The sequence below is a fragment of the Gymnoscopelus microlampas genome (assembly GCF_963454915.1).
Source record: "Gymnoscopelus microlampas genome assembly, chromosome: 21".
NCBI lineage: Eukaryota > Metazoa > Chordata > Actinopteri > Myctophiformes > Myctophidae > Gymnoscopelus > Gymnoscopelus microlampas.
The window spans coordinates 23,073,420-23,195,315 of record NC_139958.1 but is presented as its reverse complement, the minus strand read 5'-3'; the positions used below and the strand labels follow the sequence as shown (position 1 = coordinate 23,195,315).

At 39.6% G+C, this 121,896-nt stretch overlaps 9 protein-coding genes across 14 annotated transcripts; 3 read left to right on the top strand and 6 right to left on the bottom strand.

Annotated features, from left to right (window-relative positions):
- Positions 1–305: 305 nt before the first annotated feature.
- Positions 306–2,411, bottom strand: morn3 (MORN repeat containing 3; the record flags this gene model as incomplete). Its single annotated transcript, XM_084046963.1, has 5 exons — positions 306–552; positions 672–856; positions 1,399–1,558; positions 1,647–1,804; positions 2,267–2,411. 5 exons carry the CDS (start codon positions 2,409–2,411, stop codon positions 487–489), a joined length of 714 nt encoding a protein of 237 aa, XP_083903089.1. The 3' UTR covers positions 306–486.
- Positions 2,412–5,150: 2,739 nt separating this feature from the next.
- Positions 5,151–20,050, top strand: tmem120b (transmembrane protein 120B). The gene is made up of 12 exons (XM_084046881.1): positions 5,151–5,332; positions 6,761–6,879; positions 7,281–7,397; positions 7,957–8,016; positions 8,109–8,204; positions 8,307–8,396; positions 8,515–8,580; positions 9,313–9,374; positions 10,221–10,313; positions 11,775–11,839; positions 13,175–13,243; positions 16,421–20,050. The coding sequence occupies exons 1-12, from the start codon at positions 5,267–5,269 to the stop codon at positions 16,535–16,537; spliced, it is 1,020 nt and encodes a 339-aa protein (XP_083903007.1). The 5' UTR covers positions 5,151–5,266; the 3' UTR covers positions 16,538–20,050.
- rhof (ras homolog family member F) lies at positions 18,875–24,113 on the bottom strand. Its single transcript, XM_084046883.1, has 5 exons — positions 23,650–24,113; positions 23,207–23,294; positions 21,511–21,620; positions 20,573–20,707; positions 18,875–20,339 (listed from the first exon to the last, which is right to left on the bottom strand). Exons 1-5 carry the CDS (start codon positions 23,782–23,784, stop codon positions 20,175–20,177), a joined length of 633 nt encoding a protein of 210 aa, XP_083903009.1. The 5' UTR covers positions 23,785–24,113; the 3' UTR covers positions 18,875–20,174.
- Positions 24,114–27,342: 3,229 nt separating this feature from the next.
- Positions 27,343–52,057, top strand: setd1ba (SET domain containing 1B, histone lysine methyltransferase a). 5 transcript variants are annotated; one of them, XM_084046878.1, is made up of 19 exons: positions 27,343–28,899; positions 29,108–31,547; positions 31,755–31,906; positions 32,191–32,286; positions 32,667–32,937; positions 34,093–34,214; positions 35,234–36,340; positions 39,588–40,316; positions 41,391–41,564; positions 41,686–41,773; positions 42,033–42,232; positions 44,701–44,785; positions 44,878–45,273; positions 45,393–46,670; positions 46,941–47,110; positions 47,757–47,882; positions 47,990–48,109; positions 48,386–48,523; positions 48,766–52,057. In XM_084046878.1, the coding sequence occupies exons 2-19, from the start codon at positions 31,484–31,486 to the stop codon at positions 48,937–48,939; spliced, it is 5,490 nt and encodes a 1,829-aa protein (XP_083903004.1). In that variant the 5' UTR covers positions 27,343–28,899; positions 29,108–31,483; the 3' UTR covers positions 48,940–52,057. The 5 variants fall into 5 exon arrangements, with proteins under 5 accessions (XP_083903004.1, XP_083903003.1, XP_083903006.1 ...); XM_084046877.1 differs by having other exon boundaries at positions 27,343–29,220; positions 29,323–31,547; XM_084046880.1 differs by having other exon boundaries at positions 27,343–29,438.
- A 3,622-nt stretch (positions 52,058–55,679) lies between these two features.
- LOC311037870 (E3 SUMO-protein ligase ZBED1-like) lies at positions 55,680–57,905 on the top strand (the record flags this gene model as incomplete). The annotated part of the gene is made up of 2 exons (XM_084047164.1): positions 55,680–57,150; positions 57,451–57,905. The coding sequence occupies 2 exons, from the start codon at positions 55,680–55,682 to the stop codon at positions 57,903–57,905; spliced, it is 1,926 nt and encodes a 641-aa protein (XP_083903290.1).
- A 14,554-nt stretch (positions 57,906–72,459) lies between these two features.
- Positions 72,460–86,654, bottom strand: car15 (carbonic anhydrase 15; the record flags this gene model as incomplete). Its single annotated transcript, XM_084047163.1, has 10 exons — positions 72,460–72,467; positions 72,606–72,621; positions 73,713–73,856; positions 82,753–82,926; positions 83,409–83,569; positions 83,661–83,727; positions 84,348–84,440; positions 85,067–85,212; positions 85,963–86,139; positions 86,603–86,654. The coding sequence occupies 10 exons, from the start codon at positions 86,652–86,654 to the stop codon at positions 72,460–72,462; spliced, it is 1,038 nt and encodes a 345-aa protein (XP_083903289.1).
- A 1,162-nt stretch (positions 86,655–87,816) lies between these two features.
- Positions 87,817–107,785, bottom strand: dgcr2 (DiGeorge syndrome critical region gene 2). 2 transcript variants are annotated; one of them, XM_084047919.1, is made up of 11 exons: positions 107,398–107,785; positions 102,744–102,776; positions 101,011–101,133; positions 98,206–98,292; positions 97,480–97,690; positions 96,868–96,944; positions 95,860–96,042; positions 95,358–95,561; positions 94,290–94,442; positions 91,842–92,078; positions 87,817–91,199 (listed from the first exon to the last, which is right to left on the bottom strand). In XM_084047919.1, the coding sequence occupies exons 1-11, from the start codon at positions 107,477–107,479 to the stop codon at positions 90,955–90,957; spliced, it is 1,635 nt and encodes a 544-aa protein (XP_083904045.1). In that variant the 5' UTR covers positions 107,480–107,785; the 3' UTR covers positions 87,817–90,954. The 2 variants fall into 2 exon arrangements, with proteins under 2 accessions (XP_083904045.1, XP_083904046.1); XM_084047920.1 differs by lacking the exon at positions 102,744–102,776.
- A 2,677-nt stretch (positions 107,786–110,462) lies between these two features.
- ess2 (ess-2 splicing factor homolog) lies at positions 110,463–117,571 on the bottom strand. The gene is made up of 10 exons (XM_084046673.1): positions 117,154–117,571; positions 115,884–116,052; positions 115,343–115,429; positions 113,756–113,922; positions 113,513–113,630; positions 113,265–113,398; positions 112,872–112,974; positions 112,640–112,752; positions 112,428–112,543; positions 110,463–111,072 (listed from the first exon to the last, which is right to left on the bottom strand). Exons 1-10 carry the CDS (start codon positions 117,298–117,300, stop codon positions 110,802–110,804), a joined length of 1,425 nt encoding a protein of 474 aa, XP_083902799.1. The 5' UTR covers positions 117,301–117,571; the 3' UTR covers positions 110,463–110,801.
- A 1,311-nt stretch (positions 117,572–118,882) lies between these two features.
- On the bottom strand, positions 118,883–119,926 carry LOC311037498 (visual system homeobox 1; the record flags this gene model as incomplete). The annotated part of the gene is made up of 3 exons (XM_084046674.1): positions 118,883–118,994; positions 119,302–119,537; positions 119,689–119,926. The coding sequence occupies 3 exons, from the start codon at positions 119,924–119,926 to the stop codon at positions 118,920–118,922; spliced, it is 549 nt and encodes a 182-aa protein (XP_083902800.1). The 3' UTR covers positions 118,883–118,919.
- Between the last annotated feature and the right edge of the window lie 1,970 nt (positions 119,927–121,896).

Here is a 121,896-nt window from a genome sequence, read left to right as displayed (position 1 = left end):
AGTGCAGTAGTGCACCAAGGAATAGTACAGGAGGTTGTTTATATAGGCCTACCAGCAGAAGACTTTATAACTCCTCCTCCAGGCCTCTGAAGGGACAGACAGTATTGTGAGCCAATGAGATTGGCTGCTGCATTCCTGTAGCTACGTTTATAGTTCTTAGTATTTATTTATTTTTTACGCTGTTAGGGCTATTACAGGCCAATAAAGCTTTATATGACCATTGACAGTAGATTGTCAAAGGCAAATCTAGCAGAACTAGTAAATTCCAGTAACAGTAGCCAGAGGTGACTATCTATGTTGGTCAATGGCCTATATATTCCATTTTAAGTCACTATGTGTTTTAATCACATAGCTCTATCATTTCTAAGACATCATGATACTGAGGAGTGAGACCGCCTTGAATTCATGATGGCATACAGGTTACTACAAGTGAGATCTGCAGATTGTATTGTAGAAGTCCTAGGTTTTGGTATGCTGGTGATCTTATCAGCACTGATTGTGGTAGACGGCTTGGGCTTCCATCAAAACCAATGCTGTATCCAGCAGGTATACCTTGAAAAACACAATGTATTCACACTTTGAGTGTGAGAAAACACATCGCAGGATAGTCAGAAGAAAACAAATTATGATTATAAAGGGAGGAAATAGATGTCAACAGATTCAAAATATACCTTTGGAATTGGATACGTTGTTGGCATTGGTGCTTCATCTCTTCCAAAATCTGACAGAGTTCCAGTTTTAGCAACTCCATCCACCCAAAACCCCTCGAAAAGCTGACCTTTGTTCAGATAGTGGAACTTTCCGCAACCATTCTTCTTCCCATCTTTCCAGGTTCCTTCGTAACTGTTTTCATTTGCTTTAATACAAGAAAGTTAAACTTTAGCATTCACTAGACTGCCTCGCTGAATTCTAAATCTAAATATGAAGAATAATGCAACATGCAGATTTACTGGGAAGGATGGAGGATCCATGCCTATGCTGTTGATATCCCTGCCTGTTTTATCCCTGCTTCTGGTCAGACTGAATTAAATACATGCATATTGTTTTGGGAAATGGATACCACCTATGTTTGATATTTATGTTTGATAATATTACCACATACTTAGGTTACCATAGTCCCCCAGAGCCCTATACTAGGCCCTCTAGTATATAGAGCAGGTCTACAAGCTCACAACACATTGCAATGTTCGCCCCAGAATAGGGACTAGTGTGCAGGCAAATTTGTCTTCTTTTCTTTTATAATTCAACATTTTTGAAAATAGCAGATCTATAAGCTTATAAATCGTCTATTTTCGCAATTTGTCCTACAACAAAGTATAAGAGCATAAGTGGGTAAGGAAATTAACCCCCTCTGTTTTTGTTTTCTTTTGCAAATCGAAGCCTGGTCATCGTTCTCACCAAATCGAAACGTCCCCTGTCCGTGGTGTTTGTCCTCCATCCACTCTCCCTCATATATGTCTCCATTGTCATAGTACATTCGTCCCCATCCACTCCTTTTATCTTCAGACCAATGTCCCTCATAGACAGCCGAGTTACTGTAGAAGAATGTCCCGTACCCCTGTGGAGGATGAGAGAAAAAGAAATCTCAAGGAGTGTTAAATAGGTGTTGAACAGTGTGTATGGGAATCTGTGTTTCAAATACATACATGTTTCTTGCCATTTTTCCAGCAACCTGAGTATTTTCTTGCATACTCATTGGATCCTGGTAGTAGTTTGCTGTAAGCACCATATCCATCACGTTTTCCATTTGTCCAGTCGCCCTCATAGATGGCCCCATCCTTCTTATAAATGTGAGTACCCTTTCCTAGACAAAATCAACGGTCAAATATATTAGCTGTTGTGTACCCAGAAGCAATTGGACAATCACAAATCTCTCATTAGTTAAACCTTTATCCAACTTTGTATGCATTTGATGTTATCATAGTCTATATAGAATCCATATTGTCAGAGGAAATTCCCCTTTCATTCTCAGTGTTCCTATAACAGTCTAATGGACATCAACCCATATTTTTAAGTCAAGATTGCTATTTTGCCTGAACAAGGTCAATCATGCCACGGCCACTGAGGATAGTGGTTAAAATCCAGGAAGTGGAGTTGTAGTTTTCACATTCACACTCACTGGAGTAAACTTTTCATCTCAACTTTGGTGGCATTTCAGAGATTCACAGAATATTGCTCGGTTTTATGGCAGGTTAATAGAATATGAACTACAACAGATAAAAGGAGATAATGTTGAAAATTGTGATAATGTCAGACTGCCATTTACCATGCTTCTTGTTATCCATCCATTCTCCTTTGTATTCATCTCCATTGACAGAGTACACAGAGTGTCGCAGTCCACATTTCTGTGCCTTTGTGTCCCATCGTTTGGCCAGTGGTGGGTCTTTTTGAGCTTTTTTCAAATATGGCATGGCTTGAGCTACTGTAAAGGTAAAAGTCACCTGGAACAGAAATAGCATATGCTACAACCATGATCTAGACAGTTTATAAACAGTTGCTTGCAATGCTGGAAAAACTCAGGGACCACACTGTCATCTGTGGTTACAATGACAAAACCTGGAACCTCTGAGAAGATTTTCAATGGGCATTTGCAATTGGCATGAATAATAAATAGCTTACTATGAAATATGACAAACTATATTCTAGCATAGACTATACGTTCAAACAAGGTAGGCCTACCAGTTTTTCAGAGGCAGGGTTATTGCCACCATCTAAAAAAAATAGGTTTCTTTTGTATCTTGGGAGTCACATACTGTATGTGTTCTTCAGTTCTTGTCAGTTAATTTACTTGGTCATTTCGCCAAATTTAAGATAAATGAACTAGGGTATGCACAGGGTTGGATAGTAGCTGACTATGTGATGTGGATTAATCAAATTATGAAATAAAGTAACAATAATACACCCAGACTACATTCATAATGTGTAATTAGATAGTTACATTGTCAAGGAATCTTGATTAGAATTTTGTCCATCCTCCAAAGCTACTCCCCCCCCCCCGAACCCCACTCTGTGAAGCCTGTACACCTGAGCTGAGGTGAAAAGTGTGGTGGTATGGGATGGGGGTTGGGTCCACTGGGGGAGGCTTTGATGTGTTAATGAATGAGATAAAGGGATAAGGCCCACATCAGTTGCAAAATAGACCACACCATAATGTTTATCGTCACAATGACATTTTTAAAGAGAAAAGTGAATGTTTGTGGAACCCGTTTTTGTGACTGCATCCATGTTTTGTATAAGGTGCAATATTTTCAATGCTTGATTTCGCAGTATAATCGAAATTATTCAGATTTTGTATTTCAAGGGATTACGTTAATCACTATGTAATTACTATGTAAATTGCCAATGTAATTTGTTTTCAGTATCTGACTATATTTAATTCGTCAAGTAATTTGACCCAACCCTGCAGTAGCCTACAACTACTTGAACAATCTATTACAACAAGCAAGTAGAAGCTAGTTGGATACAGTAGCCTACCTCAGCAATGTGTCCAAGTGAATAACTCCTTCTAAACGTAATCCGCCAGTTTCACAGCATAAAACAAAAAACATTGACTTATTTAATCTGACTATATCCAATAGTCTGCTCTGCTCGCTGCAGCCAAGCCAGCAAACGCAGAAGACTGGCAAGCACAGCATGCCTGGTAACCATAGCAACTCAAGCATGATACAATTACAACATACACGTACAAATATTGGCTAAAAGAAAACTGCACATAGTATAGCAGTTTATTTATAGTGGTTAAACACCAATACACGTACTTTTACTTCTACCCTTACATCTCGGAGGCATTTGAACATTTTAGTTATTTTTAAAATTATTATTATTATCATTATTATTATTAAAATAATTATCTACATTATACATTTCGGCCATTTCCGGACTTTTACTTGTAACAGAGTAATTCTACATTGCCGCATTGATACTTTTACTTAAGTAAAAGATGTTAGTACTTTTTCCACCACTGCCAATACATAATAGAATAGACGCACGAGTGTAGGTTGCAATTGTATATTCCACCACGAGAGGGCGTCACTTCTTGCCAAAAAAATAAAATAAAGGGAAAAAACAGATCTACAAACTGGATTATTATGATACAAGGCGCTGTTAGCTTGTAGATCTGTTAAGTATATTACGTAGTGCGCATGCTCAGTGTAGATCGGCAGCAGAAAGGCGTTTGCGCGTTCAAAGTGTGGCGAGGCTGAAAATGTCAGATCTACAAGCTCACAGTGCGTCACTCCTCCACTGTGCAACGCGCTGTGAGCTTGTAGATCTGATATTTTCAGCCTCGCGACACTGGCGCGCAACTATTATGTCTGAAGAAACGGCTCACCGTCATTGTCAGCGTTGCCATGTCCGCTTATTATAAGCTGCTTTGGGCTTCTTTTTCTGTAAAGTTGCTTGTAAATATTGGTAGTTGCGGCTTGCGGTTTATTGGGCTTCTTTCTAAACTGTAGTTGCTTATTTAGGCATGCTTCCAAACGTTTTAATTATTATTTAAACCAGTGGTTCTCAAATATTTTCATGGAAATGTTTTGTGCCCAGCATACGAGAGCATTTGTGTTGTTAGAATGTTTCGAAAAATATTCCAAATATTCCACATTTTACCGAGAGAGGAGTTTTTGAAAATAGTAGATCTACAACAAGCTCACAACGCGTCGCAGCGTGACTCCATAGTCTAAACCAGTTGTGCATGATTGGCCAATACGCTTGTGCAAGGACGCGCTGTGATTGGCCAGTAGCCACTTTGAGTGACAGTTGGGGCAAACGCTCTCACCAAAACATTATTTACTATTCTGTCCCTATCGGTACATAACTCGAACGGCGCTGAGTCGACTAGCAGACCATTGGCCGGTCGACGCGGGCACTCGCGCCTGGAGGCGCTCGGGCGCGTCTCCTCGGCCTCAAGGTCTGCTGAGTCGGCGCGCCTCCGTCATGGTCCAAAACTATACTTTATCGGCGAAAAGAAATAGTCCGCGGTTGTTTGAAAAAGGCACTTCCGCGTTGGCCACAGAAGGGGGCGTGTTTATAGCACAACTGGTTTAGACTTTGTAATGTCGCCGCGTCGCATCTCAAGTTGCTTCTTTTGGACTTGTTTTCCTAGACCTGGTTGCTTATTTGTCTCTCTAAACCTGGCAACACTGGTCATTGTCTGTCTGAGTGACCATGAGCAGCCACTCTCTCCCTCTGACTGATACAGTAGAAACTAGGAGAGGGAACTATAGCAGATAACCTGCTTCTTCTGGAGCCCAACATCAAAAACATCACCATGTCGTTGTTGCCGAGGTTACAAACGGAGTGGGAAGAAATCGACAACGAACATCAACAACTGCAGGTGATCGATCTGTAATCACAATGAATATTAATAACCATCAGCTAGTCAAGTTAGCAAAGCCGCGCAACAGCAAGCCTTGACTAAGTTCCTGTGATTTCTACATACATTGGGTCATGTTGCAACACGACGTGGATGACATACGTGTTGCTCTCATGGGTTCTTTGGTGTTCCTGTCCTATATGTAACATATAAACATAATAATAACAATATACCTACCAACAGCATTTTGATCAGTAATCAGCTAATGCATGTTAGCCTACATTACCTTGCTAACTTTAGCTCGATTCGTGAATGGAGGGGTTTTGTTTTAAATGGGAACACGACCAGTGTTGCCAGATTCTGTGAGAGAAACAAGCAACCAGGTCTAGGAAAACCAGCCCAAAAGAAGCGACTATGGGCCACAAGAGCACTTTAACATGTACATCAGCTATTTGAAAATAGCCGATCTACAAGCTCACAACGCGTCGCGATATGACGCGTTGTGAGCTTGTAGATCGGCTATTTTCAAATAAAATCTTGCGGGGAAATTATAATAAGCAGATCTGGCAACCCTGAACACGACTTTGGTATACAATCTAACGATGACTTATGTTTACTTGTGGGGATTGACTGGTGAATAGTAATACATCTAAAGCAGTGAGTAATCCAGACAGCGGTGTCCCAGAAGCCACAGGAGACAGAGAGCAGTGAATCTGTGATGTCATTAAAGGTGTCAAAAGGTGGTTTTCTGTGACAGGCTGTTGGACAGGCCAACCTGAAGTATTTAAATTCCTTCCTGACAAACATTATTCAGTCTCGCAGAATTACTTTTCATTATTATCCATAGAGCAGGTCCACATTTGAGAACATTTCTTTTTTGACTTGTACTTTCTGGAGTTTGTGTTGACTTGGCTCTAGTCTAGCCTTGGATCAAGACAATCATAGATGTATTTTATCGCTTTTGATATTTTTGTATCTTATTATCTGATCTTATCTGATACAAACATATCAAAATTGATAAAAATACATCTATTATTGTCTTGATCCAAGGCTAGCTCTAGTCTAGCATACATATTCACCGCTACTCGCCTAACTGTCCAGTACCATTAAAACATACTTAAAATGGTTACACTTTTGAAATACTGCTGGAATAACCTGCTTAAAAATGTTATGTTTTAATACATGGCTTAAAACCTGGGTGGTTTCAGAGGATACAGGAAGAGTGGGCACCTCAATGTGAAATTGACCATTTCACATGGACCAAAGCATACCAAAAGCATACTTTACTTTTTCACATTTTGGAAAGAAATTGTCAAAATATGCTGTGGAAAATGGTCTGAAATAATGTAAAATATAAATGAGTTTCAGATGAAGGCAACGAAGGATGATATTGTATTGTACTGTTTGGCTTTTCAGTGTACAGTTAACCATATGACATTTGACCCCCAGGAAAGTCACAAAATCTACAGGCAGAAACTTGAGGAGCTCACAAATCTTCAAGCAACATGCAGTAGTGCCATCGGTAAACAGAGGAAATCTCTCAAAGACCTCCGATACAGCCTAAAAAAGTACGTTTTTGGTAGTCAAAATGAGTTCCACTGAATTAGCCCATGGTAAACTTTATTTGCATGGCATATTTTACACAAGGTATCTCATTGTGTTTCAAACAAACTGTTTCAAAAGCTGTTTATATGATATGATGTGCAATATCTCTGATATGATAATCAATATCTTGATTATGGAAAGAAACTGAAAATCATTAACATTTACTGTGAAACCCAGCACATTTGAATGTGTAAATAACTCCTGTCATTTCGGGTCTCCGATCTTGGGTAGGAGTAACCAGTACAACCTAATGTGTAAAATTAAACTGATATGCCTGTCTAATACTTTTTTTCTCCACAGGTCTGTATAAACATGTGATGAGAAAGAATTGACACTATAACAAGATACTTTTTTTGCTTCACAGGTGTGTACAAACATGTGATGAGAAAGAATTGACACTAATACAGGATATCCAAACACAAATCAAAGATAAGGAAAATGTGTTCTTTGATATGGAAGCATATTTACCAAAGAAGAATGGGTCAGTACTTTTCTTGTGTGTTGCATGTAATGTTAAGTGGATTACTTATTACAGGCATACAAACTTGCCACCTTTTGGCAAAATTCTCTATTTTGAATCAGAAATGGATCATCTACATGATTTGTGCAGATCCAGCTCATTTATTTTGTGGGGGGTTATTCAAAGGGAAAGACTGATGCAAGCCTACTCAAAGTGAAAAAAATTATGCATGCTTAGAAGGGTCTGGGGTTGTGGCCTCTCTGGGACACAACCCCAGAGAGGGGCGTTGTGTCCCAGAAGTCTGCTACATTTTCATTAAGCGAAAGATGATACGTGTGTTTGGATGTGTGCAACAAATAAGAAATAAACCAGGGCAGCTTACTTTGCTGACACAAAACCGACATGCACAGGAAAAAAAAGTCTTATGTCATAATGAGACGGCCAACAGCCTTCTACAGAGAGAGGACATATCCCTAGTGGGTCTTTCTTCCCCTTGCTCACACACCTTTTTCACCCCTAGCCAGTTAGCATGCCTGTTATTAAATATTGTGAGTATTTATTGTTTGTCATTCTATTTCAGATTATACCTAAATTTGGTCCTGGGCAATGTAAATGTAACTCTTCTCACCAACCAGGCAAAGTATGTTGTGTTTTTAAACGCCTTTAAATAATCTTGTTGTGTTTAAATGTTCTCAGTTTCTCTAATTCGCTTTGTCTTCCGTTCATGTATAGATTTGCCTACAAAGATGAGTATGAGAAATTCAAGCTTGTTATGACAATAATTCTGCTGTTTGGGGCCATAACCTGTCTCTTCTTCCTCAATTATCGGTGAGTTAAATTAATTTGGAGATTGATCATCTCCAAGACTAACTTTTTAAATTGGAATATCAAAAAAGGCTGCAGTTTTGAAGTTTTTGTTGTTTTTCTCAGTGTCACAGATGAAATCTTCAACTTTTTGCTTGTTTGGTATTACTGCACCTTGACTATAAGGGAAAGCATTCTCATGAGCAATGGTTCCAGGTGTGTAATAATAATTTTATGCTTAGAAGATACAGACACACTTTAAAGTTCAAATTGTTCCCAACCTCGCTAAAGATACAATTTTAACATGGTTTCTGTTCTTCCTTTTTTTTCTTAGGATTAAAGGGTGGTGGGTGTCACATCATTATGTATCCACCTTTCTGTCAGGTGTCATGCTTACCTGGTAGGTTTTTTTCTTTGTCATTGATTTCATCATGTAAAAAGAAATGGCATTTTATCTTTTAGACAAACGGTCAGTAACCTACTGGAGTGCTTAATGTACTGATGTGTCTCATCTGTATCATTTTAAAATGATGCAATCCTAAAGCAGACAGGCCTCCAGTATAGTTAAAATAAGAGTCATATGTTCTCCTGGTTTAGTTAAAAGCCTAGCAGCAGCACTCTGTACAATGTGCAGCCTATTCTGATAGTAATAATTGCTATATAGCATTTTTCAGTAACAGTGGTCTCCCAGTCTCTCCGGCTCACAAAATGCATTTTCTGGTGAGAATACCAAATGTATCCAATCAGGAGAGAAATGTTATACAGGATGTAAAAGTAACAAGTGAAAGTGGGAGAAATTAAACAGAAAAATGTGCAGAAAAAACACGAACATTGAAGCTGATAAATGATCGTTGTGTGCTTCTCTCACCTGATTGGATCAAATTGGTATCCGATATGAACATGTACTGTATGTTCTGTTTACTAAAAAGCTGGAGAGATGGCGATACCCCTGTTACTGAATAAATACTCAATAGTAGTGATTGCTATCGGAATACTGAGCTTTAAGTTTTAGCAACATCACTTACACTCATTTAACATTTTTTGTTAATGAACTAATTGATGAGTGAATTTGATAATACACATTATCTGAGCCTGGTCTGTATTGATGTGTCTCCTCTGTTTCATTTCATAGGCCTGAGGGGCCCATGTATCAAAGGTTCAGAAGCCAATTCCTTGCTTTCTCCATCTATCAGAGTAAGTATTTACTAACCCTGCACAGTAAAATCCTTTGTGTTCATTTAACTGGCATAGTGACACATGGGTCAGAGGGGCGGCATGGTCTCCGCCACCGGTGTATGAATGTGTGTGTGAATGGGTGAAGGTAATGCACAATCTATGTCAAGAGCTTTGGATAAAAGCGCTATTTAAATGCACCATTTATTTTATTTACCACACAGACCTTTGTTGTAGGTCATCCTCATGTTATATGCAAAGGGGGACCAATAACATTTGGTTTAATTATATCTTGCTATTAAAAGCAAATGCAGGCTAATAAAACCGCAGTAAAACCCAGCTGTGTTGCTAATTCACAAATACTATCTTAAGTTCCAGAGCCTTGTTAAAAGATCTAAAATAATTATCTTTGGTATTATGAATTATATACAGTATATAATATATTGTCAAATGTGGTGTTCCAACTTCCAAAACTTGTAGCCTATCTAATTTGTTATGTGGAAATGGCATTTGACACTGGCGATACTGAGAGATGTGTCCAATTGTGTAATGGTGATTTTCTTTCCTGGCGGTACGATACGTTTTTTCCTGGCATTCTAGCATGCACGCGCCGTACCGTGCCGTACCTGCACATGCGCGTGACAAATAACTGGTCTGATACCATGGTGTCCCGTACAGCAACCAAAACACCACTGCACATGTCAAAACATATGATTTATGAAGCATACAACCTTGACATTTGTTTTCTTCTCTTTGTCTGATTGAAAAGAGTCATGAATGTGTCTTTTTAAGATACCTGCAATATCCTGACTTATAAGACTGAATGTTAGACTGTGCATACTGAAAACCATTTCTTTGTCTTTTCAGGCATGGTTCAGTTTCTGCAATATTATTACCAGAGTGGTTGCTTATACAGGTTGCGAGCCTTGGGAGAGAGAAGTCAGCTGGATCTCACAGTGGGTATGTTTTATGCTATTTTGGGTCATCATGATTGCAATGCTTTGACGTCCTCAGCCATCAGCAGCTCCATGTCTGGGGGAAAATAGGGTAAAGGTGAGGTACTGGCTGAGTGTTGCTACACATGGGTATTCTGAGTTACACATGCCAGAATTGCTTGAGCAAGTTGGTGGGAGGGCGTGTGAGTTATTGTAAACCAGGGGTGGGCAACCTTTTCAGGCACATGATCACTTAAGCTATGGTCAGAAAACTGCGTCGGATGCGTCATAGTGACAAGCCGATGTGTGACGTCCATTTCCCATCATGATCTTGCATGGCTGTGGGTAGTGCAGACAAAGTGCCAGTGTTCCAGTGTCATTGTTTTCAAATGCGAAACCATTGCATTATGTCATTATGAATAGCATTATGTTAATTACATGAATAATTATGAATAGCAATTCATATTTGTAAGGGTTTATAAGGGTTTAATTTGTGAAAAAGCACATATGATTTTTTTTGTAGCTTATGTCTGTGTTGGATGTGAAACTGTGCTTCTCATTTATTTGGGATACTTTATTTATTAGAATGCTATACTGCTCATCAGATGGGGGGGTATTCCTATCGGTAAACTGTGTAAAGCATTCAGGCCATAAATCAATCGACTTTTAAAATATGTTTACATTCATTGAAATACGAGAGTGTACATGAAAGAAAACAGTAAGCAAAATGGCTGCCAAGAGGAGTCAACGCATAGCGTTAGCGTGTCTGTCCCATTGGGTGGTGCCTGGTCATGGTTCATCAATGGTTGAACCTGGCGCTTCACATGCAACTTCACGCACTCCAGTGCGTGAAGTCAACAATGTGACGCAACGGGACGCTCCTCCCCGTTTTTCCCATAGAATGTAAGTAAACAGGGAAGCTGACGCTTCTGGCGAGTCCGCCGATGTTGTCTGACCAGGGCCTTAGCCGTTTTCCAAGGCTGATGTGAGCACCCTTTGCCAGACTGAAAACCACCATTGATTTTCTGCCTTAGTATAGGCTGCTTATTAGAATAATACAAGCATCAAAAAATCAATAATTGAGTAAAAGCTAACAAAGAATGATTCAATTTAATTATGAATTAAATTCTGACTATCTGGGGACAAAGGTTTAGTATGCACATCAAACAATATTGGATGATAAAGCTTGTTTTTGAATTATAACTTCTCATGGTGCATATTTTATATATCCTGGATTAAATGACAAATGATACTACAACAATAACAAAAGAATAGCTTGATCCTCATTACTGTGCATGTGGTCAGTCACACAAGCTCTTGTCTCTGTATTTTATTGTAAAGATTACAAACTTGACTAGTTGGTACTCTAATCTCCTCATCATCTCTGCAATCATTTTAACATCCTGGCAAGCTTTTCATGTTGAAATTTGATCATACTTAATTTGTTTCATAACAAAGTTGCTGATTCATTTTTCTATGTCTGCAGAGGGATTTCAATCCTGGATGTGGAGAGGCCTCACTTTTCTCTTGCCTTTCCTATTCTTTGGCCATGTAAGTTAAAACTAATACTTCAGTCTCTATAGCCTGGTTCCAGACGAATGTGAAGTTGATTGGAGATTCTTTTTAACAACAGCAAGACATGTGTAACAAATTCTCTAACTACCCCCGTATAATCTGAGTCACAGCTATCTAGTCATGTGCTCATTATGTCCCATACACATTTCTTCTAAAATATTACTAAATAAAAAATGTCCTGGTTATCTCAGGCTCTATCATTTCACTCTGTGACCATTATTCGAAAACAAACAAGAAAATACAGTATGGGCTCTTATTTTCGTTCGAAGATTCTATACCCACTATTTGGGGATTTAGCGTTGCGCAGGGGGGCGCTCCCGTGCAAAAGTTGCTGTCTTCGGACACCAGCCATATCCCTAAAACACCTGCGCTATCTGTTACATTATGCATACTGTAGGTGTGGCTTGGGCGTTAACAATAATAAAACCAATCACGTGCCAGATGCCATTGCCTTTTAAGAGAAGACTGCGCAAGCTGTTATCTCAATGCAATCTTACCCTCTCTCCCTCTCTGCCCATGGAAGAGAGATGTTGCCTAGGAAAAAATATATATTTGATACACAGAAATATCACTCACACATTGCTGGTTATAGGGTTAAATTACAGCAATCTGCTTGTGTTCTGGATTAATTAAACAAAATGGTCTGATGTGGCTATAGCAAATGCAGAACAAACGACAGATTATAGAGAATGTTATATTATTGTAATCCATTCAGTATTTCCTGCGCAATGGATGAATAAAACTGAGGTGTGTAATTTGGAGAGCTATCGTCTTATATAAACACAATTGACACAAGGAATTGACACTCACATCTGCTGATTATAGGAAAATTGGAATCACAGAGATTCGTTGAGAATTAGGAGAGAGGGAGCCTCTGAATGTTGTGCAGTTGTGCGCCGGGCCAAATCCCGACATGTCCATTGCAGGCGCGCTCTACCAAACAAATTTGGCATAGCGGGTGGTTTTAGAATCTGCTATGCGCTTCCCCAAACGTGTGTGGGCAAGATAGCAATTTTAGGGAAAGCGCAACAACACGCCCACGGGCACACAAGGTGCAAATAATGGAGTCGGCATAATGAATAGCGGGTATATCGGCCGTAAGATACCGTTTAGGGACAGTGCCAGCTCCCTTGTGCGTAATTCACGGGTAGCAGGTAAGGCACCGGTGAAAATAGGGCCCTATGTGTGTATCTCTGTGTTTGAGAGAATGTACTTGAGAGAGCAAGATGACACCAGAACCAATGTATGGGCAAGAAGATGTCATCCTGTAATTCCATTTGCAAAGATACTAGGTTTTTTCCTCCTTTGCAGTTTTGGCAGCTCTACAACTCTGTGACATTATTTCGGTTGGCAGGCCGTGAGGACTGTAAGGAATGGCAGGTAAGCCTTTGTTGCATTTGAACAGCAGTTGATATTACGAACGTAGTGTCAAAATACTGTATAATATCTAAAAATATATGTATCTTGCATTTCAGTCAAAGACAATTTTAAGGAAAAGCTTGGTGAATGTTATTTGAAACAATGTTCTGGAAAAACAATAAACGGTTCTTTTAGTTGAGCAAAGAGGCAGTTGCAAAACGATTGTAATGATGCAGCCTGTGTATTTCAACATAATAATGTCACTGTATGCAATTACTCAATACATTGTTGCATCACAACACATGGCCACGGAATCTTCATGTTTGATCTGTAATGTAATATGTAATTTAACATAATGCAGTTTGGTAGTCAAAAGTCTAGGTCGGTGATGCAGCTAATCTATGCACACCTATTGGTTGCCCCTGTTATTATCTCTACCATACCGGAACGGCCAGGGTCGGTGAGTCAGTCTGCCTGTGAGCAGCTAATCTCAGACACCGCTGGACAGATCGGTGTGAAACTTTGCATGCACACTCCCAGTAGGCCTCACTCAAATCGGCCTCATGGTGGTGCTATAACAGACGCTTAATTTGTTTTTGCCTGTAACTCTTGAACTTTTGGTCGTTCCCTGGATTCCTTGGTTCATGTTGCAAATCCCAATACAGGCCACACCCATTTCCGCCTGACTAGATTTTCTGTCATTTTAAGAAAGTTTGCAGCAGTCTGAATTACCCTGTGGCAGGTCGGTGCATGCCAGCCCATTGCGTCACGAGTGATACAACTTGCCCAATTATAAACAACAAGTTGTAAACCATTTCTGATCACAAACACATTGCTCCCACCAATATGTAATGTTACAACATGTTATCCCTCTCTCTCACTCATTCACACTCATTCACACACAAATGCATACACAATGCGATTCTGAGGCGAGGGAGAGCGAAAAATAGAGTGAGTGAATGGGAGAAAGGAAAGAGATCATATAGCTATTTAATATTGTATACAATATATACTGTAATAGGTTGATGTGCTATGATTACGGTAAAACTATCTCTGGTCCTCGCCTTGATGTGTCTGTCACTGTCCATTTCTAGAGCTTTGTTCACACCGCAGCTAATCATGGGTTCAACTTCAGCGTCTCATCTCAAGTTTAGTTTTGCAGTTTTAAATGCTGGCTATGTGCTAAAACCTGTTTGGTTATGAAGGAGAGTAACAGCTGCTTTCTACCACCAAAGTGACAACCGTAAAGGTTCACTGTCATTGATTGCTGATTCAGTTGATTTCTGCAGTGTGTACCAGAACTGCACTGGACAACTACTGTAGAAGTTGTAAATGTAATGGTATGACATAAGTAATTTTCTGAATGTTTTTTCAGGAAGTTACCCAAAAGTTTCACTTAACAAATAAAATTCCGTTACAGAAGGAAAAACATATCTTGGTAGGGTTGTTACAACCTGACGGATAATCTCATGCCTTCGGTTGTTATAGCGGTCAATGAGCTAAAACCACTCTAAAGCTGCTACATATTTGGTCTGTTTTAAAGCACAGTTAAACTTTGATAGAGTATGCTCTTCTCGTGGAGAAGGTGCGCGTCATAAGACTTGACTTGAGCGTTCAAATATTTTCTCTGAACTGCATAAGAACCTGAAACCAAAACCTTTCAATATGTGGACAGTCCCACAGACAACGAATGAAGGAGTCTTCTGCTCTCTGACACTTGTTGCAAAAGATTTGACAAATCTGGGTTCATTCTATGTCTAGCGACTGGAATTATATTGTCGATGCAAGATTTTAAACTGCTTTTCCATGCTGAGTTACACGCTAGGACATGGACAGGATGTTAACATGTTATCTCCTTCCAGTCTGCTAAATCGATTGTGGTGCCCTGATCATCTTCCCATAGGTCCTTAGTTTCAAATCTAGAGTAACACAAAACATTATATTGAATATTTTCATAATTAACCTTTGTATCCTTCAAGAGAGAGAGGTTCTCAACAGGTCTTGTAGTAACAGATGGGTATAAGGTTTGATATTCTGAAGAAATTGTTTTCGCTATATCAAACTTGCTCATAATCTGCTGCATCGAGAGAATGTTATCTAGCCGTTCTATATCTCCAACCACATTTAAAGCCCTTCTCTTAAAATCAGCAAGACCAGATTTGAGACAGGGAGGGGAGTCACGATTCTTATGCAAGGCAGTGAGCAGCATTACTATGACCTTCTTGCGCAGTTCTTAAAACCTCAAAAGAATCATGTGAATATGTAAACGATACAACCATAAACAAAGGTAACCCAGAGTATATGAAGTTTAATTCAGGGCTGCCGTGGAATAATGGTGTTTTAACCAATATAACTTCTAAGAGTATTTTTAATAATTTCTGAAGAAACTGATTTTTTTATGTACCCCCTGAACGTATACTTTCAATTGAGCGTGTTCATTTGAATGTTGTGGTCATCGTCATGTCAAAGTAGTAAAAGATTCTATAAATATAAGGTGATAGAGTAAAATATAACTATAATTTAGGGCTGCCGTGCATGAAAAAAGGTGTATGGGTTTGTGAACCACTGTCAGTGTTGTAGTGCTGATTTCATAGCTGGTCATATGCACAATCACAAATGCGTACGACCACGAAAGGTGCGCACACAATCACGAAAGAGCACAGAGACGCTCTGACCAGGCCATTTTTAGTTTGATGTTAGATTAGAAATAGACTATTGAGACATTTTTATAGACGTTTTTCAAATGTGCCTTTATAGAACTATACCTGTCCATGTTCAGTTGTTGTAATTATTCCATGAAGACACGCACAGACAGACTCCCATTGCTCTGGCGGGCACGTAGTTTCGTGGGCACGTGCGTTAACGTCAGTGCATCTGCGGACACGTGCGAGTTGGTCAAACAATGCGCTTATACGCCGTAGCAAGTGTTGTAGACAACTGTGTATGTGTGTGTCACCCTGATCACTGGGATATTGTATTTAGTCATTGCAGACAGATTGACATACAGTACATATACTTTCTATTCACAGAGATTATTTTTTACTTGGTTAAATAACAAAGAGTCGGGGATAGGTTTATCACAAAGCTGACTCCTAACCCTACCACATTTCACAACATGGAAATATCTGTACAAATGCATAGCTCCTGATGTCAATGACTTTAAATGAGACGGTGATGCCTCTTTTTATTTTCTTCTAGGTATATATGCTGGCCTTGACCTTTCTCATCCTGTTCCTGGGGAATTTTCTCACCACAGTAAAAGTTGTTCACCAAAAATTTCAGAATAACCAAGAGAAGGTGCAAAAACAGGACTGACAAAACAACTGAGACTCTCCAATTGGCCATTAATTTGAAGCAAAACTACGACACGCACAATTGCTCCATAGACTATACACTTACAGTAAGTATAGTAGTTTGGTGCTGTGAGAGGACTGAAGCGATGGTTTCTCTCAGGCTTTGATGACAGCAGAAACATCTAGCCAAAGTGTTTGGTATATTGGCTTTTCTTTCTGAAGCCTGATTTATACTTGGTTGCCCGCCAGTGTCGTGCACAGAAAATAGGCAGTCTACGTCACAGTGCGACACGTTGTGAGATTGTAGATGGGCTATTTTTGGCACGGAGCACTGGCACACAACAAAGTATTACGGGGCTTTGATGACGCATTGTTGTCCTTGCTGCACATTCAATCACAACACAGTCATGTTCAACTGTCAGATGAGTCACTGAAATCCTTTACAACAGCGGTTCTCAAAGTGGGGTCCGGGGGGTCCCCAGCTAAATTATTGAAAGTTAGGAACCAAATTGGACACTTACGGGTTTGTAAGTCCTTGAAATTAAAAGGTTTGATAACCACTGCTTTACACAGTAGTTCACCTGCCAGATGGACCACTGAAGTCTGGTTTGTTGCTTGAACCTGTAGTTAAAAAGTGATTGGACAGAAAGTGTTTTCTTTGGATGTTTATTGTATGTGTCAGTGCATGAACGTGTTAAGAGAGCCTTCTCTTCACATGCATCATATGCAAGTCAAAGATGGTACAGTAGGTAGCATTGATTAATCACAGCCAGTGTAGTTTGCCTTTGAAGACCCAAGTCTGTCATGTAGATACTTCATACTTCTGTGAAGTAGTAGTGGTCCAACTTTATCTCTGGGTATAATGCATTTGAATACATACAGTAACGTTATGGCACAAAGTTCTGTTGTTTGTTATTTTTATCATAAATTTGTATGTGTAATTCTTGACTCCCCATTGCTTTTAATTTTTTAATTTTTAATCCGTTGGGGGGAGTGGCTGGTTAGTATATATAGACTAATTCAACAGGTAGATACCCAGTGCACAGCACTGTTTGTCTTGTTGCAGGAAATATCAAATGACCAAAAACAAAAGCTCATCACACACAGGGCCCCGAAATGCTTCCTGTTTTTATATTTATTACAAATGCAAGATCTTGACCTTGTCATAAATATAAAATAAAAAGAGGAAGCATTTCAGCCATATGTGCGTTTTTTTTTTGTTGGTCACGTGCATATATAAATTATATATACATACTTTTTATTTATTTTGTATTCCTTGAAAGAGTGAGCCAGTGAACATCTGTAATATTGCAGGTTTTTTACCACATGAATTTATGATTTTAATGTATCTAAAGACTTAATCTGGTTGTCTGAGTAAGCACCAGGGAGAGGATGAAATTATTACTATGGCTATGACTATCTCTAGACACCCAGAGCCTAGAAAATAAGACCAAATTAGATCTTGATTTTAAATTAAATTAAAATTAACGTAGCTGGTATTATTATTCATGACCATAGCTTTCTGGATTTGGACACTCTGGTGATGCTTGTTCATGCTGGTAACACAAAATATAAGACATGAGGTTAGATTAAAGAAGTTTGTTGAATTCCTGTTAGAATTATGATTTTGTTGTGCTGAAAGGTGAGAACAATACATTTCTGTTCCAATCCTATGTTGTGTTTTCTTGCAGAATTCTATTATGAATAAAATGCTGCTATTGGAACTGGTACTGTAATACTACTATTATTACTACTATTCAAAATGATGACAAACATGCTGGATTATTGTTTAATACTTCTGACTGACCAACACACTAAATGTATATCTACTAATTAACTATGGCCAGATCATGAGCCTTTGATTTGTTTGTGTAATTTTGTCTGGTTTGTGCTTCATAAATGTTCTGTAGTAATGTGGATTTTCTTTTTTTATATACAGTAATTCAGACGCATTCAATTGAGTTGATCTGAATAATTGTAGTGGCATGGCTCAAATTGCCTTATTCTCCCTGTAGCCTGTCACATTAGATACAGTATCTGTAGTTTTTGTTTAGAAAATCCAAAGACGTTAGTGTTTGTTACATTTTTGCTCTTTAAGACAACCACTATTTATATATAACTTTTGAGAAAAGTTGAAGCATGTTGAGTTGCAGACCAAAATGTTACGATGCATTAGAGCTGCCACAATGCACAAAAATATCCAGATTTCCTCATTTATACAGTGTAGCTGATGTGCTAACCATGTTCATCCATCTGAAGACGGTATCGTGTGCCTGAACATGAATGACTGAACATTACTTGTCTAATCTTTCGCATTCTCTGTACATTGCTGTAAAGTAATAAAACACTTGATCAAATATTGTGGACATTTCTCTGCTTGCTTTAATTGGCAAAAGAAATACAACTTGTTTTTATAACAAACCTTAAAACTTGTATTAGCCCTATAGGTATCTTGTAGCTGTTTATAAAATACATGAAGGAATGTTAACACTAGTGGGCACTGTTACTACGACTAGAGGCATACTGCCATGTATACAGAGCTACTAGATGTAGTAGACTTACCATGTGGAATTTTTGTAAATTGAAATGCATTTGTGTTTTTTAACAGGTGCTTTACCTACACTGGCAATTGTTGCAGTTGGTCCTACTGATTGTCCATGTCAATTTTCAATGGAGAATTTATTAAGTATATTCATGAAATACTGTATCAATTGTGCAGTTGAAAAAAATGAAGTAACCTGAAAATATATTTCATTTGAAGAAAAAAAAAGTATATAAAAATATAAATAAAACATAGGACTCCTTCACTATAAAATATATTTCATATAAAAGTAAATCTCACTGACAATAAGTGATTCATATTACACATATTACAAGACTTAATGTGTTTGACAGAAATATTCCATGTTGTGGTAAAGAGATGACGGCATGTTTTTGATGCATTGCTACATTCTCTTAAACTCTTTCATCAAGGCGGAACTTGAAAGGTTCAAAACCTGCATATCATAGAACCTGATATTCATTGCACTTTGATAATTGTCCGCTTTTTGTGCCAGGTCATCAGAGGCATCATGTATGACTGAGGAGAGATGTGATGATTGAGGGAGACTAAATATTATATAGTCGGACATCTGACATCTTCTGAGCCTGATGTCAGATGGTCATTGTCACATCCTGCAGAACAGGGTTACCACATTTCTCAGCTGTAGACCCAAAAGAAAATGTGGCCTACAAACTCAAAATGTGCCACATTGAGAGCTTGTAGATCAAAATGTCTGTCATATTTTTTGAATTTCCTTTTTTCTTTATTTTTTTGTCTAAAAAGCGTTTGAAACGTTTTGGATTTTTGGGGGAGAAACTGTAGAAATGAGTAGGTATGGTTATGAAAATGGGATATTTACCTGCAACCCATAATAACAGGTCCCTATGTTTTGAAAACACTGCTGCCAAAGAGCCTTGTATTACACAACCCCCTGTGGTTACTGAATTTCCATCCATGCAAACTGTAAGCATGCATTTGACTTAAAAAAATATATTTTTTAAAGAACAAGAAAAGACAATGTCCATCATTATTCCCCAGTTACTCCCATTGAGGTATATTAACAAGGGTTACTGTAGGTCCTGTGAGCTGGTGCACCACTGACTCATGTACAACATCATCACAAGATGATACAGTGCCTCTTCCTCTTAGATCTTCTTGCCTTACGGAGAGCTGCCAAAGCTTTTTTGGTGGCCTCTCTGAAAATGTCCTCTACATTTTCCCGATGCTTTGCCGAACACTCCAGATATAGTTCAGCATTCATCAGCTGTCGGGTCTCTTCACCCTATACTCCCAAGCACATATACATATTAAGGTGTTGTTAAAGGAGGAAAAAATAGTTAAATAAAACACTTAATGTTATATCGTAATCACAATTAAACCTGTATATACAATTACTCATTTGAGTGTTTCCTGTTGCATGATGCACTGGATAACCAGTCAAACTGAACAAAATATCTCAAGATCTCTTTTGTATATAAATGAAGTTAAGTATATCCACACTTTGTATTCCATTACCTGTGTGTAAGTGATGGGAGCCTGGTCCAAGGCTTTAAGTCTCCTAATACGCTCTTTATCCTTCCTAAGGTCAGTCTTGCAGCCAATCAGGATGATTGGAATGTCCTTACAGAAGTGACTCACCTCTGGGTACCACTAGATGGAAAGAGTAAAGCTTAGTTCATGCTTTGTCATATAGTTTTGAATTATTTAAGTATAAATTAGATTTAAGCATTATTTTTTCATATTAAGCTGGAGGGTTTTGTGCACATTTAATTTGTTCTGGTCCTTCCATTAGCATTTCTTACAAATGTTCCATATTGATACTGTTATTTCCAAATAGGAAAAGAAAAACAATCAAGATACTTGAATGTTGTACTGGACGTTGTGTAGGCCCTATTGTGTAGTATTATTTCTAGAAATATGCTGTAATGTGCAGTAATTAAATGTCTATTAGTATTATTTCACAATCAATCACTATCCAAAATCTACACACAACCTTAAAGCTTGAAAAGATTAAAAAATATATACTTTCACAGATATCATTTGGCTGCACACAGGCATATGTCTCATGTTTACCATGCACTCCTGCTGACAACATTCTGACAACATTCCTCAATTATTTTCCCTAGTCTGTATTCAGCCCCCTGTGTTGACATTTCTCTTTTCAATAAGGGAGTGTTCCAGTATGCACTCCTAGTTAGCTTTTGAGGCATACCTGCATACCTGCATGGGGTCAATGTCCACATGCAAACAGAGTCATTATGTGCTTAACATCAGAGGCATTCTTTAACAATCAATCAAACTTTTATTTATTTTTTAACCACTGAATTAGAAACTCCTGATAACATTTATGTCAGTTGGGTACTTTCTTGATCCTCTGTCACTGTTTTAGTAGCACAACAGATAATAAATACAAAGTTGCAATGAATGTAGTAATGCTGTATAGCTGTGATTACCTTGATCGTGACATTGTCAAAACTTGTGGGGTTGGTCACATCATAACAGACTAAAACCATATTGGCTTCTTGGTAAGAGAGTGGTCTTAACCGATCATAATCATCCTGCCCTAAAAAATGAAGAAAAAAAACAAAACATTAAACACACATTACTGATTTAATATAAAAGTAAACAAACATCTATAATTTAGATGGTTAAACAATGGAGTTTATGTTCTGGTTTGATGTGACAGGCTGAATCTATAGCAATACCATACTGTAGATTCATGTTGTAGGGCAAGTATAGGCTACAGTCACTAGATGTATAAAACCACATCCTGGCCTCAACTTCCTTTTCCGCTCAAGTAAGGGGTGCTTGCTGCAACTATGCAACGATAAGCTTCTCACTCATAGTGGCGACACTGCAAAGATGTCATGGGTTTTCCAGGACATGAGCTATAGTTATTATAAATAGGATGAAGGTGGTTCATCTGAACCAGTGCCTCCAAAGCATCTTATTCCCAAACAGTGGTGGAATAAGTGCTCAGATGTTTTACTACCACAAGTAAAAGCACTTATTACACAGAATGTCCCATTTCACAAATTAATTAAAAGGTTTTCAACATTTGTCAAACTCTTTCAAAATAGCAGATGTACAAGCTCACAATGTGTTGCATAGCAATGCATTATGAGCTTGTAGATTGGCTATTTTTGATTGTATAAGATAGGGCTCAATTGGTTAATGTATGTTTTGTAATAAAGAGTAACTAGTAACTACAAATTTCAAATAAATGTGTTTTCTAGTTGTTTTTCTTTCTGTATGTATTGTTAAGCTTATGGGTCTGTCATTTGGTGTCTTGCATTGTTGTGTCCTATTTGACAAAAAATCTAAATAAAGTATAAAAGAAAAAAAACATATTTGCCTCTGAGATGTATGGAGTAGAAGAATCTCAAATTTGAACTTAGGTAACTGTATTTGAGTAAATGTAGGCCTACTTAATTACTTTCCAATACTGCTTCCCCCAACAAATCTTGTTGCATTATAATCAAATGGGTGGATCTAATCAGGACACTCAATGTTGAAGTACAGAACAAACTAACCAATCAACAGTAATCAACTAATTCACCTGAGTGAATCACAGGGACATGCAGTAAAAAGGAAATTCCAATACAATGTACTAGTCACAACCTAATCATATATGTTTTTTGCTTGAGCCATCTGACCATATCCTATATGGGTGTTTAAAAATCTTGCTTTTTATTCAAATTATCTTTAAGTCATTTCAGAGAGGGTGTGTTATCACTGTTAGGAATGTAGAAACGGGGTGGATGAACGGGTCACTTCCTCTTTAGGAGCTGTTAGTCACTACAGTATATCAAAGTTAAAATATAATGATGAAGGATGATAAGGAAGAACACATTAAATATATCTTCTAAATGCCTTTATTGATTTAAAACATTTTTTAATTTGCCCCCAATTCTTTGACTTTGTATTCATTTCATTATCTCTGAATGTATACGCATTACTGATAAAGGTCAAGGATGCTATCAAGCTGCATCTCTCCAGGCATTGGCAGCTTAACACACCCATAGAACATGCTTCACAGTAATGTTGTTCCTCATATCTGCACATTGTGAAAGAACTGAGAAGTAATTGAATTGTTGATGTTCATCATGCATAATATTATTTTACATTGTATAAAGGCACCGATCTTACCAGCTGTGTCGTACAGGTTGAGTGTAATGTCTTTCCCTCCATGAGAGATAGTGGTGACATATTTTTCGAACACAGATGGAGCATACTTCTGTTTTTGACAAACAAAAGGCAGAAATGCTACCTGTCAGTACTGTCAAACTATCAACAGGAAACAGATTACTTTGGCTGAATATGCAGTCATCTGAAGGCAAAGAAAACTTTAAGTTTCAGTTTACTAAATGTGAATCCTGCTATTTTGTTTTTATATAAAATTATTTTGTTGTTCCACTTATGTTTATGGTTAATTGTCACATTGTTTAGAATAGATATTGGCTGTGTGTTATATAATAAATTGGTATTATGTTCAAATGTACAGTATGTTCAGAATTAGTTTTCAAAATGGGGAAAGTGCAAAGTGTTTTGCACTTATCAAAAGATGACAGATGAAATGTTTGTTAACTTACCTCTGGGAAATCTCCTTTGGCATAAACCATCAGAAGAGAGGTCTTTCCACAACCACCATCTCCCACAATTACAATTTTCAGTTCTTCGCCCTTTCTTGTGGTACCATTACCAGTTACAGGACCGTTTTGTGTCATGCCTCCTCAAAATAACCCAACAAGTGCCAGATAGAACAGGCCTAAATGTACTCCCTCCAGAATTAGAATGAATACATGGTATAGTCAACTGGTACGGCTATCAAGAGAGACAGACAAGGCAAGACAATTATTACCAGGTATCTCATTCTGTTCACAACTTCCTGTTCCTGGCTGTCACACTTGAACCGTAACCAGTTGACCCCTAACACTCCTCTCTTGTGCTCTCATCAATGTATTCACTATAGACATTTCTGTTTTAATAGCTAAGTTCCACGTGAAGAGCCAGTGACAGTGCTCTTATTCGTCCTCTTGCATGCTTCCCCGTTCTGTTACTGGGCGGGCGTTCAGCCTAAAGTGCTGCCTCTATTTAAAGGTGTGTGTGTGTGTGTGTGTGTGTGTGTGTGTGTGTGTGTGTGTGTGTGTGTGTGTGTGTGTGTGTGTGTGTGTGTGTGTGTGTGTGTGTGTGTGTGTGTGTGTGTGTGTGTGTGTGTGTGTGTGTGTGTGTGTGTGTGTGTGTGAGAGAGTGAGTGAGTAATACAATCCTGATTTGCTCCACTTACAATGAATAGGAGAATAACTTTTTATATTTATATAGTCTAACTTTTATCAGAACTTTTGCACAACTTAGCTTTCACCATATTATTGTAGGTCTATCAGTTCAGAGACACAATGAAATTGGCATGGGTCTTGTTGGTGCACACACAATTAGTGACAGTTGGTTTTAATTGTGTTTTATTTAGTCATACGAAGATTTCACTACTCTCTCTTTTCTGTTAAATTGCACTTGCATTTTGTTAGATGTGCACAATGGATTTTTTTGAATAATAGCGGCCTATTAGTAAATAGGCATGCAAATGCATTCAATGCTTTAATTTCATCTACCATGTTCCCAGGCACTGTATAGCTAATCAGATCAGAGACAGTGTCAGCATCTATGTGAAGAACAGAACAATTTGTTATGAAGCATAGTGATAAGATATCATGCACCCCGTAGCACTCCCCATTCCTTGTATACCTTCAAGTTCTTATCGCCTATTTTTTATGCAGTTGCATAGCTGCTTGGTTTGAGGTTTACCTGGTGTCCTAGTTAGTTTCTAGCACGTAATTTTTTTTTTGCACTCTATTTACCTGACCATGTACCCTGCCATTTGTTGACTATAGTGTTCATGTAATTTACTCTAATCTTGCACCGAGCCACTCTTTATGAGAGTGTCTGCAAAATGCCTCGGTTGTTATATAAAAAGCTGAATATTTACATATCTTCTTTCTTTAAAGAGATTTTCTTGGCAGGCCTAGGGTGAAACAATTAACCAAACAATTGATTAATCAATCAACGAAACAGGTATTGAATTAAATGTTAGTAATCAAATGATCATCTTTATTATATGTGCCATTTCCAACAACCAAAATGTGAAGGCATGTCTTAACAGACTTGAGATGAAATTTGAGATGAAATTTACCATTTCTACTACCTTATTTAAACTTCATCGGTCTAAAGTAATCACATACAGTACATATTGCTATAATGGTTAACTATTAGAAACACTGGCATCCCTATTCTTGGCATGTCAATATAGGTGAATACATTTAATACATTTCAAAGTTCAAAAATAGCAAAGAAATAGTACAACTACAAGCTCACAACCCTTCTCTTGTGCTATTCATAGTACATGACAAAGTAGGCCTATCATTCATGATCATTGTGACACGCCGTAGGAATATAGGCAGAGGATAATGCTGGTGGGATTGCGTGAGGGGGCAGAAGAGAGCATACAGTATAATATATCAGGGAAGGATGATGTTATGCAGGGACATGATCCGGATATATACACAAATGTATTGTTCTGAAATAACATGGCTTGCGTGGAAGCAGGTACTTTTAGTTTAATCCATCAAACTGGCCACCTAAATGTAATGAATGTAATCAAACCCAGAAAAAAATGAACATGCTACACATCTATATCACACCATAAAATCTCCAGTGTTCATTTTATTCTGGGTGCCAAAATTGGCCCAAATGGAAGGGTCCACTTTCATACTCCCAGAGTTCCTTTATCACTGACGATTTTTAAGTGACAATTTTAAACAAATGTCTGTAGTTTCCAATTGCAAAAACCTCTTAATCATACAAAAAAAATACTGATGACATTAAACTATGCATTTAATATGCTAACACACACACACACACACACACACACACACACACACACACACACACACACACACACACACACATCTTTAATACCCCAAATAATTAACTTGTAATATAATAGAATACATGCATATTTCTTGCTTCACATGCACTGGACATTTAGACTGCAATTTTTGATAACGTCATTGTGGAATATATATATTTCAAATATATCATTTGCTACACACAATAACTTTGAGTTATGGCTTATAAGCTGCCATTTTTATTTATCTAATTTGTTACAGTAGGCAATTTCATTTTCAAATGGCGCTTTGCTAATACCCATCAGAAAAAGTCAGGCTAATGAAGTAGTCGGCTTAAGGTTAAAAACAAATCAAAAACAACGTTGTATATTATCTCTGTTTTATTCAAAACATATTTCAGAGGCATTTACAAGGGTTAGAGGACAAGTAAAATGCATTAATGAGCAGCATCAATAATTTAAAGTTAAGTTTTAAACACAAAGGAAAACGAAAAAGGTATATATTTACTGATTTTATTCCAATTTCCATATTCCCAGTCGTTCCACAGATGATCAAAAAAAACAAGTCTATTTGTAAATGTGATCCTATTTACTTTATATCTTGGAAGATTCCTTTAAGTTTGAATGATTAATGACAAATTATGGCCTAATGAATGAGCATGTTGCTCAATCAGAATTGTATGCCTCGATGGAAATTACCATTAGCCTATGTTTTTTATTGTAGCCTATATCCTACCATGTAGCCAATCCTATCCAAATGATATCCGTGTAGATCCTTTTGAAGAATGATTTCAATGTTTCATCGCCTCGCCCGCATGCAGGGAAGCACCCGAGTCCAGCAATCAAGTCTCCGTATGTGGAGAGAGATCCGTCTGTGCCAGCACCAATACACAAAAGGACAGCTATATAAAATGTAAAAGAATACCTTTGGCATCGGCTTTAAAGACAGAAATGCAAGGGATACAGGATGGGCACCTCGATGTAAAATGTACTATTTTGTCGAAAATATAAATTAAATATTTGAAAAATGGTCTTAAGTAATGTGAAGTATACATGATGTGAACATGCACGGTACATCATTATCAGACTTAATTTTACTTATATTTTACTTATGGTGTATGCCCCAAAATGACTGGATATACAGGTTTTGTCGTTTTAGACCTTAATTGTCGAATGTTCTAATCATGCATATGCTTACTTTAAAACATTTTACAATTTTTCTTTCTTTTTTTTTTACATTTTGGACAAAATAGACCATTTTACATCGAGGTGCCCAGATGTCCCACCTATCCTGTTACCAATACAAGTAATATAGACAATGTACATGTATTTTATTTATAGCTTATCATATATATATATATATATATATATATATATATATATATATATATATATATATATATATATATATATATATATATGCACTGTTTAAGGTTTCCTGATTTCCACAGTGCCCATGGCCCTTTGCTAGAGAAGAGAATGTCCTCTAGGCTCGTGACCTAACAGGGTGGAAAGGAATGTGAATGTGTGCTGCTGTGCACTGCAGTGCACGGGACGCCTAACCGGGGAACAAGACAAACAGGCCTCTGGCGCTCTGCTCTGCTCTCAACAACCAGTTTGCTCTGTAAACGCAGCTCTTCTTGGCCACATGATTCGGTTCTCGAACTTTGCCAATTGTGTTATTTTAGCGTTTTAAACTGAACACAAAGAACCTTTACTCTAAAGAACATTTACTCTATTTAGAAATGTCAAACAAACAAAGCACAATAATAGGATTCTATGGCACGGTGGTTATGTAACATGATCCTAGAACAAGACAAACAAAATGGAATACCTGATCATGAATAGTGCCCTACTAGGGGGGGGCAGCCACAGACCCATGTATACGTGCGTCAATAATCACAACTCTCTCTCACCCCTGCTTCATTTCCCCTGTCTTCTGCTTTGCCCTTTTTACCCACTGACTGGATTACATCTTGTATTGTAGCCTATTTGGTGCGTCCTCTGAGATAAGCTGGTTTGAAAGCGCGAACCACGAGCCATTCTCTTCTTTTTTTGCAGGGAAGGGAAACTCTTAAAGAGACTTCTCGGAAGCACCACACGGATCCCCCTCCAGAATCTTGAGAGAAATAAACGGCATCGCCTCTCTATTGCAAAACGTTCTCTGTTGACCTTATATGGCTGTGAGTGTGTGTGTGCGTGTGTGTGTGGGGGAGGTGCGGGCTCGTTCATGTTCACTCTGGTCTGATTTCATGGGGCTATCTCCCTCGCCGAAAATAGCCGATCTGCAAGCTCACAAGGCGTCAAGACAGCGACGCGTTGTGAACGTGTAGATCGGCTATTTTCGGCGCTCGGCACCGTTGCACGACGGAAAATAATACTGAGCACCCATGGCAACCGTCCAGTATTATCAGGTTACTGTTGCTGCCACAGACCAGTCTGGACTGGATGTGAGAGGTCTGAGCTGCCGTTTTGTAACCAGGCGACGGGACTTTGAATGGCCGCTTGTGCAATGCTGCGTTTTCTGCACACACATTGTGGATTGTAATTATATTAGGCTTTAAAAATCCTACCTACACTCATTAATGTTTAAAAACAAATGATGGTCTTCGTTGTTGGTGCTTTTATAGTGTAGCTATACTGATACATTTTGGTCAAACTGAGAAGTACTGACTGAGAACGACCTCCCCTTCGAATGATCGAGCCTCACCCAGTTATGGCGCAGCAACATTTACAGCACACAGTTCTCTCTCCTTTGTCTGTGAAGAAGCCATTTTGAATCAGAGAACAGCAGAGAAGTCTTTAAAACAAATGCAGGCTAGCAGACATCTAAAGGTCTTTTTTGGACAAAGGAAGGCAGTGAATTACACAAGATATTTCTGCCCATAAGATTTTAGAGCTCTTTTTAGATTCTTTGTGGGACTGCATGTTTTGAATAACTGTAAGTCTCTTATTACAATATACACATGAATAAAATATATGTTTGTACTCATAGACTATAGTTTACAACAGTCATTGTTGGCTGTGTTTGTAACACTTAAGAAATGACATGACCACAATTACCTTCTCTGAGAACATACTTACATAATACTTACACTGGAGAAACACTCAAGAATGAATTACCTTTCCAAACAACCCTTCCAATGTAGTGTTGTGTAGACTCACATTCTTGAAATGGACGAGGAAAACTGGACTGCTGCAATCCTGTCTCCAAGAAAAGAGATTGTGTGCAGCATATTGCCCACACAGATGATGCTTGAAGGTGTGCTGCAATTTCGTTGGTTAAGAGGCAATGCCTACCATTGATTAAAAAAAAAACTTCCAAAGAACTAGCTGTCAAGCTAATGGATTTCCTTCTTTTCAGGAGATGTATCCCATCCTTTCTTAATGCCATTAATAGAAGATCCGAAGATGGAACTGAAAACATTCCTTCTGCCCCTGCATTTAGGCCTGTTAAATACTGTTCAACAAAATGCTAAGGTAAATATTTTCATCAATTTTGGCTCCATCTGTTTCCTCTAAGAATTACTAGATCAGTTTTAAGCAGCTGAAGACACTCTGAAAAGACTGCCTGTCTGCCTAGAATTCTCAAGAAAGTGAAATGTACCCTTGAAGGAAGGTCAGGCAACATTACTCAAATGTTAGGTTCTTTACTGCCAAATAGAGCCAATACCTGAGAATGATTTAAGCAGTCTCAACACTCAAATGTACAACTTGAGAGAGTAGCCTAATATTTAACTGTCTTCAGGGTGTTAAACATGAGAGAAAATAAGATCAGTTTAAGTTATAATTCAATTCAAAGGAGTTATGATGAATCTACAGCCAATTTTCAGACAACACCATGAAACTATTTAGAAAAAGGCCATATTTGTCCTGGCCTGCAGTCTGTCATTTGAGGAGCAATGGTAGCTACACAATGTGGAATGGATAATCTTATACCAGCATGCCAGTGAACATTTTGAAGAGCTGGTTGATACCATTGTTCCATATGATCAATTTGATTAAACACTTTTAATAACAGTTACTGCATGCCCCATATATACACAACTCAAGTAACTCAAAATTGTTAAATTATAAAAGAATTGAACTTACTCATTGCTAATCATATCCTATAAGGCCATACAGTGCAATGCCAACAATATGCCATTACACATTGAGTTACACTGTGTTTTTTCTCTAAATTCACCTCCAAATCTATAAGCTGGTTTATTCACAACATTTGGTATTTTTTTCTTTTTTACTTTAGAAACATAAATACTATATGGGTGTGCCATGACCCAGTTAAGACAAAGATGGATTCCAGGCAGAGGAAAAAAGGTTCAAAATGTCAAAGGGATTACATCCAGTATTTTATCTTCCTTCTTCTCAATCCTTTAAAGGAGGAATCATAGTTTTATCATAGTCCATGAGAGGTGAGGAAAGCAAGTATAAGATCCCTTTTGGAACAAAGGAAACCCATATAGGCCATTGAGTCCTGTTTTAGGAAAATGGCTGCCGAGAGCGCTCAGCCCCCTCTCTCTGCTCTCTGTTGAAGGATTCCTGAGCCGTGCCTCTAATAGCAGAATGCTGAAATGGTGCCTCGTTCTGATTGGCCGCCGTAGCTGCTACTGTTAACCAGCCAATTGCCCGAGCACTGCAAAATATCAAGCAGTGTTGTTTGCAAAACCACAGTTTTGTTGGCCATACTGTCCACAAAGGCCTATTGACTTAAACTCCCCATACACGAGAATATACAGTAAAGGTAAAACAATAAATTAAATGAAAAATAAAGCTTCGAATAAGGTAATAAACAATAGGCATGCCGGATTAGTTTGTATGGAGCAATAGTGGCTTGCCGAAAAATAACAGGCTTAAACGTAACGAGGTGTTCGATAGCCTAGGGATATATTTTTTATGGAAATCAACTGATGTTTCAAATGATAATTGTATTCCTGTGTTAGCTTCTCCAGACCTTTCACATCAACAGTCCATATCACCATCTCGCAGCCTATTCCTATACTAAGACAGAAACGAGCATAGTCTTATGTTTTCGGATCCCCCAAAACACACAGGCCTAAATGCACATATCGTTTTATTAGCGTTAGAACCGGTTTAAAAATTATTGCCCCTTCTGTCCGTCTTGTTTGCCATTTAGGTAAATGCAATCAGCAGATTCAACACAAAAATCTATTTCATGTCCAGGCCACACAACAATTTATTATTATACATTAACATCATGTGATTGCGTGAATATAACTAATACAATCATTTAACAACGTTGTCATTTTATTCATCCCGGTATCAATTTTAAATAACATGGAGTCACGGAAAGAACTTTGTAACGAAAGTGCGAATATCACAGGAGGAGGGCAAGCTCAGCGGTGTATTGTGGGAGAGACAGAAGCTCCAGACTAGAGGCACACAATATGTGTTGGCTCTCGCTAAAAGGAGGCAGTATTCTTTAAGCTAAATCATGTAATGTAACGAGCGAAAGGAAAACGATTTTGTTTTTTCAAAAATAAATAACGCATTCGATCGGACAAATCATGTCCAAGCCAGCAGGGGAAAGAAATAGACTGAACGAGGACCATGGCAGAAAGCAGACTTCAAGTAAGCTTGTTCTTTTTTCTTTCTGTAGCCTAATGTCTGTTTCGGTAACTGGGATACGCTAGCCCCCATTTCACTGTTAGTATGCCAGCCTATGGGACCCTGTAAGCAAACTAGGATCAGCTGTATATGTTTGCTACCTTATTATTGGGTAATTAGTGGCTCTGTGTTCCCCTCATGGTCGCTTTCTAACGCTGGCTCTCGTTCCAGGTTTGTCGAACGGCATGGACAGCCATCATCCCGTTGGCACTTCGGGGGAGAAGCGAAATCACTGGAGAAGTTACAAGTTGATTATTGACCCGGCGTTGAAGAAGGGGTCGCACAAACTGTATCGCTACGATGGACAGACTTTCAGCATGCCCGTGAGTGGATCGTTTACATCCGCCTTTGATGCGGTGAACGCTACAATCGTAACGGAGTAACCGACCTCCATGATGGGTTAATGTTGCCCAGATTGTTATTGCTTTGGGCTTGACGCGACACAGTGCATCTGCATCTTGCACACATCGTGACAAAAATATCAGTTACTGGGGGACACAGCTCTAGTTGATATTCTGTCAGTAGCGCCCTTCAACTTTGCAACAAGTTATTGTCGCCTCCTGCTTCCCAAGTTTTTGCATGGAACTAAACATTGTTTCCCCTACAGAATCCTGGGATCCCACCCGTGGATGTCCGAGACCCGAGAATCGGTCGTCTCTGGACGAAATACAAGGAGACGGATCTGCCTGTTCCGAAGTTTAAGGTAGAAAATCTGGGCAAAGCACTTTGGACTTAAAGAAACTTACCATGTTTTTTTCTGAAGTTTTGGTTCGCGGGGGGCTGTCAAATGCGAGGCAGTCAGACACACCCCCCTCCGATGTTCAACATTTAGTTTGATTGTTTTAAGGCTTATGCATAAAATTGTAACGTAGATTATAGGCTACTCATCCAGTGCATAACCTAATTTGACTTAGAACGTGTTTATTTGGAATAAACGGCGCCCTAAGGTTGGAACTTTATAACTGTACAGGCTTACATCCGAGGACAACGTTGCACAGTGATGCATCGTTACGATTCGTTAAAAGTTGACCCGAACCATCGATACTTCTAACTAGATTCCCTTTCTTTTCTTTTCTTTTTTAGATCGATGAATGCTACATCGGCCCCGTGCCTCCAAAGGAGGTGACATTTGCAAGGCTGAACGATAACATCAGAGAAGGGTTTTTGAACGACATGTGCAAGAAATTCGGAGACATAGAAGAAGTGGAAATCTTGTACAACCCGAAGAACAAAAAGCACCTGGGAATAGCCAAAGTTGTATTTGAGAACGTAAAAGCCGCCAAGGATGCTGTCCGGACGCTTCATAACACGTCTGTCATGGGGAACATTATCCACGTGGAGCTTGACCCTAAAGGTAAACAACATTTCAGCTGCGTAAAATGATGACTTGTTAGTTTTGCACAATTATTATTAGTATTTTGGGGCTGGTGTAAAATATTCGGAGTAATATTTTATGTTATTGAAATTATTAGGAGTGCTGTGGTCACGTGTAGGCTACACATTTACGTCCGTTGCTTGGTAACGTTGGATAATTGAATTTCATTGAGTGCTGCTAGACTGCTCCCACGAGCCTGGAGCCGAAGTAAAGGTGCTGTGTAATGAGTTCCATTGTGAAATTTCAGATCTACATAGAAATACAACTTAACTTGATGTTGTTGGGCTATTTATTTTTTGTTTTTTGTAAGGATGGCAGTATTTAATGTAGTGCTGGCAATCAATCAATTTAGTGAGAACTGAGAATATAGACAAACACCTGGCCTGCATGGTCAGGTGTGTGTGTGTGTATATTATATAATTGCATTTATTAGTTTTACTTCAAAGGTAAAACAATGGTTCTGATCTTATTGATACTGTCTCAGTCTTATGGCTTGGTTTTAATTTAAATAAGCACAAAAGCAACGTGAATTATTAATATAATTCCTAATTCTACTTAGAAATAGCATTACATTAAATGCACTGAGGTTTGCACTGGTCCTTTTAGCCTGTCCTCTAACAAATCTACTCTTTTCTGTGACACTATGATTGTTTCTTTATATTCTCTTAAAGAGACAGTCTCACTTTTTGTCAATTCTAGTGCAGTTCATAAACGATAACGGCACATTTGATGAATTTATTCATAAGAATAAATGCAGTATATGAAATAAGCAGCATTTATCATTATATTCTATGAGATAAATGCTATGCACAAACTGCTTTAGTTTGGTTAAACTATATTGTTAATATTGAATGTGTAATATAGCATTTATATATCGGTCACAATTTGTAGTTGAAATTGCCCAATTATTTAATTTTCCATATTAGCAGTTGATACATTTGCTATTTTTTAATTGGGCAAATGTTTTAACATTATATGAGGAAACTGACCAAGAAAAGTGTCTTATGTTGTTTACTTTCAGGCTTTTGATAAAATAATATTTAATACTTACTCTTGAATTTGTCTTGCTGTGGAAAAGATTCTATTTGGTCATTTTGTCCCTAAACCCAACCTGACCTTATGTTTCCCATTCAGGTGAGAAGCGCCTAAGGTACTTCCAGCGCCTTATGAATGGCAGTTACACTCCTTGGACACTTCCTCTTGGTGGGGAGGAGTCTAGAGAGGTTTCCCCTCGTAGCCTAGCAGAAGCCCTACTGGTAAGAGGTTCACTTTACAGAGAAAAAAAAAAAGACGAAACATGAAGGAACTTACAAAGAGTATTAAAGGCATAGTTTCCTATCGATTGGTCACCACATGGAGACTTGAATTCATGGATATGTTTTTGTGACTCAAAGAGTCTCCTTCGTGTCTCCTACCGGATACATTAGCATCTTTCCACCGGTAATCAAATTATTGGTTTAGGAATGCGACAAAAAATTCTCCATGAATCCAATGCTTCATGGGGTGTGTAATTGATAGAAAATAAGTATTTTTTTGGGTGAACTACTCCTTTTTAAGTGTATTAACCCTATACTGTATTCTTTGTTAACTGGGTCCCCCAGGGGTCTGTATTACTGTATTCCCCAACGTTTTCCCTCTACACTAAATCTTTTTGCCAAAAATAGCCCATCTACACACTCACAATGAGTTGTGAGCTTGTAGATCTGCTATTTTCGCAGAATGTTTGCTTATTTTCACAGAATATCAGGCTATTATGAATTTAGAGATGTTAGGGTTAATGTGGTGAAAACTCACACTTTCTGCTTGTCTGAATGATCTGTTGAATTGGTTCAGACGATGCTGTAGTTATTGTTATTGAATGATATTCTTCTTGGAATCAATGAATGGAGAAATTGCCAATTTAAACTGACAATGTCATCTCTAATCCACTTAATCAGTACAGCAGGTGGTAAAAGAGACTGATGATGCAATGTAGTCAGCCCCTTGACTGGGAAGGGGAGCAGCACAATTATTGGAACATGTACTGCAGGCTGGAGCAATGTGGCATGTAGTCCAATCAGCTCAGAATTACAAGGATACTTCTCCCCTACTAATTTGCTGTTTTATTTTTTTGCCAGTTGCATTATTTATTTTGTATGTATTCTAAGAAAGGGGTTAAAACGAGGGGAATATTTAATTGCTGTGCTGGCATTGCTAGATGCTTTCTTGTGTGTTTAAATATGTGTTTCCTTCAATGCAGCTCCTCCTTTAACGTTGTTATTTCATATCCACTTAGGCCTGTGAGCCTAGTATCCGCAGGCTGTCTGAGAGCAGTGTGTCAGCTGTGGGAGGAACAGTGACCCCCAACAGCGCCAGCACCCCTCTGTCCTTGGACACAGCTTACTCCAGCCTAAGGCAGGATACGCCTCAGTCCCAAGGAACACCGCTTACCCCACGCCAGACAGGTACACCCTTCTCTCAAGATTCCAATTATTCCAGCCGGCAGACCACTCCTGCATACCAGGCCAGCCGAGCCGAAGGTTCGGCGGCCTACAAGTCCCGCAGACACGAGAGCAAGTTCCAGGATGCTTATAACCGCAGACCGGAGAGGCAACAGTACCGGAATACAAACTATCGAAGTACCGCCGCTGAGCAAGTTGGCTTCAAGCAGCAACTTGCTCCACCTGAACCACCACCATCCACCTCTTCATTTGCTTACACACCACCTCCCCCTGCTGCTGCAGCCAACTTTAAGTCATCCTTCTCTCCCTTTCCGTCTCCCATGCCACCTGCATTCCCTCCTTCAGAGCCCCCCTTCCCTCATCCCGTCCAGCGGGAGGCAGGAGGCAGACCCCCCCAACCACCCCTGGCAGCTGCCACTGACTTTATGTCAGGCAAGGAGAGGCCAGAAACCCCACCAATCCCTGAACCACCTCCAGAGCCTGTCCACCAGCCAACCACACCCCCTCCTCCTCAAACGCCGGAGCACTGTCCTTCGCCTGGCACCCCCACGATGGATTCAGAGCGAAATAGCCTGGACTCCCGCATTGAGATGCTCCTCAAAGAAAAAAGGACAAAGCTGCTGCCCTTCCTGGCTGAGCGTGACTCAGACACTGAAGTGCGAATGGAGGGAAGTCCCATATCCTCCTCATCCTCTCAGCTGTCCCCAATCCCACCTTACACAGGGGGTTCTCATGGTGGTCAGCATAACTCTCGTCCCTCTAGTACAGGCCTGGAAGATATTAGTCCAACCCCACTGCCAGACTCGGATGATGATGAGCCAATCCCTGGAACAGCCTCCTTGCTCAAGAGGATCAGCTCTCCTGTCCATGAGAAGATGAACACCAATGACCTCAAAGATGGCTGTTTTGGAAACCATACGCCACCTGAAATAATGGACACGGTAAGACATAACGATAATAATAATATATACATTTTATATAGCGCTTTTCTTTATACTCAAAGTCGCTTTACAAAACTGCCGCAAAATGAAAACAACTTTATTAGGAAAAACTAGTTAAAAGGTTAAAAGTGATAGAAGTAAAGGTAAAAAGGGGGGATTAGGATTGGGTAGGGAATTCAAGTCTGAAAAGGTGGGTTTTGAGTGTGGTTTTAAACGTGGCGAGGGTGGGGGCATCTTTGATGTGACCCGGGAGTGAGTTCCGGAGGGAGGGGGCTGCCACCGAGAAGGCCCTGTCACCCCAGGTTCGTTTCTTTGTCCTGGGGATGTCCAGCAAGTTGGCATCACCAGACCTGAGAGAGCGGGAGGGGGCGTGGCGTTGGAGGAGTTCAGAGAGGTAGTGGGGAGCCTGGTTGTTGAGGGCCTCGTTGGAGGTTTTTACTAACACAATAAAAAAAATTGTCCCCAGTTTGTAGTTTACCTAAAACCTGAAATAGTTCTGTCCATTATGAATAGGGTCATTGCACACAAGTGATATGTGACATTTGTAATGAGCAGATTGCAATGTTGTTCTTACAGCTAGTGTCCCATAACAGAGTTACCCACTACCCAGAGGGTGCAGGAAGTGTGATTTGGCTTCATTGGGAGATGGTAGTAGTAAGCTTTCTCATTTCTTTAAGCCTTGTACAGAACTTTTTCAAGGACCTCCAAATTGATATGTATTTGCCCGCGGACCCCGTCTGAAAATGTTTTGTGCCAGGGACCCCCAGAAGAGAAGATTTATGTAAGAACAAAAAGCTAAAATGTTCCAAACATTTAAAAAAATAGCAGATATAGCAGCTCGCCATGCAGCACAAAGTATCTGCTATTTTATGGATAACATATGGATAAAGTGGTTAGAATGATTGTGGCGCTATATTAACTACTTTTGCTGGGGACCCCCTGGATCCCCCCCAAGGACCCCTGGGGGTTGCCAGACCTCACTTTGAGAACCAACGTTGTAGAGCATTGGTTCTCAAAGTGGGCACTGTTAGAGGACATTTTGGTCCAAAGCATGTCAAACAATTGCTGAACTGAGAGCAAAGGATTATTGGGAGTTAAAAACATGTTTTCTTTCTAACTTAACGGAGAGAGAGTTGTTTTGTTTACTTGGGGGACCAAACTGAAATGCGAAGAAAAAAGTTATCTTGAAATTGTGTCGCAACATTCCCCTTAGTTGGTTTTATCAATCCTCTTTTACGCTTTGCTCTTGAGTCTTGGCTGAGAAAATTTGCTGAAGAAGTAGTCAGAAATATCATATTATCCATAGGGAAACAGGCTGTGGCTCGTGTATAAAATAGGATAAGGTCTTGTTAGTTTTTGTAAAACAATATACCCGATTTATTTATTTAATGAATGCTGAGTCTTAGATTACATTATTGTCCATAGCCATGGTCTTAATAAATGCATGAACCTTCATTACAAGAAAATAGGTTTGCATGTTTATTTTTAGTCCAGTTGTAACTGGCCTATAACCTCATTGTATTTCTACACCTTGTGCTGTCCTCCAAAAGGAGTAATAAGAGCCGTTCTGCTGTTGGGGAATAGAACACTTTCATTTCCTCTTTCTAACACTCACGAGACACGCAACTGGGAGGGAAACGGTGGCTGGCTGTGGGCCCCATTCAGCAATACACTTCCTGGTTTTGCTGAGCCTGACAGTCAGGATTGGCCACAGTGTCTCATGTCTCACATTTCATTTTATCACAAAGCAAACATTGCAAACTGGTCATTTGGGTAAAGATGCCACTCCCAATGCTTAGTTGACTGTGTGTGGTTTCGTTTCATTTCCAGTTGTTTCAAATGTTATTCTATAATCAATACAAGTGAAGATAATTAACCACTTTCATCCTGGTGTCCCTATTTTGAGCATGTTTTAAAAATATTTATTTTGTTTGTGTTTCTAGATCGGCTATATCTGCTATTTATGAAAAGCGCTATATAAATGCCATGTATTATTGTTGTTATTATTAATGAAATGGGGCATGAGTGGTTAAATGCTAAGTGATATTTTCAGTTTTTTGTTAAAAGGTTAAAGCTCGGGGTGCTCAGGTGGCGCAGTGGTAAAGTCCCTGCCCACCACCATGGGGTTGTGGGTTCAAACCCACCGTGGTGCATCTGGCTTTGTCGCGCGTCTATGCAAACACAATTGGGCCGTGTTCGGGGGATGGAAGCCGGCCGGGGAGGGTGATAGCGGTCATTGCACATACTCCTACGGGCTGGGGTGGCACCTGTCAGCCGGTAGTTTTGGGCGGGAAGAGTGGGTTTGATTGTAATCATTGCTATAAAGTGTTCTGTAACGGGGGTCTCCCCATCTCTCCAACCTTTTAATAACAAAATATATTTTCTGGTGGGTTAGCAATTTCATCCAATCAGGAGTGAGAACCCCCGATTTATAATGTTCCAATTCCAATTTTGTCTGCTCATCCTTTTGTTTCTTCACTTCCAATTTCACTTGTTTATCCTGTATGAGTTCTCTCTCCTGATTGGATGAAATTGTATCCTGACCTGAAAATGTATTTTCTGTTTACTAAAAGAGCTGGAGAGATGGGAAGACACCTGTTACTGAACAAAGACTATATTGCAATGATTACTATGGGAATATAGAGCTATTTAATGCTTATTTTTAACCAAAATCACTTACACCCCCTTTAATATCTCTATTTTTTTTACATTCATATAATACATTTCGTGATTAAATGATGATGTCAAAAACATGGGCATTTGTTATTGAATATACTTACGGTAACTTTGAACTTGAGCCATGTCATTGGCTGCTCTTGTTTTAACTTAAACAGCAATTTAATCCACTTACACCTGATATACTTTGTTGACCGGGGTGCCTCAGGGTTCTATACTTGGTCGGTCCCCTGAAAATAGAAAATCTACAAGCTCATAATGCGTTGTGTTTCAAGCTGCATTCACCATTTGTTTTGCCAAATGTTCGTCTATTATGACATGTCCAGAATAGAAACGATAGGATTCATGTGGTTAAATTCTGTAAAATGTTAATTGAGCAGGCTGTAATGTGTAGCTTAGAATTGAAAGCAATTTGTGGGTTTGTGTGGTTTATAATGATGGGGTGGATGTATTTTTTATATTGTTGGAATGAAGTAAAAGGGAAAAGCCTTACACTAGATTAGAAAGATGTTGTAGCACATAATACCATACAAAATCAAGCTAAATTCAGATTGTGTCACCTCCTGCATAGGGCCATCAATCATCCGGGGAAGACATGGAAATCTCTGATGATGAGATGCCTGGAACACCAATCACCGGTGAAGACTGTGCCAAGAGCATTGTGATGAACTCTGCAGTGTCCCCCCATCAGACCATTCCTATGCTTCCTCCAGGATTCCCCCCTCTCCCCCATCAGACTGGGTATGCTATTCCACACCCTCACATGCCCTCACACCACCTGGCTGGTCCACCTGGGGTTCCCCACCATATGCTGCCTCACATGGGCCCCTATGCTTCCAGCATGATGCCCACCATGGTGCAGATGGAACTGATGAACTATCTTCCACAGTGGGGCAGCGTTCACATGTCCTTCCAGATGCAGACCCAGATGCTGAGTCGCATCGCTCAGACCAGGGGGCCCTACCCGTACCCTCACTTCATGGGTGCTGCAGGTGCGGCGGGCGCATTCGGGGGACCCTTCCAACCCCTTTCCATGGGTGATATACAATCCAATACTGCAGGGGACCCCGGACAACTTTGGCCACATCCCAGCATGCCAAAATTCAACCCTGCTGTTCCTCCCCCTGGATATGAGGATAAAAAGGAAGACCCCCACAAGGCCACAGTAGATGGAGTACTGATGGTCATTGTCAAAGAGCTGAAGGCCATCATGAAGAGGGACCTCAACCGCAAAATGGTGGAGGTGGTGGCGTTTAGGGCTTTTGATGACTGGTGGGACAAGAAGGAACGCTCAGCCAAGGTGAGTTATACATTTTATTAACTTATCAGTGCAGTTTCATCACAGAGTTGATGATTGTTCCTTGTTACACACATACTTTGGGGATTATGGGTTACTATAACTTGTGAGTTTTAAAAAAACAGAAAAATAATCTAAATAATTCAATGTTGTACACAGTATAATCATTACTGTAAGAATGCCCTGTGGAATGTCGACCTCTACCCAGGCCTGAAAATCTCGCCTTTGAAAGTTTGGCCTGATGGTGTCGCTAGAGGAAAGGTCATGGGGTCACTGCAAAGCAAATTCCATGGTAATCTGGCTATTAATATTTTGAGATATGCTGGTCACAGACAGACACACAAACAGATGGGGGTGGAAACAACCTCCTTGGCACTTGGCAGAGGTAACAATGACATGACTAAAGACTTGACAAATCAGTTTTTGATTTTGATTTTTTTTATCAAGGTAACAATCTTGCCTTTATGTGACATGATATTGAGTTAGTAAGTTGGTTTGATGATTACAGGAATTATCACAACAACAGCACAGTAGACACAGTAGTTTCAACCTGACAGTAACAATAGTGAACACTCTAACCCAGGGGTAGATGTTGGCACGGGTGCCAACATTGGCACACTAGCATAAGGGTGAGAGAGAGTTTTTTTTCTTAAATTAAATATTCAAAAAAGGTTAGTCTCTATATACAATTACATCCTGCACATAATTCTACATTAATTTAAACTCCTATCTCTGACTGGGGAGGGAGTCTGAGAGATAGTCGAGTTATTGCTCTGAGGCTAATGATCATTACATCCTGATGTGACAGAAAATATTACATAAGAAGAAAAATACATAAGTTATGTATAGCCTATGGACAACCAAAATCAGTTGGAAATATTACATTTTGATGTGCTGTCATAATTAAACTTAATGTTGATATGGCGGGCACACTGACTATCAAGTCAATGAAAACATGGCGCTTCATGTCAAAAAGGTTGCGGACCCCTGCTCTAACCCATATGAACTTTCATCCTGTTTCAATTTGCTTTCGTGTCAAGATGATAGACATACATTAAGTATTTGTTGTTCACCCAGGCATCCCTTACTCCAGTGAAAGCTGGAGAGGGAAAGGAAGAGGAGAGACCTAAACCGAAAGAGACCATAGCTTCCAGTCTGCTGGAAAACTGGAACAAGGGAGAGGGACTGGGATATGAGGGGATGGGCCTGGGCATTTCCCTGCGAGGAGCCATCCGCTTACCCTCCTTTAAGGTAATCCCTGAGATTAATTTATACTTCAGCAAACATACTGTATGATGAGGAATACAATTGTCGCACCTTGGTTACCTTGATTTGGTGAAGTTGGTGTAACTGAGTCACATGTTATCTTTAGGTGAAAAGGAAGCCTGAGGCTATAGCTGCCGGTGACAACAAGCGAGCCCGGCCTTCAACTCCTGTGGATGACGAGTTGGAGGATGAAGGTAACCCTCTACAACTAAAACTCAACAGAGCGAAAACCTTTTTCATAGTGTTAGGCCTATTCAACCTCATTTTTTTTAAGGCTGGGTGATGAGTGGGATGTGGCTCTGCTAAGGGGGTCAACTCATGGGGGTTGTAATAAAGAGCAAAAGGCTGAATGTGCCACGTGCGCAAGTCAATAATATTGGCTGCTCCTGAAGGTACTAGGTACATAACAACATTTCTAATGGCTATATAATTCTCACGATTAATTTAATTTAGAACGGGATCGAGACCAAGCTGAGCTCCCATCAGATTCCAAAACGGATGGCGAGGGCCTGTCTGCAAAACGACGACAATCGCGACCTCTGGACAGCGAGGGGGAGGAAGAAGTAGAAACTTCTGGGAAGGAAGAGTCGTTGTCTGATAGGGAGGAGGAACCAGATGAAACCGCGGCCTCCGAGAGGGTGTTGTTAGAAAAGGTGAGCTATCCGTCATTACTTGCTGGCTTGTTTATTTGTGTATTTAACCCATTAAGACCTGGAACTGTGTCATTTTTAGATTTGAGCTAAAAAGCATTATTTTACACTTTGGGCTATTCAAAAATAGCAGATATACAAGCTCATAGCGCGGCACTCGGTGCCGTGCTACGAGCTTGTAGATCTGCTATTTCTGAAAAATCGTGAAAATGTGTGCAAATCTTTGAATATATATATTTTTAAAGCGAACATTTTTAACTCAAATCTTTGCTTCTGGGGGTCCCTGGAACAACATATTCTGATGGGGGTCCGCGGCCAAATACATATCATTTTGGGGGTCCTTGACATGAAAAAGATTGAGCACCACTGATATAGAAACAAACGTTTTTCAGAATACTGTTGAGATTTAGGAGCCATGTGGAATCGGCTTCAGGTCTCAATGGGTTAAAAGATGTGTGTGTGCGCTTGTCTGTGTGTGATGGTCCATCAGCCTCATTTATCAATGATTTGGTTAATATGCTTGTAGATTTTCCTCATGAAGTTATAACTGTTGCTGCCTTTATCAAACCACATCGCATCCATGTAGTACTGGTCATATGCTGATGTGGACAGAGATTATCTCATGCAGGGGCATCATTTGGGGTCCCAGGGGATGGCAGTTACCACCTTCGAGCATTCACATTATAACCTCAAATTTGATTCTTTTATGCATATTTTTTCATATATTTCTCTTTTTTTGCAGATTAATCTGATTTTATATTGGCACTGAGTGCATCTCAAACCATCCGGTGTGTGTCTGCAACCATACATTTATTAACCACTTTCAACCTGGCATCCCTTTTTTCAGCATGTCATTATAGGCATTTTTTCTCAAATGACACCTCTGATCTCATGTACTGGTCCAAATGTGCCCTTCTACAAAAGTTCTCACAAACAATTTTAAAAAGAAGGAAGTCAACTAAAATGTTGAGAAATAAATGGCCAGCACTCTTAAAGGAATACTTCACCTCGAATCAATTATTATTCACCCCATGAAGCCTTGGATTTATGGACAATTTTTGTTTGTGTTGCATTCCTTCATGGTGAATGAAGAATACAAAAACGAAGAAAATACTTGAAAATATGGGGTCCAGGATTAACAACAACAGAAACTATATTAAGAAATTGCTTATAAACTCCAACACAGCTCTCAGATTATAATCCAAGTAACCAGTCCCATGTTCCTCATAAAATATTCTCTCAAACTTTTAAAAACACTTCACGGACGAGTGAGGAGCACACCGGGGCGAGCGTGTGATTGTGAACTAAAATCACCCCACGACAGTTGGATAATACTCGGAGCGTTATGACTCCGATTTCTTTTTCAATTCATCAAGTGTTTTTGGATTCTTCATTCACCATGAAGGAATGTAACACAAACTAAAATTCTCTATACATGCAAAGGCTTCACACTCACAGGTGAGTAATTGATAGGAAAACTAAAAGACATGGGGGTGACGTATTCCTCTAAACAACATAACAATAATTTGACTTAGATCATCCCATTGTGAGTAACTTGTGATATACACATCACTAATGCAACATCGCCTATTAATAAAATAAATGATGCGTCCCTCCACTGATAAATAATATACAATAATATAATACTCAGTGTATTTGGTATTATCTTTACACACACATTATAAATAGGCCTATTCATATTATTGATGGTTTTCCCTGAATATAGCCAGCCAGATTACATTTTTTTTCTTTCAAATCCCCCCTCTGTCTTTCTCTGGACATACCCTGCCTTGACACTTATTTGTCTGGCTGAACAGTTAAACAATGACTATTGGCCCTATGTTGCCATTTGCAACATGCCATTATGATTTTGCAGTCTTTCTGGGATTTTAAGAGAAGGGGGGACACCTGCTGTCACCAATTTCATGAACCCTGTCTTAATCTATGACAGACTCTGTCCCTGCATATACCTCATTGTAGCACACCCTGCAAGCTGACTGACTGGGTGTCAGCCTGGATGTAGTCAGATACACTAATAATAATAGGTTTTAGACCACTAATGTGTCTTGCCTTTTTTTTGCACAAACAAGACTTTCTGGATCTAACTCCATTTCCAGCAAATGTAAAAATGAATAAATGTGTGAAAAGACTTCCTGTAACTATGTCCAACCTTAACCACTTGAACCCGAGCGACCCTATTCTGGGCTGTCATAATAGGCGAACATTTGGCTGAACTCACAACTTGGAGATCGGCTATTCTCCCGCGAAGAGATTTGCTGTAGAGGGAAATAGAAGGGGACCAAACACCAAATACAGTATGTAGATCCCCTGGGGGACCCCGGTTAACGAGGTATAGGGTTCAAGTGGTTAATATTGACTATGTTTCTTTGTCGTTATCTTGTATGGATTGTATCCTATTTGGACAGTGTACTCTATTATATTTAGAATTAATGGTTTGCTTGTCTCTTTAGCAGAGTGGGGAAGAAGAAGATGATGAAGATGAACGAGAGAGGGAGTCATCCAGCGAAAGTGAATCGTCTGATTCATCTGATGAGGGTACAAAACTGCCTCTCATAATAAGTGGTAATTTGTTGTGTATATAATGCCTCTCCTCTGTAACTTAGCATTTTGTTTCTAAATTCCGACAGAAGTTGAGAGTTCATCTTACAAAGCCTCCTCGGACTCATCAGCAGAGAGTAGTGGCGACTCTTCTGAGTACGAGTCAAGCTCAGAGGAAGAGGTTGAGGAAGAGGAGGAGGAGGAGAGGGAGGAGATGGCAGTAGATGTGGAGGACGAGGGTAAAGAGGATCGTGTTCGAACATCTTCATCATCTTCATCATCTTCGTCTTCATCTTCTGATGAGGAGGTGGAGACGGAGGCAGAGGCCAAGCCACCCAGCACACCTCCAGGACCTGCCCCAGAGGATGAGGAACCCAAGGAGGAACTTGGCAGTAAGCCCAAAAGCAGAGCTCATAGCCCCAGTGAAGAAGCAGTGGATCATGGGCATAGTAGTGTGGATGACGTGCGACCTCCATCTCCTAAAGGTTTGAGCCCCCTCCTAATGATTTATTCTGTGTTGTTCAGGTGAAATGTAAGATATGTACAAGCAGCCTTTCTTTATTTAAGTACTGATGTTATCGATCGTATTTTGGTTGTCTTTCAGTTGAAGGGCCAGACAGTGGTGTTTCTGTAATGAAGACAGAGACTCAGTGTGTTGTTAAAAGCCTCCAACAACCCACTCAAACCAGCTCCTTGGCTGAGAATGACCAGGATAAACATGCCAAGAGTAAAACGGAGCCAGAGGAGGTTCCCTGCACTGTTGGACGAGGTACCCAGTCCCATTTAGAGACAGCTGCACCTAGCCCCAAATCCCTTCCTGCTCCTTTCATGCACCTCCCTCTCCCTCCTCACCCTGGTGCAGAAGGCCACCCCCTCCTTCAGCTTCCACCCGGCCCCCTCCCTGATCTCCCCCAGCGGGCCAGGCTGCCCACAGATGAGGACATCCCCCGCACTCCTGGTAGAGACCTGATGGAACGAGCCCGGGGTCTGGGCAAGTCCCAGAGTAGTACTGATATGGTCCCTGTTACACCGGGCAGCGATGCCCCGTTAACAGGAAACAGCCTTTTGCTTGGCTCCCCACACATCCCTGGTAGCCCCTTTTCCTATCCTGCCCAATCTCCTGTTTTAAGTGCTGGTGTCCCCCGCACCCCAGGCAGAGACCTAACTTTCACGCCAATCTTCCCTGACCCTACAGGCCTGGCTATTCATAGGAAACCTTCTTCTGAGAGTCTGGATGACAGGCCAGTCTTCAAGGAGCCCCCTGTGAGCACCCTACCGAACAAGGTCCAGTCATCTAGCACAGAAGATCTCACTGCTGTCCCATCCATAGATGTTCCAGAGCAACCTGACACCACCCCACCCAAGAGAAAGCCTGGCCGGCCTAAGAGCAAAAAGATCCCAGCGGTCCCTCCACCTGTTGAGTCTTTGGAGCTCTCAGATACCCCCTCCCTCTTACCCCAAAATCATGATGCCCATCTCAGAGATGTGCCTGAAGACGGAATGGATACCAAATCCCCTGACATCCCAAGCCACCCAAACCTGGACTTCCGGGAAGCTGAGATAGAGGCTCAGACTGTCCTACCCCCGGAGGATGGCTTCCTGCCCTATGAAGAAGCAGCACCTGTGGTAGTTAAGCCTCCCAGGAGGGCACGGCGAGGATGGGAGCAGCTGCTACTGGCCAGTCTTTCCCCCGTTACGACACCCCCTGGCCCCATCTGTAACCGACGCTCAGACTTTGAGGAGATGACCATCCTATACGATATCTGGAATGATGGTATCGATGAAGAGGACATCCGCCTGCTACAGATCACCTATGAAAAAATGCTTCAGCAGGACAATGTTAATGACTGGCTCAACGACACGCTGTGGGTCAGCCACCCTCATATCCTTTACTGCTTAGCCTCAACATGAAAGTACACCATTACATTGTTTGCATGGGTTATTCTTTTAAGTTGTTTTCCACATAACTGCATGTTAGTGCCCTCTGTTGGCGGTGATTGCTAATGCTAAAAATGTAATGTATACTAGTGTTGGGAATATAATTTCAGATAGTGAGAAGGAAGTGAGGTACTGTAGTCATTTGTAGTTTAAAAACGATTTACCAGTAACATTTTTTCCAAAGCTTGCTGTCCTTTCCTTAACTCCCTTGCACCAACCAGTATACCTTTGATAAAGCGAAAGAGGAGAGATGATGGCATGAGGGACCATATGACTGGCTGTGCACGGAGTGAGGGATATTATAAGATTGACAAGAAGGACAAAATCAAATACCTTGAGAGCACACGAGTAGAAGGGATAGAAGAACCACTAGTGGACATGCAGGTGAGAAATAGATTACAAAATGTGGTGCAAGATTTAGACCCATGGACACACCAGGAACCGCACTTAAGCTAAAGAATTGTTAAAGAATTGCATACCTAGTAATCTTCTATCAATAGCTAAAGGATAGGCAGTCCACACCATGTTTTTTGTCCATGTTTTAACAATAATGGATTGTTGATGGAACCAGTGAAAAAGCACTGGTAGTACCATCTAACGGACCCTATATACTTCATCATACGCCTAATAGTGAAAATAGCCGATCTACAAGCTCAACGCGATTGCGTTGTGAGTTTGTAGATATCCTATTTCCACTATTTTGGGAAAACGTTTTTTGTTCACAAGCCCAAAGTAGGGATGCCAGATTGGCAGTGGTTAAAGTCAGTTTCAGTCACTTTGGGTAGAAGCCTAGGAATCAGGTTAAAAAAGTTGCAGAAGAGATTGACACTGGAGCAGCTTGGACAGTTATAGCCTTTTTATTCAGGTGCTAGTACAATAAAGAATGACTGACGTTTCGATCTTACGATCTTCCTCAGAGTCATGTATTAAATGTATCTCAGAGGAAAAGATGAATCCCTTCACTCTTTGCGCATGTCCTGCGAAGGGACAATAGTTAAGCCTGTCTTCAATACATTTTCTTTCTGTTCAGGGCATGAGTATTCCTGCACAAGTGCATGTATCTTCGAGACCTGGCTCTGAGCGACGGTCAGAACAACGGCGCCTACTGTCCTCTTTCGCTTGTGACAGTGATCTACTTAAATTCAACCAGTTGAAGGTAAACAAATTATAAAAGGTGGCCTGTACACAGGAAATCAACCAAGTACCCTTCAACTTCAGAGTGGAATTTTAATATTTTTGATTTCCTTCCACCTTCCCTCCCAGTTCCGTAAGAAGAAGATCAGATTCTGCAGATCGCACATCCATGACTGGGGTCTGTTTGCCATGGAGCCAATTGCTGCTGATGAAATGGTGATCGAATATGTGGGTCAGAACATCAGACAGGTGAGAAATTGATTGACACAAAAAAGGTGATCGCATTATCAGTCAAACTGAGCATTATATCATACAAAGGTATATTAACCAACACTGATGCCATAGGGTGCAACAGTGATTCACAATTGCTGCATGGCTCCCTCTTGTGGCAGACTATGGAATAGATACAATATTCCATGATATTTGTAAATTCTGTAATAATAGTATTTATGAATCAGGGCAGTGATTTCACAAGGATATAACAGAGTAAGACACGCACTCTTAACAACAATATTCTTTATCCAGGTGATTGCGGACATGCGGGAGAAACGCTATGAGGAGGAAGGCATTGGGAGCAGCTACATGTTCCGCGTTGACCATGACACAATCATTGATGCCACCAAGTGTGGCAACTTCGCCCGCTTCATCAATCACAGCTGCAATGTAAGACAGCCACACATTGTTCCCTTGAAAGCTTTATTTATTGTCATGAGCTTCATCCAGTTGATGATTTCATTTTCTTGTCAGCATCCATACTCTTAACCACTTAAACCCTGTATACTTAGTTGGCCAGTGTTTGAAATGGAAGATTTCTCCAAAACAAGTACACTAGGGTTAATGGGGTTACTACCACCCTCTAATATTATCCTTTTCTTTTTGTCTTTTTATTTTCTTTTTTGTCTTAGCCCAACTGCTACGCTAAGGTGATCACGGTGGAATCCCAAAAGAAGATTGTGATCTACTCCAGACAACCGATTAATGTAAATGAGGAGATCACATATGACTATAAGTTCCCCATTGAGGACGAGAAGATCCCCTGTTTGTGTGGGGCAGAGAACTGTAGGGGAACATTGAATTAATTCTGGCATCCAGTCAAGGCGAGTATTATCTTCTAGAAATTGAAAGCACTGTCCCCAAACATCCCTACTCACAAGACACGCACAGATATTCCATGCCAAAAACCCAGACGAGGAAGAACTGAAGAAGCAGGGTTTTGGGGAAAAACATGTAAGTCATCTGGATACAATGCAGCTACCTGTATGGGACTATTGACAAACACATATTTACTCAAGATTGTTTACGATTTCTGGTGCTCTTAAAATGAGAAAGCATGTATTTTTTGTTTTCTTTCTCCTCTTTTTTTTTTTTTTACAACTCTGCCATTGGACGCAGAACTTACAAACACTTGTTAGTGCAGCACTCTTTAACTTCTTTAATCATGAGTCGTATTTCAGCATGGTTCCCTCCATCTTGGTTTGTACAGTTTTACTTAATTGTACTCCTCCCATAAGCTTTATGTAGACCACATGTACACAAATCCCTAAACGCACACATGCGCACACACTTAGCTGCTTATTGATAAACGTGACACGCACAAGCCCACTGGGAAAATGCTTTTTTCTGTGGGAGATGGCATGACCACCACAACACACTCACTCGCCATATTAAGCAAACTATACTGTCCTCATCCAGTGGCAGAGTCGGCAAACTGGGGTAAAGGTGTTGAGAACTTGGGCTAGGGCTGGGCAGTATATCAATACAATATCGATATCGTGACACAAGACTCGATATCGTAATATCATATGACATACATGCAAGTGTTTTAATCACCTAAGCCCTATTTTATACTTAAATTTATTTTGAAAATGTTCAAAAATAGCTAAAATAGCCAATCTTCAAGCTCACAACGTATTGCATCGCTTGCTTGTAGTTCTGCTATTTTAACTGTTTTAGAAAATGTTTGGAAAAAATAAGATCTCACCATACAATATTGAGGTATTTGGTCCAAAATATTGTGATATTTGGTTTTATTGATATGGCCCAGCCCTAACTTGGCCTGAAACCCTGCTTTCTTGCTCTACCTCCCATTTTCTTGAAATACATAAAACAGAGATGTAAGCAACAAAATGTTTAATTCAGCAAATCTGTAATAATGTCCAATCTCACTTGCTTTCACCAGCCAGTAATGTGGATCATGCTGCTTGTTGATAGTTTATGCAAAGTTAAGGATTTGGTTGCAAAGATTGCAAAATGGTATTAATGATATTCCAGTGTTTCCACTCTTTTAGAATATTTCCTTTCTTCAAAGACACTATACTTGTGTGTGCCAGTGTGATTGAGAATGTCTGTTTTTTTTTTCCTGTAATGAATGAGACATAATGTACCAGTATATCTTTGTGCGTAATAATGTCAGTATACTGCCCTCTGTAGTTCCTGGTGGGAAGTGCATTTGAAGATACAGTTGTACGTATCTATTTCCAGTCAGTGCACATTTTGTGGGGAAAGAATCTATATTGTTTTTTTGTCCATTTGTTCGATGGGCAACAGCATGGTAGAAGAATACATAATGTATTAATCAATGTGCCATATGAATGTGAAGACTATTCAGTAAATCTGAATAGACAGAGGGCATGTCTTTGAGAAGTGACACTTGCGGTTGTGTTAACATGCATGCACAAAGAAGTGCTGCCTATCTTTAACCACATGGCTGTAGTGCAGAATGATGCTTTATTTTTATTTATACTTAATTATGTTTAATCTATACCGAAAACAGCTGATTGCAACGCGTTGTGAGCTTACAGGTCTGCTGTTTCCGGTGCACGGCACGTGCGTGCAAATAAGTATAAATCTGCCTTCAGTGAATTATGAGCAAAGCTATATTTTGTTGTGTGACAATGTCACTCGCTGAAAGTATATTCTGTGAGCGACTCTGTCGTACGACAAATCATAAATTAGGCTTAAAGTATTGTCCTGTTCTGTGTTGGGGATGATGGTTTATTTGTTTGCTCTCACCCCATAGTGCTTCCTCCTGCATTGTAATAAGTAGGACCCTTAAGGCTAATTTCTTTTAATTTATTCATCCACAACCCTTTTAAAAAGTGTCGTTCAACGAAAATGACGTATTAAATGCATAATTTGTTTCGAGTGACCGGTCAAAAGGGTTGTGCGAGGAATACATTAGCCATAACGCTACCAGTGTTCTATCTATGACGCAAAGTGTTTCTACAACCTCTCAGACCTCCTAGTTATAGCTAACATACTCAAGAGTGTCAGGCTTTAATTTTCATTTCGTTTTGTTCTAACAATTTTTGTTAAAGGAATTTATATTCTTTGTGTTTGATGCACTAGAGGCCTGTACTTCTGCTTCATGCCTTCTCTAGCCAATCGGTTTTCCTAAGACCAAGTAAAGCCTGATTTATACTTAATCGTAAGACGGCGTCCATTGCCAAAAATAGCCAATCTACAATGCAACATGTTGTGCTTGATGATCTGCTATTTTTGGTGTTGGACAGCACGGAGTATAAATCCGGCTTTAGTCATTGCTTTCTCGTTCAGTTGGATTGATTATAGAGACTTTTTTTTCACCTGTGATGTTTATATTGTACATGATCAGTTGTACAGATGCAATGCTTTTTTTTTATATCTTCACAAGGAGAATACTTTGAATGATGCATTTCTTTTTCTTTTTTTTATTTTTAGATAAAAGACTGAGTATTTAAAATATTTTCAGGGATCTGTAAAAGGAATCTTCAAAGTTAAACAAGGGTTGAAGGGTTGTTTATTTAAAGAAAGGTCCACGTGTACAAAAGAAAACGTCTCCACCTCCCTTTGAAAGATTGTTTCTTGTAGAAACGTCTTCATTTTCTGTCCATTTCCTTTGTAATCTTACAATTTGTAAATAGTTCCAACTGTGAATACTATATATATATTTTTGTTTCTGGGATTTGCTACAGAAATACAGCTCATTGAGATCAATGTTAAATAGGTGGTAAGCATTGAGCTGGTGGCAGTAATTTCAGCTTGTGTCAAGCTTTTTTTTATGTTGTAAATTCTATGAAAAATTGTTTGCAGTGTGGAGAAAAAAACGGTGCGTAATCGGCATGGGAAGGGGGTGGAATCATCTGCCTTCTTCTCATGTCTATTTATTTGACAACAGATGTATGAAAAGAAATACATGAAAAATAAAGGCAATTTTGCATACAATCACAAACTCCCAATTTGTTTATTAAAACACAAAGAAAATGCCTTTTCTTGTCACATTTAATAGTAGTCAAATAGTGGTTGAGAAATAATATGCCATAGTACGGACTAGTAGTCAGTGTTGGTGAAAAGTACTCAAGTACTGTACTTATGTATAATTTTGAGGTGTTTTTTTTTTACTTTACTGGAGTATTTCCAATTTTCAATACTTACTACTTATCATCTCAGGTAAATATTGTACTTTTACTCCACTACAATTATTTGACAACTTTAGTTTCTAGTTACTTTGTAAATTTACAAAACATACATTAACCACTTCAGCCTTATTTAAACTTTGACTATTTGAAAATAGTTGATCAACAAACTCATAAGCATCGCAGCGTGTTGTGAGCTTGTAGATCTGCTATTTTCAAAAGATTGTTATTAATTTTGAAAACTTGTGGGAGATATCTGGTAATGAGTACTTTTACTTTTGGTACTTTTTGTATATTTTGAAGCCAATACTTTTGTACTTTTACTCTGGACTACTGGACTTTTACTTGTAAGGGCGCGCTCTCACCAAAAGTTGGCTGGCCGCTGTTAAACGCAGGTTGTGCGCGGCCACAGTTTTTTGCAGCCAGCGGATTCTAAAAAAACGCTTTGAGGCACCTGTCACTCACATTCAAGACCGTCCCCGTTGCCCGCACCGCCTTCTGCCTTGACGTTGCCAGGCAACCACTGACGCACATCAGCATCTGTCTTTGCACTTTCACACTTGGGGTTTGTACATCTACATACACATTCAGATTTAAAATATAAAGTACTTACCCCATGGCCACGGATGTTACAATCATGTACGGGCCCTCATAAGTATCCGTATCTTCCGTATTGTTCAATAAAAAGCATTTGAATCCAATCAGTGGTCATTTTCTCCGTATGCTTTCAACTGCGCGACCCTAGCGGTTGAGAGGTGTATTGCACTGTTGGTACATTATAACTCTATGGGAAAATGGCCACCAATCGGATTAAAATGATTTTTATTGAACAATACGGAAGATACGGGTACTTCTGAGGGCCCGTACATGATTGTAAAATCCGTGGCCAAGGGGTAAGCACTTTATATTTTAAATCTGAATGTGTATGTAGATGTACGAACCCCAAGTGCAAAAGTGAAGACTATTTTTAACTGACAAGGCTATTAAATATATAGTTAGTGAGTACTTTTCCACAGTAGGTGTCAAATAATAGTAGCCTCGGAAACCCATGCCTTTTGTTTCAAAAGAAAAAAATAATAGTGGTGGGCGACTATTCTTGTTTCAACTGAATCAGATGCAGCCACCAGTCTGGCCGCCAGAGTGAGCCAGCTCCTAAGACCTGGCTAGACGGGCAGATAGACAGATGTAGTTTTGGCCATAATGAGGTTTCCGCCCGACAGACAATACATTTATATTGTTTTTCAGGACTTTCAAAAAGCGTTAAGCAAAATGGGGTCCGGGGACCCCCAGCCCAGGGGTCTTTGGGGGGGTTCCAGGGAGTTCCCAGAAAAGTCTGTGTGTGTGTGTGTGTGTGTGTGTGTGTGTGTGTGTGTGTGTGTGTGTGTGTGTGTGTGTGTGTGTGTGTGTGTGTGTGTGTGTGTCACACACACACACACACACATTTTTTGAACTGTGAATGGAGTTTCTAGGTGAAAGTGTTTTTTTGAGGTCCCAAAACCTTCCATCCGCCTCCATTATAAATCTCTGAACTTTTAAAGGAGTACAATTCTAAAACTATGCAACATTTCAAAGATTCCTTTTCAGGCAAACATGTCCACAGTAAGATGAACATTGTAAAGTATGAATGAGGTTACTAGGCGTAAGTATGTAGTTGTAAGCCTGCCTTTAAATGTCCATTGCCGCATTAACAATGCATGGGGCGCTTAAAGTTAAATATCTCCAAAACTACAAATGATTTCAAAGAAAAAAATCTCAAGCATGCATATCCACAGTAAGGTGGAAATTTTGAACTGTGAATGGAGTTTCTAGGTGAAAGTGTTTTTTTGAGGTCCCAAAACCTTCCATCCGCCTCCATTCTAAATCTCTGAACTTTTAAAGGAGTACAATTCTAAAACTATGCAACATTTCAAAGATTCCTTTTCAGGCAAATATGTCCACAGTAAGATGAACATTTTAAAGTATGAATGAGGTTACTAGGCGTAAGTATGTAGTTGTAAGCCTGCCTTTAAATGTCCATTGCCGCATTAACAATGCATATCTCCAAAACTACAAATGATTTCAAAGAAAAAATCTCAAGCATGCATGTCCACAGTAAGGTGGAATTGTTGAACTGTGAATGGAGTTTCTAGGTGAAAGTGCTTTTTTGAGGTCCCAAAACCTTCCATCCGCCTCCATTATAAATCTCTGAACTTTTGAAGGAGTACAATTCTAAAACTATGCAACATTTCAAAGATTCCTTTTCAGGCAAAAATGTCCACAGTAAGATGAACATTTTAAAGTATGAATGAGGTTACTAGGCGTAAGTATGTAGTTGTAAGCCTGCCTTTAACTTTCGTTTGTTTTATTTAGGTTCTGAAACGAAAATCAGTAAGATAGACTTGAGAAGTGAATTCGAATTGAATCTCAGATTATACTAAAATACCTTCACAGGGCCCGGGGGATCTTAGTATAATCTGAGCTTCAAATTGGAAGTGAATATTTGAAAAATTGAGCAATATCTAATTTGGGGTCTGAAAGGAAAATCAGTAAAATAATTGTTTAAAGGCAGGCTTACAACTACATACTTACGCCTATTAACCTCATTCATACTTTAAAATGTTCATCTTACTCTGGACATGTTTGCCTGAAAAGGAATCTTTGAAATGTTTAATAGTTTTAGAATTGTACTCCTTTAAAAGTTCAGAGATTTAGAATGGAGGTCGATGGACGAATTTGGGACCTCAAAAAAACACTTTCACCTAGAAACTCCATTCACAGTTCAAAAATTCCACCTTACTGTGGACATGCATGCTTGAGATTTTTTCTTTTGAAATCATTTGTGGTTTTGGAGATATTTAACTTTAAGCGCCCCATTCATTGTCGATGCGGCAATGGACATTTAAAGGCAGGCTTACAACTACATACTTACGCCTAGTAACCTCATTCATACTTTAAAATGTTCATCTTACTCTGGACATGTTTGCCTGAAAAGGAATCTTTGAAATGTTGCATAGTTTTAGAATTGTACTCCTTTAAAAGTTCAGAGATTTAGAATGGAGGTCGATGGACGAATTTGGGACCTCAAAAAAACACTTTCACCTAGAAACTCCATTCACAGTTCAAAAATTCCACCTTACTGTGGACTAGGGCATTCACCAAAAAGTCGACTTCGACTTGAGTCGACTTAATTAGCACAAGTCGACTCCCACCTGGTGAAGTCGAAAGTTGTTTTTCTTTTTTTCTTTTTTTTCCAAGTTTTTTTTTTCTCCATGTGTGTGTGTGTGGGAGGGAGGTGGGTGCGGACTGCAAACCCGGTCTCTGATTGGTTTACCCTGATAGTGTATCCTACCTTTAACCAATAATCACTTCATGTCTAAAATCAAGGGGCGGTACTTAGCGCGGTGGAGGGAAAATGAACAGAAGCAGACAACAACAACAATACAGACATGGCGGCTATAGAGGATTCAGAATCAGATACGCAGAAAAACAAACAACACAGTCACAGATCATCTGTGTGGAAGTACTTCACTCTAGATGATGAAGAACGTACAGTGACCTGTACACTATGCAAGAAGTGCTACAAGTATAACAACAATACGAGCGTTATGCTCGGCCATCTGAAAACGCATCCAGTTAACCTAAATAATGAAGGGAGTGGTGGGAGTGCGAGTGGTCGGGTGCAGAAGGTCATGAGCAACTACACAAAAAAGCATCTAACAGATCAGAAAAAACAGCACATCACGGGTTTGCTCGCTAATTTCATCGTCAAAGACGTGCGACCTTTGGCTGCAGTGCAAGGGGTAGGCTTCAAAGAAATACTGAAATATTTTGAACCGGACTACACCGTCCCGAGCCACACAACACTGTGGGCTAATATCAACCGGCAGTGTGACGCCCTGCAAAAGAGCATCAAGGAGGAGATGAAAGGCAGGAGCGTGTCGCTAACAACTGACTTATGGACATCCCCAACCATGGAGCCTTACATCACAATTACTGCTCATTATATTACAGACGGGTGGAACATGAAAGCCAGAGTCCTGACTACCTCTCTCATGACGGAGCGACACACAGCTGTCAACATCTCAGCTCGCCTGGATGCAACAATAAAAGAGTGGGGACTACAGGCGTTTTGTACGGTGCACGATAATGCCTCAAACATGAACCTGGCCTTGGAAATGTGCGAGATGTCCCCACAAGACCTAGGATGCACCGGGCACACTCTTCAGTTGGCAATAAAAGCTGGATTAGTCCTACCTGAAATCACCAAGTCCGTCGATGCAGCCAGACGCATTGTAAGTCATTTTCGCCACTCAAGCGTGGCAAGTGGCGCTCTGAAGAAAAAACAGTCTGACCTGAACGTGACCAAAAATAAACAAAATAAGCTCCAAAATGACTGTGCGGTTAGGTGGAATTCCACTTTCATGATGCTGGAGCGCTTGCACGAGCAAAGAATCCCTGTGCAGGCTGTTCTGGCAGATGAAACAGTCACAAAGCCAAGTGTTCTGAAGACCCTCACCATGCGAGCGTCACATTGGGAGCTCATAGAGCAACTTATTCCTGTGTTAGCTCCCCTGGCAAAGGCTACCAAAGTGATGTGTGGCGAGTTGCACGTTGGCCTGTCTTTCATCTATCCCGTGATTTTAAACGTCATCAACACCACCCTCGGTGTCCAGGAGTCGGACTTGGGTGCGATCCGCTCCTTCAAAACCACTGTGAAAAAACAGCTACAAAAACGCTTCAAACTAGAGTCTGAAGGCCTGGCAGAGTCCATTCCCATCATCGCCTGTCTGCTAGACCCCCGCTTCAAACATCTGCTGTTCCTCCCATCCAGCACGAGAGATGATGCCCACGACCACCTGCATAAGCTGCTGCGAGAGGAGACAGACCCACCCCAGGCGCCTGCCACAGATGCTACAGGTAAAGTTAGGCCTACAGTCCAGTCTATCATTTTGTCAAGTGAAATTACTTGTTGTCACAATAGCCTACGTCAAAAGCTACAGCTGCTTTCGTAGCTATCCAGGTTATTGTTAATTTATTATACAAAAAAATCATTCGTTAATTTTTATATTTATTTCGTAAAACTATAATTACCTTGGTGGCTATTGAAATGTAGGTCTGATCTTTTATACAATTTGGCTGTAATTATTACCTAATTATTCTTGCGTATATGTGGTTGTTTGTGAAGAAACTGATCAGCGTTATTAATTGCCGTTGCAGCTGAAAATGATGACGGCGAAGATGAAGATGATATCCAAGCTGAGGACGTTGGTGCTGCGCCGGGCCCGGTGATGAAGAAATCCAGAATGGAAAGTGACTTTGAGGAACTTTTTGGACCACACTATGAAAGCGGGAAGAAAGAGGGTCGCTCCACTCCAGCCGAGGAGCTGCGGGATTATTTCGCAACACCTCACATTCCCACCATGGAGAACCCACTTAAATGGTGGGCCCGGAACCAGGACCAGTTCCCTAGATTAGCCAAACTGGCTCATCGATACTTGGCTGTGCCAGCTACCAGCACCCCCAGCGAGAGGGTGTTCTCTCTGGCCGGGAATACCATCACCCGGCAGCGGGCAAGCCTTCATCCTGAACATGTTGATACCCTCATCTTCCTCCATGAAAACCAGGAGCGCAAGGCCAAGATTGTGAAAGAGATTGACAGCGACGAAGAATAGGATTACTGGTGCTATTGACAGTGGACTTTAATACCATTGGAATATTATTTAACGTTTTATTGGGATTACTTGATTGTCGTTTCATTTCTAAAGGATATCTGGGTGAGTTTTGAATTATATTATTTATTTGTATAAGTTGAAGTTGTCTTCTGAGAGCTGACCATGGGCAGCGCATTTTGAAAAAGCTTTAATGTTTGGTTTGGCTACATTTCGTTTATTGTTTTTATTATAACTCAAGCTGACTTGTTTTGTGGTGTGCAATTAAAGCCTTCAATTTGGTTTATTAATGTCTGAAAGATGCGCTAACTGGTGTTATTGTAAAGCCAAGCTGACGTTTATTTTGGGGTTTTAAACCTTGGATTTTCGATTACATTTCACCATGGAAATTATCTCTAACTGGCTTATTCTATTCATTGGCCTATTGTAAAGGCAAGCTGTTGTTTTTGGGTGTGGATTTTTGCCATCTGATTATTATTATTATTATTTCAGTCAGTGTACTGTGTTTTGATTCTGAGCTGTTACTGGTAAAAAAAAAAGAAAGAGAGAAAAGAAATGCAATGAAAACGCACATGATTGTATGTTGTGAAAGTGAAGACATATTTTTTCAATAAGTAAAGTTGCTTAATTTGGACAGCAGTGTGTCAGTGTGGTTTCTCCTTATATGGCGCTGGTTTCCCTTTTGCTTGATATTGTTGATGGCGAAACGATCAGTAGTACACATGAAAGAAGACCCTTCACATCTCATAGAGAATTTTAAATTTTAAGAATCGGTTCAGAATTGAATGAGTACGGCTATAGTTAAATGTGAACCTCTCTGCTATAAATGTGCATGGACCATTCTGCGCGCCCCTTGGCTGCGACGTACATTTTTTTGAACCGAATGAACCGAAGGAACCGAATTAAATATGAAAAACCCGACATAAAAAGGGGGAAAACCCGAACCATAACCGAAAAAAATCGCGCGCGCGCGCTTCGCGCGCGCGCGCAGGGGGTCCAGCGTGCACGCGCGCTGCGCGCGCGTGCACGCGGGACAGGTCGACTCGACTTCGACTTTAGTGTGAGTTGAGTCGACCTGAATAAATCTGAAGTCGTTAATGCCCTACTGTGGACATGCATGCTTGAGATTTTTTCTTTTGAAATCATTTGTAGTTTTGGAGATATTTAACTTTAAGCGCCCCATTCATTGTCGATGCGGCAATGGACATTTAAAGGCAGGCTTACAACTACATACTTACGCCTAGTAACCTCATTCATACTTTAAAATGTTCGTCTTACTCTGGACATGTTTGCCTGAAAAGGAATCTTTGAAATGTTGCATAGTTTTAGAATTGTACTCCTTTAAAAGTTCAGAGATTTAGAATGGAGGCGGATGGAAGGTTAGGGTTAGGCTATAGGGACCTCAAAAAAACACGTTCACCTAGAAACTCCATTCACAGTTCAAAAATTCCACCTTACTGTGGACATGCATGCTTGAGATTTTTTCTTTTGAAATCATTTGTAGTTTTGGAGATATTTAACTTTAAGCGCCCCATTCATTGTCGATGCGGCAATGGACATTTAAAGGCAGGCTTACAACTACATACTTACGCCTAGTAACCTCATTCATACTTTAAAATGTTCGTCTTACTCTGGACATGTTTGCCTGAAAAGGAATCTTTGAAATGTTGCATAGTTTTAGAATTGTACTCCTTTAAAAGTTCCACCAGGAAACCTGTAACTCTCAGCCAACAGCATAGCTAAACTGGTAGAGCGTCTGTCCGAAGAGACCGAATTGGCCAGATTCGGTTTCAGTTACTAAGGTGGTGACTGGATTTGAACCAGGACACTCCTACAAGTTATTCTACGGATATCAGTCAATTTATCCGTTGCCCCAAGTACATACTTACGCCTAGTAACCTCATTCATACTTTAAAATGTTCATCTTACTCTGGACATGTTTGCCTGAAAAGGAATCTTTGAAATGTTGCATAGTTTTAGAATTGTACTCCTTTAAAAGTTCCACCAGGAAACCTGGTTTCATTCATTGTCGATGCGGCAATGGACATTTAAAGGCAGGCTTACAACTACATACTTACGCCTAGTAACCTCATTCATACTTTAAAATGTTCATCTTACTCTGGACATGTTTGCCTGAAAAGGAATCTTTGAAATGTCGCATATTTTTAGAATTGTACTCCTTTAAAAGTTCAGAGTTTTTGAATGTTGGCGGATGGAAGGTTTTGGGACCTCAAAAAAACACTTTCACCTAGAAACTCCATTCACAGTTCAAAAATTCCCCCTTCTGTGGACATGCATCCTTGAGATGTTTTACTTTGAAATGATTTGTAGTTTTTGAAATATTTAACTTTAAGCGCCTAATGCATTGTCAATGGCAATGGATATTTAAAGGGAAAAGGGTACAAAGTTTTCAAGGCTAAGTTAACAGAATAAGTCAGGACCTCTGTGGTGCAGTGGTTTAGATACAGGACCTGCAACCAGAAGGTTACCGGTTCAAATCCAACCAGGACAGGTCTCCAACAAATACCTGACTCTTGCACCTTTATCTGATCTTTCAGTGAAGACCGTGTAAGACACCATAGAAAGTATGTACCATGATGGAGCAGTGGTTAAGATTCAGGCCTTACACACTGAAGGTCCTGAGTTCAAATCTCGCAAGGACATCTTTCTAACTTTTACCTGGGGCTTTTACCTTTATATAATCTTTCAGACAAATTCCACGCAAGTCAACAGAACATGTAAGGACCTCTGTGGTGCAGTGGTTTAGATACAGGACTTGCAACCAGAAGATTCCTGGTTCAAATCCAACTGGCACACTTTTTTTTCTTTCCCAAGACTCAAGACCCAAAAGAGTCTTGAGTCGAACCAATTACTCCCGCGGAGACATCAAATTTCTCTTTTGGGCCATGAGTCCCAAGACTCAAGGCCCAAAAGAGAAATTTGATGTCTCCGCGGGAGTAATTGGTTCGACTCAAGACCCAAAAGAAGGTGAACTGACTGTAATGATTCAAAATGTCATATATAGAATAGAAACCCCAATCAAACTTTAAAATGTTCATCTTACTGTGGACATGTTTGCCTGAAAGGGAATTTTTGAAATGTTTAATAGTTTTAGAATTGTACTCCTTTAAAAGTTCAGAGATTTAGAATGGAGGTCGATGGACGAATTTGGGACCTCAAAAAAACACTTTCACCTAGAAACTCCATTCACAGTTCAAAAATTCCACCTTACTGTGGACATGCATGCTTGAGATTTTTTCTTTTGAAATCATTTGTAGTTTTGGAGATATTTAACTTTAAGCGCCCCATTCATTGTCGATGCGGCAATGGACATTTAAAGGCAGGCTTACAACTACATACTTACGCCTAGTAACCTCATTCATACTTTAAAATGTTCGTCTTACTCTGGACATGTTTGCCTGAAAAGGAATCTTTGAAATGTTGCATAGTTTTAGAATTGTACTCCTTTAAAAGTTCAGAGATTTAGAATGGAGGCGGATGGAAGGTTAGGGTTAGGCTATAGGGACCTCAAAAAAACACGTTCACCTAGAAACTCCATTCACAGTTCAAAAATTCCACCTTACTGTGGACATGCATGCTTGAGATTTTTTCTTTTGAAATCATTTGTAGTTTTGGAGATATTTAACTTTAAGCGCCCCATTCATTGTCGATGCGGCAATGGACATTTAAAGGCAGGCTTACAACTACATACTTACGCCTAGTAACCTCATTCATACTTTAAAATGTTCGTCTTACTCTGGACATGTTTGCCTGAAAAGGAATCTTTGAAATGTTGCATAGTTTTAGAATTGTACTCCTTTAAAAGTTCAGAGATTTAGAATGGAGGCGGATGGAAGGTTAGGGTTAGGCTATAGGGACCTCAAAAAAACACGTTCAGCTAGAAACTCCATTCACAGTTCAAAAATTCCACCTTACTGTGGACATGCATGCTTGAGATTTTTTCTTTTGAAATCATTTGTAGTTTTGGAGATATTTAACTTTAAGCGCCCCATTCATTGTCGATGCGGCAATGGACATTTAAAGGCAGGCTTACAACTACATACTTACGCCTAGTAACCTCATTCATACTTTAAAATGTTCGTCTTACTCTGGACATGTTTGCCTGAAAAGGAATCTTTGAAATGTTGCATAGTTTTAGAATTGTACTCCTTTAAAAGTTCAGAGATTTAGAATGGAGGCGGATGGAAGGTTAGGGTTAGGCTATAGGGACCTCAAAAAAACACGTTCACCTAGAAACTCCATTCACAGTTCAAAAATTCCACCTTACTGTGGACATGCATGCTTGAGATTTTTTCTTTTGAAATCATTTGTAGTTTTGGAGATATTTAACTTTAAGCGCCCCATTCATTGTCGATGCGGCAATGGACATTTAAAGGCAGGCTTACAACTACATACTTACGCCTAGTAACCTCATTCATACTTTAAAATGTTCGTCTTACTCTGGACATGTTTGCCTGAAAAGGAATCTTTGAAATGTTGCATAGTTTTAGAATTGTACTCCTTTAAAAGTTCAGAGATTTAGAATGGAGGCGGATGGAAGGTTAGGGTTAGGCTATAGGGACCTCAAAAAAACACGTTCACCTAGAAACTCCATTCACAGTTCAAAAATTCCACCTTACTGTGGACATGCATGCTTGAGATTTTTTCTTTTGAAATCATTTGTAGTTTTGGAGATATTTAACTTTAAGCGCCCCATTCATTGTCGATGCGGCAATGGACATTTAAAGGCAGGCTTACAACTACATACTTACGCCTAGTAACCTCATTCATACTTTAAAATGTTCGTCTTACTCTGGACATGTTTGCCTGAAAAGGAATCTTTGAAATGTTGCATAGTTTTAGAATTGTACTCCTTTAAAAGTTCCACCAGGAAACCTGTAACTCTCAGCCAACAGCATAGCTAAACTGGTAGAGCGTCTGTCCGAAGAGACCGAATTGGCCAGATTCGGTTTCAGTTACTAAGGTGGTGACTGGATTTGAACCAGGACACTCCTACAAGTTATTCTACGGATATCAGTCAATTTATCCGTTGCCCCAAGTACATACTTACGCCTAGTAACCTCATTCATACTTTAAAATGTTCATCTTACTCTGGACATGTTTGCCTGAAAAGGAATCTTTGAAATGTTGCATAGTTTTAGAATTGTACTCCTTTAAAAGTTCCACCAGGAAACCTGGTTTCATTCATTGTCGATGCGGCAATGGACATTTAAAGGCAGGCTTACAACTACATACTTACGCCTAGTAACCTCATTCATACTTTAAAATGTTCATCTTACTCTGGACATGTTTGCCTGAAAAGGAATCTTTGAAATGTTGCATATTTTTAGAATTGTACTCCTTTAAAAGTTCAGAGTTTTTGAATGTTGGCGGATGGAAGGTTTTGGGACCTCAAAAAAACACTTTCACCTAGAAACTCCATTCACAGTTCAAAAATTCCCCCTTCTGTGGACATGCATCCTTGAGATGTTTTACTTTGAAATGATTTGTAGTTTTTGAAATATTTAACTTTAAGCGCCTAATGCATTGTCAATGGCAATGGATATTTAAAGGGAAAAGGGTACAAAGTTTTCAAGGCTAAGTTAACAGAATAAGTCAGAACCTCTGTGGTGCAGTGGTTTAGATACAGGACCTGCAACCAGAAGGTTACCGGTTCAAATCCAACCAGGACAGGGCTCCAACAAATACCTGACTCTTGCACCTTTATCTGATCTTTCACTGAAGAGCGTGTAAGACACCATAGAAAGTATGTACCATGATGGAGCAGTGGTTAAGATTCAGGCCTTACACACTGAAGGTCCTGAGTTCAAATCTCGCAAGGACATCTTTCTAACTTTTACCTGGGGCTTTTACCTTTATATAATCTTTCAGACAAATTCCACGCAAGTCAACAGAACATGTAAGGACCTCTGTGGTGCAGTGGTTTAGATACAGGACTTGCAACCAGAAGATTCCTGGTTCAAATCCAACTGGCACACTTTTTTTTCTTTCCCAAGACTCAAGACCCAAAAGAGTCTTGAGTCGAACCAATTACTCCCGCGGAGACATCAAATTTCTCTTTTGGGCCATGAGTCCCAAGACTCAAGGCCCAAAAGAGAAATTTGATGTCTCCGCGGGAGTAATTGGTTCGACTCAAGACCCAAAAGAAGGTGAACTGACTGTAATGATTCAAAATGTCATATATAGAATAGAAACCCCATTCAAACTTTAAAATGTTCATCTTACTGTGGACATGTTTGCCTGAAAGGGAATCTTTGAAATGTTTAATAGTTTTAGAATTGTACTCCTTTAAAAGTTCAGAGATTTAGAATGGAGGTCGATGGACGAATTTGGGACCTCAAAAAAACACTTTCACCAAGAAACTCCATTCACAGTTCAAAAATTCCACCTTACTGTGGACATGCATGCTTGAGATTTTTTCTTTTGAAATCATTTGTAGTTTTGGAGATATTTAACTTTAAGCGCCCCATTCATTGTCGATGCGGCAATGGACATTTAAAGGCAGGCTTACAACTACATACTTACGCCTAGTAACCTCATTCATACTTTAAAATGTTCGTCTTACTCTGGACATGTTTGCCTGAAAAGGAATCTTTGAAATGTTGCATAGTTTTAGAATTGTACTCCTTTAAAAGTTCAGAGATTTAGAATGGAGGCGGATGGAAGGTTAGGGTTAGGCTATAGGGACCTCAAAAAAACACGTTCACCTAGAAACTCCATTCACAGTTCAAAAATTCCACCTTACTGTGGACATGCATGCTTGAGATTCTTTCTTTTGAAATCATTTGTAGTTTTGGAGATATTTAACTTTAAGCGCCCCATTCATTGTCGATGCGGCAATGGACATTTAAAGGCAGGCTTACAACTACATACTTACGCCTAGTAACCTCATTCATACTTTAAAATGTTCGTCTTACTCTGGACATGTTTGCCTGAAAAGGAATCTTTGAAATGTTGCATAGTTTTAGAATTGTACTCCTTTAAAAGTTCAGAGATTTAGAATGGAGGCGGATGGAAGGTTAGGGTTAGGCTATAGGGACCTCAAAAAAACACGTTCACCTAGAAACTCCATTCACAGTTCAAAAATTCCACCTTACTGTGGACATGCATGCTTGAGATTTTTTCTTTTGAAATCATTTGTAGTTTTGGAGATATTTAACTTTAAGCGCCCCATTCATTGTCGATGCGGCAATGGACATTTAAAGGCAGGCTTACAACTACATACTTACGCCTAGTAACCTCATTCATACTTTAAAATGTTCGTCTTACTCTGGACATGTTTGCCTGAAAAGGAATCTTTGAAATGTTGCATAGTTTTAGAATTGTACTCCTTTAAAAGTTCAGAGATTTAGAATGGAGGCGGATGGAAGGTTAGGGTTAGGCTATAGGGACCTCAAAAAAACACGTTCACCAAGAAACTCCATTCACAGTTCAAAAATTCCACCTTACTGTGGACATGCATGCTTGAGATTTTTTCTTTTGAAATCATTTGTAGTTTTGGAGATATTTAACTTTAAGCGCCCCATTCATTGTCGATGCGGCAATGGACATTTAAAGGCAGGCTTACAACTACATACTTACGCCTAGTAACCTCATTCATACTTTAAAATGTTCGTCTTACTCTGGACATGTTTGCCTGAAAAGGAATCTTTGAAATGTTGCATAGTTTTAGAATTGTACTCCTTTAAAAGTTCCACCAGGAAACCTGTAACTCTCAGCCAACAGCATAGCTAAACTGGTAGAGCGTCTGTCCGAAGAGACCGAATTGGCCAGATTCGGTTTCAGTTACTAAGGTGGTGACTGGATTTGAACCAGGACACTCCTACAAGTTATTCTACGGATATCAGTCAATTTATCCGTTGCCCCAAGTACATACTTACGCCTAGTAACCTCATTCATACTTTAAAATGTTCATCTTACTCTGGACATGTTTGCCTGAAAAGGAATCTTTGAAATGTTGCATAGTTTTAGAATTGTACTCCTTTAAAAGTTCCACCAGGAAACCTGGTTTCATTCATTGTCGATGCGGCAATGGACATTTAAAGGCAGGCTTACAACTACATACTTACGCCTAGTAACCTCATTCATACTTTAAAATGTTCATCTTACTCTGGACATGTTTGCCTGAAAAGGAATCTTTGAAATGTTGCATATTTTTAGAATTGTACTCCTTTAAAAGTTCAGAGTTTTTGAATGTTGGCGGATGGAAGGTTTTGGGACCTCAAAAAAACACTTTCACCTAGAAACTCCATTCACAGTTCAAAAATTCCCCCTTCTGTGGACATGCATCCTTGAGATGTTTTACTTTGAAATGATTTGTAGTTTTTGAAATATTTAACTTTAAGCGCCTAATGCATTGTCAATGGCAATGGATATTTAAAGGGAAAAGGGTACAAAGTTTTCAAGGCTAAGTTAACAGAATAAGTCAGAACCTCTGTGGTGCAGTGGTTTAGATACAGGACCTGCAACCAGAAGGTTACCGGTTCAAATCCAACCAGGACAGGGCTCCAACAAATACCTGACTCTTGCACCTTTATCTGATCTTTCACTGAAGAGCGTGTAAGACACCATAGAAAGTATGTACCATGATGGAGCAGTGGTTAAGATTCAGGCCTTACACACTGAAGGTCCTGAGTTCAAATCTCGCAAGGACATCTTTCTAACTTTTACCTGGGGCTTTTACCTTTATATAATCTTTCAGACAAATTCCACGCAAGTCAACAGAACATGTAAGGACCTCTGTGGTGCAGTGGTTTAGATACAGGACTTGCAACCAGAAGATTCCTGGTTCAAATCCAACTGGCACACTTTTTTTTCTTTCCCAAGACTCAAGACCCAAAAGAGTCTTGAGTCGAACCAATTACTCCCGCGGAGACATCAAATTTCTCTTTTGGGCCATGAGTCCCAAGACTCAAGGCCCAAAAGAGAAATTTGATGTCTCCGCGGGAGTAATTGGTTCGACTCAAGACCCAAAAGAAGGTGAACTGACTGTAATGATTCAAAATGTCATATATAGAATAGAAACCCCATTCAAACTTTAAAATGTTCATCTTACTGTGGACATGTTTGCCTGAAAGGGAATCTTTGAAATGTTTAATAGTTTTAGAATTGTACTCCTTTAAAAGTTCAGAGATTTAGAATGGAGGTCGATGGACGAATTTGGGACCTCAAAAAAACACTTTCACCAAGAAACTCCATTCACAGTTCAAAAATTCCACCTTACTGTGGACATGCATGCTTGAGATTTTTTCTTTTGAAATCATTTGTAGTTTTGGAGATATTTAACTTTAAGCGCCCCATTCATTGTCGATGCGGCAATGGACATTTAAAGGCAGGCTTACAACTACATACTTACGCCTAGTAACCTCATTCATACTTTAAAATGTTCGTCTTACTCTGGACATGTTTGCCTGAAAAGGAATCTTTGAAATGTTGCATAGTTTTAGAATTGTACTCCTTTAAAAGTTCAGAGATTTAGAATGGAGGCGGATGGAAGGTTAGGGTTAGGCTATAGGGACCTCAAAAAAACACGTTCACCTAGAAACTCCATTCACAGTTCAAAAATTCCACCTTACTGTGGACATGCATGCTTGAGATTCTTTCTTTTGAAATCATTTGTAGTTTTGGAGATATTTAACTTTAAGCGCCCCATTCATTGTCGATGCGGCAATGGACATTTAAAGGCAGGCTTACAACTACATACTTACGCCTAGTAACCTCATTCATACTTTAAAATGTTCGTCTTACTCTGGACATGTTTGCCTGAAAAGGAATCTTTGAAATGTTGCATAGTTTTAGAATTGTACTCCTTTAAAAGTTCAGAGATTTAGAATGGAGGCGGATGGAAGGTTAGGGTTAGGCTATAGGGACCTCAAAAAAACACGTTCACCTAGAAACTCCATTCACAGTTCAAAAATTCCACCTTACTGTGGACATGCATGCTTGAGATTTTTTCTTTTGAAATCATTTGTAGTTTTGGAGATATTTAACTTTAAGCGCCCCATTCATTGTCGATGCGGCAATGGACATTTAAAGGCAGGCTTACAACTACATACTTACGCCTAGTAACCTCATTCATACTTTAAAATGTTCGTCTTACTCTGGACATGTTTGCCTGAAAAGGAATCTTTGAAATGTTGCATAGTTTTAGAATTGTACTCCTTTAAAAGTTCAGAGATTTAGAATGGAGGCGGATGGAAGGTTAGGGTTAGGCTATAGGGACCTCAAAAAAACACGTTCACCAAGAAACTCCATTCACAGTTCAAAAATTCCACCTTACTGTGGACATGCATGCTTGAGATTCTTTCTTTTGAAATCATTTGTAGTTTTGGAGATATTTAACTTTAAGCGCCCCATTCATTGTCGATGCGGCAATGGACATTTAAAGGCAGGCTTACAACTACATACTTACGCCTAGTAACCTCATTCATACTTTAAAATGTTCGTCTTACTCTGGACATGTTTGCCTGAAAAGGAATCTTTGAAATGTTGCATAGTTTTAGAATTGTACTCCTTTAAAAGTTCCACCAGGAAACCTGTAACTCTCAGCCAACAGCATAGCTAAACTGGTAGAGCGTCTGTCCGAAGAGACCGAATTGGCCAGATTCGGTTTCAGTTACTAAGGTGGTGACTGGATTTGAACCAGGACACTCCTACAAGTTATTCTACGGATATCAGTCAATTTATCCGTTGCCCCAAGTACATACTTACGCCTAGTAACCTCATTCATACTTTAAAATGTTCATCTTACTCTGGACATGTTTGCCTGAAAAGGAATCTTTGAAATGTTGCATAGTTTTAGAATTGTACTCCTTTAAAAGTTCCACCAGGAAACCTGGTTTCATTCATTGTCGATGCGGCAATGGACATTTAAAGGCAGGCTTACAACTACATACTTACGCCTAGTAACCTCATTCATACTTTAAAATGTTCATCTTACTCTGGACATGTTTGCCTGAAAAGGAATCTTTGAAATGTCGCATATTTTTAGAATTGTACTCCTTTAAAAGTTCAGAGTTTTTGAATGTTGGCGGATGGAAGGTTTTGGGACCTAAAAAAAACACTTTCACCTAGAAACTCCATTCACAGTTCAAAAATTCCCCCTTCTGTGGACATGCATCCTTGAGATGTTTTACTTTGAAATGATTTGTAGTTTTTGAAATATTTAACTTTAAGCGCCTAATGCATTGTCAATGGCAATGGATATTTAAAGGGAAAAGGGTACAAAGTTTTGAAGGCTAAGTTAACAGAATAAGTCAGAACCTCTGTGGTGCAGTGGTTTAGATACAGGACCTGCAACCAGAAGGTTACCGGTTCAAATCCAACCAGGACAGGTCTCCAACAAATACCTGACTCTTGCACCTTTATCTGATCTTTCACTGAAGACCGTGTAAGACACCATAGAAAGTATGTACCATGATGGAGCAGTGGTTAAGATTCAGGCCTTACACACTGAAGGTCCTGAGTTCAAATCTCGCAAGGACATCTTTCTAACTTTTACCTGGGGCTTTTACCTTTATATAATCTTTCAGACAAATTCCACGCAAGTCAACAGAACATGTAAGGACCTCTGTGGTGCAGTGGTTTAGATACAGGACTTGCAACCAGAAGATTCCTGGTTCAAATCCAACTGGCACACTTTTTTTTCTTTCCCAAGACTCAAGACCCAAAAGAGTCTTGAGTCGAACCAATTACTCCTGCGGAGGCAATCAAATTTCTCTTTTGGGCCATGAGTCCCAAGACTCAAGGCCCAAAAGAGAAATTTGATGTCTCCGCGGGAGTAATTGGTTCGACTCAAGACCCAAAAGAAGGTGAACTGACTGTAATGATTCAAAATGTCATATATAGAATAGAAACCCCATTCAAACTTTAAAATGTTCATCTTACTGTGGACATGTTTGCCTGAAAGGGAATCTTTGAAATGTTTAATAGTTTTAGAATTGTACTCCTTTAAAAGTTCAGAGATTTAGAATGGAGGTCGATGGACGAATTTGGGACCTCAAAAAAACACTTTCACCTAGAAACTCCATTCACAGTTCAAAAATTCCACCTTACTGTGGACATGCATGCTTGAGATTTTTTCTTTTGAAATCATTTGTAGTTTTGGAGATATTTAACTTTAAGCGCCCCATTCATTGTCGATGCGGCAATGGACATTTAAAGGCAGGCTTACAACTACATACTTACGCCTAGTAACCTCATTCATACTTTAAAATGTTCGTCTTACTCTGGACATGTTTGCCTGAAAAGGAATCTTTGAAATGTTGCATAGTTTTAGAATTGTACTCCTTTAAAAGTTCAGAGATTTAGAATGGAGGCGGATGGAAGGTTAGGGTTAGGCTATAGGGACCTCAAAAAAACACGTTCACCTAGAAACTCCATTCACAGTTCAAAAATTCCACCTTACTGTGGACATGCATGCTTGAGATTTTTTCTTTTGAAATCATTTGTAGTTTTGGAGATATTTAACTTTAAGCGCCCCATTCATTGTCGATGCGGCAATGGACATTTAAAGGCAGGCTTACAACTACATACTTACGCCTAGTAACCTCATTCATACTTTAAAATGTTCGTCTTACTCTGGACATGTTTGCCTGAAAAGGAATCTTTGAAATGTTGCATAGTTTTAGAATTGTACTCCTTTAAAAGTTCAGAGATTTAGAATGGAGGCGGATGGAAGGTTAGGGTTAGGGTATAGGGACCTCAAAAAACACGTTCACCTAGAAACTCCATTCACAGTTCAAAAATTCCACCTTACTGTGGACATGCATGCTTGAGATTTTTTCTTTTGAAATCATTTGTAGTTTTGGAGATATTTAACTTTAAGCGCCCCATTCATTGTCGATGCGGCAATGGACATTTAAAGGCAGGCTTACAACTACATACTTACGCCTAGTAACCTGGCTGAGAGTTACAGGTTTCCTGGTGGCAATGTCCATTCAAGAGCCCCCCCCCCCCCCCCGGGACAAAATCTCCTGTTATCGGACGGTCTGAGGTTGGCAGGTATGACATTAGCTGGTAGTATTATTATTAATTATTATCATTAAATATTGATGTAACTACATAAACAGGTTGATGTAACCTTCAAGCGTTTTGGTCTCATGTTGTTGCCATGACACCTGCTGGCTGAAAAAAGTCAATGCAGGGCTTAATAAACGGCACTGACAACATAAGAATTATACGGTTTGTGAGCCTACTGTAAGTCTTAAACAAAATATATAAAACAACCCTAACAGTGGGATAACATCAATAGAGAGTATGCACATGCATCACTTACTACTACTACTAGTATTTTGTGGAAGTCACCTAGCGTCAGATCCATATAGTCTAGCGATTAGGATACCTGGTTTTCACCCTGGTGGCCCGGGTTCGTCTCCTAATATGGGAATGTAATATACAATCATGTTTAATGTGCGTGGGGATCTAATTGTTAAACAAGCTTAGTGCTTTATGAGCCTTCCAGTTTAATAGACCTTGTATTGTGAATATGTACTTCTTTGGTCTCATAATATGCTGGACCATACGTAAAATGAAGAATACCTTGTGATGTCAGTGACATTTTATTACAAATGAAAATAAAAATAAGAAACAGTGCAGTAACAATACGCATTCTCCAGTTTACCTCCCGTTTCTGCGTGACGTAGGTGGACTCCAACTTGCTTCCGGTCTCCTAAAAAGGCGTGTTCACCTACGTCACGCAGAAACGGGAGGTAAACCGGAGAATGCGTATCTTGCTAAATTACCCATCTTTGCTGATAGCATCACGCAGCTTCAGCGGGTTCAGCCTGTTAACTGAGGCTAGTCGTTAGCCTGTTTTTCAGTTTGCTTATCTACAATTGCGGAACGCTCGTCCCAAAAACACACCCCTACAGTTTTGGCCATAATGAGGTTTCCGCCCGACAGACAATATATTTATATTTATATTGTACATGCAAAATTGCTGCTATACGAAAACGTATACTGCACTGTTTCTTATTTTTATTTTCATTTGTAATAAAATGTCACTGACATCAAAAGGTATTCTTCATTTTACGTTGGTCCAGTATATTATTAATTCATATCAGTCACTGTTTATTCCAGTGGGGCAAGGCAGCCTACTGTAAGTCTTAAACAAAATATATAAAACAACCCTAACAGTGGGATAAAATCAATAGAGAGTATGCACATGCGTCACTTTTCCACCGGGACATCTGAAATACATTTTACACCCATATCCTCAGACAGATGTAGTGTCTGCTGATGGACACTAGATGACGTCCAAACAGCAGTTTTTTGTCTTTTTAGTCAGTCTGTCCAAAAAGAGGGTTAAACACTCAATCAAACATACATACCCCAAACACACATACACGAAACGTCTTTTTAAAAGCTGTTTATTTAAGATGTGACGGATGTCAACACAACAATCTGAAGGGAACAACAAACGCTTCAGTTAAGATAAGGTGAGCGTTATTTAAAATGATTAAGCAACAAAAACAGAACGATTGATGGAGTAATAACCAAGAATTAAACATGACTAAAATACAATAATTATGGTTCATCAACCAACTGTAATCACAAAGAGACACAAGACACAATTAAGGGAACATCTTTATGTATCAGCTAACAGTATGGAAACTGTATAAGGCTATAAATATGAATTGTAATCAAACTGAACAATTTATTCAGTTAAATACAAAAATGTACCAGTCTGGTATTCACACTGTCACAAAATAATATATTTAGAGATTAAGCATCATTAGAATAATCTCATTGCGTTTATATACAAATGATAAATTATCAATACAAATAATCAGTTTTCTTCCCCTACATAGTGTGTCACAGTCAAGTCCTGACAGTAGTAGCCTACTGTATAGCTGTGCTGTCGGGCAGAAACCAGCTGTGTCCAAAATATTAAGTAATCGGTTCGACTCAAGACCCAATAGAGTCTTGAGTCGAACCAATTACTCCCGCGAACGCATTTGATCCAAGTAGACATCAAATTTCTCTTTTGGGCCTTTGAGTCTTGGGACTTAAGGCCCAAAAGAGAAATTTGATGCCTACTTGGATCTAAGGCGTTCGACTCAAGACTCTTATGGGTCTTGAGTCTTGGGACTCATGACTCAAATCAAATCCTGGAAATGGCAAATCAGCATGTGTCTGTCTCCATGGGGTCTAGTGCTGTAATAGTCTAGGAGTGAAGGATTGCGACATAAAGTTGGCAAGTGAAATGGTGTTTTATTGTATGACCTTCCTTTGGTTTCTTTTTAGGTTTGAAATGAATTTGCACATACAATGAATTTGCAAATAGACAATTTTCAAGACAAGAATTTAACTTTTAGACATACACAGAAAATGAGCCCCGGCACAAAGCAATAACCAAATAAACCAAGCTAAACCTATCCTTACTTTTAAACCTCTTACTAACCTTATCTACACAAAAATGAAAATTACAAGAGAACTCTACTCTAATCTAACTACTCTAAATCTAAACTATATCAAAAGTTGGCTTTGTACAAGAAACTGGTGCCGGTAGCTCTATAGGCAAAAATCACAAACAGAGTTGTATTATGGAGGAATCAAATCAAACTGCTTAACAAGTAATCGAACAATCGGTCAGCCGAAGCCTGCCCCGAAACTCTTCATTTTAACATGTCTTCTTAGCAAGTTCAACATTTTCACAAACAGGATGTACCAAAACAGAACATGAGCGGGTTCAACAATTCCAGGAGGGTGCATGTCAAGAACGTGGTGTTACCAAACCTTTGGACACCACATTTAGACCAAACTTTCTCCATGGACAGTATGTAACACCATGTCCAGCATGTTACACACTGCCAATGCACACAGCTGCTGACAGCTCTTAAATAGGAGGCCTTCTTCAGTGATTGGTCCAGTCTGATTGAAGGTGCCTAGCCAATCAGTGGCTGCCAGGTCTCCTCCACAGCAGGACCTGAGCTGAATGAATGAAGGTCAGGGTGCATACCAAACACTGTGCAATAATTATAATAAATAGCACCCTTCACGCTTAAAGTTAAATATCTCCAAAACTACAAATGATTTCAAAAGAAAAAATCTCAAGCATGCATGTCCACAGTAAGGTGGAATTTTTGAACTGTGAATGGAGTTTCTAGGTGAAAGTGTTTTTTTGAGGTCCCAAATTCGTCCATCGACCTCCATTCTAAATCTCTGAACTTTTAAAGGAGTACAATTCTAAAACTATTAAACATTTCAAAGATTCCTTTTCAGGCAAACATGTCCAGAGTAAGATGAACATTTTAAAGTATGAATGAGGTTACTAGGCGTAAGTATGTAGTTGTAAGCCTGCCTTTAAACAATTATTTTACTGATTTTCCTTTCAGACCCCAAATTAGATATTGCTCAATTTTTCAAATATTCACTTCCAATTTGAAGCTCAGATTATACTAAGATCCCCCGGGCCCTGTGAAGGTATCTTAGTATAATCTGAGATTCAATTCGAATTCACTTCTCAAGTCTATCTTACTGATTTTCGTTTCAGAACCTAAATAAAACATTGCTTGTTTCTGTCTGCTTCTGTGATGTATGTCCTGTAATGTACTTTGTGTAATGTATTGTGTATGTCCTGCCTGTATCTTGAAAGGTGACGTCATGGACACAAAGCAAATTTCGGTGAAAGCTGACAATAAAGTTGTATCGTATCGTATCGTATCGTATTGCTTCATTTTTTCAATTTTCTATCCCACAAAAAATCAGGAAAATGCTCAATTTTTCTGATATTCTGCTTAGTATTTTGGCTTCTTTTGATTTGGGACTGACACTGAGAAAAGCTCAAAATAGTTTTTTTTTCCAAATCTTTCATCCCAGAATAAAAATCAAAGAATGTCTTTGCCATTTTTCCAATTTTCTAGCCTACCCAAAAAAATCAGGAAAATGTTTCGTTTCGGTAAAATTTATTTTACCGAAACGAAAGTTAAATCCGAAAAAATCACTAAGTGTGGAGGCCAAAATCGTCCCCCCAAAAACCTGTTAGGAGTACGTTTCAGGCAATTTAGAGTTGATTGGTAATTTTCGTTTGGGTAAAATTTATTTTACCGAAACGAAAGTTAAATCCAAAAAAATCACTAAGTGTGGAGGCCAAAATCGTCCCCCCAAAAACCTGTTAGGCGTACGTTTCAGGCAATTTAGAGTTGATTGGTAATTTTCGTTTCGGTAAAATTTATTTTACCGAAACGAAAGTTAAATGTGAAAAAATCATTAAGTGTGGAGGCCAAAATCGTCCCCCCAAAAACGTGTTAGGAGTACGTTTCAGGCAATTTAGAGTTCATTGGTAAATTTATTTTACCGAGACGAAAGTTAAATCCGAAAAAATCACTAAGTGTGGAGGCCAAAATCGTCCCCCCAAAAACCTATTAGGAGTACGTTTCAGGCAATTTAGAATTGATTGGTAATTTTTGTTTCGGTAAAATTTATTTTACCGAAACGAAAGTTAAATCCGAAAAAATCACTAAGTGTGGAGGCCAAAATCGTCCCCCCAAAAACCTGTTAGGAATACGTTTCAGGCAATTTAGAGTTGATTGGTAATTTTCGTTTCGGTAAAATTTATTTTACCGGAACGAAAGTTAAATGCGAAAAAATCACTAAGTGTGGAGGCCAAAATCGTCCCCCCAAAAACCTGTTAGGAGTACGTTTCGGGCAATTTAGAGTTGATTGGTGATTTTCGTTTCGGTAAAATTTATTTTACCGAAACGAAAGTTAAATCCGAAAAAATCACCAAGTGTGGAGGCCAAAATCGTCCCCCCAAAAACCTGTTAGGAGTACGTTTCAGGCAATTTAGAGTTGATTGGTAATTTTCGTTTCGGTAAAATTTATTTTACCGAAACGAAAGTTAAATGTGAAAAAATCACTAAGTGTGGAGGCCAAAATCGTCCCCCCAAAAACCTGTTAGGAGTACGTTTCAGGCAATTTAGAGTTCATTGGTAAATTTATTTTACCGAAACGAAAGTTAAATCCGAAAAAATCACTAAGTGTGGAGGCCAAAATCGTCCCCCCAAAAACCTGTTAGGAGTACGTTTCAGGCAATTTAGAGTTGATTGGTAATTTTCGTTTTGGTACGAAAGTTAAATCCGAAAAAATCACTAAGTGTGGAGGCCAAAATCGTCCCCCCAAAAACCTGTTAGGAGTACGTTTCAGGCAATTTAGAGTTGATTGGTAGTACTTTGTAGTGACTTTTTTTGGTCCCTAACATTCATCGAGCTCTGGACTTAGTACATTTATTTTTTCACCATTGTGTCACTACCGAAACGAAAGTTTGTCACTACCGAAACGAAAGTTAAATCCGAAAAAATCACTAAGTGTGGAGGCCAAAATCGTCCCCCCAAAAACCTGTTAGGAGTACGTTTCAGGCAATTTAGAGTTGATTGGTAATTTTATTTTCGGTAATATTACCAATCAACTCTAAATTGCCTGAAACGTACTCCTAACAGGTTTTTGGGGGGACGATTTTGGCCTCCACACTTAGTGATTTTTTCGGATTTAACTTTCGTTTCGGTAGTGACAAACTTATGTATTTGTAAATATATGTATTTGTCTTGTTTGTTGTTCAAGTCAAAGCACCAGGAAGGCTGTATTTCTTGGCCAACAGTTAGCTCAATGGGTTGAGACGCAGTATTCATGATCCAGAGGCCATGAGTTCAAATCCCACTGGTGTCTTTACTGTGATGCTTCCCTTTGCAGACTAACTTCTAAAAAAAACAATTTAAAACCACCAGGAAACCTGTAACTCTCAGCCAACAGCTTAGCCCAACTGGTAGAGCGTCTGTCCAATAACATGACTTGACTTGACTTGAGTGGGTTCGATTCCCACTCGAGTCAAGTGTCCCCGGTAACTTGGGGCAACGGATAAATTGACTGATATCCTCAGTGATGCTTCCCTTTGCAGACTAACTTCTAGAAAAACAAGTTAAAACCACAAGGAAACCTGTAACTCTCAGCCAACAGCATAGCTCAACTGGTAGAGCGTCTGTCCAATAACATGACTTGACTTGAGTGGGTTAGATTCCCACTCGAGTCAAGTGTCCCCGGTAACTTTGGGCAAAGGATAAATTGACAGATATCCTTAGTGATGCTTCCCTTTGCAGACTAACTTCTAGAAAAACAAGTTAAAACCACCAGGAAACCTGTAACTCTCAGCCAACAGCATAGCTCAACTGGTAGAGCTTCTGTCCAATAACATGACTTGACTTGACTTGACTTGAGTGGGTTCGATTCCCACTCGAGTCAAGTGTCCCCGGTAACTTGGGGCAACGGATAAATTGACTGATATCCGTAGAATAACTTGTAGGAGTGTGCTGGTTCAAATCCAGTCACCACCTTAGTAACTGAAACCGAATCTGGCCAATTCGGTCTCAGTTACTGAGATAGATAGAGGGTGTGTAGAGTAGGCGGAGTAGAGTTGAGGGTGGTTTACTCAACAAATCCCCAAAAGCATTTCCACTTTGACCCAGGGCGCCACAAATGCACAAAACGTAACCGTTTGATGCAAAAACAGGATTTTTGGGGGGATCAATCCTCTCAAAATGAAATAAAAGCGATCTCAGGAGTGAGGTGACAATATGATTGGCCCCTTACATTTGTGGGAGGGGCCTATTTATTTAGTGGGAGGGGCCTATTTCCTCAAATCAAAACGGCACGTATCACGAAGGCGGGATCCGATCGGCACCCGATTCGAATGGCACGTTGCGCAGCCTCCGACGGTATTCCTCCCGCCGTTTCCCTCGAGTCCCGGCAGCGGCGGCCGCGACCGGCATCGGTGCAACCACACTTTGCAATTTCCCAGAATTGCGACGCGTCTAGTTTACTCTGTTGTTCTGTTGAAGTGTTGTTTTGTATGTTAGCCTCCAGTTAAAAGTCCAATAACTCCACCATTTAAGAACAACTAAAAAGCAATAAAAGACCAATCTGGGGTAGAACAATTGTTATGGTGCTTCCCTGTCTTCTATGGTGCATCCTATGGTGCGTCTCTGTCTTCTACTATGGTATGGTGCTTCCCTGTCTTCTATGGTGCTTCCTATGGTGTTTCCCTGTCATCTATGGTGCTTAGTGCTTCCTATAGTCATAGTGCTTTCCAGTCATCTATGGTGCTTCCCATGGTACTTCCCTGCCATCTATGGTGCTTTGTATGGTGCTTCCCTGTCATCTATGGTGCTTCCTATGGTTGTTCCCTGTCATCTATGGCAGTGGTTCTCAAAGTGGGGGTTGGGGACCCCCAGGGGTCCTTGAGGGGGTTCCAGGGAGTCCCCAGCAAAATTAGTTAATACACTTCAATTAGGGTGGTATAAGGTTAGCTGTGCCAAATTCCATGCTAGTATCACCAACTGAACTCTTCTTTCAAAAAACAGCAATTTCCCACCTGACTTAAAAAACACTTTAATAAACTCATTTTAGACAGCATTTTGACTTGACATTTACATTAAATTGAATCCAACCACCTCTATTTAATGTCTTTGTTACAACATTCTTTTGACACAGTATTTGTAATTTGTGTCAAATACTTTTAGTTGTATTTCCGCCCATCTCTGGCAGTGCGGTGCAATGTGACATGGAGAAGATGCTGCAGTTCTCCCAAATTGTTCTGCCAGTACTGTGAGAGATTTCTGGCATAAGCACAAAAGCAAGGTGACTTGCTTTTTGTCCTCAAAGCATTTCCCCTAAAAGTGGACATCATGTATGTCTTTCACAACCTACCTCCCTCACACTACAGAGTGACCTCTGTCCCACAATGTTGGACAATGTTGTGACAGAGTGGCCTCTATGTAGCTTCTACTCTCAGAGTCAGTGCCAGGAGGAGGATGGTATAACCAGAAGTAGGGGGGTGGGGGGGGGGGGGGTAAGGATGAATAAACTGTATGGACAGTATGGGCTCTCAGCTGATGCCTCTGAGCGGAGCGCACGTAACACTACACTAAAATCCTCGGTGTACACTCTGGAGTTAAATTAGCACTGACGATTTTACAGTGTACACGGAGTGTCTATTGGCCATTCACATTCGATCTAAGCCATCCTTCCTTGCTGTATTACAATATGATACAATAAAAACTATATCTACACATTTTTAACTAAATGCGTATAAAGTCAAAAATATGGGTCAGTGACAAAATAGGGTTGGCAAGATGACTAAGGTTTGTTAAAATATAAATTCTGAAGTCAGGTTGGTTTCATGTCATTTGAAAAGACATTTGCACAATTTTTACAATGAAAAATTTGAAAATATTGAAATATTGAAAATGTTATCCATGATCCTGACCATGACACTGACCATGATACTGACCATGATACTGACCATGATACTAGCATGATACTGACATAAAGAGAGATACTAACGCTAGTATGCAGCAGCTAGGTTCATCAGGGGTCCTTCTCACTTGATATAATTTCCTGTCACTATATTAGTATGCAATTTCGGACGTTTTATTCATTTTAGACTAGGTCCTCAAAAATAATAAAGTATGCAAGTAACTTGTATGTTTATTTTCAAATTTTGTCTCTTTTAAATTTAACAAAACCATATGGACACATAAAATGGCAGGCACTATAGCAGTTACCTTTCAGTATACAGTACAGTATTTGATATAATCCTCTGCCAGAGCATTTTACACGCATGTCACTGTAGGCGAAAATGTTTCAAAATTGTAAAAAGAAATACAAAATATGTATTTTAAAACAGCAGAAATAACCAGCTCAATCTCTTAGCACTGTGCTGTGAGCTTGTAGAGGTGCTATTTTTATGGGGCCAGGCTTCCAGCATGGACCCATATTGTTATTCGCATTATTCCATTTCTTCTTCTTCTTCTTCTTCTTCTGCCACTTTTGGCAGTTCTGGCTGAACCGTGCAGTCGCTTTTTATGAAACTCGGCCATATGGTAGATGGTCATGAAAAACGATCAAAAAATAATTCTCACAATCTTTCGTCCAAAGGTGGCGCTATAGCATTCAATTGAAAATGCCAACTTTGAACAGGTACAACTCATGCCCTGTTTGACCTACAGCCATGAAACTTGGATACACATATGCGTCTCCTCATGCTGAACAACTTTCACCCTCTGACTTTTGACCTCTGACCTTTAGATCTCCCACCATTTGGAATTATATGAAAAACAGTTAAAACCTATCTCCTCCTGGGATTTTTGAGTAATCTGCACGAAACTTTTTACACATGAACTTTGGACCTATACCAAAAAACGTTTGCAAAATATCTTCCATAAGTGAAAAAATGAAGTTTTAATGAGCCAATGAATATTGCAGTTTTATGACAATTATTCATCTGCCCCTAACACATACATGCAGACTTACCATTCTTTGAAACTTTGCAGAAATGTAAAGGGCCATTCCAAATATCACTGAAACCAATCTTACTCTAATTGGTCAAACGGGGGCGCTATAGCAATTTTTTGAAAATTGAAACTTTAAACAGGCAAAAGTCATGCCTCGTTTGGCCGACAGCCATTAGACCTGCTTACACATGTGCCTTGACTAATGAGGAACACATCTATCACGTTGACCAGTAAGCACCGCCCTTAGATTGTCCGCAATCTTGAGCAGTTTGAAAAACACTTAAACCCAGGATTTTTCAGCTATTTGCGTGAAACTGTATGATCTCTGTGATCTCCTTTTTCACAGGTTCTTGTCTGTTGGTGGTTTCTCGCTTAAATGTGTGCCCCACAACCTGAAGGTCACCAGTTCAAGCCTCACTTGGTGCAGACTTCATCCAAGTTGCATTTCACACAACATGACTATCAATGAATACATCTGCAATTGTTAAAGATAACATGAAATACTTAATTGAGTGTTTTTTACATACAGCTGATCTACAATCTCACAACTTTTCAGATAGCAATGAGAGTATGTTTTTTCAATGTATAACATACTTCATTGTGAAAATAGCCAATGTACAATCTGACAACTTTTAATGGTTTGTGAGCTTGTAGATCGGCTACTTTCACTAATTTTGGTTCTGAGGAGATGTACAATTTCTTCATTGGTAAATGGTTTGTGAACGAGTGATCTTAGTGTTAGTGAAACAGGGGCTTGGAAGGCAAGAGTTTGTGATCCTCAACAGACAATATCAGCCTGGACAAAGCTATAGCACTATAGGTAGTGTTGCAGCTACCTAAGAGTGCCTCACGATCGCAAGGTTGCTGGTTCAAGCCTCACTTGATGCAGACTCATTTAAGTTGAAATGCAAAAAACATGACTCAATCTATTCCGTTTCCATGGCGCTCTCTCTCTCTCTTCAATCTATTCCATTTCCATGTCTTTCTCTTCAATCTATTCCGTTTCCATGTCTCTCTCTCTGTCTCTTCAATCTATTCCATTTGTCTCTCTCTATGTCTCTTCAATCTATTCCGTATTAATCTCTCTCTCTCTCTCTCTCTCTCTCTCTCTCTCTCTCTCTCTCTCTCTCTCTCTCTCTCTCTCTCTCTCTCTCTCTCTCTCTCTCTCTCTCTCTCTCTCTCTCTCTCTCTCTCTCTCTCTCTCTCTCTCTCTCTCTCTCTCTCTCTCTCTCTCTCTCTCTCTCTCTCTCTCTCTCTCTCTCTCTCTCTCTGAGGGGTGGCCATAGCTGAGTGGTTAGTGAACCCGCCTAGGGAGCCAGAGACTCTGGTTGCCCCAGGTACGATTCCAGGCCAGGTCAGCAAATGTGTCGATGAAATGAAATTTGTCCCTGAGCAAGACTCTTAACCCCTAATTGCTCACAGGCACTCATTGGAAACAAGACCGCAAGGACTTTCATGAACTGACCTGTTAAAGGAATTATCATTTCTCTTTCTCTCTCCTGGCCCCATATTATCGCTGCTTGCAGCTATATTTGCTATTTGTCATGTGGTTAAAACCTCTGCTACTTTTCTTAACAATACTGTCCCTCAAACCTGATATGAACTATGTCTGACCAGGCAACACGGACACCATTACAGCATCCTCTCCACAGCAAAGAAAAGCAGAAAATTGGATCAAAGACTATCGTGTTTATTGGAAACAAGAGTCCAACCTATTAAGAATAATTTTGAAGAACAAAACCGAATCACATGAATTTTGTTTTGAGGGGAACAGAGTGATATAAACAAACAAACAATAAGTGAATCAAAGTGCTGTTGGTTTCTGACTTTATTTTTTTGCTAAAACAAGTGTTAGTGTATTCTGATAATAATCAATGCTAGATGTTTGTTCAGTAGCAGAGGTCTCCCAGTCACTTAATAAAGGTCGGGATATATTTTTATCAATTTTATCCAATCAGGAGAGAGAACTCCCACAGGACACAGGACAGACAGGTGAAATTGGAAGTGATGGAAAAAAAATAAGCTGATCAATTATCTTTGTGGGATCCTCTCTGGAGTCCTGATTGGATAAAATTGGTACTTGGTATTTATTTTTTGTTATCAATTGTTTTTATTTATCATATCAGCAATATATCAGCAATACAATTATGCCAGTACACATAGATGCATCATGAATAAAAATGAAACAAAAACAAGATACAAATACATACACAACTTAAAAACAACACAAAGGTTCAATAAAATAAAATAATAAGGTATTTGGTATTTAGCACAAAATCTATTTAGTACTAAATATTTGGAGAGATGAGACCCTTGCTACTGAACAAACACTATATTGTAGCAATGAACATAGAGATTAATACTTTGTTGTTGTTGTTGTTATTTTACAAAAACATATCATTTACACTACCTCTGGCATCTGTCATTTTCTTTTAAAATAAATGTTTTGGTCTTGGGTGGTATGGCCGACTTAGAAGGATTAACTCATAACGCTAAAGCCCACAGATAAATTCTCTCATCAAAGCTATTTGAAATATAAGTACTGATAAAGCTGAACTACAGAATTGACTAGCTATGCCGGTGAGGAGTTTGGCATCTTTGGATGCATAGACAATGCGACTGAATGTGGGATGGACATGTCGGAAGTTGTTCTGCAGTGGAGTCATATCCTCTGCATCCTTCTCTGTGGCGAATATTCCAGAGGCAAACTGGTCAAACTGAAGAAATAAAGAACATTTACTAACTGAAGAACCCAGTTCTTCATAACAATGCTAAAATGATGATGTGCTACTAATCAATAAGTCTACAAGGGCTCATCAAATAATTCTGAGACTGTCTATTAGAGGTGGTGCTGAGGGCCCAGGGGAGACATTTTATAAAGAAAGTTTAGATTTCATTGACAGATCAATTTAGGAGACACAAGCTGCTTGAAAATGGTCCATCCATGGTTTCTCTTGTTTCTCCAGTCGTTCTACTATTTATTTAATTTTATTGTTCTCATCTCCAAAAATCTAAATCAATCTGCGCAGATGGAGATCTTTTGACATTCCATCCCTCCAGAATAATGGGCAATCACCTCACAGTTAAGATTTTCAGCATTGCTTCTGAAAGGGGCAGGAATTTAAGGACAGCTGCCTATATTATAATCTAGGGGAGTATAGATGTATTTGCTCAGTTGTTTATAGAGCGAGGTACCCACCTGTGTCCATGAGATGTATGTGGGTACTTCATAGATGGTCCACAAGACCACTTGAGAACAAGGTGGAATGGTCAGGCTGCCATGGTAACGGTAATACTGGGTCATATTATTCTCAGGCAAAAGGCCAATCAGTGGAAATGGCTTGATCGAAGTTGCTTGACCTTGTGAAAAAGGTACAAAAACACAAATAGCCTAAGTTACACATAAGCAATAAAACCAGAAGCAGTGTTGATTATTTGTGTTTCTTCTGACCTTTGTAAGCAACAGAAGACAGTTTTCGGGCTATGTGTCCAAAGTGTGAATTCTCTACATAAACAAGCTGCAAGAAAAGTTAGAAAAAGGTAAAGATAGATTTGTATGCAGAATGATGTTCCAACTGTACATAATTAAACCAATTCAGTTAGCCACTTTAATCCTGTTTTGGGCACGACATTATAGGCGAAAATGTTCAAAATGTTTTCAAGAATAGCATATCTTAAGCTCACAATGCATGGCATGGCGACGCGTTGTGAGCTTGTAGATTGCTGTTTTCAAACCCCACCTTGAGAACCACTGCTATAGATTGTTTGTTCATTAACAGGATCTTCCCGTCTCTCCAGCTCTTTAGTAAACAGATTGCATTTTCAGGTCGGGATACCAATTTTATCCAATCAGGAGAGAGAACCCATACACAGGATACAGGATAAACAAGTGCAATTGGAAGTGATGACGCAAAGAAATTAGCAGACAAAATTGAAACAGGTAAATAGATTCTCTCTCTCCTGATTGGCTGAAATTGGCAACCCACCTGAAAATGTATTTTCTGTTTATTAAAGAGCTGGGGAGACGGGGAGACCCCCATGTTACTGAACAAACAATAATTACAATCAGAACATAGAGCTTTAAGCTTTTAACAAAACAACAACAACCTTGTGGTTAGATAAAAAGATTTCAACTTACATCAATAAAGAATCCAAGAACTGCAAGGCCAGTTGGGTCATCTAAGGCAGCTGACAAATTGGGATGAATGGCCTTCATGTTGATTATATGCATCTGCCAGTGATAATTAGACGCACAGGTTACAGGGAAGTCTGGGTTACATACATCTGTAGTTTTCAAAAGGCTTTGTCGATCAATATAAAGCAGCAGGTGGTGGCTGTGTAGAGAGGGTGTGTCCACCCACCACCAGTGGTGGTAAGTAACTAAGTACATTTACTCAAGTACTGTACTTAAGTACACTTTTGAGGTATTTAAACTTTACTGGAGTATTTCCGATTTTCAGTACTTTTACTTCTACTCCACTACATCACAGAGAGAAATATTGTACTTTTACTCCACTAAAATGATTTGAAAACTTAAGTTACTATAACCACTTCAGCCATTTGAAAATAGCCTATCTAGAAGCTCACAATGTGTCGCATCGTAGATCTGCTATTTTAAAAAGATTTGTATACATTTGAAAACTTGTGAAACAGGACATTCTGCATAACAAGTACTTTCTACTTTTGGTACTTTAAGTACATTTTGATACCAATACTTTTGTACTTTTACTCAAAAAGCAAACTTTGAATCCCGGACTTTTACTTGTCACAGAGTATTTCTACATTGCAGTATTGATACTTTTACTTACTTAAAACATGTGAATACTTTTTACACCACTGCCCACCACCATACCGTACCTCCATTGGGTATCTGTGTCTGTCCACTGTGTGCTCTGAGCCGTTAGTGGACGGGCTTCCCCAGTGGAAATGCAGCTCCATGGTGTGATACACGCCAGGGAGACCTCCACCGCTTACTGACATGCCACTGCCAACCTCCAAAACCACTGTGCACATGTACACATGTACCCCCCCACACACACACACACACACACACACACACACACACACACACACACACACACACACGCAAACTTATATTATACACGGTAAATGCAATACAATTTTGTTCTCTTTGTAACCCTGCCCAAGTTTAATTGCGTGCCAGTGTCGCGCCCCAAAAACAGACGATCTACAACTCACAATGTGTCAGCGCTGCGTGTTGTGAGCTTGAAGATCAGCTATTTTACGTGCACGACAGCAGCACAATTACAAATTAAGCCTGAATCTTTCTCTTTTCTTTTCTTTTTTGACCACAAAACAACCATTTTAATTGTGGACCAGGAAAACTTTCCTCACAATGTCTATTTCTCAAATTCTACTATACTTGTGAGGACATTTGGGCCTCACAACTATAGTAATACAAGTACATACACATGCACGCACGTCACGTGCGCACTGTCATGCACATGCACATGCCACACACCCACTCACTCACTCACTCACTCACTCACACACCCACCCGCCCGCCCGCCCGCCCGCCCGCCCACCCACCCACCCACCCACCCACCCACCCACCCACGCACGCACGCACGCACGCACGCACGCACGCACGCACGCACGCACGCACGCACGCACGCACGCACACACACACACACACACACACACACACACACACACACACACACACACACACACACACACACACACACACACACACACACCAAACAGCATTAAACAGTGTACATTTTGCTTACCAGAGTGTCCATTGTTTTTAAGTTTCCATTGACCTGTCTGGGCAGTATCAAATCCCTCTAGATGCAATACTTCCAGCGAGTCATTTCTAGTCATCTGATAGTCCAGGTTGATGGGAGAGTGATGCTCTTCAAGCAAGGGGTGGCAGGATGGAAAGATATCTCCCCATGCATAAGGACCTTAAGATATGACATAAAACACATTATTTGTATATATTCTGTGGAGGCTACTGTGTTATTATACATAATTATGTGTGTGTGTGTGTGTGTGTGTGTGTGTGTGTGTGTGTGTGTGTGTGTGTGTGTGTGTGTGTGTGTGTGTGTATAGTATATATATATATATATATATATATATTGAATACATCATTGTAAAACAGATGTGAAAGTTCACAGATAGTGAAAGTTTGTCTTTTGTTCAATTAATTGTTTAACCTCCACAAAATGTTTATAAGGCAGTAGTTAAACTAAAAGCTAGGTACTTACCACAATGGCTCCCATTATAACAGAAGTCTTCTGAAATGGCATTTAAATTGAATTAGTGGATAAAGATCATTGTCATGTTACATCATTTGTTGACTCACTTATGTTGAGTTGACAAAAATGATCAGATCAAACCATTGTATTTAAGCAACATTGTTGTTACCTGACTCAGAGTAGGCAAAGGCAATCATCAAAATAGAAGCTGTCAAAATCATCTTAGATATTATTCCACAGACCCAGTCCAGGTAAGTCTTACTAGGCAGCTGAGGTAGACAAAGCACACTGAAAGTGTCAGGCTTAAATAGGAATGGAATTGAATGCTGAACGTTTTTCTTCTTCTTCTGGAATGATCAGTGAAGTGTGTCATTGCCTGTATAGTGATCTTTTCTGTTCAACAGGCTCATTGATACAAGGAGAGGGAGAGCACCCTAGCCCACACCCCCCATCACAGATGTCCAGTGACAAGTGCTACTAACCCATTCAGCTCATGGGGAAGGGTGGATGTCCAAGTCGTTAAATTAGAAAAGGCCTAATTAACACAACGTATAATATAATATAGGCCTACATTACGGAATGGACAAGATATTAAAAACTCATCTAGCTCCCTTACATAGGACAACCAATGTACATATTTGAAAAGCAGTCTTTACCAAGTGATGAGTTGCATTAAATTAAAACTTCTAAACAACACACTACAAAAATATAAATTCAAAGATAAATGGTCACTCCATGCTGTAAGTGACCATTACTAAGCATTAGTGTTGCTTGTCTACAATGAATGATGTGATAGTCACTACGTCACTACGCGGCCTGCACGGACAAAGAAGCTTTATTGCGGAACAATAGCCTCCAAAAGGGTATCACTATCTCTGTTAGAGTTAATATGTCATGAGTCATTGTAAGGTATATCCAGCATTTTTTAAACTCATCTAATAACTTCCAGGAAGGTAATTTTCTCTCTATGGGGGTCACACTGGTCACTGTTGGGGATTTCCCACATTGGTCACTTAAGACCGAGCGATTTCCTTTAAGTCAAATGGCTCAGACACTTGACACTAATCCATGTAGGTTTCAACATACTTAGCCACTTAAACACTGTATACTTTGTTGACCGCGGTCCCCTTTGGATCTATACTTGGCCCCTTCCTTTTTCCCCTCAAATCTCTATACCGAAAATTGCCACTCTACAAGCTCACAAATGTGTCACATTACTGAGCGTTGTAAGCTTGCAGATCTGCTATTTTCCCAGAATATTACCCAATTATGACATGTCTGGAAAAGGGATGCTTTAGGGTAAAAAAAAGCTTGGTGAGTTTGTGTGTACAAATGAAGGCCTTAGCCCACACAGCCAAAATGTCAATATGATACCAATGTATGTTCCATTCCCACTGACACAGATGTTGTCCATGGTCAAATTTATTTGGCATTTGATTAGATGTACATCTACCTCAGAAAAATACAAGCCCCCCCCTGCGAACAAAGCATTGTACAATTTAAAAGCTATGAAATAAACAACAATCACATGTATCATTTGTTGTATTATACATAAAAACAAAAGTAGACGTTGCACCACCATAGTTTATGATAAAACTTAAGTGTAAGTGCTGCAGTTTGGGTTGTGAATGGGGTTTTCAATGCAAATGAGTTATTACACTAAAGGCAAGTATTTGAGAGCTACTCCTGAACCTAGATGAATTATTTTTAATTAAAATAAAAATAAATCCCTCAGCATGCCCAAAGATAAAAACATGCACCATAGGTCCAAAACCATGTTGTAAAAAAAGGAAAAAAAAGTAACTTGATCCAAAAAACACAATCCACACCAGTACACCAGCTCCCATACACACATGCACACATTACGTAACAATTCATGAAACCAAGACCTGATTTCCTTGGGTAATCCACAATGGATTGTCTATGCCAAAAATATAAAATAATTCTGACGACCAACACACAATGTAAAAAATAATAATGGTACATACAGTAGTACATTCAAACATGGGAAAAGAACACTGTCAAGCACAGCAGTTAGTTTAACTCGAGTGTGAATTTACAGGTCAATTCTTACACTCCCAGAGTTTAACGAACATTGGGGATTTGCTCACAAGCACACCGTGCTGCTTTGCTTTTCTCAAGGTAAATAAGCCATTTCAATGCTGGTGGTGATCAATTTAACCACATAAACCTCGTCACTGTCGAGTGGTACCCTTGTATCCAAAACTGTTCAGGAAATGGAACATTATTCAGAAATAGCCAAAATAATCTTCAGAAGCTCACGATGGGTCGTGACGCGACGCATTGAGCTTGCAGCTATTCACTACTTTTGCATGAACCTCAAAGTAGGACATACATTGATGTGAAAACAAAACATAAAAAGTTTAAATATGAGATACAAGGTTTTTGCCTGACAGTGAACAAATCTCTTTGCTGAAAATAGGCGTTCTACAAGCTCACAACACGTTGTGACCTTGTGGACTTGCTATTTTCGCTGAATGTGAATAGGGACGCTAGGGTTCAAGTGGTTAACTAAGGTTTCCACAGAAATTACGCAAGTGCTGCTTCAGTGTGCACCCTGACAAGAGGGTCAGTATACATTTGACAGCAGGGTGACGAACATTTGTGCTTTGCTTTTACAGACCAGTCAATAAATCCTTTCCCATTATGTGGCCGACAGGTGAACAAGTATAACTGCAAAGCTGAACAGGGTCTTAAACTCCTTAAAACTTTATTCCACCTGTTGAGTGAATCATATCTGATTGTCGTAATGGAGTCTAATTTTGTTTATAAATATAATTTAAAGACATATTTGGTGATAGGTCATTTCCATGAAAAATGACCCATCAACACCAAACATAAATGGTATACAGCTAAATAAGAGACAATATCCAGTATAGTACTCTTCACCACATACACTACCCAAGTAACTGAGATGACAAATATACCATCATACACACAAACAATGCATCATAGATTAAGGGGCAGCATCCAAATAAAATATTATCCTCACTTCATTTTCAGTTACAGTTGTAAAATAGGTAAAATGTGTTGAGCAATGTTAGTAAAGGCATACACCCCCCGAAAAAAGAAATCAAAGAAAACATAATGAAGGGGTGCGCATCTCAAACATCTAATGTTGAAATATTAAAGAAGGCTGTTATGTAAAGACTTGCAATGTAAAATAACAAAAGGTAGACTAACTGCATATTACTCATTGAGTGGAACAGTTATACTGTGTAAGTGGTTATTTCAAATGTCATAATGGGATACAATCCCTTTTCTAAAATGTGGGTCAAACTAAATTACAACGGACAGAAATCCCTAATCGCTTTTGCTCAGAGTTCACAGCCTATATTCATTTCCCACAACAAGCAATGAAGTTTACAGCCTAAAAGACAAATTATGGCATAGCGGTACAAGCACCTAGGCTCCAAAGTAGCCTGACAGTGCGTCACCAGTTCGAGTCCCAATCACGACGGCCTTTGCTGCATCTCTCTTCCCATTTCCTGTCCACCTACTATCCTATCAATAAAGGCATAAAAAGCCCCAAAAAAGAAAGTCAAATTATCTTCAAAGGAATACAAACATTGACCATTTGGGGGGGGGGGGTTGGGTATTTTTTCCCAAGTTCAGCAACATACTTAAAATCATAATGCAATGTTTCAGCAAAAAAGAAACACTGTTGAAAAGTAAGCTTGGACCAATAACTGTACCTCATGTGTGCAAGTTTAACAAACCTCTTGCTTTAAGTCTCAAAACTACAAAACCTTTGTCCCCACTGCAAATGCGTGCTATAAACCCCGAAGGCGGCTTGATGTATCACACTGATAAGAAAGTGAGAGAAAAAAGTACTTTATTCGGGGCGTAGAAATCCTGATCTCAGACACACTGCAGCACGGAGGGCTAATGAGTAGGCCTACATGATGTAACAGGGAGTCGTTCTTTTCAACAGTGGTATGATGCAGACAAAAAGCACAAGGAACAAATGCTGGTGTGACTGTTGCGCTTTCATTATTACCTTGTGTTGGAACCCGACAAACAAGTACAACAAAATCAACAGGCACAGACCTGGAGGGGTATTTACATGATCAGGGCATCTCGATCTTGAACATGAGTCTGAATCGCAGACATTTCAAAAGCTTTGTCCAATGGAAACTAGAAGCAAATGTGCAGTCTTGCCCCTCGTAGTGTTAGACTTCTTTGTACAGAAATAGTCTTTTACGCTCCCTCAGATTACTATGTCGTCTCTACCACCAGGCAGAAAAAACTGTCTTGTTCTGACTCACTCTCACCATGTCTCCAAGGCCAACTGGTCAGTACTGTAGGTAAAGTACAGATACTTGATTGGACAGCTAAGGGACAAAGCTATTCCTTTCTGCTAACATGATCTGTACAAACTGTATAAAAATCATCTTGTTTGCAGTCAACCCATTGCCCAAATCTTTACCCAGGCCCCAGCCTTATCCAGCAGGTTAAGTTCAGAATGCAGATCCTTTTTCTCCTGCCCATCCACAGTTCCTATACCACAGTGCTGAGGGAGGAGCTGCTACTGCAGTCTGCAGGCGTGGAGTCGGCGGGGTGGGGGGGCCCACCGGTGGGGGTATCGGGTCCCACCAGTAGGGTGCTACTGTCGATCGAATCCTCGCGCTCTTGACAAGATGGCACAGAGGCTGTCACAGGGCCAGTGGCGACTGGGTTGGCTACCTGGATCCCGTCCACCATGGCAATCATCTGGCTTGGCACCATGGGCAGTCCATTACGCCCTGAGAGAGCCAAGAGAGGAAAGGTTATCAGCGATAGCTAAATGGCTATCGATTCTAGGGCCGAGGAAAAACAACCTGAGTTCCAATGGATTCAATGTAGTTATTATTTAGTCATAGGCTCTTATGCTCATTAATACTTTTAATTGGTCGATCGACTCTTGTATGACAAAGTAAGACATTCATTTATGAACACAGCTGAAATAAGGAGATACAAGGTTTCAAGGTTTGATACAACACTATCAATATTGTGAAACATATCATCAGGGATTTGGGATATCGTGTTGTCTTTTTGGTTCTAATCACTTAAACTTAATTTTATACTTTTATACAGCAACATGTCGCAATGTATCACCCAGCTCTATTGTATGCCCTGAGAATCCACACCCACAAGAATACTTACTTGTGTACTTTTCATATTTGTAAATAATACTACTTTGTTTAGTCACATTAACCCTGGTGTATTTTTCATCAACATGTTTCACAATTTTTCAAGATTTCTTAAAAATCTTCACAATTGTTAAGATAGCTGATCTACAAGCTCACAGAGCGTTGTGAGATTGTAGAATGGCGATCTTCGAATAGCCCAAGTGTAAAATAGTGGTAAAGTGTAAAGTAGTGGTTAAACAGCAATGTGGGGCCTACCCAGGTCCACATAGAGGAGGCTGTCTGGGTTAATGGAGGCTTCATACGGAGGAGGGGGGTCATCAGGGTGTTGGATGTCTGGGTATTTATAGGCTGCGTATGGCGGTGGAGGCTCTTGGAAATGAAAAGCGCCCCCTTCTCCATCGTCGGACAGGTGCAGTGGAGTGAGGCCGGTGCCAAATGCATCCGGGCCGTAGTCAAAGCCTGGGACTCGTCTTCCAAGGTTGAAATGATGCACTGAGGAATGAGAGCAGATGAAAAAGGCACAGCAGATGAGCTTAGTTACAGCAATGCAGTGTTCATTTTGTTGAATAAGACTAAGACTAAACAATGTCAGATGATTAAAATAGGACTAAAACTAAAGGGTATGTTATTCAAAAGACTAAATCAGAATTTGCTGTCAAAATTAACACTGCAGCAATGCTGAAGGACAAGATATTTACAAGAATCTGTATACAATAGAGATGTGCGGATGGCCTCTCACGTCACCCGAATCCGCATGTACAAATTAATTATCCGCCCGTTATCCAACCGCAATAATTATATTATCCAATTTAAATATCCGCACCAACCGTTTTTCCCGTATGTCAAAATATTATTATTTTCTGGTATTCCCTGTTAGTTTTAGTATTAGTTGTGCGATGCGATCACAAAATGCATTGATTTAGCCTATGGAATGTCGGTGCTTTTTTTTCTCTCTTTTTTAAACCGGCGCTGCGCTGAACATACAGAGCGCACTGCTCTGCTGCGATGAACAGTGCGGCATCCAACATACAGGCATCCAACATACAGAGCGCACTGCTCTGCTGCCAGCGCAGCAGAGCAGCACCGGTTTAAAAAAAAGAAAAAAGACGCACCGAGCCACCAACATTCCATAGGCTAAATCAGGGGTTTTCAACTGATTTCAACCCAAGGACCACCATCCTGACTAAAAGCAACCTGGGGACCACCACTATTGTGCGTGGCAGGTCCATCATAGACCCACCCCACACAATAGTGGTGGGGGGTTCATGTACCACAGGAAGCTGGAGAAAATAGCTATAATATCAATATAATATCTAATAAAATTCAGCGATTTTGTTTGAATATGATGGAAAATGATTAAGGATTACTGTGATTATGGTAAGCTCACATTTCATATTACACACACACACACAATACAGTAAGAACTCCTGTAAGTTATTAAAAGTAAAAAAAAAAAAAAGTTTTTGAAAAAAAGTTTTTTTTTTGGCCAGGGACCACCTGCAATACCTCCGCGGACCACCGGTTGAAAACCCCTGGGCTAAATCAATGCATTTTGTGATCGCATCTACACACTCACACAGACACAAGCACGCAGAGATTTAGCTATTTTATGGATAGATATACTAGATGTCATTCATTTATTTAGTTTTTTTTTTGGCCAGGGACCACCTGCAATACCTCCGCGGACCACCAGTGGTCCGCGGACCACCGGTTGAAAACCCCTGGGCTAAATCAATGCATTTTGTGATCGCATCTACACACTCACACAAGCACGCAGAGATTTAGCTATTTTATGGATAGATATACTAGATGTCATTCATTTATTTACCGCAATATTTCACCCGCGGTTTATCCGATATTAATTAATAATCATATTTGATTGACCCGAATCCACCCAAACCGCGGTTAACTGCGGGAACCGCGGCTAAAACCGCGATCCGCGCATCTCTAGTATACAAGCATCATCATTAAAGATAATTTCTTTGTAACATTTCTTCTTTATTTTGACAGAGAGAGAGAGAGAGACAGGAAAGCAGGACAGAGAGCAAGGGAATAACACACAGCAAACAAACTGGCCGGCCAGGAATAAAGCATGTTGAATGATGTATTTTACGCCCATGTGGCGTGCGCTCTAACCGTTCGGCTATTGGGGTTTTATAGATTTTTTTGCTCCATTTGACAGGAGAGGTGCAGGAAAAAAGGTGATTATATGATGAGAAAGCAAACAGTATCAAACTTGTGGTGTTTGTTATGACCAGTCGCAGCATATGTTGAACTTGAATGAGGAATGAGGTGTTTACATAAACAGCTGCTGACAGACTGAAATCTCTTATTACATGTCATTTAAATATGATGTTTGTGTGAGTCTACGCCTGTCACAGTTATTACATAATCGTTGAATCACAATTATTTCAGATAATCGCAATTATTTTTGCATAATCGTTTCCATGTTGAAAGTATTTTCCCATATAAAAAATAAGCAGAAATAGCAGATCTAAGCTTACAACGCATCATTTCATGACGTGTTGTAAGCTTATAGATCAGCTATTTCTGCTATTATTAAAAATGTTTTAAAGTATAAAATGATTAAATATGTCCAATGCCAAAAACACAATTAAATTATTTGTGTGACAATAAATCGTCAAGTAAAATTTCATAATCATAAAGTCCTATGAGAATATGTGCAATAGACTCTATGCTCACAGTTTCCTCCGATGAGCGTTTCAATGCGTTCACGTCTCCGCTGGCGGAGCCTGTGCACCATGAACAGCAGCAGAGACAGGATGAGGAAGGAGGAAATACAGCTGACAATCAGCCTCATCCCACTAGCCATGGAGTCAAACAAACTGTTTCCATCTAGAGAAGAGAAAAGACACACACACACAAAAAATACAGACTTAATTCAGATGCCTACGGCATTTACAGAAATTATAAAAAATATCCTATGGTAACCGAATCAGTAGATTTCAGATTCTTCATAATCATTCATTTTATTTGGTCCATGAATGCATGAAAACATTTTCGTTAGTTTCTGTGGAACAGGTTGACAGCATTTTCAATTCATTATCAAGCAAATAATTTCACATCAAGTTTACAGGTGTAAAAAAGAAAAAGAGTGGGTGAAATTATTGTTTGTACATGCTACCCACAAATTGCAGGAAAATATAAATAACATATTAAAACAAACAATAGCAAATATACACAAAGTATGCTAAAAACGCAAAAGAAGGACAGAATTCATATTAAATATGTAAGAAATGTGTGGGAATGAAGTGTCATATTTTCATGGTTTACATTTGCAAATAAATCTGTATTTCTTAAGCCTCTGTGCCCTCTTTTGAACTGTAAACGTTCAGAGGTGAAGGCAGGCATCATAAAACAAGGCTTTAGCATTAGTCACCTTTTAACTGCATTTCTGTTAATTTATGTCAGTTTCTTTAACATAAATGTGCAGTTTACCTAAATACATTTTGTTAGGGGTCAATGCACAGATAAAAGAAGAATGTAGTAATAATGTAGAAGTACTGAACTACATTCTCAAACTACATTCACTAATTCTCAAACATTCTCAAATATCAGTGAATAATGGCATGAAGAAACAAAAATATAACAGAATATTGCCAGAATTGTTAATGAATGAAATATTCATTTGTGAGGAGCTCCACCTTGTGGCACAGGTCTACACCAGGCCAGGTAGGTTATTGTTATTAACCGATAGGTGCAGCCCTAACTGTCACTAATGTGAAATACAGTTTTAAGCTGTGGAAGTACCTGGGTCTAGACAGGTGAACTTGCAGCATTCCTTGGGGTCCTTGCGGAAGTGCTGGCAGCCCTGCGGCCGCTCACACAGCGCTGCCACACACATCTCTGGCTCGCCATCATGACACGTGCAGCTCAGGCATGGGTCATCACCCTTCGGGGTGTAGTAATAGCCCTCCTTTACGACATTGTCTTTAATGTCCACACATGTTTGCCCTGTTAGAGAAATAAATGTCAAGTTTAAGACAAAAGAACTATGAAGAAACATAAAGCCCACTCGAGCCCGAGTTACACTTGGTTGCGCACTGGAAATAGCTGATCAACAAACTCACAGGGTGTCGAGTCGAGAGATTGGGCATTTCTGGTGGGCAACACTCAACTAAGTATAAAGCCTGATTCATCGAAAATAGACAACGTATGTCTGCTATTTAGGAGCAGCATAAATTAGGCGCAATTTAGGCTTAAGTCTAGAAAAATGGCCTCTGAGGTTTGACTTGAAGGACAAAACACATACTCCTCTTGCAAAGAAAGGGGAACTTCTTGTGGCAGTTCTCAGCATGCCAACTGTGCAGGCCACGCTCGTTCATGTTTTTGATCTGGAAACGCTGGAGCTGGGCACAGAAGACAGTGTCCTGTGTAGGGGATGCCTCCCCAAATTTAGGAAGGCCCTCGGGTGGCAGGAACACCTGCATTGGCCCTTTTAAGAAAAGGATAACAAACAAAATAAGCATTATATTTACAAATAATAATATGATTATTATTATAGTATTACACTACCACACAATGCCAAATATGAAGCAATCGAGCTAATGTACCCATCAGATATTACCACATCTATAATGTAAACCAGTATCATCTTTCATCTCCAGCAACTACTGGCAAACTGACAACACACTGACAGGCACACAAAACCAGTGACATCAAATCAGTACACTGCAATATCCAGAAACAATAACATGAACAATATACCAATTAAAACTAGGGAGGAATTACTGTATGCATTTATGGCCGCAGACCCCCATTCAGACAAGCTCACAAAATGTTGTGAGCTTGTAGATCTTGTCTTTTTTCAAATAGCCAAAGTATATATGTAGGTTTAAGGTGGTTAAACTGATTTTGATTCTATATTGACAAATTTAGCTTGGGACCCTATTGAACCTAGCCTGGCTCCAGCCCCTGAAATCGCTAGCCTCCCATTCAGGGTCTGGTGACACTGTAAAAGGCGGGGTTTTCTCGGTTGAAACTCTAAACCGCGGCCCGCCCAATCAGGATTGGGTTAATCCAGTATGAATCAATCGCTAAAGAGTCCGACTTTGGCCACGCCCCCATCACAGAAAACGGCTGCACTGAGAGGGCTTTCAGACTGAATAATGGAGTGAAACTAAATGAAAATTCAGGCTGAGTGTCCGGCTATCTTGAACCCCTTCAAGGACCGACTTTGAGAAACATTGTCCTAAGGATATAATGCCTGAGGAGTGAGGCTACTGGTTTGAGTGACTAGAATGACCTTGTCTTGAAATACCTTTATATGCAACCTCCCAGCGACCCTCAAGGGAGTGGTTCTGATTGGTGATCACGTATTGGTAGCCAACCCAAAACCTAAAAACAGAACATCATGTTAGAAATCATCACGTAAACACATCACTTAAACCCCCATACCCCCCCACAACCATCTGCATATTTGCTATTGCACTCCTTTAACAACTTTAATCCTACTAGCATCCGTATTATGGAGAGGGTGAAGGATGGCCATCTACAAGCCTATCAACGCTCTTGTAGGCTACAACAGAGTTCTGACAGTGTCAGACATTTTGTGCCATGTTCATGCAGTGTGGCTCAGCACTGATGATTGTCAATGTGAGACCGTTATATAACAGTTATCTCACCGTTTGTGTTAACAGAAACTGCTACGTTTACCAAAAACAATTTAGCTGGTTTCCTGTGTTAAATCACAGGGAATCAATCACTATCTTCTAGTCTATGAGGAGGGGTTTAATGAGCTCCATTGGAGATTTGCCAACCCATGTTGTCCTAGCCTGTGGCATATGATTTATTCAAATAATCTCTTTTATTAAACTTTACCACATATTGACATCGATGGATTATGCAGATAAAACCATAAATCAAGACTTACTTGCACTGGTCTCTGCGCTCGCAGACCTTATCATCAAAGTCCACCTCTATCTTCAAGATGAACTGCAACTCCTCATTGGTAACAAAGGTAGCCAGTGAGCCGTTGACTTTCTGACAAGTATCCACAGCCTGCCAGTAGTCCTCCTTCCTCAGGTACACCTTGTAGCAGCTGGCTGTCTTCTCGTAGTGGTGCCACCCACTGGGACACTTTTCTGTAAAGAGAAGGAAGATGTGTTTGCATTCTGCTGAATCAGAATGGGGTGAAAAATAATATATATCTGCGCTGTCGGGCGGAAACCTTGTATGTCCAAAACTGTTACTTTTTAGGGAATGGAAAAAATAACCTGTGTTCCAAAGGACCCACTGTAGTTACGTATATTTTTTTTCAAACTCTTTTTTTTCAAAATACTTTTCATTGGTTAAATATTAATAAAACCCACAGACAGACTCCATTTTGGGCATGTCATTACAAGGCTTTCAAAATAGCGAATACAGCCAATATACAATACATTCTCGGCTATTTTCACTAATGGTGTGCGACACTGTCATATGATATAAAATAGGGCATTCATTTATGAAAGAAAAAAACCAAGATGAGATATGGGTAAAGTTGCCTGACAGCGACAATATAATACTTTCAAGGGAACCTCAAGCAAACCTCAACAGTACACTGTAATGTTTGTGAACTAAAATGAACAATAGGAGAATGTTTTGGTGAAATTCTTACTGTTAAAGCGCACAGGCTGAGCCACACCAATGACATCTTCAACTGGGTCATAGCCATTGCCAAAGCGAACCCTCTCCTCCTTCATAGCTGTGAAAGAATAGGTTGAGAAGTGAAAAATTAAGTGGGCATGCTGAGAAATTAAATTATAAATGTAAAAGTATTTCATTTTCAGGAGAGCATTTCCCCAAACTAAACAGCTCTACAGGCAAATGGCTAGTAGACAGTAGGAGTATATTATCATAGAATGTACTGGATGGTGCTGGCTACCCTCTCGTTTCTCCTCGTCAGTCATACTATATGTGCACAGTACAATATTCACCTCATTCAAGTCTATGTGCATTGTCTTAAATCTAACAGATCTGTTAGATCTGTTTCTGCACGTGTCAAAGGAGGCAGAAACCGATTAACATTAGCCTACTTGGACAGACTATGACAAAGAGCGTATGACAGAAACTTTTCAGGCAAAATAAATGAGCGTTAATCCCTGTGGCGAGGGCGAAAGTGAAAATGTGCTTATACTGACAAAAGAGCACTTTCCAGTGTGGATTTACAAGGAGTCATAATTTGCGAGCAGTGCTCAGCTCAGTGGCCTTGTGGTCAGTGTGTTCACCCTGAGTTTTGGAGGTCAGGGGGTCAATCCCCAGCAGAGTCATACCAAAGACTAAAAGACTAAAAATGGTACCCAATGCCTACTTGGCACTCAGCATCAAGGGTTGGATTTGGAGTCCCTGCAACAGACTAGCCGAGCGTCATGTCCAGGGGATGTACTTGTATATCGTGGCTGAGGGATGTACTTTTACAACAAGCTGCCTCACACTACAGAAACAGGAGATGGGCTGCTGTCCTATGGGCCACGTGGATCGGGAACCCTTGGTTCCCAAGGCTACTAACTTACTTGGACAACATATGATAAAGAGCGCGTGACAGAAACTTTTCATGCTAAAGAAATTAGCGACAATCCCCGTGGCAAGGGCGAAAGTGAAATTATGCTTATACTGTGAAAGGAGCACATGACTGGGTGCTAAGTTTATTTTCATTATTTATTTTAAAGCTGAAACTGTTTTTTTTTAATGTTCAGCAGCATTTAAGTTAATCACTTTGATTAAGTGATGATAGGAAAAGAAACTTGAATATTTGTGTTATAAGAAGCTTAAGTTTAAGTCGAGCACTTTCATATACCGTTAATGTACATGTAAATCAAGCACTTTGATATACTGTAAGTTAAGCATTTTTTAAATTCACGTCTATTGTAAGAGTGCAATACAATTTACTGAAAAAATAAGAATTGTGTGAGAGAATCGTGTCTCAATTCTTAGGGATTACAATTTTAGCAAGAATCATGCAGCCCTCCTACCAAGCCCTGTTTTAGATTATTGAAATTATTAATTTGTTACCAACTGTCTTGGCAAAACAATCAAAAAATTAAAATATATCACTTGTATCTTCAGGAGTAGTAATTTCCCACTAACAGCAACTCATAAAAAAACCCATGCTGTGCATTTTCTCCCATCTACTAAGTAATAACCAAAACCATCCATCTGTATCCTCTCATAAACAACAAAAAAAAGGAAGACGCCATAGATATGAGGAAGAATAAAGCGGAACCATATCCTACTCTCATCCATCAGTGTATACTGTTTTTTTGCTTCGAGTGATGCAATAGACATCCTAAATTCGAGGGTGGGGGTTATTTTGAGTTCCTCTATCAGTTTGACGATAGCGACCAAGTCGGTGGGAGGGTCGTCCTTCTTGCTCGCCCTCGTCTCCATTAGGTTAGCTTTTTGCCGAATAAAACAAAATAGTGTAAAGGAAATAATCGATGCACTTTGGCTGAGTTTTGTGTAAAGGTGAGGCTTTAAAGTTATATTGAAAGTACGTCTTGTCTGTTTTTGAATGGTGTTTCCAAGGTTCGGAAATTATTTCCTTTATGTAATCAATGGGGTTCAAGGCAGCCATCTGTTTGCGTCCAAAACAATTAACCCATTAAGACCAGAGGCCGATTCTATACACCTTCTAAATCAGTAGTTCTCAAACTTTTTCATAATTCAAAATTATTCAACATTTTAAAGATTTTTCAAAAAATGTTCAAAATAGCAAATGTACAAGCTCGCAGCGCGGTGTGTAGTGACACGTTGTGAGCTCGTAGATCTGCTATTTTTTCTTTTTTTTTTGGCAAGCGACATGGTAATGGAACAATGTACATAAATTAGGCGCAACATTGCCGAGCTGCTGCTGTATGGAGGTCACATGGTGTGCTCAATCCTCTCAATTCCCATTATATGGTCACAGATCCAGGGATAAGTTCTCACTGGGTTTAACCCATTAAACGTCTTATGACATTCATTTTAACGGGTTAAGATAGAGAAACACTAGGATTTCCATCACCAGCACACCAGTGCAATATCTAAGCTCACCTCAAATGGACCACCAATAAATACATTAAATCAGGGAGAGAACACCTCAGATTTAATACATTTGAGTGTCTAGACATATTATGCCGATGACTCATTTGATTCACTATGGTAACAGTATAGCGAATAAAGGGAATCACAGTTATAAATAGACAAATAAAAGTAACTAAAATATAACCAGCATTCTCTAATGGTCTCCAAAGTGATCGTCATGGTTTCCGTATATTTCATATTGGAAGCCATATCACTTGGAATGTAACCCTCTGGGATCATTCAATCAATCATTCAATGAATGAATGAATAAATGAATTAAAGACGGAAAGAAGGAATGAATGAAGGGATCAATCAATCCATAAGTGTACATTACAATGGCTTAAAATGTGTTAATACTCACGGGGACAGTCCATCTCATCACTCTTGTCCTCACACATTGTCCAGCCATCACACTTCCAGGACATTGGGATACATTGCATCGTCCCACTGCGGCAGGCAAACTCCCCAGGGTTGCAGCGCCGCCCTGAAACACAACATAGGATGTTGGTGTAGACCACACTCTACACTGTAGACTTTCTTACATGATTATACTTTACCCCTACAGAAAGCAACCAGAAATAAGAATCCTGCAGATGCCTGAATAAGGGCAAAGGAGAATATGGTTGTGTTGTCATGTACAATGTTCCCAACCACCAAAACCAGGCTGTGGTACAACAATGAAAAGATAATCATTAAAAGAAAACAAGCACATCTAGGCTATGCAGATCTCTGACAAATGACTTCTGTTGAGCTACAATAGCAACAGGGCTTTGCTAGCCATAGACCAATAATGGACGACCAATATGCCCCTTATAGGGTATTTGTTTTTGTTTGTATCCCTTAGAAAGGCAGAGTCTGTGTTAAGTGGGTCATCTCCGTGTCATGTGTGATTAACATAAGACATGCCACTGAATCACAAATGTCACTGTCAAGCCTCACGTGATAAGTGATCTGGTATATAAGTCATGATGGTTTGTACATCTAATATAAATAATAATAATTGCGTCCCCTTTAGTTGTTGGGGTGTTTGCTAGTACAGTAGTTTTGCACATATGTATACTGTGTACATACATTTTTTTCTGCATAAACCTGTCCTTACTATTCGGAGAAGTGGCTGCCATTGATTTAGCACCCGGGGAGCAGTTAGGGGTTAAGTGTCTTGCTCAGGGACACTTCCGACACATAGGGCATGGGTGGGCCAGGAGACGGACCGGTGAACTTCCGATTCCCAGACGGCCTATCTAACCACTCAACTAGTACAGTCTGATAATTATATCAACATTAACATTTTAATTGGAGACCACAAGGGGAGGTAAACTCATTTTTCCCATAGAAAGGAGGTGGCATTCACTGCCGATATAAAAAACAAATCTCCCTTTTTCTCCTGTGTACATAAAGTGTTTTATATTTGTTGATGTTATGTATTTTTGTGTTATTGTTATGCTATGTTGATTAATTGAATACATAGGACCACAATGGAAACAAGTCCCTCGGACTATTTTGTGTTATCCTTTTAGCCTAAATGTACCTGTAGGACTGTACCTCCTGCTGTTTGCATTTATGTCTAATAAAGTATTCAATCAATCAATTAATTAGGTGCTCCAGTGGAGCAAATGTTTTACTACAGATGGCCAACAAACGCACGTTTGAAACTCAAAGCAAGAGAGAACTGCTGAATCAAAGTTATTATTCAGTGACATAATAATGTCAATATGAATAATATGGTAATTATAAAAAATATTTCATTATCCTAATTACTTATTTTCTCTTTTAAACAGTGGATTTAACATTGCCTCATTTCAAACCATGGACAGGGAGTTCTTGTGGCTGGGGGCCCAAATGAAACAATACAGAGATGGTAGAACAATCACAGCTGCTTCAATGAATACCATTTGACGGTTTATCTCACTAAATAAACTGTGTGACCATTGCAAAAAAGCTGAAAAAACAAGCTAAAAGCTGTTACCAACAACTGTTCTAACGGAGGGGACGAGTATGTAGGGTACATTACCGACACTAGACGGAATTGTAAATTGTACTTTATACATATAGATTTTCAATGGACACTAACTGCAAGGATAGTATACTGCTTACCTGACAATAATCTTGCCAGAGTTAGCCGTGGACCTGAAACAAATAGATAGAAAGAATAGGATGAACTACCCTGTTTTCAATGGGTCCCCTTTCTAGATTATTACCAGGTGCTCGAAGAGCGCCGGGTCTACAGACAGGCTGGGACATAGTCCGACACCTAAGTGACACCTAAGTGTCATTGGCTGTCCTGGCTGTCCTTCACTCCTTTAAGCCAATGGCGACACGAATGGGGAGACGGCCCGTCCCCCGCAGTAACCGTGCTCCGCTCCGCTCCCCTCATTCACACTGCAACAGTTGCTGCAGACAGTGCAAGTTTTACTGCAGCCTCAGGCAGGAGGGTTAGCCTAAATGCTAGCGTGCTTCATTAGACCTAGTTTGGCTATTAAGTTATTATTTGGCCATGTTCACACTGACTTCAATCTTCGCTATTGTTGGGAAGACCCGTGTGGTGTCAAAAAATGTTGCCACCACTTATATAAAAAACATTATAGCGTTTAGCGTCGCAGATTCAATGTTGCCAGGTTTGGCGAGAGAAACAAGCAATCCGAAAAACAAGTAATCAGGTCTATGAAAACACACACACACACACACACACACACACACACACACACACACACACACACACACACACACACACACACACACACACAGCACCTGGTAGAATATGACTTCAAGTCATTTCTTTCTTGTTTAACGATACATACAACCTGTGTCGAATTGAAGGTGTGATATGAGTGGAGGATTTTGCTAGACTGTGCTACTGACCAAGTTATTGAGTGTCAAGAGATTCAATCCTAATACAATGAATGTGTCTCTGGAATGTTGTCACTGTTCTACGTAGGGAGTATAGTATACTTAGTTGATTGTATTCCCATGGGCCCTATACTTAGTTGACCGTAGTCCCATGGGCACATTAAATAGCTTAGCTGAAAATAGCTGATCTACAAGCTCACAACCCGTCGCGACGCCTTGTGAGCTTGTGGATCTGCCATTTTTGGCAAATGTTGCCCCCAGAATAGGTACGCTAGGCCTCAAGTAGTTAAACCATGTGTTCAAGGGATACAGGTGGTAACTGGTAATGTTTACCTTTGCCTTAGCTGGACCACCCACTCCTTCGATAATGTCCTTGCTTACTGCTTAGACGGAAAGGCCTAGTAGTTCACTTAGAAAATAGATTACAATTATTTCAATGCCTTTGCTTAGACAGAAGGCCCAATAGACTTCCCTTAGAAAATAGGTTTAAACTATTTCAAGACTGTGATTGTTGTTCCATCTGTGTACCAAACACCACTGCTAACGACCCTAGCAGAAACCTTTGCTCCATGTGTTGACCCACACATGGAGCAAAGCCTCACAAGCTTCTTAAAGATGCAGTGCCAGGATTTATTTTCCGCCTAAAAAAATTATGATCAGGTATTACGATTATACTAGGAGAAATCATTTTCCCCAAAAAGTGTACAGAAATGGCTAAAATTACGTTTTTATGTGGCCACACCCACCAGGTCATTATGTATGCGTGGTTGTCAGGTGGGTGGTATTCTATCTGAGTTAGCCACACCCCACAATGTTAAGTGAGTTGTGGTAGGCCGTCCCCTGTTATTGTGATGTCATCAAAACAGGGTATTTCCAATGGGCATTTTGACTCGGAGGCTTTCAGCTTTCAGGAAGAAACCAAAAGTACACAGGGAAGGCAAATTTGCACATTATAACAACACCTGGAGGTCTATTAGAGTAATGTTAACTTTGTAGACACGTGAAAACCAGAAAAGGCTCAAAACTATGGCACTGCATCTTTAAGATATGGAACATGGGTGACACTGCTGAAAAGGTAGCCCCATTGTCCCTCATTTTAACTGCAAATACAGGTACTCCACCCAGTCATTGGTTAGACTTGTCCAATACATTATTAAAATCAAGAAAAACATGGCTATGTGAATTGAACAATCCTTATATGAATGCTTCATGAAATTGCTCCATGAGATTGCTCCTTTTTGCACTACATTATTTGATTAATCGAAAAAAGATAACCGATATGCAGCCCTTGACTGCACTAGACAGTTTGGAGTCACTGTACCATAAAGGAGTTAAATCCAACACAGGAGCCCTTATTTAGACACACTAAGACAGCTTAATCTCCTGTTTATCAGTTGGATTCTGCTCAAACGTGTAGATGCGCAGATTGCGCACACAACCCATATCCTTGAAGATACCTCACATAGATTGCAATATCATAGTGGTAGTAGGGTAGTTTTGTTTTTTACTGACAGGACCATGCCAAGAGGCATTGCCTGAACAGCCAGACCCGGGGCAGAGCAGACCTAGAAACCGTGAATTGATGAGAATAGCAATGACCTATAAGGTCTGATTCCCAGTTGGAGAAATACCAATGTTTCCCCTACAATTTGTACAGACATGGCAGCACTGCCAGGCCAACAAAACCTTTTACATAATTTTCAAATGTCAACATTAAAATCAAATGGCATACCCATTCATTTATAAATTGATAAATAATAATTTGTGCTTGTGAGCCTCTGCACAGGTCTGTTCCAAACAAAAATGGGGCACACATTTTGACTCACAGTACCAGGCAATAAAACACTGAATACTACAACAAACCAGAGAACTTTTTACATTTTTAAATTAGGTTATGGTTAGATATAGTATAGTATATTAGACATGGTTCATTTTAGGTAGCCTAGTTTGGAGATAGTTAAGTTTGGGTATAAGGTTTAAATGGTTTTGCTATAGACATTAGGTCAAGTTTAGGAATTAAAATGGTGTTTTAGACATTAGGTTTAGGTTAAGACATTATTTGACGGTTGCACATGGAATAAGTGCATCATTTAAATCACCAATAAATTACATAACAAATATTGAACACTGCCTGCAACCACCAGAGTACAAAATTAGCAATTGTAATTTGTGACAGGAAAGGACATTTTAAATGTGGCTTGTTTTTAATTCCCACACTGTTGTGACTGTCGGATGATCAACAAAATGTTCTAACACTAGAAGTTGCTTTACTCTGAAAGCCAGAGCAGTGTCCAAACACCATGCAGTGGGGTTTCAAAACACAGGCCACACAACAGGTCGTGTTCAGCCAAGCAATATACTCTCATCTCAGCAACTAAAATGTATTATGTTGGTTAAGCCTGGGATAGGCCTAAATCCACTAAGAGGTTATCCATTCACCCCAGCAAAATGAACTTGATTTATGCCTGGTGTTCTCAACAATCCTTACATCACTGTATAAATCACATGACCCGGTTCAAAGGGGTAATGTATTAGTGCTGACTGCATTCTGTATACAAGTATAGAATACACTAAAGAGCATATTGCCCTGGTGACAAGCCTCCATATAGTCATGATGATGCATGTAGAATCCCCCTATACAGGGCATATGTCTTCTTCTGGACAATCTGGACCAAGCCAAACAATTTGGTACAATGACTCAAAGTGGGTAGCATTTGGGAGTAAGGTTTAACTTAATGTGTCCATTAATAGCCTAATGATGTAGGCCTAAATGTACATTATAATCTTGTTTGTCTAGACAGGAAATGCTATGCATGCATTTGAGCCCCAGCCAGGTAATCCATCTTTTTCAATGGGCACATTACAAGATCTCAATTAAGTCCATTGTTTGGTTCAAGGAAACATTTCACTGAAAACATAGAAGAGAGAATGCAACTGGCTAGAAATCAAAGCGCTGTGCATAGGGGGGATGTTAGTGGCTGCCACACGACGAGAATTGCGTCATTAGATTAGACGAGAATAGTCACCTTAGATAACATTGTATATACTGTGTACGACACTGGTTCTCAGCGTAGGGTCCGGGGTCCCCCAAGGGTTCCAGGGTCTACAGCTAGATTATTTGATTGTTAGGAAACAAATGAGCCCTTAACGGTCTGTAACTCAGAGTGTACAATTGGAACCCATTTCTATGCTCTCTCAGAATTACATTTACACAGATGATTTTACATTGTATATTGGAGTCCCAGGGGGTTTCAGAGATGATGATGATGATGATGATGATGATGTATGGGGCCTAATGCTTAGGTTGACAAGCACTGGTCTACGAGGCATGTATTTCAGATGTATATATCTCAAATTGGAGCATAGATATAACATCTTAAATTGAAGCATGGATTTCATAATATATCAAATTTGGACATGGATTGCATCTCAATTTGTGGAGCATGGATTTCAGATGCATATTATGTCAACTCGGAGCATAAATTTCAGATGCATACATCTCAATTCGGAGCATTGGATTTCAGATGCATACATCTAAAATTGGAGCATGGTGGATATCAGATGCATGCATCTAAAATTGGAGCATGGATTTCAGATGCACATGTCTCAATTTGGAGAATTGATTTCAGGTGAATACACAGTTAAAATTGGAGCATGGATTGCAGATGCATAGTACTGCATCTCACACTGGGGCTCAACTCTGACCACTATCGAATTGATATACCTGACTGGTACTGATCTGGCATCACTGCACGCGGGCATAACAACAACTTGAGCACCGAGGCTTTAATGAACGGGCCTCGCCTGCAGCTGCTGCTCTTACGTGTAAATAATCTCTCTTGCAGTTGCATACATATTATAGGGAAGTGTTAGTCCGTTATGTACAGACATAATTAAGTACCTGTCCGTGGTGGGTCCGTCAACGTGAGGACGAAGAGAAGAGAGAGGAGGACGAAACTGCTGCTGTCAGCCTTCGGAAACATTTATCCTCCATTCATAGTAACTCCTCTACTTAGGAAATAAAAAACAAATACCGAGGTCTGCTGCACCGCGCCGCACGTCGTCCGATGTGGCTCTACGAACCACGCCGAGCAAAACGTATATCCATTCATAAAGACGTCCGAATCCAGTGTGTAAAAAACGTGCTATCGTTACCAGGCAGCGACACGCATCGTTTATGACATTAATTTAGCCGACTGTGATAAGGTTGTTATTGTTAACTGTTAACTGGCTGCTTCACGTCGTCCGTCCTCCTGCTGAACGACGTTGGCCAGTCTGGAACCAAGATGGCTGCGTCCTCCCATCAAAACAATCCCAAACACGCAACACAGCCTAGGCCAGTGGTTCTCAACCTGTGGGTCGGGACCCCCCCTACATGATTTTCACATGATTTTCTTTTTTTCTTTTTTTTTGAGGGGGGGGGGGGGGGGGGGGTCCCAGATGACAGTGAAGTGACAATTGAAGGACTTTTAAGACCTTTTTATAATACCTACTAAAAAATGAAAAAGACCATTACTGCATCAAAAGTAATAGTAACAAATGTAGCACAAATCCAGCACTAGAGAATCACCATTTTTATTCATGTTTTCTTCATATGGGGTGGGGTGCTAATTTCACGGAGGTAAGAAAGAGGCAAAATTTGTGAAAAAAGCAGATCTACAAGTTCACAGCTTGTATATCGGCTATTTTCACAATATTTATCTGTGGAGCTGAGTCAAACAAAATGTAATGCGATCACCCTCAACGCTTACATTCCAAAAGTGCTTATCAGGGTGGGGGGTCCCCAGTTCAAATATGATTATTTTGGGGGTCGCGGCCTGAAAAGGTTGAGAACCACTGGTCTAGGCTACACACTCAAACCCTGAGTGTTCATTTAACCAAATAGATCCTTTTACACTCAGATTTACAAATTTGACAGTGCATGTTTTACTGTGTATCAACTGGAGGAGGAGTTCAGTACAACTAGATCCACCACATGATCCTAGCCTCGACTTGATCTATGATACAAAAGTGAAAGTCACACTCGATAAAATACATCTATGATAGTCTTGATCAGGCCTGGAATTTCGTTATTTTGGGGCAAGGCCATTTCTTCCATTTCTTTGAGGGGCACAAGGCCAAACTGAGGGGCAACGACGGCCATGGCCTTCGTGGCCTCCCTGAAATTCCTGCCCTGGTCTTGAACAAAGGCTAACATGATCACAAAAATCACTGTCTCCGCCAGGCTGAGGGGAGTGAAGGCAGGGCCGGAGATTATGTTTTCACGTAACAACTGCTTTGTGTTGTCTGTCTGTGTGTCTGCAGCTAATCTGGCAAACTAACTAAACCGATCTGCGCCAAATTTATTGTGCATGCTCACAGGAGGAACTAGATCACCAACAATAATCAAATCGGCCTAATGATGCCGCTATACCTCCCACTTTATGTCCAATCAACCCCAAATTTGAATCACATTTTGGTGAGCCTCAGCCATCTCCAAAAGCACTTTCACTTCTGAACATACATGAGGCCGCCACAAATGCCAAAAGTTTAACAGTATGTTGTAGAAACGCTAGAAAGCTCGCAACACAGGCATGCTAGTAGAGCTGCTATTTTCAGCTTGCGACGCACCATCATACGAAGGAACACAAATGAGGCATTGGACAGCTGGGAAGCCTCCAGACCCACTAGTATAAGCATTTTTGAACAACCACACTGGCCTGTCAGGAAGTCTCTTCCCGTCCAAACAGAACCGCCCTGCCCTGTACAAGACACGTTTCACTGGATATTCCAGGGTGGAGTTTTATAGTGGAGTCAAAGTATATAATTTTCAGCAAAATCCAGAGCATAAAATTTTACTCTGAAAATGGACCGGGTTTATTTGTACACAGGATTTAAAACCAATGAATCCTTGTCCAATTGCAAACGCTTGACACAATTGGTTCAGTGCATAACTGTAGTCCCAGGTTTCCAGAAGGTGACATACGCTGTTTCCTGTTCCAGTTCATTATCCCATAGCTTTGTTTGATTGGCTCAGGAGCAGATTTGAACTGGAAACACAGGACATCTTCACAGATGTTTCCAGTTCAAATCTTCTGGTGTGCCAATCAAACAAAGATATGGGAAAATTAACTGAAACAGGAAACAAATGGGTATTGAACCTCCTGAAAGCCTGGCACTACAGTTATGCACAGAGCTTTTAACACACTAGAAAGATTTATCATACATGAAGTAGAAATACAAAAAAAAATATTTATCCATATTTACATTACTAGTTTCGAATCTTTCCTGAAGAATGATGGTTATGCTGTTGTCCTGTCCTCTTTTTGAGCTCTGTAGGTGGAGGATTAAGCCCTCATTCTCAGCCCTATTTTCATTTTGAGCCTCCATGTTGCACGCTCTTGTAAATGTGGGATTGAAATACAGACTGGTGCAGGTGACAGTGGTCTTTTCAAACGCAACTGAGGAAGAGAGCGGTGAAGGCTGTGAGAGAATAAGAAAGGTTCAATTAGGCCCAACTACTGTAATATAAAACATAGAGTAAAAATGCTGATCATACCTGTACTGACCATATCCAAATTGTAAGGGGTCATTTAGTGACATTCCTGTTGCTGACAGTCAAAATGCTTACTTTCTTTCATCAGACAACAAAATGGGACATAAGAGATATGAGCACTTATCGATATTCCAATTAATTGCATTCATTTTTACTGTCTATTGCAGTACCCATTGAAGGGAATCTAATATAAATCAAATTGGGAAATCTTTGCCAATACCAAGCCCCAATCGCTTTGTCGATAAATTAAAAACAGTACAATGGAAACACGCTCCGTGGACCGTTTTACTGTACTACCTGTGCTGTTAACAAACTTAATGTATTAAAGTATTCAATCAATAAATCAATGCTATTGGCATGCTAGTGAACTGAGGTCGAGCACTGTATACTGAAGAGTATAATAATAAAAAGAATGCACTGCAGCTATAGCGTTTTATAAACCTTATGGTGTCTTTATAATTTCTGACAAATGTTGATAGACAAAATACAGCTTTATGTATGCACAATTTATGTATGATTCCAAGACCGAAAAAGATTAGTAAGAATTAAAACAAAATGACAGGAGAAAAAAAAGGGATTTCACAAAGGCCTACTTTTAAGCATCAGAGCAATAACATAAATAAGTACACCATTTCAGATTTCCCTGTTCAATGTGATATTCCATCCAACCGAACATAGGTGTGCTTCTAATATTTGGGCAAAGGTGGATCACACGATAAAAAGTCATTTTGTCCAGACATAATAGTCTTCTGAGCATAGGTACACCCTTATCAGAAAAAGTCTGAGGCTTTTCGTCTCTTGGGAAGCTGCAGTAGGTTGTCTGTGATGGAGGCTGGGTCTTGAGAGGAAGGGGTACCAGTTTTGGTGGGTGTTGGTGTGCCTGTGGGTGTGGCTGGGCCACCAAAAGGAGTCGCGGCTCTATGTGAGGGTGATGGGGTGTAACTTGCCCTTAGTGCTTTGTCTGTGTATTTACTAGATGTCCGATTTACAAGCCTCTGCAGGGCAGGGGTGAGGGCTGGGCTCAGGCCTTTTGGAGTGAGACTGCAAAACAGAGGTTGTTGGTCTGTTAGTTTAAATCAGTATGAAAGCGACACATTTATTTCCTACAAAGTCATGTAACAAATAATAGGCAAGAACTGTGTCCCATTACTTTTTTTGCCAAATCACATTAATACTTACAATAAGTCAGTTAACTCATTCCCTGCCTAGAAAAACTAAAACGACTTCTGTCCCATAAGCCATGCCTGCCTAGAATGACTAAAACGACTTTAAAAAAATAATAATAATAATAATTTGACCCAAAGACTAAGGAGATATGATTTTTCAAAGATCTAAACTCCCATCCACTTCCTTGTTAACTTAAAACTCAAAAATTCTGTATCTCGGCTCCTGAGTATTTTTTTTTTTTCAATGAAAAATCTTGGCAGTGGGCAAACGCGGCCAGAAATAATTCAGGCAGTGAATGAGTTAAAGTAATACACTCAATCAATGAATACATAGAATTAATGAATTTGACAGTTTAAAAACAAGGCTGCATCAATGGCAGACAATAATGAATTACTAAATTGCAGAGAATATAAACACAGCTAGCCAGCTAATTTCCATCGTGGTCCTCTAACAATGAACATCGACGATGTGACAAGACAAGCAGCATTCAGGCAGACTAGCAGGGTCTAAAATGTCAGTGGTTACATATACTGTACATGGCGATACACAACAAGTTTGAAGAAAGACAGAGATTCTGTGCATTCATAGATAAATAATTTCCTGTTTTCCTGTATATCTATTTCTGGAAAGATATGTTATTAGCATGTATGGACACAAGAGGGCAGTGTATTACATTCAGCCAATTCATGAAAGAGCAGTGACAGTAGTGTGGCTAGGAGAGGAAGATAACCCACAGCAGAAGGAAAAGCCATAGCAACACTAAATTATACTAACTATTCTCAATTTATCAACAGAAAACAAGCGACAACTGCAATCTGGTTTACAAATGACAAAGATAATATTTCAACGGTTTGTTTTTATCTGTCTTAGTTTGTTTAAAAACAAAAACATTTTGAATCACATATTAAAATCGCATGTTCTCTGGACTCTGTCGTGTCTGAGCTCTCAGACTTGAACTAATGAGGAGTCTGTACTGAGAACACTAAAATGAGTGACTTTTAAGGCATCTCCTACCCTCAAGAGATAAGATATAAGGAATCCAAGTTTTGTCTTTTGGAGGAATGTTTCTACAAAAAAAGAATGTCAGACTGTGGACGTTAGTTGTGACACCTTTTCATATGAAAAACCTAATATATATAACAAACAATGCTATATACGTAGGTGGTGTTGGCATAAAAGTCAACACTTTTGTATGACAACATTATTTGTACTTAATCGAAACTATTTACCTTGCAAGGTTCTCTGTGACCTTTCGCAGTGCTTCCTGTTTCTTTGCACGGTTTTTGGCAGCAGCTTCATTGGCCATCTTTAAACCTAATCTCTCTCTTCTTCCTGGCTCTGGAATCTTTTGGCAAAAATTATCTCAATGTTAGTTTGTGAATTTGACACTTCACTTTAAATTAATTAATGTTTGATGAATCAACCACCACTAGTTTAATACCTTAAATGACGGGCCATGGTTCCTCTCAGCATATGGGGTGTCTGACCCATCGAGACGGAAAGGGGTACTTTCTATCTCACCCCAGGTCATTAAAGGGGAATCTGCGCCTACACCTGAGTGAAAATAAACAGAATTGGGGAAATATGTCTTAAAAAGCACAAGCAAGACATACTAAAAAACTACATGTTATTGTTAAGTTCAATGTTGGATATAATGTTAAAAGCACACTTACCCGGAGAAGGGGAGGGCGCTCCCTCAAAGCCATATCCATTCACTGTTGGGGATTCATGTGGGATAAGTTCTTTCCCATCTGGCCCTACTTTACCCTGTTTGAACTGTGCACAAAACAGGGTAAATTAGCTTCAGTTGGGATTTACCTATTATTTTGCATTCATAGTATACAAATTAAACTATGAAGGAAGTTTTATCCAAGTACTTCCAAAACTATACTTATAATTAAAAACAGGTCTGCAACAATTAAAGGCAATTGTAAATGTTGCACTTCCCTTTCAAACGACTAACATATTTGCATTTACATTGCATGAAATATCCATTAAAATATAATCAAATCAATCTTACATTATATGACCTCAGACATAACATCATTATGGCTCTTAAGATTTACCTGCGCATTGAGGGCTGCAGCCTGTTGAATCTGGCTTTTGTTGAGGGCTTTGCTGAACGGGTCTACAACAAAACGTGTGTTCTTGTGGACTACCTCCCTTGGCTTCTTGAAGAGAGCATCGTCGTCTTTCACTCCTATTGTTAAAATTGTAAAAAAGAAAAACAATCAATTTCTTCAATGCCACAAATTGCTTTTGGATCCTGCCATGAACAAGCATGTGTGTAAAACAGTATACCAAGTCTCCTTACCCTCTGGATAATACATCAGAGCATTTTTTGCTTTATACTCCCAGGTCTCTAGTCCAGCTTTGACACAATCAATGGCTGCCTTCTCTGCTGATGGCAAGGCAAGATTTTCTTCATGGCGCTAGGAGGAAAAAACAAAACAAAACCATTTAGCTTTGATGAGAACATATATAAAAAATGTTATGTGCATTGTGCTATTATAATGTGTAATGTGCTATATTACCTTGCATTGCAATGCATATATACCTGTTTGTATTCAGCCTCCGCATCATATAACCATGAATGTCTCAACTTCTCCTTGTCTTCTGCCAGCACCATTATTTGCTCAAATGAGGCATTATCTTCACTGGTATTCTTGGCAAGGAAACAATCCAGACTAGGTAGTTCTTTCTCTTCCTCGTCATCCTTCTTTTCTAAAAGTATACAATCGATGAAAATATAAGGAATACTGTAAAGCTTTTTGCAAAATACAATGACTATTAGGACTAATATATATATATATTCATTCATTCATACACTCATACATACATACAGTACGATTGAAGAACCAGTCAGATTGAAAAAGGAGTGCTTGTTTTCTTCGAGTTCACCTCCTGTGCTCATCCGTGGTGGGGTGGGGCCCCACCGTCAAAAGAAGTCCCCCACATAATGCAAGTGAATTAGTTTAGTCGCGCTACGAGTTAGAATAAAAGATCGACAAACATACCAAACCATTATAATACCAAAATAAACAAACCGATTATACAAAACTAAACAAGTACAAGAGGTGCACGGCGCCGGTGGTTCTGGTCGTTGGTAACGGCCACCTGATGACGTAAAATTATTTCCGCTCCGACCGGATCAGAAACCCGAAAACGGTATTGATCCCAGGCTAACCGAGACTAATAGATTTACCATTCTGTCCCTATCGGTACATAACTCAGACGGCACTGAGTTGACTGAAGGTGACTTCGCCACACTCGCTCGGCGGTGCCTCCTGTGGCTCAAGTCACCTACAGGCGGCGTGCCTCCGTCAGTGAAACGAGTGCACCTTCTCCAATCTGACTGGTAATCCAATCGTACTGTGACACATACACACACACACACACATATACATACGTACGTACGTACGTACGTACGTACGTATGTATGTGTGTGTGTGTGTGTGTGTATATATATATATATATATACACACACACACACACACACACACACACACACACACACATATATACACACACACACACATATACATATACATATATACGATTCACGTAATTAAGTATAATTTTGCCTTAAAAGTTATGATTAAAGGTAGGGTAAGTGATATTTTTTGGTGAAAACAAAAAGTATTTTGTTAAAAGGTTAAAATACTATATTCTGATAGTAATCATTGCTATAGAGTGTTTTTTCAGTAACAGGAGTCTCCCTGTCTCTCCAGCTCTTTAATAAACAGAAAATACATTTTTCGGTAGGTGTCAAAATCTCAGCCAATCAGGAGAAAGTACCCATTTTCAAGTTTAATTTGTATAGTGTTCCAGTTCCAATTTTGCCTGCTCATTTCTTAGTGTCATCACTTCCAATTTCACTTGTTTAATCTATATCCTGATTGAGTTCTCTATCCTGATTGGATAAAATTGGAAATGAAACTGAAACGAAAATGCATTTTTTCTGTTTTATAAAGAGCTGGAGAGACAAGGAGACTCCTAATACTGAACAAACACTCTATAGCAATGAGTACTATCAGAATATAGAGCTATTTAACACTTATTTTAACCAAAGCAAATCACTTACCCCACCTTTAACTAAAAAAACTATGAAGAGAGAAGGTCAGGTAAATATCCCCATCTATACCTTTTATGCCAGTAACTTTTCGGCCAGGTGTGGAGGCGGGAGTTCCTGCATGCCCTTCTGGCGTCTCAAAACCAGCTGGAGTCACATCTGATATAGACAAGAAACAGGAGAAGACATGCACTCACCAAAAAGCCACACAAAAATCCAACCAAGTACAATAATATTTGGTTGAAACGTTTGATTATCGACAATTTATTAAACAAAAACACATTTTGAGCAACAGCGATGTGAAATTCCTTCATGATTATTATACAAAACCCTTTTATATACGTTTTATATATAGTACGATGGTGTCGTACGGTGAAAATAGCCAATCTACATGCGACGGGTTGTGAGCTTGTAGATCTGCTATTTTCTTTCAATTTTGTTTCCCCATGTTTGAATATAAATTACATAGATGGTAGGTTGCAATAGTTTAAGGGGGGTGTGCACTGACCACATGATCCATGTGAGGTACTATTACCAGGCATAATAAAAATGCTGAAAAGCGCTAGTAGAAAAAGAAAACAAAATTTTCCAGCTCACTCTTCACCTCACTTACATGGTGCTGAAGCTCGTGGTGTAGATTTAGTCAGAGATGAGCCATATCTGATGGATATCTCTCTCATCCTTGAAAGGTCACCAGTTTCTTCTGCATCTAGGTAGTCCTTCTGAGCTTGCAGTTTTGTAACATCAGGGAAGAAATCACGCTGAATGATTTTCTCTAAACTCTGTTAGAAACAAATAAGCACAAGAAGGAGAATTATGGCAAGTGGTAGATATGTGACATTGTAGTGTATGTGTGTGAGTAGCCTTTTTTTCTATTCTCACCGTTTACTTTTTCTCAACTTATTAATTATACCCTGTTGTTTTAGTATGTTTGTTAATATTATATATTGTCAGCAGCACAGTCTGCGGGACATGTCTCATCAACATTTCCCTGCACATACTCACATGAGTGAGTGATAAATAATATTTCTGAATCTTTGAATAAGAAAAGTGAAATGCACAATTTCAGCACCAGCAAGCAACTTCTGGGTCTGTAACTCCTAGAATGTTCTTTATATGAAACAAATTGATTCCAGTTGTACAGTACACTCTCGGAGTGTGCAGGGTTACAGTTTAAAAGAGCAGTTTACAGTGTAGTTTGGTGTGCCAGAGATTAAAAAAAAAAAATACAAATAAAAATCTCCTTGAAATAATTTAATCAATGTTTATGATTTGAGAATCACTTCTAAATAACAGCAAATCTAGTGACAAAGTTTCATTGATCAAAGAAAAGGAAAGCAAGTTTTCAGTGGTGTAACGTAACTAAGTCAATTTACACAAGTACTGTTCAGTAACATTTTCAAGTATTTTGACTTTACTGGAGTATTTCCAATTTTCAGTACTTTTACTTCTACTCCACTACATCTCAAAGGCAAATATTGTACTTTTACTCCACTACAATTATTTGAAAGCTTTAGTTACTAGTTAGTTTGTAGATTTAGAATAGTATTGGAAAAAATACATTCAGCCCTATATACATTTCGGCCATTAGAAAATAGCCAATCTACACATTGTGAGCTTGTAGATCAGCTATTTTCAAAAGAGTTTTATACATTTGAAAAATTGAAATGGGACATTCTGCACAATGAGTACTTTCTACTTATGGTACTTTAAGCAAATTTTGATGCCACTACGTTTGTACCTTTTACTCAAGTAAACTTTGAAATACCAAACTCTTACTTAGTAAGAAGTAACAAGAGTATTTCTACATTGTGGCATCGATACTTTTACTCAAGTAAAAAATATTTACTTCTTCCACCACTGGTTTTAACAGGAATATATACCTCTATGTACTCCTCTTCGTCCAGGACCTTTCTCTTGGTCCCAGGGCTCTCCTCTTCAGGCTGCTGTCGGAGGGCGACAGTGGTGACAGAGGTGACAGGGACCAGTGTAGACTGCAGTGATCTTCTGACGCTGGCACTTCCCTCCATGATACTGACGTTATTACAGTGATTATCTAATTATATTATGTGACGTTGTTGTTAGCACGTTAGCTTAGCTCGCCGTGGTCCCTCTCAGAATGCCGAATAGAAAAACAATTAACCAATCAATACGGGTCTCGGACTTAACTACGGTATGACAGTGGGAATATACACATCTTACCGTCACCAACAATACACCGTTACTTAAGATACTATTTTGATTTTAATCAAACAAGCAGTGTGTGTAGACCGTGGCCACCTCTTCATGGAAAACAACAACGCAACGTTAACGTTTCTTCTTCTTTGCGTCAGTTTGCGTGCTTGACGTCAGCGGAAGTTAATCAGATTCTTAAAGGGGTACTAACCATTATTTACATAGTAGACCAGGGGTCTTCAACAGGGGGTCCGAGACCCCTAGGGGGTCCTCAGAGTTACTACAGTGGGGTCTCCAAATCTTTGTGTATTTGTCTATAATTCAAGTCAGTTGAAATTATTACAAAACAAAACATTTGAGGCTATTCTAACAATGTTTCAATATCACCATTATTAATCTACTGTATTTCTCATGTACAATTGAAAAGTATGAAAAGGGTATGTTAAAGTTAAAGTGGCACAATGTAACTTTCTTTAATTGAATACATTTTAATTTTGTCCAATCTGTACGGTAGAGTATGTTAATATAACTTATTGGGGTGGTTGTATTTGGTCTCTCTACTGTTCCATTGAGACATTTAGATTGTGTCAAAGGTCATGTCTCAGTCTCATCTAGGATCTGACACGAATTTTGACCTAATGGTCGAGATTAAATTTATCCCCTGAGCAAGCAGGCAGGCTCTATTAGCTCAATGGTAAAAATGGCAGCACTTGCGCAGGAAAACAGGTACAAATCTGGGGTAGAAGAGGAAAGTTACATAGTGCAGCTTTAATTACATTTCAACCAAAATGTCCCTAGGACAGTATAATTTGATGTGGGGGTCCATGTCCTTTGAAAATACATTTTGTGGGTCCATGACAAAAGAAAAAGTTGAAACCCCCTGAACGAATACACATAAACAGACACATATTTAAATCCCATCAAGGAGTATGCAATAAAAAAGTGAAAATTGTCTATTAAAGTGCAGTTTTACCAAACCAGAAATATTTCAGGTAATATCGGTTTGGTGGAACTTAATTTGCTCTCTAAATGGCAAATGTTTTCAACAACTCCAAAACGAAACCAACAATTTAAGATAAATTAAATCATCTTTATTGTCTGCCAGATCTTGTAGCATCAGCTGTGGTAAATAGTGTCATGAATACGCCACATTTAACTGTGAAAAATGGGATACATTTTTGTTGATGTTTGGCCTAATGATTGGGTAGAGAAACATATTTAACAATATCATCAGGAAGAAATTTCCACAAGCATTACAAAAATACGCACGCACACACGCGCGCGCACACACACACACACACACACACACACACACACACACACACACACACACACACACACACACACACACACACACACACACACACACACACACACACACACACACACACACACACACACACACACACACACACACACACAAAACCATGAACGCCAATAATTCAGACACACACTGTCCATAGACTTCAATAATTCAGTTTTCTGAAACTACACCAAATGATAGTCTTTTTTGACGCCTCCACTTTGCTCTTCGGTTCTTAAACCATACCTGTTGGAAAAAGATATAATGTTATCCTACAGACTGTATTGTGGCGTTTCAAAGCAATAATTAGTTGTTGTTGTTGTTTTCTTTGATGTTTCCAGCACCAAGCAGCTTGCCATAATAGGATTCGATAACAAAAACAAAGCCTTGTACATAACATACACAGGCTTTTCCAATGCGCATCTGCACCCATCCCACTTGACTTCTGAAAGGAATTACATCTCCCCTGAAGCTAAAGTGGGTGTTTATGAAGAACTATTAAGAAGTATCAAAATACATTCTCAAGATCCATACAATATGATAACAATCTTACCTCTACTCTTTCCTCTTTTAAGTGCGTGCACTGTGCTAGTTTTTCCCTGGTGTTCACATCTGGATACTGATTCTGAAGGAACAGCTCCTCCAGAGCATCCAATTGATCCTCTGTGAAAATTGTGCGGTGACGCCGGGTACGTCTCTGGAGCTGACTGACAGACAGCTCCTCTCTGTGAGTGTCTCCCCGCCTACAAGGGTCTGAGAACGTCCCTCTAGACCATCCATGCTGGCATGCTGTGACACAAGAGACCTGATTTTAGATCAGACAAATGTTGAATCCCCTCTGAAATCAGTTAATCCAACATGAACATAAACATGAACTAATAGGGGGGGAAAAACAGCAATCATATATTATTCTACAAGGCAACACAAGTTTCAGTCTTACACTCGTGAATAAAATCAGTTTGGAACACCTCTCCACATTGGCTACAGTAGCAGCAGCATAAGCAAGTGTGATGAACTTCTGTCTGCCCTTCAGCAGTATTCCCAGGCATGCCTGCCTTTTCCCTTTGTCCAGCAGCACCACTCTGTCGGCATTCCTCTTTAGTGTTGGGATATTTCTTCAGTATATTTTCAATTGTAAATGGGAACTTCTGTCTCTCTGTCTTAATCAATCCATCCATCTCCAGACAATTCTTGCGCAATATAACCAACTGCAACCTCCTTGAAAGAAACCGTTTTAGATAGTTCAGGTCCAGCCTCTCCTTGCCTTCTATTCCGTGTTCTACAGAGTGCCTGGTCCTTATAGTGAAATTGTTGGGGGAAAAAAGTGTAAAAACATAATCTCCCCTATGTACTAGACACACAAAATTGGTTGAAACTTAATTCCTTGCTAATCTAGGCAGTTTTGTGCAGGGGTTAGAGAGGACAGCAGATTCAACTAATCTTGCCTCATTCCTTTCTCAAAAAGAAATCAGATTTCACTACATAAAATGAGAAGTGGAGAGCTTCTAAGATCCTTATTGTTGTGGTTTTAGAGAAAAGGGGATTGCCTGGTATTAGAAACCCGGGCTTAAAGATGAACCCTTTGGTGTGGCGAAAAACCTGATTAGCAGGAATATATTTCTTAATGTCAGTTTCCTATTTAGCTTTATCAATGGTATGTGCAAACTATCAGGTACATATTCACCAAATCAAAGAAAGCAGGGTCACACAAAGATGACAACATTGAACACATTCTTCTACACACACATTAGTAATTTATCCTACAAGAATTAAATGAAAATTATAAGTGGTAACAAAGCATGTATGGCGGACAACACTTGACTGAGAACAATTATTATGAAATATGTAGACAAGACATACAACCATGTTTGTATTCACAGTCATGCATGGGGTGTGCTTATCTGTGTGAAGCAGTCTTTCTGTGCTCTGGCCAGGTATTACAGGTTGTATTCATTTCCCAACAAATCCTGTTATTTCATACAAGGCAAATACACCCCCTTTTTCCACAGAATTAATGGATTTTCACAATCTGTCTTAAGCTCCTCTCGTAAGGGCTTCTGAAAACAGATAACAATAAACACTATCACATCCTTTTCACTTGGGTTTAATAGCAACCAGATTGTTGATGTATAGTTTACTGAGCTGAGATTGTTATCTGCAGTTATTGTGTTTCTCAATAGAAAGAATTATATCACATCGACTGGTTCACAATTCATTACTGGGGATTAGTATGATAAAGGATTGCTTTGTTGGAATTGCAATATTGGGTGCAAAAAAATAGTCTAATGGAGGCTGCCATTTCTTTTAAATGGGATATTTTGACTATGCTATTTGATTCCAAAATAAGAAAAAATCTGTAATTTTGTCTGTATTGTTGATGGTTCTTTTTGTAATTCAATGTAATTTCATAATGCCTCTCATTGCTTCACAGGACTACAGTATAGTAGTACAGTAAGAGTTCCACTGGAGTTCAGTAGAGTCCAATTGCTGCACTAAGACAAACGGAGGCAAACATCAGGAGAATAAAGTCAATCAATGTATTGATATTCTATCCTTTATTAAAACCCAATAGGATCATAATATCCAGCTACATATTGAAAAACACTAAATTATGACCTAACAGAAATCTGGGTGGGACTAGGCAGTAAGGCACCGAGACCTGTCTTGTTCATTTTGCCACACTCGAGAGGAAGAAGTACCATGTGCTGAAGAAAAGTGTATGATCATTTGGATACTGCCGTTTTGCAATGTGGCGCTCACCATATTGGAAAATGTTGAAGGCGTTAATGTTCCTCACCCTCACACCGACTGGTGATATATCAAGCATCCAAGGTAAGCAGTAGTAGTAGTATTGTATTAGTATTAAGCATGATGATCTTGATGAGGTTTAAATTAGAGTTATTATGTTGAAGAGATAAGCTAAGTTATAATAAGCTAAGATGAGATAAGATAAGATAAGATAAGATAAACCTTATTAACCCATGGAGGGAAATTCAGAATCTAATATATGATTTAAGAGAATCAAGTACATTGATCTTGTTCATCTGTCACATTTTCGTGTACAACTAAACTAATTAGAATATTCTTCTGTTAATAAAGGCTTACACAGTGATAAGCTGCAGATATCCATCTGGCTAAATCAAACCAG

Coding starts and splice junctions, on each gene's coding strand:
- tmem120b (XM_084046881.1), top strand. CDS start 5,267: ATGTCGTTGTTGCCGAGGTTACAAACGGAGTGGGAAGAAATCGACAAC. Junction 6,880..7,280: donor CTCCGATACAGCCTAAAAAA/GTACGTTTTTGG, acceptor TTTGCTTCACAG/GTGTGTACAAACATGTGATG. Junction 9,375..10,220: donor TGCTTTCTCCATCTATCAGA/GTAAGTATTTAC, acceptor TTGTCTTTTCAG/GCATGGTTCAGTTTCTGCAA.
- rhof (XM_084046883.1), bottom strand. CDS start 23,784: ATGACACAAAACGGTCCTGTAACTGGTAATGGTACCACAAGAAAGGGC. Junction 23,295..23,649: donor CCAAAGGAGATTTCCCAGAG/GTAAGTTAACAA, acceptor TGTCAAAAACAG/AAGTATGCTCCATCTGTGTT. Junction 21,621..23,206: donor CAACCTGTACGACACAGCTG/GTAAGATCGGTG, acceptor TTCATTTTTTAG/GGCAGGATGATTATGATCGG.
- setd1ba (XM_084046878.1), top strand. CDS start 31,484: ATGTCCAAGCCAGCAGGGGAAAGAAATAGACTGAACGAGGACCATGGC. Junction 32,938..34,092: donor CGTGGAGCTTGACCCTAAAG/GTAAACAACATT, acceptor TTTCCCATTCAG/GTGAGAAGCGCCTAAGGTAC. Junction 48,524..48,765: donor TCATCAATCACAGCTGCAAT/GTAAGACAGCCA, acceptor TTTTTGTCTTAG/CCCAACTGCTACGCTAAGGT.
- ess2 (XM_084046673.1), bottom strand. CDS start 117,300: ATGGAGGGAAGTGCCAGCGTCAGAAGATCACTGCAGTCTACACTGGTC. Junction 115,430..115,883: donor ACCACGAGCTTCAGCACCAT/GTAAGTGAGGTG, acceptor TGTCTATATCAG/ATGTGACTCCAGCTGGTTTT. Junction 113,923..115,342: donor AAAAGTTACTGGCATAAAAG/GTATAGATGGGG, acceptor GTATACTTTTAG/AAAAGAAGGATGACGAGGAA.
- dgcr2 (XM_084047919.1), bottom strand. CDS start 107,479: ATGTTTCCGAAGGCTGACAGCAGCAGTTTCGTCCTCCTCTCTCTTCTC. Junction 101,134..102,743: donor TCTGGCAAGATTATTGTCAG/GTAAGCAGTATA, acceptor GTTGTGTTTCAG/GGCGGCGCTGCAACCCTGGG. Junction 98,293..101,010: donor TGATGAGATGGACTGTCCCC/GTGAGTATTAAC, acceptor ATTCTTTCACAG/CTATGAAGGAGGAGAGGGTT.